This window comes from Tauraco erythrolophus, chromosome 4 (genome assembly GCF_009769465.1).
Source record: "Tauraco erythrolophus isolate bTauEry1 chromosome 4, bTauEry1.pri, whole genome shotgun sequence".
Lineage (NCBI taxonomy): Eukaryota > Metazoa > Chordata > Aves > Musophagiformes > Musophagidae > Tauraco > Tauraco erythrolophus.
In genome coordinates this window covers 58,571,864-58,693,768 of record NC_141468.1, presented here as the reverse complement: position 1 = coordinate 58,693,768, position 121,905 = coordinate 58,571,864, and the positions used below count along the sequence as shown (strand labels likewise).

The following is a 121,905-nucleotide window of genomic DNA, read 5'->3' as shown; positions in this document are numbered from 1 at the left end:
TGTTACCCCTAAACCTGCATTTACTCAGCTCTTGGTTACTCTGATGACTTGGTTACCGGTGAGTTGCTTATAGCCCTGGGCCTGCAGTATCGTCCCGTGACTGTATGTGTCTACACTGCTGCTTTTTTTTTTTTTTTAATAATTCTAGCATCATAGATACCGTATTCTACACAGAGGCACTTGTTATTACAGAAGCACAGAATGGCTGAGGTGGGCAGGCACCTCTGGAAATCATCTAGTCAACCTCCTTGCTCAAAGCAGGGTCATCTAAAGCAGGTTGCATGGGGCTGTTTCCAGATGAGTATCTCCAGGATGGAGGTGTCACAGCCTCTCTGTGTACTCGCCTCACCAGGTACCTATACATGAGGATAAGATCCCCCTGAGCTTTCTCTTCTCCAGGCTGAACAGTCCCAGCTCTCTTAGCCCCTCTTCATCTGACAGATGCTCCAGACCCCTCATTGTCTTCCTGGCCCTTTGCTAGATTCACTCCACTATGTCCGTGTCTCTTGTACTGGGGATTCCAGACTCAAACACAGCATTCCAGATGTGACTCACCAGTACTGAGGGAAAGGATCACTTTCCTCCACCCGCTGGCAATACTCTTCCTAATGCAGCTGAGGAGGCTGTTGGCTGCCTTTGCCACAAGGGCATGTTATTGGCATATTGTTCAACTTGCCACCAGGACCCCCAGGCCCTTTTCTGCCAAGCTGCCTTCCAGCATGTGCTTTGTGCATGGGGTTGCTCCTCCTAGATGCAAGACTTTACATTTCCTTTGTGGAACTTCCTGAAGTTCCTGTCAGCCTCTTCCTTTAGCGTGTTGAGGTCCCTCTGGATGACAGAACAACCCCTTGGTGTATCACACACTCCTCCCAGTTTTGTACCATCTGTGAACTTACTGAGGATGTGCTCTGCCCCATCATTCAGGTCACTAATGAAGATGATGTGCAACAGTGTTGTCGTCCCCAGTAACAATCCCTGAGGTATGTCACTAGTGACTTGTCTCCACTGGACTTTGTGCCAGTGATCCCAACCTTTCAGTCCACCTTGCTATCTGTTTATCTAGCCCATACTTCCTCTGTTGATGAGGAAGTTGTCAGAGATAGTGTCAAAAGCCTTAAAGTAGATTCAAGATAAGCAACATTCACTGCTCTCCTCTCATTGACCAAGCCAGTCATCTCATCGCATAAGGCTGTCAGGTTGCTTAAGGATGATTTCCCCTTCATAAATCCATGGTGTTTACTCCTGTTCACCTTCTTGTCCTTAGTGTGTTTGGAAATCATTTCTGGGAAGATTTGCTCTGTCACTTTCTCAAGGATTAAGGTGAGGATGACTGGCCTGTATTTCCCCAGGTTCTCCTCCTTTGAGACAAGAGCGTCATTCTTCCACTCCTCAGGAATTTCCCCTGATCACTGTGATCTTTCAAGGATAACAAAGAGTGGCCTTGCAACAATATCAATCAGCTCCTTCAGCACTTGGATGTGCAACTGCCAAGTCCCATGGACTTGAACGTGTCTAGTTTGTTTAGATGTTCTCTAACCTGATTCTACTTCACTGAGAGGGTCTTTCTTCCTTCAGACATTCACACTGGTCTCAGGGAGCTGGGATTGCTGAAAGAAGGGAGATTTCCCCAGGATGCTGTCATAGAATCATAGAATGGTTTGGGTTGGAAGGGACCTCCAAGATAATCTAGTTCCAACCCCCCTGCCATGGGCAGAGACACCCTCCACTATACCAGGTTGCTCAAAGCCTCATCCAACCTGGCCTTGAACACTTCCAGGGATGGGGCATCCACAACTTCTCTGGGCAACCTGTTCCAGTACCTCACCACCCTCTGAGTGAAAAATTTCTTCCTTATATCTAATCTAAATCTGCCCTCTTTCAGTTTAAAGCCATTGCCCCTTGTCCTATCACTACACGCACTTGTAAAAAGTCCCTCTCCAGCTTTCTTGTAGGCCCCCTTCAGGTACTGAAAGGCTGCAATAAGATCACCCTGGAGCCTTCTCTTCTCCAGGCTGAACAGCCCCAACTCTCTCAGCCTGTCTTCATAGCAGAGGTGCTCCAGCCCTCGGATCATCTTCGTGGCCCTCCTCTGGACTCGCTCCAGCAGCTCCATGTCCTTCTTGTGTTGGGGACTCCAGAGCTGAACGCAGTATTCTAGATGAGGTCTCACAAGAGCAGAGTAGAGGGGCAGAATCACCTCCCTTGACCTGCTGGGCACGCTTCTTTTGAAGGATACGGTTGGCTTTCTGGGCTGCCAGCGCACATTGCTGGCTCATGTTGAGCTTCTCATCCACCAGCACTCCCAAGTCCTTTTCCTCAGAGCTGCTCTCAATCCATTCTCCACCCAGCCTGTACTTGTGCTTGGGATTGCCCCAATGCACGTGCAGGATCCTGCACTTGGCCTTGTTGAACTTCATGAGGTTCTCACAGGCCGACCTCTCCAGCCTGTCAAGGTCCCTCTGGATGGCATCCCTTCCCTCCAGCATGTCCACACCACCACACAGCTTGGTGTCATCTGCAAACTTGCTGAGGGTGCACTCAATCCCACTGTCCGTGTCACCAACAAAGATGTTAAATAGTACTGGACCCAGTACTGACCCCTGAGGAACACCACTCATCACTGGCCTCCACTTGGACATTGAACCGTTGATCGCAACTCTTTGAGTGCCACCATCCAGCCAATTCCTTATCCACCGAGTGGTCCATCCATCAAAACCATGTCTTTCCAGTTTAGAGACAAGGATGTCGTGTGGGACAGTAGCAAATGCTTTGGATAAGTCCAGGTAGACAATGTCAGTTGCTCTTCCGCTGTCCATCAATGCTGTAACCGCATCATAGAAGGCCACCAAATTAGTCAGGCAGGATTTGCCCTTAGTGAAGCCATGTTGGCTGTCACCAATCGCCTCCTTGTTTTCTATGTGCCTTAGCATAGTCGCCAGGAGGATCTGCTTCATGATCTTGCCGGGCACAGAGGTGAGACTGACTGGTCTGTAGTTCCCTGGGTCTTCTTTTTTCTCCTTTTTAAAAATGGGGGCTATGTTTCCCCTTTTCCAGTCAGTGGGAACTTCACCAGATTGCCACGACTTCTGAAATATGATGGATAGTGGCTTAGCAACTTCATCTGCCAGCTCCCTCAGGACCTGCAGATGCACCTCATCAGGTCCCATGGACTTGTCCACCTTCAGGTTCTTTAGATGGTCTCGAACCTGATCTTCTCCTACAGTGGGTTGTTCTTCATTCTCCCAGTCCCTGCCTTTGCCTTTTGTGACTTGGGCTGTGCAGCAGGAGCTCTTGCCAGTGAAGACTGAGGCAAAGAAGTCATTGAGAACCTCAGCCTTCTCCATATCCCGGGTGGCCAGGTCTCCCGTTTCCTTCCAGAGAGGGCCTACTTTTTCCCTAGATCTCTTTTTATCACTGACATATCTATAGAAGTTTTTCTTGTTGCCCTTGATGTCCCTGGCCAGATTTAACTCTATCAGGGCTTTAGCTTTCCTAACCTGATCTCTGGTTGCTCAGACAATTGCTCTGTATTCTTCCCAGGCTACCTGTCCTTGCTTCCACCCTCTATAGGCCTTCTTTTTGTGCCCGAGTTGGTCCAGGAGAAACTTGTTCATCCATGCAGGCCTCCTGGTGTTCCTACCTGACTTTCTCTTAGCTGGGATGCACCGCTCCTGAGCTTGGAGGAGGTGATCCTTGAATATTAACCAGCTTTCTTGGGCCCCTCTTCCCTTCAGGGCATTATCCCATTGTACTCTACCAAGGAGATCCCTGAAGAGGCCAAAGTCTGCTCTCCTAAAATCCAGGGTAGTGAGCTTGCTGTGCACCCTCCTTGCTTCCCTACAAATCTTGAATTCCACCATTTCATGATCACTGCAGCCAAGGCTGTCCTTGAGCGTCACGTTCCCCACCAGCCCTTCTTTGTTGGTGAGAACAAGGTCCAGCAAAGCACCTCTCCTCGTTGGTTCCTCTACCACTCGGAGAAGGAAGTTATCACCCATGCATTCCAGGGACGTCCTGGATCGCCTATGCCCTGCTGTGTTGCCCTTCCAACAGATATCGAGGTGGTTGAAGACCCCCATGAGGACCAGGGCTCGTGAACATGAGGCAGCTCCTATCTGTCTGTAGAGGGCCTCATCCACCCGGTCCTCCTGGTCAGATGGTCTGTAGCAGACCCCTACTACTATATGCCCTGTCCCTGCTCTCCCTTTAATCCTAACCCATAAACTCTCAGTTGGGTCCTCATCCGTCCCCAGGTGCAGCTCCATGCACTCCAGCTGGTCTTTGACACAGAGGGCAACACCTCCTCCTCTTCGCCCCCGCCTATCCTTCCTAAAGAGCCTGTACCCTTCCATTCTGACACTCCAGTCATAGGATTCATCCCACCATATCTCAGTGATGCCAATAAGATCATATTCTAACAGACGCGCACACACACTTCTAACTCCTCTTGCTTATTCCCCATGCTGCGTGCATTAGCGTAGAGGCATTTAAGTTGGGCCCCAGATGAATCTGACTTCCTGGCTGGAGTGGCTGGAATTCCTTTCTTCTGTTCTTCAGGTACTTCCAGCATATCTTTATCATTCTTGATATTATCCCCCCTCCCCCTTCGAATCTAGTTTAAAGCCCTGTCAATGAGCCCTGCTAGCTGTTGCGCTAAGACCCTCGTTCTCTTCTGAGAAAGGCAAGTCCTATCTGGTGCCAGTAGGACTTGCACCACTTCTGTCCTCCCAGCACATCCTTGTTTTCATGCATACACATAGGCTGGGCCTCTGTCTGCCATGTGTTAAGATCTCTCATGTCCACATCACACTGCAACCTTTGGTTGCCAAGCTAGTCCATCACTTCCTCACTCGATGGTCAGTTCTGCTGTCCCTAGTTTAAAACTCTTCTCCACAGGTTGGGCAGCCTTTGTCCACTTAGCAAAGATGTTTTTGCCCCTTTGGTCAGGTGGATCCCATCTCTTCAGAGTAGTCCTTGATCCCTTAAGAGGGTCCCATGGTCATAAAAGCTGAATCCTTATTCACACCAGCTGCACAACCAGTTGTTGACCTGCCGGATGCATCTGTTCCCCCTCAAGTACTTTCCCCTCACCAGCAGAAGACCACTGAGCCCCCATACTCATGGCCATTGCATCCAGGGCCACGAAGTCACATTTGATACACTTTGGGTCTCTCTCCAGCAGTATTGTCAGTGCCCACATGGAAGAGCAGCAGGAGAGGGTAACAGTGTGAGCACTGAACAAGTCTTGGCAGCCTCTCTGTAACATCCCGGATCCAAGAACCCAGCAAGAAGCACCTCTCCTTAGGCAGGTTGGTAGATGGTGACCTCCACTCCTGCAGCAAGGAGTCGCTCTCTACCAGCACCCACCACTTCTGTGTGGTGCTGCTGCACAGCTCAGGCCCAGACTCAGGCAGTTCAGACGTTTCTCTGGACACAACTCTCAGCCTCGCATCTGCTGTGAGGGCACTGAACTGGTTCTGTTGTTGTCCTGTACCTGTGCAGGTGGAGCAGGAGACATCCTCCTGGTGCCCCAAGTCACAAGCTTCCAGCCTTCATCATCAGGGAAGTCACTGACTCCCAACCCGATGACCACAGATTCTGCCTTCACTACAGATGGGGGGTTCAGGCTCTTGAAACTGCAAGGTCTCCAAGAAGATTCTGTTCTGACTCAGCCAAAGTGAGAAGCCTCAAACGCTCCCTGCAGCGCAAAACTTGCAAAGCCATATCCTCCCACGGGAGAGCTCAGCCTGGGTGGAGGCTCTGACGTTACAGGGAGAGCTGTTCCGGCATCAGTGGGAGACCATGCCATGTGGCACATCACCAGGGTTGGTGAGCACGGGGACCCTGACCCTCTCCATGCACTCCACTGTGCAAACACCTGCGTCTGTTAGCTGCTCTCTAAACCCAGCAGTCAGACAGGCTTCTCCCTAGTACCTGCTACCTGTTAGTTGCAATAATATATACACAGTAAGTGTCACACCAGGTAACTGTACAAAAACTGAAACGATGTTGGTAACAGTCACCTGGTCATTAGACAACTGTTGTGACAGCGAAACGAGCTACAGCACAGCTGCTGCCGGGCCAAGACAAGTCCAGACAAAGCCTGGCAGGGCCCAAGTTACTCACAAAATGAAGAGCTTGTGGCCTCTTACGAGCGACGGCAGCACCCCAAGGCTGAGGCACTCCATGCGACAGTGACAGCCATTCCAGCTTCTGCTTCTGCTTCCTTTTCCAGTGCTTCTTCCAGTGTTTGATATACACTTAGTTCCTCTGCAAGAAACTCCACCTCGTGTTTCCAACATGGTCCTTTTACACACACCATGTCCTTGAGTACGCTGCTCCCAGTTCCAACCAAAGTCAAGGACTCTGGCCCAGCCTCTCTGGAGAGTCTGGAGTGGGTCATGAAAAACAGCAGCAGTCAGAAGCGTCTGCTCCTAATGACTGGTTCTACCTAAGCGTGTGAAGAGGCTTCCTACCCTTAAAATGAGCTTTTCTTTGAAGAACAGACGTAGGTTGCCCTGGCTGGGGAATGTTTGTTTTTACAAACCTTCCTAGCAGCTGCCTTTGTACAACATGACCCTTGAGTAACTGTCAGTTTGCACGAGGAGTCGTTTCCTCTCTCGGCTCATCAAATCAGATCACATGCTATAGATCCTGGCCTGAGACAGAGCCCAGCCCAGCCCCTGAAAGTGTTAGAGCGCAACTGCCTCCATCTGCAGTGGTTCAGCAGCATCTATGCCTGCATCGCGGTTGAAAAGCCACTGAGCTGCTCCGTCAGCCTTGCAAGCATATTGTCCACGTTGGCCTTTGCCTGCCCAACTTCCGTCTGTCACTTTGTTTAGAAAAACGAGGGTTTGATGAATTGCTTGAGTTGCCTCAGTTGCACTCCCTTAGAACAGGGTCTCGGCTGTAACTCCACAGCAGGGATCCTGCATACGGTGGATGTTTGAAAGGGAAACCTGTTCTGTAACTGGTGCTGTGGGTAGCCGATGGGCAATCAGCCATGGCTCCAGCCTATGCTCCCTGTTGTAGGGAGTGTGGTGGATTTAGGGAGGGTGGAGGAATTACTATTGGCACCGTCTCATATAGCCATCTTTGAAGCCCTTCACAGCTCCTGGTGAAGTTGGCACGGCTCAGACTGTTGTTTTCCCCAGGTGTGCTGGGGTGGTGGCAGGCTCTGGCATATCTTGTGAGGGCAGAGCTATGCGGGATGCAACCACAAGCTCTGTCAGTGAGTGCTTTGCTTCTCTCCATGCCCTTGCAGTCCCCAGAGCGATGGCAGGAATTGGAAGGGCAGTGACAGTGGCATTAGAAGAAGTAAGCTCATTGCCAATCCTGCTCCTCTGGCTGAAAGGCCATAGCTTCTGCTGCCCAGAAAAGCAAGCAGTCCTTCACTTGAGTTTGTTTCCTTCTTCACTTTTGCTTTTCGTTGTCTTTGTTACCCCACACCGCTGCTGGAGCCTCTCTAAAATGGGGAAAGAATGCAGGTATGGCTGTGTACCCTGTGGAGGAAGAGTCGCAGCAGCATGGGACTCTGGTGCTGGTGAAGTAAGGGCTCAGGTGTAGGAGATCCCTGGGCTGATATAGAAAGGGTCTCCAAGGGTTTAAGACAGGACTTTGGTGATAAATTTTGCCTGGGAAGTGAGGTCTGGTAAGCCAGGGCCCAGCCCTCTGCACTACTGCCAGGAGTAGTGGCCACAAGCACAGGGGCCATGGGGCAGGAGTGGGGTCTGCAAACGCAGCACTGGAAGCCAAGGCCCCGTTTTCTCTCTGTAGCAACCTCAACTCCCTAAGCTGAAGGTCCTTCAGGGATTTGCTTTTCCTGCGCTTTCTTGAGATCACAGCGAGAGCAACAGCAGCAGTGGCGGAATCCTGTGTTCTTCCTGCGCAAACGTGTTCTGCTGTTCTGGCAGCAGGTCAGTAACTTCAGGTTTCTCTAAAGAAAACCCTTGGGGCGGGTATTTTGGACATATTTTTTTTTAGTCCACCTACTGTAACCCATGTTGTTCCTCTCCTGGGTTGTGGACCATGTGCTGTGTCTTCCCTGAAAAGGTATTTGTCCTGGTTTTGACTGGGAAAGAGAGTTTTTCTTTTAGGTAGCTAGAAAAGCTCTGTGTTTTGGATTTAGTCCGGGATTTGTTATGAGAAGAATGCTGATAGCGCACTGATGTTTACAGTTGGTGCTCAGACATCAAGGATGTTTCAGCTTCCCATGTTTTTGCCAGTGTGCAGTAGCACAACAGGCTGGGGGGGAGCATAGCCGGGACAAAGGGCCCACAACTCCTAGGTTAGGATTTGAACTAAGACTTAGGATTGAGGGCCAAACTGGCCAATGAAGTATTCCATATCATGCAACACCATGCCCAGTATATAGATGCGGGTTGACTGGTAAGTTTGGAACTCTCTTCTGAGGGATTCTCTCAGTCTCTTGGAGTTCTCTCTCTCACTCTCTTTTTGGGCCTCTCACTCGTCTGGGATTGCAATGTCAGGACTTACCTTTTTCAGGATCACTTGCCAGGATGGGACAGGCATTGGTCAGTGCGTGGTGAGCAATTGTACTGTGCATTACTTTTTTGTATATATTATTATCACTATATATACTCAGCCTGTACTTGTGCTTGGGATTGCCCCAACGCACGTGCAGGATCCTGCACTTGGCCTTGTTGAACTTCATAAGGTTCTCACAGGCCCACCTCTCAAGCCTGTCGAGGTCCCTCTGGATGGCATCCCTTCCCTCCAGCGTGTCCACACCACCACACAGCTTGGTGTCGTCAGCAAACTTGCTGAGGGTGCACTTGATCCCACTGTCCATGTCACCCACAGAAATATTAAACAGCACCAGCCCCAATAACAACCCCTGAGGAACACCGCTCGTCACTGGCCTCCACTTGGACATTGAGCTGTTGATTGCAACACTTGGAGTGCGACCATCCATCAATTCCTTATCCACTGAGTGGTCCATCTGTTAAATCCATGTCTTTCCAATTTAGGGACAGGGATGTCGTGTGGGACAGTATGCACAAGTCCGGGTAGGTGATTTCAGTTGCTCTTTCCTTATCCACCAATGCTGTAACCCTGTTGTAGAAGGTCACCAAATTTGTCAGGCAGGATTTTCCCTTAGGGAAGCCGTGTTGGCTGTCACAAATCACCTTTTTTCCCATGCGCCTTAGCATAGTTTCCAGGAGGATATGCTCCATGATCTTGCCAGGCACAGAGGTGAGATTGACTCATCTGTAGTTCCTTGGATCTTCCTTTTTCCCCTTTTTAAAAACTGGGGCTGTGTTTCCTCTTTTCCAGTCAGTGGGAATTTCACCGGACTGACATGACTTCTCAGGTATGATGGATAGTGGATTAGCAACTTAATCTGCCAGCTCCCTCAGGACCTGCAGATGCATCTCATCAGGTCCCATAGACTTGTGCACCTTCAGGTTCTTTAGATGGTCTCAAACCTGATCTTCTCCTACAGTGGGTGGTTCTTCATTCTCCCAGTCCCTGCCTTTGCCTTCTGTGACTTGGGCAGTGGGGCTGGAGCACTTGTCAGTGAAGACTGAGGCAAAGAAGTCATTAAGTACCTCAGCCTTCTCCATATTCTGGGTCACCAGGTCTCCCATTTCCTTCCAGAGAGGGCTCACGTTTTTCCTAGTCCTCCTTTTATCACCGACATACCTATAGAAGTTTTTCTTGTTGCCCTTGATGTGATAACAACATGAAGGTTATAACAAAATAAAAGAGTTAGAATGGGAAATAGAACTAAGTCCAGGGGACTTGCCTTTTGTATGAAAGAGAATCAACACCAGAGACATATGGGGAGACACTTGCTTCTTGGCTATTCTTGACAGCAAGCTGGGATGAGGGATGAGGTCATACCAGTATGACCAAGACCACACTACTTTTCCGTGGGGAAAAAAAGCCAAAAAGGAGAGAAGCGTTTATACTGTGAAGAAGCTATGCTATAAATGCACACAAATTTTAAACCAATTGCACATCACAGTGAGCATTTCAAGGCCTCTTTTGCATAGGCAACGCTTTCTTTGCCAAATAAAACATCTATTTACGCATGAAATCTCTTGAGACTGATCATTCGGGGACATAGGGAGCAGCAGCATTAACTCATGTGGGTTATTTACCGTGTGAATTTACAGTGTGGTTCTTGGACACGTCAGGGCAGGCTGGGAGAGAATGAGTGAGTCCCTGTCCCTGCACCCGGCTCGCACGGCCGCGTTTGCCGGCACCCACCGAGGCTTCCCCAGCCCGAGTGACACGCTGGCTGTGCCACCAGTGCAGGACAGGGAAAAAGGTGTTGCTACAGTGTGACATTAGGTACTTGCCAGGCTAAAGGCGTTTTCCTCCCAACTAAACCCAGATCCTTACACACTCCCTGAGTTTTCTGGGAAGCTGTGTGCGTCCTCGGCTACGTTTAAGACACACAAATCCAGCTGTGCATCTCCGTGGGGCTCATGTTGTTTCGGGGATGCTTTGTTCTCGCTCACACGCTGACAGTTACCGGGCATCAAACCCAGCGTGAGGCTGACGTTTTAGGGGTTTTGTTGGGGTTTTTCAATTTGTTTGGGTTTGTTGTTTACATAAGCTTCCGGGACCGAGAGCGCGAACCCAGAACTACGAGAGCTCCTCGGCGCCGTGCCCGGGGAGCCGGGAGCTCGGCCCGGTCTCTCCTCCGCCCCCGGGTGGGACCGCCGACGGGCGCCATTGCCGCTCCTCCCTGCCGCGCCGGCGGGAAAAGAACTACAGCTCCCGTCGTGCCCCGCGGGGAGCGCGGCGAGAACAAACTCTTCGCTGATTGGCTTCCTTTTCCCAGCTCTCGCCAATCAGATGCGCCCTTGAGGGGGGACGCGCTCCCCGCGCGTGAGGCGGGCTAGCGGCGTCGTGGGAGCCATGGAGCAGGAGCGGGGGGAGGTGAGCGGCGCCGGAGGCTCCTCCGGGGCCGGCGGGAGGCCGCCCGCTCCTGCAGCCGCCGGGGAAAGCCTGGGGGCACCGGGCCGGGCCGCCCGTTGCCCTGAGGGAGGGCGCGCGGCCCGGGCTGTGTTCGCGGGGTAACGGCTGCGGGGGGCGGGGAGCGCCGGGCCGCCCCCTCCTGCCCGTCGTGCTGTCGTGGCTGCCGGCGTGGCCGTCCGTCCCGGCTCCGCGCCGCCAGGGGCCGGGCTGGTGCTGGAGGGGACGGTGGGTCTGACCCGGGCGGGATGGGCCTCGGCGTCCCTCCCTGCCTCTCTGAGCAAGCTGCGGGAGGTGCTCTCCGCGCTCGTCAGCCCTGCGAGCTTGTTAGCGTGCCCACAGGTTTCATTCGCGTTTGATGGACGAGTAACGATCCAAAGATATTCACTTCCTATGAGCCAAAGTAAGGTGCGCACCCAGATGGGGGCCATAAAGCAATTAATGGGTTTTTTTTGAGGAGCTCAGACGTTTCAAACATCAGGAGTGCTGTCTGAGGCTATGGATACGCAGAAGAGCACCTCTGTCCTCAGGGAACAACCCGAGTATCTTGGGACTGTTTTGTGTGAAAGCTAGGGAGGATGTGGGGAGACAGGAGTGAGTGAAGGCTGGTCTTCCCGTTCATGTGTCTATAGTAATACCCAGGAGCCAGGGATCAGAGGGAATTTAGCACTGGAAGGTGATGGACTTGCCGCTGATCTTTTGTTGTTGCCTGCTTGGATGAAAAATTGTATCCTAGTGCCTCGTGTGGCTGTTCCAATCTGCCTTTCTGTTCCATCATTCCCTGTTCTGATGCTGACTTCTTGCTGCTTTTTCATGAGTCGCTAACACGTTTTCCCAGCTTCTTTTGTGTTTATTTGGAGCCTGGTTCAAGATTCTTCTAGCCTGAGAAACAGTTACTGAGTTTCTGTGCTCTTTCTTCCGTCACTGCCTCTCTGCTCTATTGCTGTAACAGGAAGTACAAAGAGCTAGTGAGGACATTTAGTTGAAGAGTCATGTGATTGTAGGCAAAAACTCTTTAACAAACATTCTGTCATCCTGCTGATGCAGCTTCTGAAATGAGGTCGGCTATGGACTATGCAGTTTCCAAAGAACATGAAGTTTCTCCAGAGTAAAGTTTGTCCTGCCTGACATCCAGGCTGTACTGGTCTTGGGAGCCATGGTGGCCAGACTGTGCAGCTTTGTGCGCTGCGCTGGAAGCTTGTGGTGACTTTTATGTTGATGGTGTCTGGTGCTGTGCAACTGTGTTGGGAGAGACAGTGCCTGGAAGGATACAGTCGTCTCTGTCTTCGTCAGCATGGCAATGTAGTTCCCTGTATTCTTTCCATGTTCCTCAGACTTTTCTTCTATGTAGCTGTAGCTCTGTGGCTGTTTTTTCCCTCTTGGGAAGCAGAATGCAGCCTGTGAAACACGTGCAAAGGGGGCCTGTTGCCCAGGTAATAGCTTCCCTGCTAGGGATTCAAACTCCTACCTTTTGGGTTGTTATATGGACTCATTGCTCACCCCATGGCCTCTCCCTGGTCCAAGAGATTCCCCCAGCAATGAGGGCAGGTTTACTGTGGAGTGTGGTGTAAAATGTCTATTTTAAAGCAGACTGGCTCTTTTTTCAGTTGGTGTCTACCTTCTCCCACAAAACTTCATCTTTGGAGCAGGCGGAGGAGGAAGGTGATGAGGAGGAGGAGGGTGAGAATGATGAATTGGACATCTTTGGGGGTTACGACAGCTTCCGGGGCTATAACAGCAGCATGGGCAGCGAGAGCAGCTCCTGTCTGGATGAGTCTAGTGACGATGAGGTGGCAGACCGGGAAGCTGGAGAGCTTCCGGCCTCTCCTATGCACCAGCTTACCACAGGCCGGCTCACAGAGGACAGCGGCTCCGAGCCAGGTACTGCCCTGCCTGCCTGTTCTACCTAAAGCATGTGCGTGATGGAAAGAACCGAGGGATGGGGGAAGCCGAAGGGTGTATGACTGCATCTTGAGTGTGCTTTGGAAGCAGCACTGGATTGAGGCTGCATTTTCTGTGCTACGTGGGGGAGCTGCTATGTGTAATGAGTGTTATCTGGGCTCAGCTCTGCCCTTGTAGTGTGTTGACCCTGCCAACTGCTCACATTTTTGTGCCTTCCTTCTCTCAGCTGTGTGTGAGATGTGTGGGATTGTGGGCACCAGGGAGGCTTTCTTCTCCAAGACCAAACGTTTCTGCAGTGTCTCCTGCTCCAGAAGCTACTCCTCAAACTCCAAGAAGGCCAGCATCCTGGCCAGGCTGAAGGTGAGTCAAAACCCTTCCTTCTTCCCTGGCAATGGAGCAGGATGTGCCTGTATGCAGGGGTGGGTGGTTGCTCTCTAGGTAAAGACCAGACTGCCATTACCAGTGGCCTGAAGTCCCCAGAGAAGGCATGCTGAAAGGTGATGCTTCCTAGAAGCTAGAGAAGGACACAGTTATATTTTACCTACTGTTTCTTCTTATTTCTGTGAGCATTAGTGTAAATGCTGAAACCTGAAAATCATCCCAAGGAAGATATGAATGCCCTGCTGGCCAGTTGCAGGGCCTGGTGTCGTGGTTTAACCTGACCAGCAACTAAATGCCATGCAGCAGCTCACTCACCCTCCCCTACCCCCTGGGGAATGGGGAAGAGAAATAAAGGGGAAAAGGGAAGGACACTTGTGAGTTGAGATAAGAACAATTTAATAATTGAAATAAAATTAAAGTAATAATATAAAAATTATAATAATATATGATAATATATAAAATTATAATAATATATACAAGCAAGTGACGCACAGCATAATTGCTCACCACTCAGTCACCAGCGGCCATCCTGGCAAGCGATCTCGAAACACATAAGTCCTAACGCTGCATTCCTGGAAGAGTGAGAGGCCCGAAAAGAGAGTGAAAGATAGAGGTCCGAGAAGAGATCAAACTTTGTCGTGGGTTATGTTGAACCGCCCCACACACAGCCGGTCACTCCCCCTCCCCCACCCCCAGGAATGAGGGAGAGAATTAAAGGATAAACGTGAAACCCGTGGGTTGAGATAAGAGTGATTTAATACAGATGATTTAATACAATGTAGGTGCTCACCACCCCTCGTATGCGAAGCCCGTCTCGTCCCGAAAACTGCAAATCCCGGACGAACGCGAGGCCCCGAAATAGAGAGGGGCAGAGAGGGAGAGAAAGAGAGAGAGAGAGAAAGAAAAAAAACAGCAGAGCAACAGCGCAGCAAGCGCAAAAGAGCAAAAGTGCAAAAGAGCAAAAGCGCAAAAGCCCTTCTTCCCGGCTGACCCTCGCTTTTATACTGGGCATGACGCTGCATGATATGGAATACTAATTGGCCAGTTTGGCCCTCAGTCTTAAGTTCCACACAAATGACAAGGGGAATCGTGTCCCCCTTGTCCCAGCTATGCTCCCCCCTTATCCTGCCGTGTTTCTGTACTCCGCACACTGAAAAGTCCTTGGAGTTTCACTTCCAACCACAAACATCAGCTTGCTATCAACATTCTTCTCAGAGTGAGCCTCTGAGTGAAACCAAAACATGGAGCTCTTCTGGCTGTTAAAAAAAAAACCTCTGTCCCAGCTAAAACTGGGACAAACTTCCCAGCCAACCCTTATCTATATGCTAGGCATGATGTTGCATGGTATGGAATATACCATTGGCCAGTTTGGCCCTCAATGCTAAATCTAAATTCAAGTACTAAGCTAGGAGTTGTGGGCCCTTTGTCCCAGCTATGCTTCCTCCAGCCTGTTGTGCTCCTGCACACTGGTAAAAACATGGGAAGCTGAAAAGTCCTTGATGTCTCAGCACCAGCTCTAAACATTGGTGCACTATCAACATTCTTCTCATAACAAATCCCAGACTAAATCCAAAACACAGCACTCTTCTAGCTGCTAAAAAGAAAAACTAACTGTCCTAGTCAAAACCAGAACACCTGGCTTACTCCTCTCTCCTGTGTCACTGATGTTCCTAATGTTGCTTCTTTTATAGGGGAAGCCACCAACAAAGAAAGCTAAAGTTCTGCACAAGGCAGCCTGGTCAGCCAAGATTGGGGCCTTCCTCCATTCGCAGGGCACGGGGCAGCTGGCAGATGGGACACTGACAGGCCAGGATGGTGAGTGTAGGTGAGGTGTGAGGAGGTGCAGCTGCTGGAGCCACAGAAATGGGAACACCTGGAGGGCTGTGAGCTCTACAGTCCTCTTCCTCCCTCTGGTACGCTGCCTTGTACTGAGATGATGTGTGTGGATCGCTCTGACACAGACTGGCAGGACAGACGGCATGTCTCTCTCCCTCTCCCTGCCAGTGCTAACGAAGCCCTGGCGGGTTCCTGCCCATCCACTATTGCAGCCTTATCCTCACTCCTCGTGTGACTTGACCGGAAGCATAAGCTCTGTACTCACAGTCCCTTGAGTTCTGAGTTTTGCTGGCAAAGCTGACTTAAAGGTGTCCTGCTGCTCCCAGCCGTTTGCTGCCCCACTGCCTGCGGGGAGTTAACGTTTTACCCAAGTCACTCACTGATCAACTTGAGGAGTAACCAGTTGCTGCAGCTGAAGGAGTAGCAAACTGCTATGTTAGGGCAAAAATGAGTCACAGGGGGTGGCAGCAGGGAGTGATCCCTAAACAGACTGCTGCTGGAGCAGAGCTCTAGCCTTGGATCAGAAGTGTCTGTGGGATTAATATCCCAGTGCTTTGCTCTGATTTCCCTAGCACCCTCTGGGGAAGCAGAGTGCTGCTGGTGTGACTCTGCAGTGTTGCTGCTGAGAGGCAAAGCTGCTAAGTGGTTTAGCGCTGACAGGATACATTCTCCACTCTCCCTGGAGTGCTTGAGCCCTGGGCTGGATTTGATCCCTTTTCTTGCCCCTCCTGCTCCCCCTTCATGGAATCACAGAATGTTAGGGATTGGAAGGGACCTCAAAGGATCACCTAGTCCGATCCCGCTGCCGGAGCAGAACCATCTAGATCAGATCACACAAGAATGCGTCCAGGTGGGTTTTGAACATCTCCAGAGAAGGAGACTCCACAACCTCTCTGGGCAGCCTGTTCCAGTGTTCTGTTACCCTTACTGTGAAGAAGTTCTTCCTCATGTTTGTTCCAGCTTATACCCATTTCCGCTTGTCCTGTCATTGGATGCCACTGAGAAGAGCCTGGCTCCATCCTCATGACAGTCACCCTTTACATATTTATAAACATTAATGAGGTCCCCCCTCAGTCTCCTCCAAGCTAAAGAGACCCAGCTCCCTCAGCCTTCCCTCATAAGGGAGATGCTCCACTCCCTTAATCATCTTTGTGGCCCTGCACTAGACTCTCTCAAGCAGTTCCTTGTCCTTCTTGAACTGAGGGGCCCAGAACTGGACACAATATTCCAGATGCAGCCTCACCAGGACAGTGTAGAGGAGGAGGAGAACCTCCCTCGACCTGCTAACCACACCTCTTCTAATACACCCCAGGATGCCATTGGCCTTTTTGGCCACAAGGGCACATTGCTGGCTCATGGTCATCCTGCTGTCCACCAGGACCCCCAGGTCCCTTTCCCCTGTGCTGTTCCCCAACAGTTCAGTCCCCAACTTGTACTGGTACATGGAGTTGTTCTTACCCAGATACAAGACTCTACACTTGCCCTTGTTGTATTTCATTAAATTTCTCCCCGCCCAACTCTCCAGCCTGTCCAGGTCTCTCTGACTGGCAGCACAGCCTTCAGGTGTGTCAGCCACTCCTCCCAGTTTAGTGTCATCAGCAAACTTGCTGACCATGCACTCTATTCCCTCATCCAAGTCACTGATAAATATGTTGAACAATACTGGTCCCAGTACCAACCCTTGAGGGACTCCACTGGATACAGGCCTCCAACTGGACTCTGTCCCATTGACCACTACTCTTTGGCTTCTGTCCTTCAGCCAGTTCACAATCCACCTCACTACCCGATCATCCAGACCACACTTCCTCAGTTTAGCTGTGAGGATGCCGTGGGAGACTGTGTCAAATGCTTTACTGAAATCAAGATAGACCACATTCACTGCTCTACCATCATCCACCCACTGGGTGATGTCCTCATCAAAGGCTATCAGGTTTGTCAAGCACGACTTCCCCTTAGTGAAGCCATATTGACTGCCGCTAATGACCCTCTTATCCTTGATATGCCTAGAGACAGCACCAAGGATAAGTTGTTCCGTTATCTTTTCAGGGATGGAGGTGAGGCTGACGGGTCTATAGTTACCTGGGTCTTCCTTCTTGCGCTTTTTGAAGACCGGAGTGACATTTGCTTTCCTCCAGTCCTCAGGCACCTCTCCCGTTCCCTACGATTTAGCAAAGATGATGGCGAGTGGTCTGGCAATGACATCCGCCAGCTCCCTCAGCATCCGCGGGTGCATCCCATCAGGACCCGTGGATTTATGGACGGCCAGGTTGCTTACCTGGTCCCTAACCAAGTCCTCATCAACCAGGGTAGGCTTCTCCTCTATCCTGACTTCCTCAGGAGCCTCAGGGTTCTGGGACTTATCAGAATAGCCTCCAGCAGTATAGACTGAGGCAAAGAAGGCATTCAGTAACTCTCCTTCTTCTTATCCTCTGTCACCAGGGCACCCTCCTCATTCACCAGTGGGCCTACATTGCCTCTAGTGTTAGTTTTATCTACAATGTATTTGAAGAAGCCCTTTCTCTTGTCCTTGACCTTTCTTGCAAGGTTTAATTCCAAGGAGGTCTTAGCTTTCCTAGTTACCTCCCTACATCCTGTGACAGCAGACCTATATTCCCCAGAAGCAAGTCACCACAAGGGTCGATTAATAATATATTGTGCCTTTTGCTGGGGGCCGATCCCTGGCTGCTCATGAGATCTAGTTCCACACGAGGGAAAATGCGCTGGAACGCAGAGTCCCTGTGTGCTGAGGCAGAGGGTTCTGTCCCAGAGCAGGCTGCAATGTGGCTGCAAGCTGTAGTCCAGAGGTAACTGAGTGCTCTGTGCCTTCTCTATAATCTCACCTGATTTTCTTCTCCCTTGTCTGCTTATAGCACTTGTCCTGGGCTTTGACTGGGGAAAGTACCTGCAGGAACATGGCTTCAAGGCAGCTCCTGTCAGCTGCTTCAAACATGTGAGTTCTTCTTTACTTTGCCTTGCAGTGCGCATGGGACATGCTGTATACATGGGGCTTCCCTGCACTGCTGTGACAAGTGAGGAGAGACCTGTGGAGCTGGTTATTGAGCCCCAGCTGATGCAAGGAAAAAAGCTGGGGCTTCTCAATAGCTAAGAGTGGGAGTCCCGCAGAGGGATTAGGAGTCTTAGGGGAAGAAGCAGAGGAGAACTTGCTAGAAGCACTGCTGGTGGTGATGGCCCAATGCTAGATGGGGACAGAATTAGTTCTGACTGAGGGGGATAGTGGAAAGCTCCTGGTTGCCTTTGCTGTTTGTGTAGGCGAGCACAGTCCAGGGTGATGTGCAGAGAGGAGCACGGTTTATGTGGGCCTGATAGTAGCTGCCCCTCCAGCATGTCTGATTCCTATCATTCCAATTTGCAGTCCTTATGGGTGAAGTAGCTGAGGCAGATACATGGAAGAATGGCAATTCTTAGGTATTATAGCAGCCCCAGCCTCTCTGTGTATTAAAACTCACTTGTTTTGTTCCTTTTGAGTTGTGATCTGTGATAACACTAACAAAATTTCCTTTTTTCTGAGAATAGGTCAGGAAGACATGACAGTTTTATTGATGATTAGAGATTTTGATACCATAGAGGAATGGCAGCAGCTACTTTGAGGTAATAAGACAGCTGGCAGTGAAATAGTTAAGTGTTGCTATACAATGTTCTGCCTTTTGAGATCCTCAGTGAACACCTCAGTGAGATATTCAGGACAGTTTGGTTGCATTTCAAGCTGTTGGCAGATATAGGAAGGGTAAGGCATGCAAGTGTGTGCCTAAGATGAAAGCGTAGCTGCCTAAAACGTGTCTCTGAAAGCTAGAATGAGGGCCCGAGCCCTGCTCTAGCTGTCAGCATCCCATCACAGCTGCCTCAATCCTTCAGGTGCCGCTCTTCGATCAGTGGGATGATGTGGTGAAAGGTATGAAAGTGGAAGTGCTGAACAGTGATGCTGTGCTCCCCAGCCGCGTGTACTGGATTGCATCCGTCATGCAGACTGTAGGTATGTCTCCAATGTAATTCCTGTAAGCTGGGGATGTCTAATCTGTGAGGGAAGCTTTGGAGCGCTGAGTGTAGCTGGTCAAGCAAATCATTAGCTCTTAGGAGCTCTACAACAGCTGAGAGATTTTGGAACAGGAAATACCACGGTGCGGGAGTGGGAGGAAACCAGCATCTGTTCTGGTTGCTGGGCTTTTTCTGAGGGTGGTTCTGCCTCCAGAATGGCTGGAGAAGCTCTGATAACCTATGCAGAGCTCTGAAGGACGTGCTGTAGGAACTAAGCCTGTGGTGCACAACAGGGAGGGGAGAAATCCTTGGCCTCTAACGCCTTGCTCTGGTCTGCTCTGTCCTGGCAGGGTACAGGGCCCTTCTGCGATACGAGGGCTTTGAGAATGATGCCAGCCATGACTTCTGGTGCAATTTGGGCACAGTGGATATTCACCCCATTGGCTGGTGTGCCATCAACAGCAAAATCCTGGTACCGCCACTAAGTAAGTGTGGGGTGAGAGGGGTCAGCACGTGCCTGGGCGTGGAGGAGCCTTAGTTTGTGCGTAGTGCAGCAGGCCAGGTGCTCCCACTGTATGTGGGACCACAGCTCCGTTTGTGCTCTGAGTTATAGGGAACAGTTAGTTCTTTGACAAACTGGAGACTGTTTGGATTGCTCCCTCTGCAGCTCCCTGTGGTTGACCCTGGGAGTGCTGGATGCAGAGCTGCTCTCAGACCTACGGACGGAGGCTAATGCAGGCATCTCTTCCTCCTTCTGACCCACACGGTGGCTAGGCTTAACCTTTGGGGGAACTTCCTGGATAATGTCTCTGGGGAGTGCTCTGGATCCAGTCCCTGCTCAGCTGGCAGTTAGGAGAGGGATGCCAATTTAACAGAATTCTGGCAAGCTGAATTCTTTTTTTGCTCTAATACTGCTTCCACAGCTAGATTTGTGGAGCTGAATGTCTGCTTGGCCCAGTCTGTGCTGTAACAGTGTTCCTTGCAGCCAGTTGGAGGGGTGAGCTTGCAGAACAGAGTCTACCTGAGACCAGGTGCAGGATCTGAATGTGAAGAAGGCCTTTTAATGCAGATAGACTCTTGGAGAGGAGAAGAGGTGTAGTGTGGTGCTGTTAATTCCTTTGATTCTAAAGACGTGCTTTTCCCTGTGTATATGTAGCTATCCATGCCAAGTACACTGACTGGAGAAGTTACCTCATGAAAAAACTAGTGGGAGCCAGGACCATCCCAGTGGATTTCCACATCAAGGTAAATGTGGGAGACTGTCATTTTACGTGCGGAAATGAAGCCAAAGCCAAGAGATGTGTGTGCAGCACGTCTCTTCTGGTTCTGATCTGTGCAAATCCTATGTGCCTCCTTGGAACTTGGGCAGGACAGAGGTAGTGAGACACCTGTCATGATGCTGTAGGTAATGGCGCAGCCCCTATGCCCTATCAGCACAACTGTTTCTCCTTTGGGTCATAGATGGGCTGTTGTCCTGTCAACCTCTGCTGGAAAACACTGGGGATGAATCTACTTTTCTGCTGAAGGGAGAGGCCAATGCAGCTCCAACCTGGCCTTTCCCTGCCCTGTTACAGTACTGGGAAATGGCTCTCAGAGTCATAAACTTTTACCTTCATTGTTGGTAGCACAGCAGCCTGCAGGAAGTGAGAGCGGCGCAGGCTCCCTTGAAGTGCATGGAAGCAGAAGAGCCATGGCCTTGGCAGCTTTATAGCTCTTGTGGCTGTTTCATGTAGCCTGCACTGAGGTTAGGCCTTGTCGGGGAGAAGAGGCTCTTTTGTGTCTGGCAACTTTGGAAACCACAGATAAGGAAGGCGGTCTCAGAGGCAGCAGGCAGGAAGGCAAATGATGGGTTTTGCTATGTGCAAGGTAATTGGTGACACTTAGCTGGAGACCTTGATGGTAGTTGGTGTTTCCCTTGTTGCTTCTCAGAAAGTTGAGAGGATATTCGTAGCTGCTTGTTCCTGGGCCGCAGCTTGTAGCTGAGAGCTCACACCGTGGAAGGGAAGTGGTAGAGGGAGACATGATGTTGGTATCTTTCTCCCCTTAGCATCTCCACTCCCACCTAATGAACAGGAGATGGAAGGGGAAGATCTTCCCTTAAAAGTTCTTCTGGATTCAGGAGTAGGCTAGTTTGGATGTCTGAGTCTGTTTTGGGCTGTGCCTCTTGGTTGCTGCACAGCGTTCTGGGATCCCCAGTGCTAAAATGTCAGGTGTTCTTTAAATGGCTTTGGGTGTTTGTGGATGTGTAGGGCTAGGCTATATCAGCAAACTGAAGGTTTCAAAAAAATCCGAAGGCAGCCAGTGACTCTTCTTGTGTGCCTGTGCCTTTGGGTCAGTCTGCAGAGTAACTCTGTGTCCTGGTTTCAGCTGGGACAGAGTTGGCTCTTCTTTTTAGCAGCTAGAAGAGCTCCATATTATGGTTTTAGTCTGAGACTTGCTCTGAGAAGAACGCTGACAGCGCACTGATGTTTGTAGTTGGCACTGAGGTCTCAAGGACTTTTCAGCTGCTGTGTTCTTGCCAGTGTGCAGGAGCACAACAGGATAGGGGGGAGCATGGCTGGGACGGGGGGTCCACGACTCTCCTTATGATTTGAACTTAGACTTAGGATAGAGGCCAAATTGGCCAATTAGTATTCCATATCATGCAGTGTCATGCCCAGTATAAAAGTGAGGGACAGCCGGAAAGAAGGGCCTTTGCTCTTCCGGGCTCTCACTTTCAGACTCTCAGAGTGCTCTCTCTGTCTCGCTCTCTATTTTCGGGCCTACCGTTCGTCCGGGATTGTGGTATCAGGATTTTTCTGTTTCGGGATCGTTAGTTCGGGACGAGACGGGCCTCGGTCAAGGGGTGGTGGGCAATTACACTGTACATCACTCGTTTGTATATATTTATCATTGTACATATATGTATATATTCATATATTAGTAGCAGTAGTATTAAATTGTTCTTATCTCAACCCACGGGTCTCTTTTCCTTTTCTCCTTTAATTCCCTTCCTCATCCCCAGGGGGTAGGGGAGGGTGAGCAAGCGGCTGTGTGGAGTTTAGTTGCTGGAGCAGCCTAAACCATGACACTCTGGCATTGGAGGTGGAGTTGGCAGATCATCATGTTACTCTACCTCTGATCAGAGTAAAAGAAAATTAAAATAAGGGCCTGACTTCTACTAAAGTCAACCAAAAAATCCTGTTGCCCTTTGGGAAGCTATGTCTCTAGTTGCTTCCAGCCTTTAAACCCTTATGGTCTCTTTCATGACTGAAAAAGGTATGCAATTCCCCACTCAGTTCCTGCTGAACAGAAAGGACTTCTGTTTCTCAGGCTCTGAACATTCATACAAGGTGCTGGCTGAACACAGATGCTGGGCCAGGATGGGGGTAGCTGCTATGAGGCCACAGGACAGGGCCCACTTGGGATGCCTGTGCCCAACTATGCTGTCATGTGTGGGACTGGCAGCTCCATGTCCCCTGATGAACCTGCTCCCATGCATCCATTCACAGAGCTGTATCCCAGTCAGCTTTGGGCAGTGCAGGGGGTTGGCTAGGATGTCTGTGGGGAAGGCTGTTCTCTGAAGTATCTGGGGAAGGAAAACACCAAGTGCGATTGATCTCACCTCTTCTGTTGGTTGTTGCCAGATGGCAGAGAACATGAAGTACCCGTTCCGGCAGGGCATGCGAGTGGAGGTGGTGGATAAGAACCATGTATCCCGGACACGCGTGGCTGTGGTAGACACAGTGATTGGGGGCAGACTGAGACTCCTCTATGAGGACGGCGACAGTGATGATGACTTCTGGTGCCACATGTGGAGTCCCCTCATACATCCTGTGGGCTGGTCACGGAGAGTGGGCCACAACATGAGGAAGACAGGTAGGAATCAGGCCACCGCAAGCATCTTCTGATTTGCTATGAGGTGCCTGGGCCCTGCTGTTGATATCAGTCTTGACATGCTGGGAGCCAGGCAGCTACCTCAGAACCTGACTGATAAGGCCTATGCAGTTGTGTCTGCTGCTTTTTCTCCGGATAGATAAAAGCTCAGCGATCTACTGCCACCAGTCAGGACAGAGGAACTGTAGGGTTTCTTACCTGAAGCACGTAGTCTGTCTCCACAGTGTGAAAAAGCAGAGTCTGGAACATCACCGATGTTCATAGTCTTTTTCAGGAAATTCATGCTGGCTTCTGTAAGACTGGATGCTGTCAGGTTGTGTTTTTTCTAGACTTTACAGAGAGGAATTCTTGATCAGCTTAGACTGGCAGAAGAAACAAGACTCGAGCCCTGCTAATCCTTTTGGTTGTGTCTTCCTCCCTTGCTGCCTCTCCCTGGTGATTACAGCTGCATGTAGAGGTGTCATCACTAGTGCTAAGGAAGATCATCTATCTGCTTTTGAGCAAGCCCTGCATCACAGCACATGTTATGGGAAGGCGTAGAGGGACTGACCTGGTTTTTTTACTACTCTTTTCATGATCTCTTATCTAGCTCTCATAGCTGCTGAGCTCTCACCAGATAATTAATAGCCAGTGTGTTTTCTTAACTGCAGTTGCCACAGGCTTCTTACCTCTCTTTGTTTCTTCCATTCCTCACAGAAGAAAAACGCAGTGACATGGCAAACCATCCCACCTTCCGGAAGATTTACTGTGACGCTATCCCCTATCTGTTTAAGAAGGTAGAACCAGTCTGCCTTTTTGTGTTGGCCACAGCAAAGGAAGCAATGATACCACTTCCTTCCTTGGGTATATATGCTGCTGTGTGGGTTGTTGAGGATGGCTCATTTGTCTGTCTTACAGCTGTAAGGCAGTAAGGTGTTTAGGTGTCAAGGCTGTGGTTGGGCCGGGGCAGGTCAAGACAGAAAGATGGAAGAACTAAAAGACAATGACAGATTGAGGGACTCATTTGAAGGGCGAGCACTTGCTTGGAACTTTGAGTTGGAGAGGGAAGACGATTGCATGGGAGAGACCAGACAAGGGGCTGGATCATGCTGGTAAGGATTGAGATGAGAAGGAGGCTTGCTTTCCTGTGGAGCAGTGACTGAGTTCTGGGTCTGGCTCTCTGAGTGACGAGAGCCTTGGCAGGAGGTTGCTGACAAGCACAGCATTGGACTGGCTGCCTCTTTGTATTTCTTGTTATTTTTCTTCTTTCCCCTCCCAACTTGGGTTCAGCCAAGTAAAGAAGCTCTAATCCTCTTTGCACTTGGCACGGTTGGTGTCGGGATGGGACTGTCCCATACACCTGACAGCACGTGGTATACCAGAGTCTCCCTTAGGTACGAGTTGTCTATGCTGAAGGTGGATGGTTTGAGGAAGGCATGAAACTGGAGGCCATTGATCCCCTAAATCTGAGCAACATTTGTGTGGCCACTGTTTGCAAGGTAAGTTCAGTGGGTGGAAGGGGATCTACTGCATTTACTTGAGATAACCCAGCCTCTCCTCAGGTCTTTGCAAATGAATGTGACCATGTAGGATTTTGCATGAGGGAGAGGAGAGGGCTGTCAAGAGCGGTAGACAGCTGGTGTGTGGAGAGAATTGGGCTGTTACCTCAGAGGTCTTAGAAGCTGATGATACCAGCAGTTGTTCACCTGTGCCTAAGTGGACAGCATGACGATGAGCATGCTTGATCTGCAAGCTAACTGTCCAGTGTGTTTGAGTGACAGCCACCCTTCCTTCACCCTTGGACAGGGAAGATTTGTTCTCTGGTTCTTGGAGTTCATAAGGAGAGGCCTCTGTAGTGCTGCCTTGAGGACAGAAGGGAGAGGCAAAGAGTTGTGGGATGACCTCTGTGTATCTGTATGGGCATCATTCACTGGCGTAAAAAGCTGAAGATGGACATGCCTCCTGCAATCTCTTTTAATGAGGTGGCAGTGAGCTCTACTCCTGTGCTAGTGTTGGGAAGTAAATTGCTTGGCCAAGTTTCCTCGGTGAGGCGTGTTGTATGTCCTAAAGCATAGCATTGACTTGGGCTTTTCCTGCTTCCTCAAGAAGCTGTTTGTCCTTTTAGGACCTAAGCAGATGACTTTGACACTTGAGGTTTGGCAGGGGCATGCTAGGAAAGCTCTTTGTGTCTGTAAAATGTTCCATTTGGCCATTGCTTGGAAACGTGAAGAGGTTGGGGTAGATGTGCCTATCACATTTGGTAGGCACCAGTTACCATTGAGTAACAGAAGGGGACAAATCTTTTGTGCTATAGGAAGTAGCAAGTCTGAAGGTGGTACCCTTCTCTTCCCTTCTGCCCAGTAACAAATTCATGGCCTGGCTGGTGTAGAGGGTCTCTGGACTGCCAATGAAGTCTGTTTCTGAGGGAGAGTGGAGCTCCTGACTGTTTACGGCTGAGTCCTTTTTACAAGGCTGTTAGTGTTGATCCCAGTCCTGCAGAAATTGCTGCTTTGAGGGTTAGCTTGTACGGACTAACACATCAGGAGAAGCTACTGCATTCCCTGGAGCATATAACATTGCATTTTACTATCTAGTGGTAATTGTGACCCATCTGTGGGGACTCTTGGGAGGACTGTGAGACGAGAGGCTTTAGAGCAAGCGAAGCTCTACAATCATGCCCTTCACTCCCATCTCAGGTCCTCTTGGACGGGTATCTCATGATCAGCATTGATGGAGCCACATCTACTGATGGCTCTGACTGGTTCTGCTACCATGCCTCCTCACACGCCATCTTCCCTGTCAACTTCTGTCAGAAGAATAACATCGATTTGACCCCTCCGAAAGGTGAGATTTGGACTCTGCCCTGTGGTACAAACCTGCATGCAGAATACGCTGGGCTGTACTTTTCTGGGAGGTTCAGATGAATCAAAACCACAAAGTCCCAATCTGCTTGTTTTTCAGGGAGATAGGGCTGGTTCGGAGAGCCAGTCCGTTTGAGCTCTGCCCGTGTACCAAGTCTTGGTGCTTTATGGAAGGAAGTAACATCTCCAGAGGGCATTAATGACATGTTGGTTAGCTTCTGGTGGATTAGTGGCAGAGGTGTACGATCCCCAAACTGAACAGAATCAAAGGTTTAACAGACAAAGAGGGTAGGAAGGGATAAGTAGAGACATTGCTGCATGACTCAGTACTTAAAAGTGGCAGGAGTCACCTCTGTTCTTCTTCTATGAATAAAACTGAGACCAATGTTTCTGCAAAATCCTGAGGGGCAGTCATCCTAGGAGTGTTTTTACTGCCTCATCTGGCCATGCCCAAAAAGGTCTGCACTGAATTTCTGCGTTGTAGCACTTTTATGCAGTGCTGTTGTGTCTTCCTTTTATGTTCCTGCTGGTGGGAGAAAGATTGGTCTTAGTGGTGTGTTTTGAACATACTCCTTCCTGCCTGCTGCTTCTCCTCACCTTTCTCAGGGGTCTGGGTATGTGACTAACACAGGTGTTCAGAGTTGGAGCTTGAACTTTTCCGTATTTACTGCTGGAGGGGGGTGCTGGACTGCCATGGAATCTGTGCAGTAGATTTACGTCAAAGATCAGGCTGTATGTGCTGGTTAATGAAACTGATTTGCAGCCAGTTGCTATGCCTCCTTCCTGCCTATTCTGCCTTTTCTCCCAAGTGATCTGCCCAGTGACTGCTTTTTTCCTGCTGACCATTTCTTCCTGCTGCAGGGCAAGATCCAAAGACCTTCAACTGGGAAAGTTACCTGGAAGAGACTAAATCAAGACCTGTTCCAGCACGGCTCTTCAACACAGTGAGTGCTGCCAGGAAGAAGAGATGTGTAGGGATGCTTTCAGTCAGCAAGGAGGAGCACAAGAGCTCTGGCTGTGACAGAATGGTTAGGTGGAAGGGACCGCTGAAGGTCATCTTGTCCAACACCCCTGCTCAAGCACAGTCACCTAGAGCTGGTTGCCTAGGACCATGTCTAGATGGCTTTTGAATACCTCCATGGATGGAGACTCTGCAACCTCTCTGGGCAACTTGTGCCAGCGCTCAGTCACCCTCACAGTAAAACGTGTTTCCTGGTGTTCAGAGGGAACCTCCTATGTTTCAGTTTTGTGCCTATTGCCTCTGGTCCTGTCCCTGGGCACCACTGAGAACAGCCCAGCTCCATCTTTGTACCCTCTCTTCAGATATTCACATACATTGATAGATCCCCCTGAGCCTTCTCTTCTCCAGGCTGAACAGTCCCAGCTCTCTTGCCCTCTCCTCATATAAAAGATGCTCTAGTCCCCTCATCATCTTCACAGCCCTTTCCTGAACTCTCTGTAGTATGTTCATGTCTCTCTTGTACTGGGGAGCCCAGAGCTACACACAGCACTCCAGGTGTGGCCTCACCAGTGCTGAGTAGAGAGAAAGGATCACTTCCTATCATTTGCTGGGAACATCCCTCCTAATGGAGCTGAGGATACCATTATCCTTCTCTGTCTCAAGGGCAAATCGCTGGTCATGTTCAACTTGGTGCCCACCAGGACCCACAGGTCCTTTCTGCCAAGCTGCTTTCCAGCTACTCGGTCCCCAGCATGTGCTGGTGCCTGGGGTTGTTCCTCCCCAGGTGCAGGACTTTACATTTTCTTTTGTTAATCTGCATGTGGTTCCTGTCAGAGCATTTCTCCAGCTTGTCAAGGACCCTCTGGATGGCAGCACAACCCTCTAATATATCAGTTTCTCCTCCCGGTTTTGTATCACCAGCAACCTTGCTGAGTTTGACATGACACTCTGTCATGTCATCCAGATAAATGAAGATGTTGAACAGGATTGGACCCTGTATTGACCCCCGGGGGTACACCACTAATTACTGGCCTCCAACTAAACTTCCTGCCACTAATCACCACCCTCTGGGCCACCCACTCAGCCAGTTTTCAGTCTGCCTCACTGTCTCCTCATCCAGCCTGTACTTCCATCAGCTTCTCTATGAGGATCTTATGGGAGATAGTGTCAAAAGCCTTCCTGAAGTCAGGGTAGACAACATGCAATGTCTCTGCTGGGCTGCTCTTTGCTGGCAGTCAGCACTTCTAAGGAGAGCCCAAGGCACAGAAGTGTGTGCTCTCCGCATAAAGTCCCTGTTTGGCTGATTGGGACAAGCAGTGTCATGCCTTCGTGTATGTAATATCTTGGTCCCTCTGAGTGTGACCTGCAGTTCTGTAGCGCTTCCAAGAACTCCACGTTCCTGGTGGGTTCTGCACCACTTATTGCTTGTGGACGTGTGGCTTGCACTTGGGTGGACGGGGTCTGCTTTGCATCAGCAAAACTGCTGCAGCACCTGGGCCTGTGCCCATTTTTCTCATTTCCCAAGGCTATCTCAGGTTAATGGGTTTGATCAGGTGTCCCTTAACTGCTGCCTGCTGCTTCCCCCAGATCAGGATCTTGTTTCTAAAGGCTGGGCTGAGGTTCCCTAAGGACACAACTGACCTTGGATCTGCTCATGTGTGCCCTCTTCTGTTATGTGACTAGTTGGTTCTGTTGTGGAACTGTGAGTTTGGTCCCTTCCGACCCTAACCATTCTATGATCCTCTCTGCTTGCTTTAAGCTGGAGACAAGCCTGTAGCTGTTGTAGGGTGCTGGTGGCCAGGTGTGGGTTTGAACTGGATGCAATGGCCTTAGGTTTTCTTTTTTTATTTTTTCTGCACCCAGGACTGCCCAAACCATGGCTTCAAGGCAGGCATGAAGGTGGAAGCAGTAGACCTGATGGAGCCCCGGCTCATTTGCGTGGCCACGGTGAAGCGTGTAGTCCACCGCCTCCTTAGCATTCATTTTGATGGCTGGGATAATGAGTATGACCAGTGGGTGGACTGCGAGTCTCCAGACATTTATCCTGTGGGGTGGTGTGAGCTGACAGGCTACCAGCTTCAGCCACCTGTTGTTCCAGGTGAGTGAAGATTTGATTGTAGTTTCTAACACGAGAGGCAAAGGTTTCCTTCCTGCTCCTCTGTGAGTGGCTCCTCCTTTTTCGGCCTTGTAGGGAGCAGAAAATTACCCCCTCGATTTGGGCTGGCTACCATAACTCCTCCTCTGCTGCCACACATTCTAGCTGCTGGTAGAGGGAGGAGTCTCTGATGGAGAGAAAACAGCCTGACATTTGAGGTTGGCTCTGTTTTCCCTCTGTTCCTCCACCTGCACACCAACAGAGAATTGCTCCTGATGAAGTTGGGTAGAGTTCCAGGTGGTCCTATCCCTGCACAGCTCCCTTTTACTAAGCGTACCTACAACCTCAGCCAGGTAGCAGGGGGAGCTCGGCCCCTGCTCCCTTTTCTCATCAATTCTCTGACTCTGCCTGTAAAAGGTAAGAGCATCCCTCTCAAGACTTTCCTCCTTCCCTTGTCGCAGGGAGGCCATTGCCTTGCCTTTGCAGATGTTTTCCTTCTTGTCCCAAGCTACAAATCTTGTTTCTTTACTGCCCCTGCCAAATCTCTACTGAGCCTCTCTCCCCTATGCCATCCCAGGCTGCCACCCTGGGCCCTCACGTGGAAGCACAGACGGCAACTGCGCTAGAGCCTTGCTTTCCCCTCAGCTGGCTGGCTCGGGAAGAGGGCGTTGGCTCGGGGGAACGGGTATGTCTTGTTTCTTGCTTATGTCACTTCATCCCAGTTAGTTCCTTACTGGTTATGGGACTTGGCTTTTGTTTCCCTCTCGTCTCCATGACAGAGCCCACAACTCCAGTGAAGGCCAAGGAGATGCCCAAGAGGAAGAAGAAACCCTATGGAAAGAAGAGTGAGTGATGTTTGGTTAGTGGCCTCCTGCTCACTCGCAGGCTGGGTGCAGTTAGAGGAACCCTGTCCATGTTCCATCAGAGCAGGAGAGAGAGGCCTTGTCTTGCTGTGGATGCCCTCAGTCAGCTGTGGGTTTGACTGCACAGTTTCATCCTTCCTAACTGCCCTGTTACCTGAAGGAGCAGAAAGCTGCTTGTATGGGAAGGGTCTGTTTTGCAGTCTGTTTTCTGTTGGCTGAGGTATACATGGCACTTGCTTCCAGGCATGAGGTTGTGCTGCTTTGCCCACTGTGTCCATGGTCAGAGGGAGATTGGTTGCTGCAGCTGGAGAATAGCTGGAGAGCAACCCTGCCTGCTTTGTGCTGAGGAAAAGAAGGCCTTAAGATGGCTGAAGAGGCCAGTAGTGGGGCTGAACAACGTTTCATCTTGTCGTTGTTGTCATTGTTGCAGTAGCTGTGGCAGATCATGTATAGAGAGGCAAGAAATTCCTTCCTGGGGGGTGGAGAGGAAAGGACATCTAAAGAATATAAAGATGTTCAACCTAAATAAAAACATCAGCTAAAAATGAAAGCATTAACGCTACGACATCCATGCCTTGCAGCCAACATGCCTATTGCCTAGAACTAGACCCAGACAGGTAAGCAAAGCTGTCTCCAGACTGATTCCAACAGGACCTGCTCCTTGGAAATTAAGCACACGCTGAAGTGTCTTGCCTTTAATGAAGCGGAACACAGGGGCATATTTTGAGATGATGACTACAGAGTTTTTCTCCAGTAGGCCATTGCTGTCATGTAACCAGTTGGCAGCTAATGACCGTGTAGTTTGCTGGTCATTTGTCCTGGTCCTTGGCCTGTGGTTTCTCAGTGGAGCAGGGTTGCTGATTTTGCAGGGGTAAAGAAACACACTTTTCCCTGTGCTGTGTTATCTCTTTGTTAAGGGAAAAAGTTATCTGCCAAAACCCGCAACATCAAGCAGGCTGTCAAGAAGCCTTCCACTCCGAAGATGAAACGAGAAGCAAAATCTGCCAGCAAGGCTTTGCCAGAGCCAGCACCTGATGAGAGTAAGGGATTGAGTTACTCTACCCAGCAGCCACATGCAACTGTCTTGTGTACACCTGGCATGCCACCCGCCCTCCCTCTTGGCCATTAAGTCATGGATTCCCTCAGGCAGGGAAAGACAATACCTGACAAATGTCCTTCCCTACTCCTCTGAAGACAGAGAGAGTGGAAGAAAGCCTTTGCTTGCTTTCCCTGGGAAGATTTGCCTCCTGAGGAGATTTGATGGCACCTGTACAGCTAGATGTCTTGATAGTGCTGATGCCTGCTGAGGGCCTGGCTGCCCTACTGAGCAGTCTGATTGTGTGAGGTCAGTTAGGGAGGAGAGACAAGATGGATGTGTCAAAGCCATGCTGTCACATCCCAGTCCCCATAAGGGCTGTCACTGCATGCGAGCACAGCCCATCATGCTGAGCATCAAGAGATGTAGTGACCAGAACAGATCCTGGCAGCTGGGTCACCTGCCACCCCTAGTGGGTGTTAGGGAAAAGGGTGGGTGAGGTGCTTTGTGCACATGGGGATGAACCCTCATGAAGATCCCTGTTGCTCGCAGAGGTTTAATTTCCCCTGTGTGGACCCAGACAGGTAGAGAATGGACCATACTGGCTTCTCCTCCCTTGGCCCTGGGAGAAGTTGTACTTGGGAGTGGGCAGCTGAATGCTGCCAGGGTTTAGTCCCATCCTGGTTGCTGCTGTGACCATGGATAAGTTTGTGCTGGCAAGACGGGGCTGCATGTGGTAAGCGACTCTCAAAAAGTGAGCTAGAAGCCTGGAGCCTTTGAGTATCTGCATTAAAAGAGCCGGTTCTGGGCTGCCCCAGGTGAAGTGAGGCCGCATGGATTGATTTTACTTATTTGTTTTCCCCTCTCTCTTTCTGTCTCTTGCTAGTCATCGTCGTGCAGGTGAAAGAAGAAACCGTCAGCCCCTCAGAAGCAGAATTTGAAGCCACAGAGCTTCCCGTTCCCATCAGCAGCATAAAGGAGGAGGTCACAGACTGATCCTGGAGTAGCCCCCAGCTGCCCATAGCAGCCTGCACTTCACGCTGTGGCTCTTTGGGGAAGGTCCTGGCAAAGGGAAGCAGAAGGCTTCCGCTTTTGAGGCAGACCACCCTGCAGTGTCACAACTCTGCTTTCTTGGCGTGCAAGAAAATTTCCCTCAGACTTGTAATTTTAAGCCCTGGGAAACAGACTCCAGAAAGACCGCAGGCACACTGAGGAGCGTGACTGGGGTGGCTGCTGGGGTTGTGCGTGCCTGGTTTTGAAGGCACCTTTCTGAGCAGAAGCTCCCAACGGGGAAGGAGTCTGCCAGAGCACGCAGGGGCAGTTTGTGTTCTCGGCTGTGGCTGGAGGTGGTGAGCTGTAGTCCGAGATGATGTTTGCAGGTCACATGCGTCAGGAAATCAGCTGCCCTCATAGGACATCATTCCTGTGCTCCCTAGTCTAGGCCCTGCAAGCCCTGAGAAAGTCAGGACAGGAAGAGTGGGAAGAGGTGGAAAAAAAACCCCGAACCAAAACCAGAAAGGGATGATGATGCCTCTTGAGGGAGTGAGAGACCTTTCTGCGTGTCATCATTTCTTGCTTTTGAACTCAGAACTGCAGAGGACGTGGTGCACAATTTGAATTTTTAATTTTTTAGCAGTCCTATTGTAAATTTGATCTTCGACCTGTACCCTAAAGCCCTCTGAATTAAACTTGACTAGGAGGCCAAAGGCTTGTGTATTGTTTTCTGGGTCACCAAAATACCGGGCTTAGCCAAGATGGGCGAAGAAGAGGGCTCCAAGTGGGTTTTTATAAGTAAACAAGTGTTTTGGGTGTTTTTTTGAGGCAAGTGATAGGGTTTTTCTCTGTACTCACCCCTACTTGCCAGTTCTGTGTAAGGGCCAAATATCACAAGAATACCTTAGGTAATTAAGGCAGGGGATGCCATTTCCAGTTTTAGGGCAAAACTGTAACATTCCTCTCTTTCCCCAGACTGGTCATCAAAGTTCAGGACAGAAATTGGAAAGGTCACTATGGCAACAGTGATGAAAACCAGTTTTAAACCCCCCATAGCAAGTTTCTGTGAACTTTCTGCGGGTGAGGAGGTGCCCTACTCTCAGCACCACTGCAGGGCCTGTGTAGGGCAAGTGCCTTGTCAAACCCTACGGGGAAATGGTGGCTGCCCAGGACACTGTCTTGGCCACGAAATGGCTGCCTTGGCCATGCTCCCCTCAAGCTTCCAGGCGAGAGCTTGTGATGCCAAAATAGTTCCTGCTTTGCATAGTGGTTCATGACACAAAAAAAAAAAAAAAAAAGTTGGCTAGTTTACCACCTAGAAAGCACTGGGTAGAGACTGGGAGTGATTAACGCACTCTTCCTCTTTTCCCTTCTAAAAAGGCAAACGGAGCCTTTAACTGGAGAGGGAAGAAAAGGCCATGAGGGAGTAACGAAACACAAGTGGAAAAAGCGTGGAGGCTCTGTGTCACAGAGGGTGTGAGAGCTGTGCCGTCTCAGCCCAACCTGTCCCTAACTGACCCCAGCGAGGGCCCTGGGCTCCTGGGGAAGCTGTGATGGGGTGAGCATGGTAGGGATGTGGGATTTTTATCGAAGGCACGTAATAGGGCTTCCCTGCCTGTGCCTGCGTGCCTGTCCGGGCAGCTCTGCCTAGCACCAGCTTGCAAGAGATGTCGTAATGCAGAAGGATCTCTTTTTAGGGCAAAGCCACTGAGTTTCTCTCTTCCTCTCCCTCTTGGGCAGCCACCTTTCCCCAGCCTTGTCAAACAGCCAGGCTTGTGGGGCCACCTGTGTTTATAGGATGATAATCTCCAAACGCCTTTGCCTTTCTTCCTCCTGTTTTTTGCTGTAGCAGTTTCATGACCCTCATGGTCATTTGATGGCTAGAAATGTTTATCTTTTAAAGTCTTCCCAATTTGAACAAACTTCTGACTTCAAAATGGGGCTGGAGGAGGTCCCAACCTGGGCTGCCATGGGGAATAGGTTGGGCACATCGCTTAATGATGGACTCACTTATGGAATTGGTGGTCTCATTCCATTGATGGGACCACTGACCAAATTTTGCAGAGAATAGAAAGGTTTCAATCTGTTTATGTTTTTATTCTGCGGAGCTGCTGAAAATTAAGACAATGTTTTCACTGATGATAGAATTTTTAAGTTTTCTGCTTTAAGATTTGAGCCAGTGCAGGATCTTGCGTTGCTGCTGTTGCAGTCCTGCTCAGGGCTCTTTAATCATTTCTGGAGCTGTGAAAGTATAGCGCTCTTAAAAACCAAAACAAACTTGTGGGTTCCAGCTTTTCCACATGGCTGGAGAGAGCCTTGGGAAGAAAAAGCAAGTATTTGGCTGTGCTGTTCAAGTCATCAAAGCGTGTTGCAAACACTATGGAAGCTTTTTGCACCAGTTCTTTCCAGGGTAACGTGCCTCCGTGTCCTGCAAAACCAAACCCTCCATCTTTGGCAAATCAGCATCACTTTGGTGGCACCAGCCTCTCTCCTTTGCACCTTGTGCAATATCTGTGTCGCTGCAGTGGGGACAAGTCTAGCAAAACCACTCTCACCAAACTGTAGGTACAGCCATGTTGTGTCCTGTGTGCGCTTCCTAAGCTCTGCTCTTCTTGAAGCCTCTGGCTGGTGATTTTCCTGATCTCTTTTTCTTGCTGGGCTTGCGTGCAGCCTTGGCCTTGTCAGGACTGGCTGCCCTGGCCTCACCTCGGCCCCAGCCAGGGCAGGTTTGGAAAGTGGTGGAAAGCTTCACCTTCAGCCCTCGGGCTTCTGCAGGAGACCCACAGGTGGCCCCTGTGCGGAGATTGAGTTTGTCGATCCACCTGGAAACATGGGAGGAGATCAGGGAAAGAAAGACGATGGGGCAAAAGGAGAGGCAAAACTCCATTCCCATGAGTGGGTGCGAGTGGCTTTAAAGCCAGGCCGGGTTGTTCACGGTCTCACCTGAGTGACTTTTGAATATCTGAGTATCTTGCCCACCCCAGCTTGTGGCTGCTTTCCCTACGTGAGGAAAGTCCAGGCTATTTCCATCCTTGCACATAGGCGCGTGCTCTGTCTCGCCACCATGGGAGAAGACCCAAAGTGGCCAGCGTGCCATGGGCTGTGCCTCCAATGTGACGGGGTCCAGCTGTCCCCCGGGGCTGTTCACCCCTTGTGGCACTCACCTGTGCAGGGGAAGGAGCTGGCAGTCACAGTGGAAAGGCACCTCCCTCAGGTTGAGGATCTCCAACCCTGTGAAGTTGCTCATGTCGGGGAGGTTGCTCATTTTGTTGCTCTCCAGGTAGAGGCTTCTGATCTTCGGACCAAGGCCAGCAAAGGCACCAGGGGAAATCTGCAACAAAGCAAGGGTGAGTCAGGGCTGGATCTTGATGGAGGCAGGGGAGCAAATCTCTGCCCCTGCACTGCTCATCAGCCTGATGGGCTGAGAGAGCCTGTCCTGAACCTACGCCCCTGTGAAAGAGCTGTTTTCAACAGCAGCGCATGTGCTCGGGGACTATTGATTGACTCGTCCAGTTTTGGTCACGTTTGGGACTCACTAGATCCTGCTCAGTCTTCCTGGAAAGACAGTGACATGCAGGAGACCTTAGAGTGATCCCTGGGCACTGTTAAAGGTGCGTGGTCCTTACGAGTGGTGCTAACACAGCTTTCTTGAGAGGATGGAGGAATTCAGAGTAATAGCTGTGCAGAGTCCCGCAGGACAGCTGGTAGTAAAAGCAGGAGAAATATAGCCAGGGCTGGGGGAAGGAGGTGTTTTGGGAATAGTTTGGATCCCACTGAAACGGGTGTCTTTAAGGACCAGGAAGTGCAAGGCTGTCTCGGGGAACGGATTGGCGCACAACAACACTCCAGCTGAACCCAAGGAAGCCCCTACTCCCAGCCAGGCTACAGAGCATCTCCTGAAGCTTTCGGAGTTTGGGGACATTCGTTCAGATGCCTCTATAGGGGCCACCAGCCCTGGGCAGCAGAACAAGGTGGGACCTGTGACTGTGCCCTGCGGTGCCCCGGCCCCTCAGGAGTCCCCAGCAACACGCACCTGCTCCAGGCCGGTGTTGTCCAGGTAGAGGTGCTGCAGGCTGGAGGCCACCGGCAGGAAGGCACCATCCCCCACACGCTCGATGGGGTTTCGGGACAGCTTCAGCTCGCTCAGGGCAGGCAGGCCCCACAGGGCTGCCGTGGGCACCTCCCCCAGGCGGTTTCCCTCCAGGTGCAGCTTCTCCAGCATCTTGGCTGGAGCCAGGACTCCGGGGGCGATGCGCCCGATGGTGTTCCCGGCGAGGTAGAGCCAGCGGAGCCCTCCTGCCCCGGCCAGGTCACCCTCCGCCAGCTCCCCGATGGTGTGCTGCAGGTGGAGGGAGATGAGGGCGGGCAGGAGCTGGAAGGAGCGTGCGGGCAGGTGGGCGAAGGCGTTGTGGTCCAGGTGGAGGTAAGCCAGCCTCGGGGCCCCCTTGAAGGCGGTGGCCGCCAGGGTGGAGAGGCGGTTGTCGGAGAGATAGAGGTAGACCAGGCTCTCCAGCCCCCGCAGCGCCCCAGGGCGCAGCGCCTTGATGCCGCAGCTCTGCAGGTGGAGGGACACTAGTGCCTTCAGGCCGGGGAAGGCGCCTGGTGGCACCGTCCCGAAGGTGTTTCGGCGCAGGTCGAGGAGGCGGGTGTCCCGGGGGAAGCCCCGGGGGATCTCCCGCAGATCCCTGTTCTCGCAGGACCCGTGACGGAAATCAGGGGAGCAGGTGCACCCCCGGGGGCACTGCCCACCGCCGGCTGCCCTCGGCGGCTCCGAGGGGGGTGGCGGGGCTGGGGGGCAGCCCGTGGTGGCCACACCTCATCTCCAGGGGCCTCAGGGAGTCAAGGGGCCGGCCACGGAGGGCAAGGGGTGCAGCACAGGTCCCATCCACCTGCACCCGTGCCCTTGCCAGCCAGTCGTGGAAGGGGCGCAGGAGGCAGGAGCAGAGCAGAGGGTTCCCGGCCAGGCTGACCCTCACCAGCCCCCCAGCCCCGGCCAGGGGCGGCAGCCCCCGCAGCTGGTTTTCGCGGAGGTCCAGCGTGCGCAGCTGGGGGCTGTGGGCGAAGGCGTCAGGCGCGACGTCCTGGAGGGCAGCGTGGTCCAGGAAGAGGTGTTTCAGGGAGGACATGGCCAAGGCTTCCTCAGCCAAGTAGGTGATGGGGTTGTGGCCCAGGTCCAGCCGGGTGGCCCCGTCCAGCCTGGCCAGGGCTTCACCAGGCAGCGCCTGCAGCTCGTTGTGGTCCAGGCTCAGCCTGCGCAGGGCAGGCAGAGCGGCAAAGGCCTCGCTGCCCAGCACATGGAGGGCGTTGTGGGACAGCCGGAGCCACCTGAGGGCCTGCAGACCCTGGAAGACCATGTCCGGGAGATAGACCAAGGCATTTGCCCTCAGATCGAGAACAGCGAGGGACCCCAGGTGGCTAAAAGCGCCTGGCTGGATCTCCTCGATGCGATTCCCCTCCAGGATGAGCTGCTGGAGGGAGGAGAGCCCATCCAGGGACTCCTGGTAGAGGAAGGCTATGCTGTTGGAGGCCAGGTTGAGGTAAACTAGCCTCCCCAGCCCTCGGAAAGCCCCTTCTTCCAGTTTCTCCACCTTGCAGTGCTGCAGGTCCAACTGTGTGAGGTACGGAGTAGTGAGGAAGGCTCCTACTGGGATGACTGTGAAGCTGTTGCCCTGGAGGTCCAGGTTTTTGGTGAGCTGTTGGTCATGTGAAAATAGACAGTTACCCCAGGACTGCCATCCCCACCTCCTCCCCCATCCCCTGCTCATCCTCTTGCCCACCTGTGGGATAGCACCGGGGATGGCGGTCAGGCTCCTATTGAGGCAGAGGACATGGGCACGGAGGTTGTCGCAGACACAGGGTGTGGGGCAGCGGGCAGCAACTGTCCTTGCCAACTCCAGGGCTGCCGCGAGCAGGAGGACCCCCTGGGACATTCTCATGGTGGAGGGCACCTGTGGCTGGGGAGAGATGGCAGTGAGGCCAGGAGAGGAGCCAGACTCCTGTGCGTCCCCAAAGAGCATCGCCTACTGGCACCAGGTGCCATGGGGGCCATTGCTGTGACCTAGTGGGGCAGGTCTCGCCATCTCTCACTCTAGCACTGTGATTTTACAGGTGACAAATGAGGAACAAAGTGGAAGAAGGAGAAATTAAATATTTAGTGAGAAAAATTGAAGTTCAGGAGCATTGGATCACTCGTGGGGAACTGGCTTGGAGCAGACTTCCCCCCCTTTTTTCTTCGTATATCACTTGTTCACATAAAACTCTCTTGATCTGTACAAGGTATCAATATTCTTTCCACAACTGAGGCTCATTTTTCCTAAGGCAAGCAGGTACAGCTATCGAGGTGTGATCACACCAGCTTTCTGAGCTGCCACCTTTCTCGTAATTGTCCATCTCCGACATCCTGTCCACCCCCCCAGTCCTGCCTCCCAGCTCTGTGCGTCCCCATGCATTCCAGCTATTCATAGCAGTTTTTGGAATAAGGATCTCCACTGTTTAGCTGCAGAAAGGACGGGTTGGTTTTGGCCAGGCAGGAGCGAGCCCCTGTGGTGGAGGTGCTGAAGAAGAGCCAAGGCTGGGGTGAGCACCGAGCGGGCAGTGGGGCTGCAGTTAGAACCAGCACAGCTGCCCCACCCCCTGCCTCCCCCTAAGCTCTGGAGAGCAGCAGCAATGGGGTCTGCAAGGCTCAAACCCGTGGAGCTACCACAGTGCCCATCCCCTCACCCACTGTGGTCCTGTGCCCCCACTCTGCCCTCTTGCCACCTGCACAGGCACTGGCAAGTTCCACCCACCCAATGGCCCCAGCTCAGCCCCCGTCCTGCACCTGGGCATCACCACATACAAGGCACCATCCTGCCACCCCCCACACACACACCTCGAGGGAGTCACACACCTGGGGGCTGGGGGTACCTTCTCCTCAAGAGGTGGAAAAAAACAGGGGGAAGCGTATGTGTCCCTCCGTGCCGTCCAGCAGCTGCTGAGCTCCTGCGCTGGTATTTGCTCTCCTGGCAGAAGCCAGAGCTGAATGGGCCCTGTTGTGTCACTTACTTTCCCAGCAGCGCTCACCGGACGGAGCAAGAAATGCAGGAGGAGGCGGGGGAGGAAGGGTAGAACACCCCTGGAGAGAGGGCAGCAATCCAGACATCGCCTGCCTCTCGCTTCGCAGGGGCTGAAAGCGCTGGCGCTGGGGAACCAAAAAGCCTGGTGTGTCACAGCACCAGCCCAGCCAGAACCCCGTGTGGGATTTGCACTCACTGTTTCCCGGGCTTTGCCTTTTCTTTCCTGGTTGCTTATGTCGAAGACGTTACGGACTTGCAGGGCACAGCAGGAAGCCTGAGCAAAAGGAAAGAGGCAGCCGGCAAACTGGGCTGCAGGACCGTGCCACATTTACAGCCCGACTACTCCTGATTTTTCTTCTTTGCTTGTTTTGAAGAGGCCAGGGGTGGCAGTGCCTGTGTGAAACATCATTTGCTTGCAGGAGGCCACAGAGGCCTTTGTTTTCCTCCTCAACTCTGTCATTTCTCTTTTTTGGCTGTATGTTTCACGCTCCCAGGGAACACAAGCAGATCCACAGTCCAACAAAAATCTGGAAGATTTGATACTAATGTCTCTCTCACCCTCAAGCCCTTCCCCTATTCAGCAACCAATCTGTTGCCAGAACCAGTCTGTCCCACACCAGTACCACCCTGGACACACCAGCTGGGGTCTGGGAGCCTCCCCACTGCTGGATGGCCAAAGCCTCCCTGGCCGCTGCCTCAAGCCAGCATCACCTCCATCCTGTCCCTGCAGACTCCCAGAGGCACTGATTGCTCCTGGGGCACAGGGGGACCACCCGACTGCACCGATGCAATGAGCAGCTTGAAGGCACTGGTTCTGATGCTCACTTCCACTCTGCCATGCAGGGAGGACCATTGGAAATGTAGATGTAGAGGGGATGAAGCTGCCCAGGACTGACAGGAGTCACCCTAGAGAGCTTGCTGCCAGCACTGAATCACTGAGACCTGTTTTGGGTTTTTGGCTGGCTGACCCCTCCACACATCTAGTGCCAAGTTTGGGGTAAGCTGAGGAATGACCCTATAATGAAGCAGCTGAGAGGCAGGTGTTTGCATTTACTATCAACCTGGGGTCTCTGCCACTGCCCTCCACTTGCTCCTGGTCCCCTGCAGCCTTTCTCCCTACATACAACACGAGGAAGCCCCCAGCTCAGGCTCGGCTCCCTGGTGGGCTGCACCGCAGCTGGGAGGAGGAAAGTGCCTGCAGAGCCTCGCTGAGCTGGCCGACGTCGTGTTCAGGGATGGGTGATGATGCTCCACAGGCACCCCCATGGCAGGTAAAGCTCAGGCACCGACTGGCAATTGTACCCATTAGGATGCTTCATGAGGTGACATAGCAGCATCGGGATGCAGGGAGGTGGTCTGATGGGCACTGAGAAATGTCTGCAGCCGAGAGAGTTGTGTCCCACTCACTGGTTCCTGAGGGTCCCTGCTTCTGGCCCAGGGCCAGCAGCGCTAATGCTGAGCGGTGCTGTCTCTTCAGCACAGCCCCATCCCCTCTGCCTGGCCCCAAGCGCTGCCGTGATCTCCAAGGGGAGTGAGCTGGCACTGGGCTGGGGAGAGCCAGCAGAAACCCCATGGCTCCGCTGGCAGCAGGAGGAAAGCAGGGCTTGCTTGGGAACGTGGGCAGGACCTTGGGCGACGGCCAGGTGAACGTGGGCCCTCGTGCCCACCAGGCTGTTCCCACTCTGGCAGTGCTGTGTCCCTGCCCCAAGGCACCTCCAGCCCACTGGCATCCCCTATGCCCTGCCCTTTCCCCAGCCTCCCCTCAGGCTTTTATTTTGTCCATTTACCCAGCAATGATCTCACCAGCTCTGGCATCTACCCAAGCTGCAGGGAGGCAGCCAGTCTTTGCTCCCTCTGGTGAGGCACAGGACATGAGGGCAGCACACTTGAACTTCCACTTGGTGGGGTTTTGCCCACCTCTGCCAGGTCAGATATTGTTGCTTTCCATTAAAGAAAATATACACTAGACTAGACTATTCCAGTTGGAAGGGACCCATCACCATCACCTAGTCCAACTGCCTGACCACTTCACGGTGACAAAACACTGAAGTGTGTTATTAAGGGCATTGTCCAAATGCCTCTTAAGCACTGACATGCTCGGGGCATCAAAGGCCCACCTAGGAAGCTTGTTCCGGTGTTTGACCACCCTGTCGGTGAAGAACTGCTTCCTAATGTCCACACTAAACCTCCCCTGGCACAGCTATGGACCATTCCCATGCATCCTGTCACTGGACACAAGGGAAAAGAGACCAGCACCTCCCTCTCCGCTTTCCCTCCTCAGGAAGCTGTAGGGAGCAATGAAGTCACCCCTCAGCCTCCTTTTCTCCAAACTAGATAAGCCCAAAGTCCTTCACACTTCTCATAGGACATGCCTTCCAGCCTTGTCACCAGCTTTGCTGTCCTCCTCTGGATGCGCTCAAGGACCTTCACAGCCTTCTGAAATTGCAGGGCCCAGAACTGCACATGGTACTCGAGATGAGGCTGCACCAATGCTGAATGCAGAGGGACAATCACCTCTTTGGACCGGCTGGTTATGCTGTGTTTGGTGCACCCCAGGACATGGTTTGCCCTCGGGGCTGCCAGGGCACGCTGCTGGCTCACGTTGAGCCTGCTGTCGGCCAGCACCCCCAGATCCCTTTCTGCAAGGGGGTTCTACAGCCACTCAACGTTTCAAATGTTTCACCTTTACCTGGAAGGAACCCGGTATCATTACCACCACTATAGGGATTCATTGCTCTCAGATGCCCCCCCAAAACTTCTCCACACAGAGCTCTTCATCACTGCTGCTTTACTGGACTAATGAAGTTCAAATTAAAATACTTCTGACAACAGCATGCTTTTAGGGTGAGATGGTTGCACAAGACAGGCGGAAGCAGCACTGGAATGACTTCAAGTTTCTCTATGGCACAGCTGGGAAACAGTCATCCTCTGGGAACAACTTCTAATGGAAACCAGAGTTAGCACTTCTCATTCTTTTCTTCTTTATTTCCCTACTCCTGAGGGACACAGCCAAGTTTAAGGGACTTCTGAGTCCATGTCCTACCTAGAAGCAAATTTATCTTCTGCAGACACTGTTGCTTCTACTCTCATGCACCCCTTTTTCCTATAGGCACCTAATCTTGATACTAAATACCAGGACCAGAAAAATCCTGTTTCTAAATGTTGTTTGCTTTCAAAAGGAACTCAGGGATCAATCTCACACTTAGAATCATAGAATGATTTGGGTTGGAAGGGACCTCAAAGATCATCTAGTTCCAACCCCCATCATGGGCAAGGAAACCCTCCACTACACCAGGTTGCCCAAAGCCTCATCCAACCTGGCCTTGAACACTTCCAGGGATGGGGCATCCACAACTTCTCTGGGCAACTGTTCCAGTGCCTCGCCACCCTCTGAGTGAAAAATTTCTTCCTATATCTAATCTAAATCTGCCCTCTTTCAGTTTAAAGCCATTGCCCCTTGTCCTATCACTACACGCCCTTGTAAAAAGTCCCTCTCCAGCTTTCCTGTAGGCCCCCTTTAAGTACTGGAAGGCTGTGATAAGATCACCCGTTCTGCTACTATGGCATGGCTACTCAAAGCTTTCCGCATAGGTTTTCTCCATGATCTGTCCCACAGGTCTTTGCGCAAGCAGCATCATCCCTCTGAATTTTGTAGGCTCTGTCAGCCCACCTTGCACACATGACATGCTCCATGGGACCCACTGCAGATGGCCTCCTGCAGCGGTTAACCCCTTGGCTTGGTCTCTGCATCATGTTCCTTTTCTCCATGACCCTCCTCCTCCAGGGCAGAGGGACATTAAGAGCAGCAAGAAGCCAGAGAGCTCCAAGGAAGCTACGCTAGGTTCAAGACTTCCAGAAGATACAGATTCTTTTATGTCTCAATTTTGTCCCCAAGCTCATGGCAAAACTTAACAGATTTGCATTGACAACGAACAGCTGAAGGAAGGGGATGGGATGAGGTGAAGGAGGCAGGGCTCAGCATGCAGCAACTGAAGCTCCTTCTGTAGATGCAGGTACCTTCACTTCAGTCAATTTTTTTACCAGTTTGGACACAGAAGAGCTCCAGCTTCAGTCAGAAACTGGGAGAAAATGCATTTTGCATTTAGCCTTAGGGCAGTCTTTTTTTAATGAGGGGACACCGCTCTTAAATGAAGGCCAGCACCTCCCCTGCCAGAGTGACAAGAGACACCGCTTTCCTGCATCTGCTGGATTCATAGCCACACAAACTTCCACAGTCACCCCAGTTGCACCAGTGGTTGCCTTGAACAGGCCCACAACGCAGAAGAACGTAATCCAAGAGCATGCACAAGTAGGTCTTGCACATACCACACACTTTATTTCAGTCCAGTGCCCCAAGCCCTTTCTTCTGTCAGTGGTGCCTGGCACACCCTGTGAGTTAACACCAGCTTTTCCTGCGCAGAGGCCAAACACATGCACCCTGCCCACTGTGGGGCATTGCCTCTCACAAGGGGGACCACTAACTCCATTTCCTTGACTTCTTCCTGCACTGGCCCTACTCGCACTGCCTGTCAATTGTAAGGTCTGGTCAGGGAGGATGCACAGTCTCCTCCAACTGAAATCAGAGAAGGAAGAAACAACTCTTTGCTGCCTAAAGAGGAAACAATGTGTCAGTTCTCAGAGGCTTGAAAGAAGAGGCTGGTATGCTCAGGAGTGGTTACAGGTAGGTGCCACAAACGCGTGCAGGGAGCATCTGCTGCTACTCCTTCAGCACAAGGGAAAAAGCACAGCCCCACCCAAGAACCATCAGCACAGCCCTAATTCTTCACGCTCTTACAGGTGCTCAGCTTTCAAACACATGAACAGTGCACACTCCCAGTGTTTTATCAAAGGGGGGAGAAAGGGAACATGTATTCCACAGGGATTTCATGAATTGTATTAATTTCCAAACCAAGCCTATTTAATTAGGAAAAGAAGGGAAAGGGACAGGGAAAGGGCAGGAAGAGGAAACAACACAGGTGATGGCAAAAAAATTTACAATAAAAATATGCTTGCTCCCTTAAGCAATGGCCACCAGCGTCAGCCACACTACACAAATATTCCAAGCCACAGCTGCAGGGGAGTAGTATATTAACATACAAATCAGCAACACACTGTCTTGACAAATGAACTTGAAAGAAGAAACAGAGGGGAGCACACCTTCCCCTCTGACCCCCAGGCAGCAGAAGGGGTCAAGCACTCCCCTGGCCTGGAGACGCAGGGCAGCAGCAGCAGCATAGCTTCTCTCTTGCACAGTGCTAATGCTATCAGGCAGGAGTCACAGTCCAATAAATAAAATAAATGCACAACTGGGTTGATCCTGACGAGAGTGCTTCTGGGCCCTGTGTTAGTCTTGGCACACCTTTGCCAATGCGACCAAAGCGGAGAACTCTTCTTTTCAATTCTCGCAGAGCTCAGAGCAGCACTGATTTATTCTAGCATAAGCACCTGTCCTGCAGATCAGGGAGTCACTTCACGAGGAGTAGAAAAAAAATTCAGCAGGATTTGTCCAAGTTTATGAAAGCCGAAGGAAGGACAGACCTCCTATGGGTCAGGGTGTAGGGGGTGTAGGGGGGAGAAAAAAGAAGGACAGCATGTCTATATGAGCTCTGGGATCCTCTCCAACCACACAGCTCTGAGTTCTCTGCAGACAACAGTCCTATGAGGAGGGAAGGGCACAGCAGCACATCTCTTGTCTCTTACAGCTGGTGGAGGGTTTGTAAGAGCATGTGGCGAGCAAACGAACAGGAGTCAAGAGCACGGTTTGGTCTGTAGAAAGAGGAGAGAGAAATTTAAAGACAGAATTTAGGAACTGCTTTGTATCTGACTTTGAATGAGCAAATAAACACCATTTCAATGCATTGGGCTCGTATGCCCAAAAGTCTACATCTTTTCCCCTTGGTCATCTTTTCTGAAACCATTCCCTGATCTCTGCACAGATCACTGCTGCCCATCCAGAGCCTGCTGTGAAAATTCGCTCTCCTGTTGCTGAGTCCAAGCCAGGAAGACAACAACCAAGAACAAGAACATTTACTTCCACAAGTACAAAAGCCACCAGCAGATTGTTGATCTCTGCAGCCCAGTGTCTCAGTCTGGGTAGCAAGAAGTGAGTGGGTGTGGAAGCCCCTTTCCCTCCCAGTAGAATTTTCCATATAGATAAACCATTTAGGGCCCCAAACACAGAAGACAAGCTGTCTCTACTTAAATCTTTTCTCACCTAGTCATCTGCTATCTTTGACCTGCTGGTGACTTTGGCCTCAGGGCTTAAATCGTTAAAAAAAGGCCCTCCCCGCCCCTGGGGTCAAGTAACACCTCACTGGCTTTGCTGGGCCACCTTCCAGGGGGCCCTTACAAACAGCCCACAGAACCTGCCAACCATTGTCTGAAAGAGCCTGGCACAGAGATTGCAATATCGAGGTCTACCTCATGTAGAATAACCTGCTCCTTGAAACTACACAGTCACATCAGAGTTAACACTAGGCTAAATCTCGTTAACCTTCCCATCACCTCCCAGTAATGTATATTTCTGTTTCCACAGGCTAGCTGTTCCCCAAGCATCACTGCAACTTCTAACAGTCTGTATCCATTCATTAGGGAACTTCCTTCAAAGAATTTTGATCCAATGTCTTCCATTGTTCTGAGAACAGAAATCATTAATTTTACCTTTCTCCTACTTCAACACAGCAAAATAACCTTACTAGCAATGAGATCTACTCAATTTGGGAAAGAAGGGGGAACTGAAATAAAGATGGGAGCATCTATGTAGGAGCAAAAAGTTAATCTCTGGATTTCTAGTACATGGGCAACAGCTGCAGAGATTGTTTGGGGTACAGGGCTCCGTGTATGCTATGGTTCAACAGAAGCACGTTCTGAAGAAGAATTAACCCCTGTTAAGAGCCATTCAGCGCCCCACACTGAACAGACAGGACACAATTACAACTGGCAGTTTATCTTCCAAGTGGCTGGGTGAGGTATTGAAGCTGTCATCTTTGGAAGACCTAGCCCTGTTCACAATGAGCAGGTTGATTTTGTGAGGCAGCTCCCCATTTTTGGAAATAGCCTGAACTGTTGATGCTGATCACAGCCAACCTCCCTCACAGCCTCCACTCCTAACACCAAGCCTCCTTACTTGCTGTGGAGTTAACTGTCTGCCACTCTGTTACCAGCTGTTGAAAGAGGCCAGTGATGTGATGCAATGCAATGCAACTCAACAGCAAAGAATAGCCAAAAAACCCCAGCAAAACACGCATCAAAAACCCCCTCACAAAAACCCCACCATCACCTCCAGCAATTTACAAGCAGGCAAGCAGATAGTTCAGCGTTCCCACCTAAAGAATTATGGAAAGGCACATGTGGATTCACAGCACCCTCTTGTGTCCAGGAAAAAGAAAATAAAGACTGACAGCAGCAGAGTAAGATGGATGCCGCTTACAGTCCATATCCATAATTTGTTGTTATTTTTGAATGGAGACCACTACCCACATCATCACAAATTGTCATGAAACAAATGACTACTCTAGAAGCAAGCCCCTTGCAGTGAAAGGCAGCAGAGCTCCAGCGTAAACAGCTGCAAGAACGTTACAGCTCTGGAAGCCCAAAGGAGTTTAACTGCAATCCACAAAGAAAATATCACAAATGTGCGTACCAGTTTGCTGCAAATGAAGGACTCACGGGTTGACAGAGTGGAAGTAGATTTGCTGCAGTAACAAAGACCAAATGAGCTCTGCAGAGTACTGGGTTAACCAGTCAGAGGTCTGAGTTAAGGTTAGGATGTGATTTCGTTCTGACTGAATTCTAAGTAAAGACAAGGGCTGTAGGTTAATCGAGAAGCTGTTTTAACTGGACTGTGTGGTTCTTGAACTGATCTTGATCTCTCCGGGCAACTGTAAAGGATCTAATAGCTGTTCTCCTTGTTCCCTTAGGGAAAGCATTTTACAAATACATGTATTTTATAAAACGCAAAGGTCTACTGCTTGCATATAGTGTTGACTTCATTACATCGCATGAGACATAAGTTCCCCTATGATAATAGCACACCTTGCAACAGAGGGATTTGCAAATCAGAGAAAGCTTCAACTCCAAGAATTTCATAGCACCAGGGACACTGCAGGCTTGGCATTAGCACCCTTACGTACCAAAGGCAGGCAGACAGACAGATCTGCCTTCCTACTGCCAGAGACTCTTGGCTCTCACTCAGCTTTTACAGGACCTCTGAACGATCTCTCCCTTTCAGGAAGAGACCTTCCTCTCTTCTACTTGTAGGGAAATGTTGGCTATGTATTCAATGGAATTGTTGATTAATTAAGATCAGAATTTACTCTTATTTTTGTCACATACAGCATCACCTACAGATGAAAAATACTCACTGGTATTTTGCAGGCCTGGAGCCTGGGAGAGGACTACATACACGCATACAGGGAGAGGGGAACCAAGGGCCTGTCGCGAGCAAATTTGTTTAGAAGAGACACGTCAAGTTGAGTCATGAGGCTACTCTAGGTGCTGGAATCTGACATAAACAATTAGAAGGGTCAAGTGCATTGAATCAAAGTCACCTTTTCAATATTCCCCACTTCAAGCGATTAAAATCCTCTGTTTGGAGGGCTGGGGCTGATAGACACTTAGTGGTGCTTGTTTTGATCAAGCTGGGTCTCTGCATAATTAGTGCCTGATGAAGTAAGCCATCATTTTCTTCACTTTTTTATTTTAGGGCTGGTATTGTATCCTTACACTGTACATATCTATTTGATCAACAAGCAAGATCACAGGCACAGGCAGCAGTGTAGGAACAGCAGAAATCCAGTGATCTGTCTGGACAACTTCCCATGGCAACTCCTGATATTTCTTGCTTAAATCTATAATGATTGAGTTGGAGGTGTATTTGTTCAATTGGTAAAACATATGGTCATTGGCTGTGCCCTGGTTTTAGCTGGGACAGAGTTAGCTCTTCTTTTTAGCAGCTAGAAGAGCTCCATGTTCTAGTTTTACTCAGAGGCTCGCTCTGAGAAGAATGTTGATAGCAAGCTGATGTTTGTAGTTGGCACTGAGGTCTCAAGGACTTTCTAGCTGCTGTGTTGTTGTCAGTGTGCAGGAGCACAACAGGGTAAGGGGGGAGCATAGCTGGGACAAGGGGGTCACGATTCCCCTTGTGATTTGTACTTGGATTTAGGATTGAAGCCAAACTGGCCAACTAGTATTCCATATCATGCAGCGTCATGCCCAGTATAAAAGTGAGGGTCAGCCAGAAAGAAGGGCTTTGCCCTTCCGGGACTCTCACTTTCGGACTCTCAGAGTGCTTTCTCTCTTGCTCGCTCTCTATTTTGGGCCTCCCATTCATCCAGGATTGTGGTATCAGGATTTATCTGTTTCAGGATTGCAGCTTTGGGAAGAGACAGCCTTGGTCAAGGGGTGGTGGGCATTACACCGTACATCACTCGTTTGTATATTTATCCTTGTACATATCCGTACATATATATTGGTAGCGGTAGTATTAAATTGTTCTTATCTCAACCCACGGGTCTCTTTTCTTTTTCTTCTTTGATTCTCTCCCTCATCCCTGGGGTGGGGGAGGGTGAGTGAGTGACTGTAGGGTTTGGTTGCTGGAGCGGCCTAACCCACAACAGCTTGTAACTGCCTAATTCTTAGCCTGATCAAGACAAAAAGAGGAGAAATGCTTGGAAAAATTCTTCATCCCTGTCGCAACTGGCCCACTTCCAATCCTAGAAAGAAAAAACTGACTACCAATATTTGACTGCATCCCTATCGCCCATGTTTTGTACTGACCCCAAGTATTGGATGCCTCTGCCTTTCATCAGCACAAGATCCCAAACTTTGGCATATTCTCCACACCAAGAAAATCAGGAAGGCTTAAGCCTTGTTCTGGAATTTGTTAAAAGCTGCTCTTGCCCTATGTGGCACGTGGTCCATGCTGAGCCAAAGAGCCACTGAGTTCCAACAGATTTCAGACCTCTGCTTGTTTTGCTTAAAGTGACCTTTTTTTTTGAATGTTTTTCTCCACTTGACTGCTGCAGTCTTTGCTCTCTTGAGGAAAGGACTATTTGGGGTGTTTTTTCTAATTACATCAACACTAAAGTGTGGATCCAGCTGCTATCAATGAAGTTAATTATCGATTAATGTGAAGGCCCTTCTACAAAAGGAGGGCCGTTTCCTCCTGGCTGTGGGAGAAGTGGCAACCTGCTTTGGAGCTGCAGCCTGAAACCTTCTTCTGGTGAGTGACACTGAAGTTCACATTGATTTAATATGAAGAGTTATGGCTTCCTCTGCTATTGCATTATCCATGCTTTAAGACATTAAAGAAACTAAAGCTGGTGGGGGCAGGAGTTGATTCTATACCTATCCTACAAGTAACAACATTAAATAGAGGCAGGCAGTAGAAGCAACTGCTTCAGCACTTATGCTCCCAATTTAGTTCTCAAAGAAATCACTAGCCTTGTTGCTTTCACAGTAGGAACAGTTTTTCATTTAGGAACAAATTCAGTCTTTTGTGTTTTGCACATGTTTTGATCTGCTGGTTTTCAGAGTTACACTGCATGACAATTCAGGTAGAGCTCTTCTGACTCTCATACTCAGATGATTTGGAGGGTGCAGTTAGATCCAGCATATTCATAGTTCACTCAAGCAGTGGCTAGAAACCCAGCAGGTTTCCTTAAGCTCAAAACACCTCTTCTGTGACTGGCATCAGCCTCTGCTTCAGAGTCGGCCAGTTGCAGCACCAGCTTTCCACCATTTCTTCTTTAGACCTCAAGACTTTTTATTCTAAACCTCGCATTCTGGAGTAAGCAAGATAAAAGTAGAGGCCCATGAAAACTACTTACTAATCCTTAATTTCAGAACAGATACTTAGTGGGCTTTAACAGAACAGCTTGCATGTAGCTATTAACCCTCAGTTTCACTAGCTCCCATGGAGAAGACTGCATGGCAAGTACAATACTCACTTTGTGACAAAAGCTGAGAGAACTGGGGCCAGGGATTTAGGGAAATAATCCTGCTGGACCATATGGTTCAAGGTCATAAGAATACCATAGAGGCTTGGGACAGCTTTGATCTTCTCTTCACTCTGAGAAAAGGACAAGAAGACGAAGTCAGACATCAGACAATCACTATTTTATCTAATCCACTCTAGTTCACAGAGATAGTGAATTCTCTGTTGAATGCAGTGCTGCCAGACACTGGGAGAGAAAGCTGCTCATGATTAAGTACAATGTTCCAACTCCATAGCTTCCCAGCACCAGCATCTGAGATACAGCAGCATCAAGACATTCTAGTACTTAGCAGAGCCCAGTCATTGACAGCAGCAACAATGAGGAAAAGGAAGTAATGAACTTGTGACGTGAAACAGCCAAATCTTCTCAGAGGCCCAGTACCAAAGTGTTCTCCTAAGGAATTTCACTCAACTTCAATTAATGGAGAATTCAGTTTCCTTAATTACACAAATTCTTCATGTATTATTCTGTAGCTCATTTTTGTACCATCTCCAGTTCTTCAGCATGCTTCCCTCAGAACTTGATGCAGTATTGCCAGAACTGGTCTCACAATTATGTACAAGATAAAGCAGATAATCATCCCTATTGCTGTTCCCCTGCTTACATAATGCATAAGTTATTCTTGCTCCTAATGTGATGCTAACCTACATGTCCTAACTCTTAATTGTTTTTCATTTGTTTCTCCACTGCCATCCCAAGTAAAGCCCTTCATTCTGTAGGCAGGATCTGGACCTGCATTCCTACATATAGGACCTTGTATTTCATGGTGCTAAGAATATCTGCTGCTTGTGTGCTTCCAGCTATGTGGGACAGAAAATGATGGAAGCTGTTCCCTGCCACATATGCCTAATTCATCAACAGTCCTCTGTATGACAGAGGAAAAACAATCATCTGGCTAATCCTCAAGGGCATTATATCAATGCCACTTCCTGGTCTGAAAGAGTTCTCTAGAACACAAGTCTGAATTGTGCCTCATGCATATTTGCCATTTTCTGTATGGGATGAGGTAGGTCGTAGCCCCTGAAACAAGCATTTTGCAGAACAGAAAGCCATCTCCAGTTCAGTTGAACTGACTGAGAAGACAAAAGCTCAGCATTAGTCCAATGTACATAAGGAAAGACTAAACTGATTTTTAGGAAATTAAGATGTATCCAAGCACATCAACAGCTGTCATACATAAGCTGGATATTACCAGAAGGAAATCTACAAATCTAATTAAAAAGCAGGCTGATATAACATAGATTATGGCTATTCTGTGGCTTAGAATTGTCTCAGTCCAAGTTTCTATTTCAGATTCTAGGTCTTGAGACAGCAAGAAACCCTTGTTTTGACAGACAGAACTTCTCCCTACCGACCCTTGTTTGCAGTACAGAACTCTCCTACCGACCCTCCAACCTTTCTCACGATAAAGTTATTTCATGGTGACTACATTTTGACTCTAGTATTTGGCAAAGATACTCCAGAGCATGAAGTTGAATGCTACTGATCTAGCATGAGTAGTAGGATATATGTTTTTGAGCCATGCTGCTAAGAGATGCCCTACAGGACCACATTAACTAACAATATTGTAGATTAAACTCCTGGACATGGCTTTTTATAGACACCACAGTCCAGCAGCAGCACTATTTCCTTACCTGACCCTCCCTACCTTTAGGGGATGACTAAGAATGCAGAGCACATTAAGCAGAAGAGGTACAAGGGCTAACACCTCCTTCATCCTAATGCAACCTTGCAATTTGCAATTTCTGCTGGACCTGCAGACTTCCATTGTCCCTGGGCAACAGGCATGCACAGGCACCCGCTGCTTCCATGGCAACATAATTACCCAAAATCCAGCCAGTCTAGTCTTCAACAGCCTAAACAGACTATAACTTAACTCTTTCCTGCTTAGTCACCTTAAGTAATCCCATGTGGATCAAGAGGCTTGTGATGAATGCATCAGAATTAAATGTTGCAGAAGTGAAGGTTTTTCTCATCAAGGCATCTAAAAAGAAATAAATGCATCATACTAAACAATAAAGAAAGTGACGCTGTTAACAGATTTTAAGAACAAGATTGATCATACAGGAACTCAGGGAATATCAACTGTTAAAAGGGTTTTGAGAGATAACATTTGCTAATATTCCACTTGTCTCTGCAGGGACTAGGTATAACCTCTGAAACACTGAGACATACAAAACCTAGTCCTTAAGTATAAGGCCTGATACAAAGGAAAAGAAAAAAGAAAAACACCACCCAAAATGCAAAAAAACCCACCTCCAAATTCACACACTGCCAAGCTTTAGATGCAATTTGACCTCAGTCCTATGCATCACAAAATGGTCTACTCAATGCATTTGAACACGCGTGCTATGTGCACACACGCACATAAATACGATCAGATGAAATACAGCAGCAAGAGTTAGAGCCCTAAATTTGAAGGCCAGCAAGAATTCTCCTTTCATTTGAAACCAAAAGGAATGAGAACACAGTAAGAAAACTTGCTCAACTGTTTCCTGGGGTCCCTCAGGACAAGTATTCTGGAAGCACAAGATATGCTAAGTGCAGAATGAATCTCTACTTTCACTCCACTCAACAGCATGGCAGAGCTTGGGTACTTTGTTATCTGGAGTTTCCTGCTGCCAGGGACAAAACAGTCCAATGGCCTGGCCCACAGGGCCTTCCTCTGCATTGCACTGGTGTCCTTGACAGGGAAGCAGGTCACACCATGAAGTGAAGAAAGACCCAGTCACCTGTTGTTTCATGTACTGCTGTTTTCACTGGGGCTTCATCTTTGAAGACCGAGGATATCCTTAGGAGAGTTGTAACTACTTTCTCTACATCAGATGTATCCGTCTGAAAGACAAGAAAAATATAAAAAAAAATAAAAATCAAGGGTAATTCAGTTCACTGCTCGCCAGCTGCAGAAAATGGGTCTCTGCTAGGGCTGTGAGAAGAACTACAGCCTCCAGTTAACCGAGATCAGTTCTGCCTTGGCCATACCACAAGGCATGTGCAACACTGTGAAACCAAGTTACTCTGTGTAGCAGCTCTGATGCCACCATGACCATTAACTGCATCATCTCCCTCCATAAGGTTACTCAGGATCACTGGGGAGAAGATGCAAACCTAGGTCTCAAGAGAGAAAGTTATCACCTCTGGGAATTAAATGATTCTGGGAGACAATCAAGCATAGAAGACCACTGGCTCACCTACCTGCTGAGCTATCAGCACAGAGCACTTTGGCCCTAGTCGCAGCAGTTTCTCTGGCGATGGGAAAGCAAGGAATGTGGCAACATCCACAGGAGGAGATGGCACTGGTGTCGAATCCTGAAACAGGCAGATCCAGCTCAGGTTTACTCTTGGAAGTAAATAAATTAGTTCATCAGTAAAGGCACATAAGACAGGTCAGGATTTGTTCTATTTGAAAACTATTTGAGGCTGGAATGAGCTCAGAGTAGGAACAGCCAGAATACACTAGCATGACATTGCACATACAAGGTTGTCACCATTTTCTAGACATGGGAAGACTTTGTCTACCTGTGTTTCTTACAATAGCTACTCAGCCTTCCCTCCACACTTTTACGCACACCACAGACTGCAACAAGACATGTTTCCAAGTCATCCATTTGCTTTCCTTCCTGCATGTTATCTCCATGACTGTTACTACAGTGCCAGCCCAACAGGAATGTGAACTCCTGCCAGCACTCCAAGTTCAGACTCACTCCAGATCTCATTTCCTCCTTTACTCTCCTCCAGCTGAGGAAACAACAATGCATCTAGAAGTCAGCTTACCTGTGAATCAATTATCTTTTTAGGAGTCAGTGACTCCTGTTCTCCCTGGCTTCTCTCCTTCAGCTGTTGCTGTTCTTCCTCCTCCTCTTCCTCTTCTTCTTCATCTTCATCCTCCTCCTCCTCTTCATCATCTTCCTCCTCCCCTTCATCATCACTAAGGTTTGAGAGTTAAATGTTACATTAACTACACACTTGCAATTCCTGTACACTGGAAGTCAAACGTTTTTTCAAGAACAAAAAAGCAGCCTCCCCTCAAGTCTTACTGCAAGAAGCACATCTCCATCTACAACAGATTAAGAAGACACTCAGGCTTCAGCCACCCAGATTGACAATGGCAAGCAAAGAGCGAGGAATGCAATCAATAACTAACACTAAGATAAGTCCATCAACAAACACAAGACACAAGGCTTATCCTGCTTATGAAATCCCTTGACTGTGCTCCACACTGCACGCTCAGACCAACATCCATCTGCAATGTTACAGTTCTTACTTTAAAACAGATAAGGGAATGAAAGTGTTGATGAAAATTGTTGGAAAAATTCTGGTTCAACTCTGGTACCCTTCCTACCTCAAAGATCCCAGCACAGCTGCCATATTGAAGATTTCAAGATCTCCTGGAGGTGCTCACATCCCTCTTCTCCCATGACAGTACCTAGGTTGACAGAGAAAGGGATTAGACTTAACAGACACACACAAGTTTGTTCTTGAGAATTAGCTGTATATTCTTGCCATTTCTCGTTTCTGAAGTTGAACAGTTATCAGTCATTTCTATACAGCACCTTAGAGGCACCAATGCGACTTCAGTTAGCAGAATCAAGCAATTGTTAAACAAATTTCAGCAGCATTACACAATAGTTGGAGACAACAAGACCCCTAGTTTTTCAATGTCTTTGAGAGACTTCCTGCTAGTTCTATAAAAAGCTCTTGTTCTCAGGCATTCTAAAACAAGGACACACAACACAGTACCACTGAAATGCCGTGACCCAAGGTATGAACAGCAAAAGCAAATCTGGTCAAAGTTCTCCCACTCTTCTGCAGAGATGCACACAGAGGCTTTTGTTTGCAAGTATGAAATATCTGAGATCACAATGAGCAATTAAAATGTTTTACTGAGAACAGATTCAGTTTAATCTGTCCACTTTAAGAGATGTGCCAAAACCGCTTAACTTGAACAATTAACTGAGTTCATGGCTTAAGAAAACTTTCAGGATCTAACTTTCTTCCTGTCCCAAGGTCATCCAAGTTCAGCTACTCTGAGTACCATTTTTTAAACACTGACAATTGCAAGACTAGAATATGTGATACTGTCAACATTCTTCCTAGTAGTTTCTTGTTGGGATCAGATGACGTACTTTGATCTAGTCAAATTACATACCATTGAGATCCAACTTCTCCAACTCTGCCTTATCTTCAATAGCTTCAGCAACAGTCAGAGCAGCATCTCGTTTGATCTCACAGAAGGACAAATTCAGTTCCTAAGAAGCAGAACAACATTTGTTTGCAGAATTCCTATTAACATCTATCATCTCCAAGAGCTTCACGTGCTCACAAGTGTTCTGGAAAGACTCACTTGAAGAGGCTCTTGGCAAAAAAGTATTTTAATTGGAAATAAAACCCGACACATACTCCTACTTCATATACCTAAAAGAGTCATTTTGAAACATATTATTAAAAGCAGCACTACTGAAGGCAACCACTTTACTAATAGCCATGGAGACCAGACCATTCTGACCACTCACCTAAAAGGCAGCAGACATTTCAGTCCTCAGCAACCAGCTGACTGGAGATCTCCACATATTTAAGGGTCAAAACAGCATCACTAAGCATCACACATCACTAAGTCTTACAGAAGAAAGGTAGCTACTATACTAAATGGATGGCGCAATTGCTTTTGAACGCTTAGGTTGCAAGTTAAGACCTTCAAAAGACAAACTACAGTGGTACTGCTTCTGGTAAACACAGTCAGCAGAGAAACAGTGTGGACAGACTAGTATAAGTAAAGTTATTCAACAGCCAGGCACCATCCCCCACCATTCCATGTTGTGTTCAATCAATCTTTTCCTGAGAAGAGATTTAACATTAACAGCAAAAGGGAAGCAGTCCTTGAACAGAATGAATCAGCTATGATTGCTTCATGCTACCCTCCCTTAACCACTTCTGCTCTAGAAAAAAGGATTTAACTCCTGGCTGTTCATCTCAATACCCTCATTAGAATCCTGACTTAAGTTTTCCTGGGAGATTCAGACATATTTTCTAGTTTCAGTAGAATCAGAAGCCTGAGCAAGGGATCTCACACCACAACACACCTACCCGTTTCTGTACCAGGTTCATATATGTAAACAAATATTAGCACTCAGCCGGATGTTTGTCTTTGATTGTAAGCTTGCAAGATTAGGAACTGTGTGTTCAGCATCAGCTCCACTACAGTTGTGATCCACCATAGGTGTTTCTAGAGATCCTAGCTTACTTACACTACTGACTGGACTTAGGCTTGCCTAGAAAGTTGTCAAATGCAAGTCCTGGGCAAATACTGATGTAGGAGGCTGTGGTATTGCCAAAAAAATAAAAATATTTGGACCTTGCATACATGCCCTAACAAAGAAAAAAACATTAACTGTATGAACTCTGAAAAATGAAGAGATTACAAGCTGTTCATGAAGGACAACGTCCCAGTCCTCGCGCACAACTCTCAAAGGTTCTGAAAGCAGATACTTCCATTATCAGATTTCTTGAATAGCACTTGCTGAGTTGAACCAACAGCTGCAAAACATTGACTGGAGACTAAACAGGTCACTGGTACACCTCCATGTAGAATAGCCTTAGCTGGATGTGGCGATGCCACTGATCTACAATACAGCTTACTGCTGTCAGGTTGTGAGCACGGATCCTGCGATGAAGCGAATCCCACTTTAAAATAATTAGTAGTGATAGGAGAATGGACAGAAAAATAGGAAATGGGAAACTAGGCATTTTCAAAAGAGATTCAAAGCCAAACAGCAAGAAGACAATACCTTTAATTTATGAAGCCCTTCTTTAACAGCATCAGCAATAGCAACAGCGCCCTTTGAACGCACCAGGCAGTCTCCAAAGTTGATCACTTCAATCTGCCGAAGCGCCTTCAGAGTCTGTAAGACAGCACAATTTGAAAGTACAGACAGGCAAGTAAATGAATGTCCTATCACTCCTGAAAGGTCATCTTTCCCACCACAGCGCTGCACGTGGCTCTACCAACCCAGAGGTGCTAATGCTAACTTATTTGAGGAGACTGGGAGGCAGAAGACAAACTCAAAGCAACTTAGAACAACTCACCTCTGCCATGGCTACAGCTCCTTTCTCTGTGAAGGTGTTGTCATTCAAGTTTATAACCTTAAGCAGCGGGTTGATAGCAAAGGCCTGGGCCAGTGCTGTAATGCCAGGATGATTAATTCCATTCTGCGGCATATGGACCTCTTCTAGAGTCCCAATGATCTGGGAAAGGATGCAGATGAAAAAAGCTGTTAGGAGACATACTTCAACTCTAAAGTATAGTGCTCGACTCTTTAGGATTTGCTTAAAATTGTTTTCCTCCAACTCAAAGCTCCATTAGTTTTTCAACATAGAATTATTTACCAGCAATTATGTTACAAATCTAAGTGAAATTGCAGGCTCATGGCAAGTGTCAGATGAGCACAAAGCCCTGAACTTAAGAGTCACAAGTAGCGTTCTCCTAGCATGCCTGCTCTAGAGACCTTAAAACAAGAGTTCTTCACCTGTGGTTCAACAACCTGAAACAGACCAAGCAACAACACTGGATACTGTATTTTTCTGATTAAGATCAACTTTTTACCCTGACTGCAGAAGCAAACCCGTAAGGAAATTAGTATGAGCACTGTTTACAGTCTAAACATCATTTCATAAAACAGCAATGAATCCCATTTTGGCAGTGCCATTCAGTCTGAATTCCTCATGAATCACTTTATTACGTGCCTCTCAAGTGTTTATTTTTGCCATGATTACTGATTAGTCAAAATCACATCCAGACAGCTCTTTACAAAAAGAACTTATAACCTGCAATATCATTGCTAATATATCTGACAATACACATTATAATTCAGAAGTCACTTTTAGCAGCAATGGAGGAAAGAAAAGGGAATTAGGTTGCCCCAACCACAATAAATTCTCTTTCTCCAACAAAAGTGCAAGTTGGCCAGTGACAGCTAGAGAAACCTAAGCAGCATTTAGAGCCCTCACAGGACAATCCTAGCAAAACCTCTAGTTGCTTTTGCCACATGATTGAACAACTAGGCAAAGCAGCACTCAAGAAGTCAATCTGACACTGAGGTGGTGTACCAGCTATCTCATTAGTACAGAGGAAGGAGAAGGAACAGGACTACTATTAATTTACTCAGGAGATGCCTAGTTCTCCCTCAAGTGATTACTTTACATGGCCACTAGTATGTGTTTGGAAACTTAGGTCACAGAAACGTTCAGTCATCAATTCTAATTGCACTCATTAAAGACTCCAGTTCCAGCAGCAAACAACGTTGCAACCAGTGAACCAACAAGCAGGCACAGCCTCCAAGCTGAGGCAAGCTCTGCATGCATTAACATTAGCATTTGAGCACATCTTGCTCCAATTTGCTGTCAAGAAGCTCTGGTTTGGTACTCACCCCAAAGGCTTCAGCCAGGGCCGTGGCACCATCGTTCTCCAGACGGTTTCTGCCAGCCACAAATACTTTCAAAGCAAGAGGCTTGCCCTGGGCACTTGATTTCTTGTGACACTCTTTCAGAGCAGCTGCCAATATCTAAAGACAAAAAGCAGTTTGTAATACCTCAGTGTCTTATTCTGAAAGAATCCAAATGTGTTTTGCATATCCAGCTCTCAAGAAAAACTTCAGTCACCACTGAAATGTACTTGCTTCTACAGTAAGGTCTACAATAAAACTGTCTGTAACTACAACATTTGCACACTACAAGCTTAGGCAAGAAGTGATAATTTTGCAATGCTAGGACATGTTGATCCTATTAAGAATTTTGATTCTTAAACAGGCAAACACAGAGTCTTCGTGATAATAACACTTAGTCCCGGTTTTCTGCTTCAGCCAACAGGTGTTCCTTGAGTTCCAGGCTTGGTAACACTGTTCTCTCAAATCCAAGGCTACTAGCTCTCCTGACATGGAATCTCATGTTTAGGATAGAACTGTTTTCATATCCTGGAGAAACAGATGAGCTTTTCCTACTTCAGAAATTTATCCCTGAAAACATGTAGAAGGAAGGGATCTTGAGACTGGAGAAATGGATCAACAAGAATCTCACTAAGTTTAAAGGGAAACGCAAAGTTCTGTAAATGGGGAGGAACGATCCTATGTACCAGTATAAGCTGGGGGTCAACTGGGGGCAAAATAGCTTGGCAGAGAAGAACCTGGGGATCCTAGTGGGTGAGAAGTTGACCACGAGCTAGCAATATGCACTTGCAGCAGAGAAAGTCTACGGGACTGCCTTGGGAAAAGCACTGTCAGCAGGTCAAAGGAAGTGATCCTTCTCCTCTACTCAGCCCTGTGAATTGCATCCGAATACTGTGTCCAGTTCCAGGCCCCTACATGGATAAACTCATGTGGGTCCTGCAAAGGGTCTCAAGGATGATTAAGGAGTTAGAGAATTTCACATACTGGGAGAGTGCTAGAGCTGGGATTATTAAGCCTGGCAAAGAAAAGGCTCTAGTGGAGATCTTATCTATGTGTAAGAATGGCCAAAATAACAGGATGAGGAGAAGGTTGTGTAAAGAAGGGAGCGCCAGACACAAATATCACAAATCAATGCAGAGAAAATCCCATTTGAACACAAAACTCTTTTTTACTGTAAGGGTTATTAAACACTGGGACAGACTATCCAGAGAGGCTGTGAAGCCTCCATCCTTTGAAATATTCAAAACCTGACTAGACATAGCCATAAGCAAACTGGTCTAGTTGCCTTGAGCAGGGCAGCTGAACTAGATGATCACCAAAGATCCCTTCTTTCCAACCTCAACCATTCTGTGATTCTGCGTAGGGCAGTTTGAAGTCCAGTCTTGGTTCTGACCTCATTACCAAAAGGAGACAATCCTTACCTTGCCACCACCAATGCCCATGCCACAGTTATTGAGCTTGAGTTCCTGTAGGGTGTAGCATGCAGGGCTCTTCAGCAGTGCCTCAAAGCCACGCACACCGTCTGGCCCAAACGCATTGTCACTCAGGTCCAGCTCCACCAGCTGGGCTCCAGCAGTGATGAGTGCATCCCCCAAAGAGATCTGTAAGGAAACAGACGGCAGTGGGTGGGAGGGAGTGGATTGACTTTTAGTGACAGCATCACTGCAGTGGCTAGGTATGACAGCAATGCTGCAAAAATTTCCACTTTGAAGACATTCGGCAAAGCCGCACGGGGAAATAAAACTTTACAGCTAAAGCCAGAGAAGTAGTTGTGCAAATTAAGCTAAAGATAACCGTAAGGCAGTTACCAAGAAGTTACCCCATCACTTTAGGTCAAATACACATTTTCAAAGTGAGTTTCCCCCTTTACACTGCTAAAAGAAATATTGTTTTCATTCTGTTGAGCTTATCATTTCTTGCTTCACAGGACACAAGGAGCGAGGAGCTCTGTAACTTTCTTGGAAGAGATGGTCATACGCTTTTATTTAGAAAGCTTAGTTCTCATTCTGTCTATGGATCATGAGGATGTTTCCCCAGTGACAAGCTTCTTCACTAGCCCAGACTTGCATTTGGCCTTTTATCAACTCTTCTCCACTTCATACAGAAGGAGCAAAAAAATCACTTACCTATTTTGAGAGACTTAGTGTTAACAGCACAGAGAAAGATCAGCTCTGTGCTAAAAAACGTACTCCCACAAAAAGCATGACAGGTGAGAACAGAAGTTATATTAGTCAGAAGTCTCAGATCTAGTTTTTACTTACCAAAGCAGGAGGGATCTCAGACCTTAGTCTCCCTGTGAACATGTCACTCCAATGACACCTCTAAAAGAAACATACAGCTAGAAACCATTAAGAATATTTAGGACAAAGCAGTTGTACAGAGGTTTACACATACAAGCTGCATTACATCACTAGGGACAGCTTAATACTGCCTGCCTTGCCTTGGACTTGTCATTTGATTGTATTAAAGAGCTACGAGAACTAACGTTGCAATTACTTCACTTGCAAGGACGTAAAGCCACCGAAACACACGTTGCAAATAACACTATACAGGAATTCTTGCTTGCATTCAAGCTGGAATTCTTGTCTGCTGAGAAAATTACCACAGGAAAAAACAGCAGGAAACTGAAGAACATATTAGGAATGCAGATTTTATTAAGGTATGGAGCTCTACAACTTGCTTGAAGAGCCACACTTGGGTGATTAACATGAATCAATGTTTCATACTCCTCTCCTGTGAAGGACAGTGCCTCTAGCAGCACAGCATTCTCCTAACATTAGGCTAAAACAGTAGTAGGGAAACAGAAAAACCTCCTGGTGCATTTTCTCCATTATTTCTTCCCTATTCAGGCATTCTCTGAAGACTCATTCTTCAGAAGATCTGATCATTCTCCAGAAGATGACCCAGCTTCCCCATTAGAACTTAAGTTTTGTTGCCACAGTTCTCTGTTCACAGCCACTGCAGAGAGACTCTTCCTTGCACAGCTTCCCAGCTTAAAGACTGGAAGCCTTCTGAGCAGGAATAGCTAAGAAGGCAGAAAGTGTTCCTATTATCCCAAAGTTCCCAAGTTCTACCATACTTTCATACGGTTGTTCTTCCTACTGGAAGAACCACCAAGAAAACTTTAGGGCTAACTCGAGGCAGGCCTCTGTAGGAAGAGCATAGATAGAGCTTCAGTATTTCTACATTACTTCTTCTCCATCGCTACCACCTACTTAAGGCTCTCACCTTGAGCTCTGATTTCTTCTCCAAGGCTTTGGCAATGACCTTTGCTGCCTCCACGCCCACGGTGTTGCCTTCCAGGCGCAATGCTTCCAAGTCATCACATTCCTCAATTTGCTTGATTACTTCTTCAGCTGCAAAAAGCAGATAGTCTAGTTGACCTTTTAACTATTATCTTAGGTACCACAGTAACATTCTGATGCAGCAGCACTTGTTTAACACTATCCTTCGCAAAAGCAGCTGAACATTAGCTCTGTTCCCATTGCTGTTTCAGGATTCTTTCAGACAAAGTGTCAGGTCACTAGAAAGAACATTCTCCATTCCTCACCCTGCCTTTTCATAATTTATTTCTAGTTCTATTCTCTGATAGCCATCCTCCTATTTGCGAAAGTAAGTTTCCTTACTTCCTAGGTAAGATTCCTCTACCATCCAGCACATGGTTTACGAGCTAGAGTGCATGTGCCTACAAAGATGCAAAGACTAAGCTAAAAGTTGATGGGAATTGGCGCTACATCAACAGGAAGAAATTCCCACTGACTGGCAAAAGTAGATCCCTGTTTAGCAAGCATGTCAGGGTGGAACAAGTTAACTCCAGAGCAATCCTATGCAAGACACAGGAACAGGCTGCCGACTCTCTCCTGTCAACAGGCACTCATTACCGTTCCCAGGCTTCAAAGCCTTTCCCCATAGTTCAGTGGCTTTGCCCTACTACAACCTTTAAAATCAGTAAAAAGGTATGCACTACAGCAAATAACCTCTCTGAAGAACATGGTGTTTGGTGTGGTAGAAATGTTGTTCTAAGAATATATACATATTCTTCAAATAGTTCGTACATTAGCAGCCACTGCAAGAAATTTTGAATTGGGAAACACACATATACCATCAAGGAGATTCTCCAGAGGAAAAAAAAAAAAAAAAGAGTCTAACAAATTGGTCAGAATTTGGGAAGAAACTGGACTATTGCAGTGGACAAACATATCAGCCCATTCCTCTGCGCAGGTCTTTGAAGCATCCAAGTGCTGTCATGCACTTGCCTACTGTTTTTAAAAGGAACGTTGACTTCTAACACACAGTGACTGTCAAAAGCACTTGGAGAGAACAGCAAGAAAACAAGAATCAAACACCAGAGTAACTCCAACGCCGCCAGCTGTAGCACTGCCAGTGTAGCACGTCAAAGCGAGGTACAAAAGGGAAGAAATCCTCTCTATCAGATGCAGCTGTAGCTGAACGACCTCTTTGCATCACAGCTAATATTGTGACAACTTGGCCATGCAGGATTAGCAGGTTTACCCCAAGACTTCAGAATCGCACAGAGACACTCCCCAAACACAAGGGTATTTTCTCTTACCATCTTCAGCTGTGTTGAGTTTAAGGCTCTGGCCCTTGAAGCTCAACTGTCCACCACCCACTTTGGTTTTGGCAAGTGACTCCGCAAGCTTAGTGATGTCTTCTGATGCCATTTTTCTGCTTTTCCAAATGTTAAGAGCTGTCAATTAAAAGAAACTGTCAACATAAAAAAAGCAAACTACAATACATAATCTGCATGAATAATCATATTTATTTGAACAGTAATGTGTTTTTGTTCCCGAGATATCGAATTGAGTTTTCGGTGTCATTAGTATTTTCCCTAAAGCTCACTTATGGCAGGTAGGCTAGATAAATATTCGAAAGCCAGCCAGTCAGATGGTGTTGATTCTTCCAATACTGACGAGACTTGGGTTTTGATGGAGTTCTTACAACCATAAATAACCAGTAGCTAAAACTATGGATTAAGGCCACATGAAGACACTACTCTTTGCACAACACTTTCACAATGAAAATGTAATATTCCTCTCTCTCCCCAAACCCCATCCTTTAATTATAAACACTGCACATTTCCCCTGTTCTCCAAAGCAAGCTGAAACGAACGCAACTGTTTTTTCTTTTCAATGTTATCTCCAGTAGTGCCCTCGTCAGCACAGTTCTAGAACCACCGAGTTGCTGAAAACATCATGTGTGTTGCATACAAAACTCTCTCTCAGGTTTGTGGGTTCTCTTTCCTTTCAGATGTCCCACACAGATTCATCACACATATTAAACAGGATGATCTTACACTGATGATGGATTAGCGAACATTTTGCCTTGAGGCACAAGTTTGAAGCTAGCCACACCTAGCAGCATCTGCATACCATTATTTAACAAATATCAATCACTGCATGAAGTAACTGGCCTCCATTCATTCAGCGGGATAAACGGAGCATGTTTCTTATCCCAGCACCTCCACATTGATAAAAGACTACACACAACTAGCACTTAGAAGCAACATATTATAGAACAGACTTCAGGTGCCAGAAGGGATGAAGGTCCATTCCTAAAACAGAAAACTGGTTCCCTTCCATTCTTGTCTGACTTCGAAGCTGACCCACACTCTTGCCGCTCTTTGAGCTCAAGAGTGCTGGTTTTAAAAGACCCCCTAAACAAAAATTGTATATGCACACTTCCCTCCTGGTACCTAGTTGTGAAGCCTTCAGCTTCCCCAGGGCATGGCTTCTCTTCAGCTGTCATTAACTTTAGTATTGCTTTTGGACATAAGAGCAGAAAAAAAACCCAACAACCTCCAAGGTTGCTCAGCATTACTTTTCTAGGATGACTGCCCTCTCAAGTCAGTGCTGCCAGCAGAAAGATGCTCACATAACTTACTCCACTCCTGCCAGGCCACACAACCATCAGACTGATGGACGTTCCCAACCTCTGCCAATCCGACATCGAGAAGGAAGAGAGGAAGGACATCCTCCAACCCACGAAGGCTTTTCCAGACAGGAACAAAAGTTAGGATCAAAGGAAATCAGTCTGTTCACTTAGTTCATTACTAACTTCAACTTCACTTTTAAATACCTCATCACTTTACTGTTTAAAAACTGAGTTATCTTCTACTACGATGCTCTTCTGTAATCTACAGGTGTACTCACCCCTTTGCTTCTCCTTCCCTTAAATCTCCTTTTACTTTCTTCACCTTACACACAGGCTACTTCCTAATTTCAACATACAAACTTCATCATCACATCCTGAAGCATGTTTTATTGCACACGTCAGCCACACCCCATTATCAACCTAGCAGAGGTCTCTTCACTGCTGGTTCTTCTGCAGGGAAAGCTTTCAAAAATAAAACTGAAGAGTTAAAACATTTGGCAAATAAACCCGAAATCTGGAAATGCCTGAAGAAGGTTTCCCTGTTACTTAAAGACTGTATGAAGCTGCACGCTTCTCGATGGTCCAAAGTCAGTCCGGCCGCGTGCTTTGATTACAACGCTCTCTCCACACTGACAGACAGCGTACAGGCTACCTGCGGTGCTATCCTAGGAGGAGCCCGCTCTGCTCTCCCGGCAACCGAGAGCCCGGCTCCCGGAGCGCTGGGTGACCGCCCAAGGTTACCCTCCAGCCAGCCCCGACAGCCTCCCAGCGCGGCTCGCCCCGATGACGGCTGAGGGCTCCTCTCCTCCCCCGAGGAAGCCGCCGAGCGCCGGCTACGCCGCTACCCGCTCCCCGCGGCGGCCGCCGTGACCGCCCCCCGCCGCCCCGGGGGACGGCGCCGACGCTCCCTTCCCGCCCCACGCGCGGACGGCTCCTGCCGTGGCGCGCGGGGACGCGGAGGGGCTCCCGTGGCCGGGCACGCGCCACCCGCATCCACGAGGGGTATCCTCGCCTCGGCGTGGGAGCGCCGCGAGGCGGCCCCTTCCCGCAGCTCCCCCCGGGCGAGGAGCCGGGCAGCGGGCGGGGCGCGGCGGGGGGGCGAAGCCTACGGGATCGCCTCACCTCACACGCGCCTCTCCCCTGGCCGCGGTGACTGCGCCTCGCCTCGCCTCGCCTTCCCCTTCCCTTCCCTTCCCTCACCTCTCCTCTCCGCCGCGAGGGATCCGGTGCCGCTGGCTGCCGGGGGAGGCGATCGAGCGGTGCCGGCCCGAGCCCTCACGCTGCCGCCGGGGACGATGGGGGAGGGGCTGGCGGGGGAGGCGGAGGATTTGAAAGCCGGCAGTTTTTCTCTCCCATCTGGGATTGGCTGTGCGGCGTGATGTCACACGGGCGGCCTTCCTCAGGCCTGCGCCGGGCCGGCGCTCCGCTGCCGGTGACGTATGAGGGATACGGGCTCCGCGCGGCGCTGCGGGGCACGCCGGGACGCGTAGTCCTGTGGCGGGGAGTACCCGGTACGCCTCGCGCGGAGTCACCCCAGCCGGGTGGCGGCGCGGCCCGGCCCGGCCCGGGCCTTCTCCCACCCGCGTCACGTGGTGCGAGTGAGGCCAGGTGACGTCGGCCGTTGTCGGTGCCCGCGGCCGTCCCCGTTTCTGCTTCCCCCGGGCGCGGGCCGCGGCAGCCGTGCCACCCGTCTCGGCGGGCCGAGCCTCTCTCACAACGGGCGAGGAGCTCCGAGGCGCTGTGCAGGCCGCCCACGCGCCCACAGACGGGACGCGAGTGCCTTTTGCTGGGAACTCTCGTCGAGACAATGTCTCTGCAGATCCCATCTTTGTACTGCAGTGTTACTGTCGGTCTTTCCTGCTAGGGACAGCTTTTCATCCAGGAGTGTGCAGTCGTTCCTGCTTAAGGATGCAAAAAGCCTCGGTTTGCTTGACACTTCGCGTGTGATATTTTGCTCTTGACTGCAGAAAGAAAAGTGCATCTGATGGGACAGGGTGAGCTGTGCGTAAACCTGCTTGCTACTGCAGTGTGTCCTCTTAACCCAGTCCCTTCTCTCCGAGTTGCAACCTACGGGCACGGATGTAGGCACCATTTCAGGTGGCAGCTGTGGACACCTGGTGAGATGAGCATTGAGAAGGGTCATGGGCTGGATTTATTCTGCCATTTGGTCCCAAAACATCATTATAACCGTTCTAAGAAAACAAGAGGCATTTTTCATTCTCTCACAATTCTCCAAGTGTGGTTTTAAGAAATACTATCAAATGCTTACATGGACCCAAGAAAATAATGTCAGTAGTTGGCAATGCTGGGTGACCTGGGAGACTGCATTGAGGTTGAAGGGGTGTAGTAGACCTTCTTCGCTGAGGGAATACAAAAAGTAATTAAATTTCTTTATGGAGCGTGACAGCTAAAAGAATAAAAACCATAAATCAGTGCAGCAGCCAGATAGAAAACTTGAGAGCAGAATTTAACTATTGTCAATAAGAGGCATTCTCCTGCAACTGAAGAAAACTAAGAAGCTGAGGCACTGACTAGATGATGGTTGTATGTGAGAAGCATAAAGCTGCCAGAAAACGTAGAGCAGATGAGGGAATAAATTAGTGTGATCTCGAGAAGGAGCTTGAACTTGCAAAATATAAGCAAGGAATTTGACACTCGTTGTTAGTTCGTCACGATCTTTAGCAATAAACAGGATCATATCAAATACATCTGAATCCCTTCTCTGTTTTTTCCCAAATATTGGCTAATTACCAGGGCCAAAGGGGCAAGAATAGCCTTTAACTGTGAATGCAGCTATATGGGAATGAAGGGTTTTGTGTCATTGTAGCATGGATGGATAGATTATTCTCCGCAAGAATAGCCTTTAACTGTGAATGCAGCTATATGGGAATGAAGGTGTTTTGTGTCATTGTAGCATGGATGGATAGTTTATTCTCCCTAAAAGAAGAGCTTTACAAATCAAAGTAATTTTTTTGACACTGTAATTAGGGTGTAGCAGGGATTGGCAGCATTTTGGCTCTGCTGACTGCCTGCACGAGAGACCTAGATAACCATGCTTGCAAACTGTGGAAATCTTCATGTTAACCACTAAGGAAAGATGTTATTTCGTGCGAGGAGCGGTACATTCTGGATCATGACACCTCTCAGTCTTACAGGCAAAGGAAATTGGGCCAGAGGGAAGCATAACGTGACATTCAATGGGCAAATTCAATCTTGAAAATAAATGTTCTTGAATTTAAAAATAAGGCTTATTCCAGTATAACTCCTGATTGCCTGTAGATTTTGATTTTGTTCCTCTCTCCTGAGCTCCTCCTAAGCCTTCTTCTCATCCAGCTGTGATGTCTTGCCTTTCAGAAGTGCAGCAGGTTTGTAGGCGTCCTGGGCTCTGTGACTTATTTGATGCTTAATGGTTCCGTGATGCTGCCCTCCCAATGGGATCTGGCATGTCAGGTCTCCCCATGTTTACTTTCCCCCACCAGTCCAGCTCCACCTTTCTTCTGCCCAAAGCTACCCCTCGACGGGGATTGTCATTTCATGTATATTTTGCCCGTCAGCTTCTACAGCAGAGGCCCAGCTTGGTTAGACTCTACTCCTTGCCACGATGCCCTCGCCTAAAAATAAGAAGTAACAAATCTGCTGAAGAGAGAATAAAAATAAACATTGTCCTATCCACGAGTAACAGCAATCTTTGGATCATAACGAATATCTAAAAAAAAGTGCATTGTGATCAACTATTGTCAAGAGCGTTAAGACAGTGTTCTGCAGTGTCATATGGCACATTATGCAATTCACAGCCTATATTTCCTAAATGTGAAACATATTCATTTGATTTGTGTCAATATGGGACAATGGATGTGCAAATAGGTGGCGAGGAGTAGGGTGTACCTATTCAAGATAAGTGATTACCTTAGTTTAAGATCTCTGTGAAATGCAAAAAACATAAACCTGCGAAATGCCTCATGATGCTGCTAACCACCAGAGTGATACACAGAATGCTCTGTCACTACAGAGCAGAGAACTCTGTGACAGTTCATCATGATGCAAAATGAGATAAAAGGAGATTGTAAAAAGAGTAGAAAAGGATGGAGAGCATAAATACTGGGAAGCACTCTTTAGATGGTCACCTTCTGCTTCAGGATTTTTCAGTCATTTAAAACATCCTGTTATAATACTGTTAATAGCTACAGCTGCTTTAATATTGTTACTAACACTGTGTATATGGGTTTCACGCATGTTTAAGAGGGTATCTTCAATGCACAAAATGTTATATCCATCAGGAAACACACAAGTGAAATAATTTACTTGATTTAATAAAAAGGGGAGACTGATGGAGGGAATATAGGAACAGACACAAAATCACACAAGACTACATATTAGTCACTGTTCAGATATTAAACACCAACTGTTGTATGAATTATTGCTGTGAAATGTTAGAAGTTTTGAAATACCAACTACCCAAGGAGGAGGCTGGTGAGAGAGATAAAACAAATGCCAGCAAGGTTGTAACTCACGACCCACACATCTGTAGGGAGGAAGGGAGACAAAAAACTAGCCTATGTTGGAAAGATAAGGACTAAAAAGAACTAACATTTGTCTTCAGACAGTGACAGGTAGGAGACAACCAGATGTCCACTCAAGGACAGGTCAGGCTGGAACCGGTTTGGCTCTGCAAGCTCAGCCAAATCGGGAATTTTAGGGAAGAGGTGAAAAGTACACAGTGAGGAAGACCTCTGGCCTTCATCCTGAAGACCCCTGCCCGCGACCACCAGAAGGCGTGTCAAGGAGGAGCCTGAGGCGGATCCTGAGGCGGGGACTATGGAAATGATTTCCTGGGAGAGGCTGACCTTTTCGAGGGGGTTATGAGTATGTTTGTATAAATACAAGAAAAACTGCTACGGCGGGTGTGCGTTTGGTGGAGCGGAGGAGACTCCCCGGCGCACCCAGCGCTGTTTGCTTGCTTCTCATTCACCTAATAATTGTAAACTTGATTGGAATCCTGTTTGGGACCAACTCATTTATCACACTAAATTACCAGTTTATTGTGTTGACAGAGCTGCCAGAAGCCAATCCTACTCCATATAGTAACGTCTTTCCTTTTCTAATCAACATGTTTTAAATATTAAGCAAGTTTAGTACACGCCAGAGGATACCTTCTACCTGCATTTGAATCTTGTGCGAGTTGCTTAGCTGCAAAGCACAGTGTGACACTGTTTTGGGTCACTGTAAATAAAGAAGCGAGACACTGAGGAGTAAACATGTCACTGATTACATTGGAAAAGAGGTGATAATTTAAGCCAGCGTCAGTCTGGAAATGGTGATCTGAATGTTTTAGGGAGAGGAAAACCTCTCCTACCGGGGAGGCTGGATTGGGAGCCAAGCATAAAACTGATTTCAGAGGGTTATTTGAAGTTTGAACTATACAATATAATAATAGTATGTTATATATATACACACAGTGCATATTCCTTTCCACCCAAAGGTTTATGTTTTCAGAAGATTTTATTTACGGGGAACCCCCTCAGCAGTGTGGGGTGGAGTAAGTAAGTGTGGCTGAAATAGATGGTCACTCTGGCATAAGCAGTGGCTCTGGCCCCCTCCAGCAGACATACATGGGTGTGCAAAAGGGTCACTGCTTCATGCTTCACATATGTGATAATCCCGTACGGGGGGTGTCTCGTCGTTCAGTTCATTGCTGCACTTCACACGCATGCAATCGCTCTGCAGAGACAGCTTTTCTTTCTTCTGGGGTGTATTTTATATATCGGCAAAGACAACCAGGAAGAAGAATCTTGCATTAAAATAAGAAGGAAGCTGTGACCGCTTCAGCGCTTTTTTTTTTATATTTTTTTTAAAAGCCTAATTCACCTTAAAGAATCTCAAAACCAACCACAAGGGAAGGATCTGTGAATTTCTGTAATGGAAAGCGGTAGCCTCTAGGGCCCGGAGGATATGCAGGGAGGCATTTTCTCTTGCTGGTGCAGCTGAGAGCGAGCGAGGGAGCGAGCGAGCAAGACCTGGAAATGAAAGTAAAGAGATCAGTAGGCACATGGAGGGAGCTGCAGGGGCAGCCGATCCAGAAGCAGAATGCTGCCTTCTATAATTAAATAGCACTTACTATTATTATTACTTCTAGTAATAATACATTAATAATATCTCTAGTAATACAATACCATTTATCAAGGAAAGTTTATACGTAGTGTGTGGGGGAAAACCCAAGGAGAGGTGAGTCCTTTATTATTATTTTGGGGGGATTGTTTTTGTCTGAAACCGTCTGTGTGTGTGTGTGTGTGTTTGTGTATGTAGAAAGGGGTGGACTTGAGAAACAAGAAAATCTGGATGTTGCTTCATTAGAAAGTAAAGGTTTCAGATAGTAACTGCATGGATGAAACGTTGTGTAATTGCAAATTGAAAAAAGAAAAGTAAAAAATAATATCGGCGAGATTTTTAAGCTAACCCCCTCTTCCGCCAAAAATGTGAGGTTTGCAAAAAAATAATTGTCAGAGATCCTAATCCCACCCCCTGGAAAAATGTGGTAGTAGTCTGAAAGTGAATAGCTAGGGGAAAAGCCCCTGGGTTTATATGAAAAACTTAGTATTAATTGCGTTTATGCCCATTTGTGATTTGTAGGTTTGAGAGCTGTGTTTGGGTCTGTATTTAGGCTGCAGTTTCCCCCTCTTGTTTGGTATAAACCCCATGAAGCAGCAGAGAAGCCCGTGTGGATTGCTTTTCAGATGCACCTTCCATAGGGGCTTGTAAAGTTTATCAAAAAAGAAGGTTGGGGGATTTTTAATTTTCTTTTTTTTTTTCCCCAAAAAATTCTTTAATGCTTTAGACAGTTTTCGGGTGGCAGGGGAGGTTTTATTTTTTTTTAATCTTAAAGCCGCCTCTCAGACTCCTGGAGATGTGTGATTTTTATTCAAGCGAATGGGGGGTGGGGAAAGAGAAAGACTATGTTGTGGTTTGGTTTTTCTTTTCCCGAGGAAGCCTGGCTATCTCCTGCCGAGGGAGAGCTCTCCCAGCAGGGCCGGGGTTGGGGGGAGGATGCTGGAGTGGCGGCGCTCGGCTGAGCTGCGGGGGTTGCGGGAGGCGCCGCCGGCCCTCTCCGTCCCAGCCGGCTGAGGTGGCGCTTTTGTGCGCCGCGGCCGCTAGGCAAGGCCGGGGATCGGCGGCCTAGTGCTGCGGGTATGGAGGAGGAGGCGAGCGGGGGATCTCGCTCCACCCGTGTGGGAACCGGCCTCTGGATTTAATTTTAAAGCGAGGCCGGGGAGGGCGAGCTGACGGGGGACGAAAGCAAGAGCAAGCAGCCGAGGGGCAGGCAGCGTCACGCCGCTGCCCCTCCTCATGGCCCGGCCGCAATGCAGCTCCCCTCGGGCAGGGCCCGGAGCGCTGGGGCAGGAGAACGGTGGCCCACAGGACACGGGGCTGGTACGCGCAGGGTGGCTGCAGCAAACAGTGTTACACGTGGGATGCGAGGCTGGAGGGAGCGGAAAATGGGGTGATGGTCTCGAGGCTTTGGCCACTGTCTCCATCCCCTTCCTAGGGAAACATCTGGTTGATGCTTTTGTTTTCAGCTCAGAGCAAGGGGGTTGTTGCCACCTCACCCTTCATTCCTAGCGGTATTGCTGGGTGAAGCTGGTAGCAACCCGCCCCGATGGTGCCGTGGGACAGGAGCGAGACTAGTGGGGTGCCTGGGTGTGGGAGAGCGGCCACGGAGGTACGTCGGAGTGGCTGGCACATGGAGAGGCAGGATTGTCGGAGCCAGGGGGCACAGCATGGCAGTGGGGACCCTGAGAGTTGTTGGTTGTGGGAAGCGTTCAAGCCCCAGGAATGGGGCATGGCAGAGATCACCTGTGGGAGTGAGCGGCAGCCCATGTGCAGCTTGTCTTCTTGTGCAGCTTGATGTGAGTCCTATTACCCATTCTGCTGCACCACCAAGGTGGCCGAACTGCAGCCAGTGAAAGACTCCATGTTGGCAGATTAGCACATCCTGGGGCCTTTTACCTGGAGGATTGTGCACAGACCCTGGGGCTGAGCTGCTGTCTCAGCTCTACAACCTGCCACTTGCGTCTTGGTGCACTTATTTCTGGCTGAAGTGTTACAGTCAAAGCCTGGAAGTCGATCAAGTGTGAACTTACTGCCATCCCAGAAATATAGTATGAAAAACTTTTCCTAAATTCAACTGTGGCAGGGTTGAGAATAACACCCAGTCCTTGATAAGGTAAATTCAAGTCTTTCTGCTCATCTCATAGTGTCTCGTAGAGTAAATCTACCCAGTTTGTGATTGAGTCACCCTGTTTACTGGCTCGTACTTCCTTTTCAAGGCAAGAAAACCATTTTGCCTATTTGCAGCATTTTATTTCTGTCTGGCAAATAGTTTGTAGCTCATTGACAAACTATGAATAAAGTCTTCTCTAGATGCTGGACCAGAGAGGATAAACATTTCCAGACTGAAAGGATGAGAGCTTTGTAGTGGAGTTTTAAATACTCTGGATTCGAATTCTGCTGGTGATTTGAGCAGACAAGTCTGGACAAACAGATTTGGGGATGAGGGGGGAGAAAGATACTTAGGCACACTGCTTCCTGAAATGTTTTCCGCCCTGTTTCTAAGAATATTTAAAAGACAGAAATCAAAAGCTAAACAGGCTCTGCACTTAAAATTAATTATGCATCAGCCACGGTATGGTGTACAGCAGAACTGAAGTGTTGCACATATGGGTGCCTTGCTGTGTGTTGGGTTTGCTGGTGTAACGAGTGTGCACATTGGTCCGAGGGTAGAATGAGACACGGTGAAGAGGCTGGGACAAAGAGGAGAAACAGAAGTGACCTGAGTTTGCCAGGGAGGTGGCAGGGGAGCAGGCATGGGGAGCAAAAGGAGGAGCCCAAATGGTAGGCTCCAGCCACAGTAGGGCAGGCAGGACAGGGGAAGGTCTGCCATGCATGGAGGAGGGTGCTGGTGTGGAGTCACATCAAAAGGGAAAGGTGCTTGTTCCTGACATGTGAAAGAAGTTGTTAGGGCAGCAGCATGTGGTGTGCGTTTTGAGGGTGTTGTCATGAAGAGGTGAGTCTTATGTGCAAAGTTGTGACATAAGTGTGAAGGCAAGACAGAGCTTTAGCAGAGGAAGCTGGTCACCCACTTGCAAGGGCAGGAATGTGGGACAGTATCAGGGAGCAACAGTCTGGAGGGGAGATCAGGCCTGCAGTTTATGTCTGACGAAGGCAATGAAGGGTCTTGGGTTGGAGAATGTTCACTGTGGAAGATGAGGGTAGTACTGTAGAGGTTAAACAGCGTGCGGGACACAGAGGAGTTTTTTTAATGAGAGTTTTGGAGCAAGGATCAAAACTGTAGCTGGGTATCGTGGGACTTAAAGAGATGCAGTAGATTGGTCAGCTGTCCACATGCAGGCATGGAGATATGCATGTTGGATGTGATGGCAGTAGTGGTGAGAGAGAAGAACAGAAGGGGAGCCCCAGGATGCAAGAGGAGTTGGATAACTCTAGGAAGGAGACATTCTGGAGCCTTTGCCTGTAGTTCTTTGGCTCCACTCCAGCTTTTGGGCAGTAATGTTTGAATGCCCTTCTTTGTGGGCAAGCAATAGTAACCAGTCCTCGTTGTAACACATACCCACATCCTGCTGTGTAGGATGTTTTAGCAGTGGGGTCAGGGTAGCTGTGAGAACAGGTACTAATCTCTTCTTCACTCCTTGCAGTAGTGTTTTAAGAGCTTAGCTCAGAAGCAGAGGTTGAAGTGGGCTGTACATAGCAGAAGCTTTTCAAGGCAATAATCTGTTTTGTGGATATACACAATTGTGAAGGTGTGCCACAGCGTTTTTGGAGTGCAGCCACTGACTTTGTAATGACCAGCCAGTGTTCAGCTGCTCTCCCCACAGTCACAAACAATCTCCTTTTTCATCAGATCTGTGGGCTGCCGCTTCACTTCCCTGACTTTTGTTCTCTCCAGCGTGGCTCATGTCAGGGAGCAGCAAGAGCAGGGCTGCTCCTCCAGGGAGGACAAGCTAGGAGCCAAAGGTGATAACAGCCACTGGCACTGCCTTCATTAACTAGGGTACAGTCCCACCATATCTGAACAGGGCATGCAGAACAAGATGCTGATAGCAAGGGTACACCAACAGTCCCAGAAAAGACGAGGTAGTTAATTGGGTCCAGGGTCTACCCAGCAAGTCCAGCAGTAGGAGATGATGCCAGAGACAGGACTGGAGACAAGCTGCCTACAATGTAGGTCCAAGGTTTGTCCAGGAGATGCCACTGAGGACAGGTGCACCTACAGTATGGCTCAGACGAGGCAATATGCCTGGACCTGAGCTTAGATGGAGCTCCTGGACCATGGGCAGAGGGTGCATGGGTGAGGGTCTTGGGATCTGTTTGGGGCATTTAAAGCCTGTTAGTGCACTCAGGGCCCAGACAGATAGAAACTCCTCCTTCCTCCCTGTCTTTCCCCCATCAGCCTTTATGAGGGTCCCCTTGACCTTTCAACTCCTCTTCCTCCCTCAGTTATCTCTCGTCATTTCCTGGGGTGACTCTTTCCCTACACTTGTCTCTGATGGCCCTCACAGTTCTCCCTTACAGTGCTCTGGGTTGCTTTGCTCTTTTTCGTGGCTTTCACTGCTGTCTATGTGGAAACGTCTCCTACCGCTCCTCTTCGCCTTGACTGTTCTCTCTTATTTCTGTCTTTGCAGAATTTCGTGCAAGGAGAAATGTAATATAAATGAACTCTGTCTCTTTTTCTACCCCTCAAGCCTGTCTGCCTGTAGCATTAGTGAATATTAACCTCAGAGTCTCCTTCTTAAATTTCCTTCTTTCTTCCTGATTGCTCATTATCCAGGATATTTATAAGTCATTCCAGGCCTTCTGTTGGTGTTGTACTGAAGTCTACCTGCTCTTCTCCATCCCTTCTGTTAAAAGCCTTTATAGAGATGCTGGTCATCACTCACCTTGTCTATTGGCTTTCCCTCTCTTGCTGCGCTTCCCATCCCGTTCCAAATGCAACTGCTTGAAGTCTTCTACCTGCTGCTTGGACCAGATTGTTCTCAAATTTAAAGTGTGATGACTTAGAAACTGTACAGTGTCACTTTGAAGCTCTTGCTTCCTTCTGCTGCCACTTCCTTCTAGTCTTTCTCTCACTCCTGCCTTTCACTCTTCCTCCAACTCTCCTTCCTGGTAAAGGGCACGTATTAGATCTTTGACATTTTTCATGGTGCAGAGCACAATCAATAAGGGCTTGCTGAGTTGTCAGGATTGATTTTCACGTACCTTAAAGGTCCCTTCACCCTGTGCCAGACTGAATGTCCATAGATACTGTAAGATACCTTAGAATGGTAGGGATGATCTTAATCTGGGCAGTAATGCTCTCCAAGCTGTTGTAGTGTGCAGTTAGAGAAATACTTTTGTTTTTCTTGTAATCTCTTCAGAGGTGATCTCAGGCTGGGAGGGCACAGAGTCTTCAGCTCCATCTCATCTCGCTGTTTCTCTGCTTGCTGCCTTTGTCCCCAAGTCCCCATTTCTCAAATGCTGAGTATTGCTTGTGATCACAGCTGGTTGATGGCAAGGCCGGGAAATTCGTTGTTGCCAGCAACTGTTTTGCCACAAAGTCCCCTTCTTTATTCTTTCCTTGTGTGGCAGACCTGTGTACCCTGGGGAGAGGTCAGGGAGGACCCATTCCAAGATTTGCTCCCAAAACACACAGGATGAAGCTCATGTATTTATGGTGTGATTCAAACCCATTTTAGTTGAGAAAAGGGACGTGACTCCAAAATGGCTCCATCATGTTCCTTGCTTGTCTGTGCTTGCAGAGACGCAGACTGGATTTGGTCAAACCTAAACAAATCACTGTGCCCATTTGTGCCCCAACTAGGTGGGGATAACTCTCTCTGAGTCTTTCTCAGGCGCTGCCCACCCCAATTTAAAACACTGCAGGATGGGGCCCTGTCTCCTCTCAAAAGGAGCGTTCCCAAGTCTCCGCTGCTCTTGCCTGTTGATTTTCACCATGAAATTCCCATTGCTTAGATTCATCACTGTTCTTTTATGTGGACAACGGCAAGCGATTCCGTCTCCTTCCTTTGCATCTGTCTCTGTGATATGCCTCCAGACACCTTACGTAAATTACTTGTTTCGTGTGCCGTGTGGCAAACCAGTTTAAATCTGTCCCAGATAAACAGTGGTCAGAATTGCTTATCATGGGAGGGTCCCAGCACAAATTCCTGAAATGACTGCCAGTGCAGGAAAAATGTTGATTTTTTTTTTTTTCCCACCTTTCTTAGAAGGCAGTCGTGATTACAGTTGGTTCCCATCACTTTATTTACTGGCAGTCTTAAGTAGAGAGCTCAAATTGAAGTCATGTATCCTGGCAGTGGCATGTGAGAAAAAGCAGATGCTTAGTAGTAAGCTGCTTGATGTCCTGTGTCTGCTGTGTGGATAAATCATGGACTTCGGTGTTCAGGGCATCTGGTCTGGAACATTTCGTTAGTAGTAAATTCAGGCACACACAAAATATTGTGCTGCTTAATTGCCAGCAAGACCTATAATGACTCATTTTGTATAATTTTTTTTTCTTCTTCCTCTGCAGCGACTATAATGGAGAGACAAAAGAGAAAGCAAGAAATAGAGAAAGGACTTCAGTTCATTCAGTAAGTGGACAACCTCATTGTTTCCTGTGGCTTTGGAGGTGGTGGTGGTCTTTGTATCAAGGATTGCGGGAACTGAGTTCTTCCTGTTCACCACTTTGGGGCTGCTGCGTGGGAAAGTGATATTGGCCTTGAGGATTTTCACTGTGGTTCTTCAGGGTGCTTCTTGTCCTGCCATCTCTCTAAACTTGAAATTGTATAGTTTTAATTTCCTTGCGTTTTGCCCTCCACTGCAGTTCCAGGATGATCTTTGTAGTCAGCACAATGCAAATAGTACTCAGACCTTCTACTTTATCTTTAGTGTGAAGATCTCAAAGTGCTCTCTCGACAAGGTTATCCCACCTTTCTCAGGAAGGGAGATAGTGTTTCTATTTGTTGGTGGGGAAAGCAGGGTAAACAACTTGCCTTGTGCCTCATACAGTGCCTATAGCAGAAATAGATGACCTGGGCTCTTTTACATTTGCCAACTTGGTAGATATCTCAGGTCACTCTTCTGTTAATATCATGTGGCCTTCTAGAGCTTGAGGTGGTTGCTTATGTGGTAGCTACAAGTCCAAGTGCTTCCTTATAAAGTGTTTTTTCCCTCCAGTGTTTGAATTAGCGAAGGCTTCAGACTCAGGTCCAGGTTCCATGGTAAGTAAGGAAGCAGCAAGATGGTAATCAGATTGTTTGGGTTTGTTTTAAGGTCTACTTTGAGTCCTGCAGTTGTTATGGCTGAAATTTGTGCATCGACAATAGGAAAAAAAACCAAATTTTCCATGTTACATATTTATATCCCATGGCATGCCAATGATATTTTCACCCCAGACTGAGACTAAATGGGGCTGATAACCCAGTTTCAGAGAGGCAATTGTGAGCTTTATTTTAGGAAGAAAATAATTTAGAAATACTGGGTGTTGTTCATGCTTCTGGAGTGTATCTTAAACTCCTAACCAGGGGCAGTGTCATTTGTTGGCTTGTTTTGATGTGAAAGAGGGGTAGTCCAATTTTATAAGCAGCATGAATGTTTCTTACAAAGCCAAGGCATTCCTGTAGTTAATTTTAAGAAGCAGATGATGATTAGATTAGATGAAAACTAAAAAAGTTTATTCTCTGACCAATAAGATCATGTATACAATGTTGTATTTCAAAGCTGAGGAGAATCATGAAAGTTGCTAAGGATTTCTCTAGAGCCTATTGTTTTCTCCTTAAAGATTAAAAATAAATACATGTGGACCAAACCTGGATGGCCTGGGTGGTCTCATTTGAAGAACAGAATCTTTCATCTAAGTCTTAGTGCTCTTGTAGGGTAGATGTTATCCACAGAAGCACTGCCAGTTTTGTGGCACAGCCTGTCAGCCTTGGCCAAGACATCTGGAGTTAAATGGCCTCCTGAACCTGCATTTTCTCCTTTCCTTTTGTGGTGTAGGCCTAAAGGCGTGTGACTAACTTAACTCAGAGGAAAGTGAATGCCTTCATCACTGTATGTCTTCGGTCTCACAGAGTGTTTGAGGAGGTCTTGGAGTGCCAGTTTGTTGCCTCTCATTAGAACCAGATGCACTTAAAATACATTTGTATTCTCCATGACAATCTCTCATGGGACTTTCTCAAAGATGGAGGTTTTTTTAGGTGGCTGGCTGAAGGCACGTTACAGAGGATCGTGCATGTGCAGAAAATAGCTGAGAATAAGATTCCTCTAGTCTCAAATCCCTTTGGGACCTGGCCATCTCTTGACACTGCTGTGGCCATCACTGAGCGCAGTGCTCCCTAATTGTGTTCTCTTTGCCTCAGCTGCCTTTAAAGTGATAAATTGTTGGGCGACTCACTGAGATCATCAACACAGGACCAGAAGGATGGTTTCTTCATCAGACAAAAGCCTGTATTGTCTGGATTCCTGTTACATGAGAATTTTCTTTTCTGTTTTTCAGGTCCACGTTACCCCTAAGCCAAGAAGATTATGAGGTAATGAAGAATGGTTTTCTGAAGTTGGGAACTCTTTGGTTAGCAAGATTTTTTCTGATACACAGCCATTAGTTTACATACCAGAAGTTGAGTGCGTGGGATGGTCTCTCACAATTTGTCTGTAACTTAAAACCTTTAAGTTCTGACAATGACAACTTTCAGGAAAAGGAGAAGACACTTTGACGTTCAAAAAGGAAGGAGATTTGTCTGTATTATTCTTCTCTACCAAAAGACAGTGTTTTACAGGAGGGTGAGGAGGCAGGATAATCCTAGTGGGCAGGAAGCTTGCTAAAACATAGGGAAAGGAATGGGAAATTGGGAAACCTCTCCTGTCTCTGAATGCCTACTTCAGTCTATTTGCTCTCTCCCTGCTGCCCAGGCCTTTTTGCAGAAGCTGGTGAGAAACCTCTTTGCAGAGGGTAATGATTTGTTTCGAGAGAAGGATTTCAAGCTTTCCTTGGTGCAGTATGTGGAAGGGCTGAACGTGGCAGATTACGCAGCCTCCGATGAGGTGACCATCCCAAAGGAACTCCTGTGCAAGCTGCATGTCAACCGAGCTGCCTGCTACTTTGCCATGGTGAGCACCTTTCCAGATCATCCTCAAGGGCCAGGGAGGATATCATGGTTGCCGTGCCATGCAATTGGAAAAGATGTCAAGAGGGGTTTCAATTGATTTTTGTCTCCCTTCTCTGACGTTGGAGGAGATGGTGACACACAGAAAACTCCGATATCTTGCCCACTGTCACACTGTGTCTTGTGAGATCAGAGGAAGGATGTGAAGGAGAGGAGGCCAGGCCTAAAGTACTGAGAATGCAGTTCTGTTCCATGTTGGTAAGGGGTTAGTACAATCTGGAGATTGGAAAGAGCCCGTGCCTTCCAGTACTGACTGAGTATTTCTCTGGAATACTGCTTGAGTGTTGCTCTGGAGGTTCCTGTCTCCTCAAGTGAGGCACTGGAAGGCAGTGAGAAGGCTTTGGGTCTTGACAGAACTTTCAGCACACAAATGGAAAAGGATTCTGCAATACTCAGGCTCTAAAAGGCTATGTGCTTCAGTTTTCCTAAGGAATCTAATAGCTTTCCTTTGTGGCACAACCCCAGAGCAGGTCTATCCTGTTCATAATGAGGCTGAGTCCCATGAAAAAAATTAGCAAGCAGTCACATAATTAAAGGCTGTCGAATGTCACATGCCCAAGGTAGAGGGGGAGACAAGATGAGGTTGCTCAAGCAGCCCTAATTCCGGAATTCGCTGACTTTGAAGTGTTTTGAGTTTTGCAAGACTTAGCAAAATGTTCTAATACTGAAGGTTTTGTGTGTTTGTACGCTGGTCTGTGTATGAGGTAATATATGTATTTCTAACTGCCTTTTATGTTACTGTTTTCTACTGAGAGATTAAACATTTGCATTCACACAGAAAGGAGGGTTAGTCTGCTGCACCTCAGCTGACTCGAGGTTGTTTCCATGCAGGGGTTGTATGAGAAGGCATTGGAAGACAGTGAGAAGGCTTTAAGTCTTGACAAGGAGAACATCAGAGCGCTCTTCCGGAAAGCCCGCTCCTTAAATGAACTTGGAAGACACAAAGAAGCATACGAATGCAATAGCCGATGCTTGCTGTCCCTCCCACATGTAAGTTTTTCACATAGATCTCATCTTGATTTCTGTGGCTCACCACCTTCCTCCTCCATAACATGCTTAGTGTGAGGCCAGAGGATAGTGGAAGAGGAAGCTTAGCTGTTCCTGGGCGCACACTTATGCCCAGAAATTCTGTCTTTCTGACTCGAAGATGTTTGACCTCATATGTTTCTTCAGTCCAAGTCATCCTCTACAGACAGTGCCAGCCAGAGACACCGGTTAATGGCAGCAGGTTTGGTGGCCTATTTGTGAAGAGCAAAACCCTACCCTACCAAAATGTGAACTAAGGCCATGAGATTGTTTTAATCAGCTGGTTTTATGTATCTAATGAGAGTAACTAGGAGCATGAGACAAATGGGAACTGGAGCTCTGGAAGGAAAACATGTATACTTTTCCTGGTTTAGATAAAAATGTCTCACGTTTTACTTACAGATTGCTAAGGCAAGCTGATAAAGCTTTTTGTTTCTTGTCAGACACGCAAAGGTGTCCTTGACAGAGCTATTTTTATGTTCACAGGTGTGTAAATTTTTGCATTCAGAGGGGACTATCTGCATATACTAGGCCCTAGATATTTTCCTGACAGTGCTTTTGTTGAGTGTCCTTTTTGGCCACATATTGAACAGGAAACCAGGCTGTGATTAGATAGATTGTAGTGAGCACTGGTTGTCTTTGCTAAATTTGGTTCTGATTCATCACAGTAATACTATTACAAGAAAAATGCGTGTCCTTCAACAGGAGAAGTTAACTTTCCTTTATTATTGGTCTTACAGAAGCAATCTTTGAAAGCCTTGTTAGCAGTTAGTTATTCCTTTTGTATAGCTTGTAAATTCTAGTTTATTTGACTTGGCAGAGCAGGGTGGCCAAAACACGTTAAAGGTATTGTTAGGGGAGTTCCAAAGAACTGTTTTTTAAACAAACCCTTTTATAAAAAAACACATAGTATCTGACTTCATATAAAGCTATAACGGGCTATATTTCACATTGCAGTTGAGCCACTTCATTGAATTTAACCATATGCTTATGTTTACATATCTCCCATTATTATCATTACAATCATTGTGGTCTACAGACACTTTGTAGAGCTTCTCTGTGGCAGGAAAGTTCAGCCTTACACACTCCATATCAGATAATCTGCTTTTCTCTTCTGAACAATTCAGTCTTGTAAATTAACATACCCCATTGCCTTATTACTTGATTAAAAGAAATCATAAGCCTTCTCTGCAACAAGGGCAAGTCATGCTATCCATCGTCTCACTCTTGTTTCCATTGAACCAGCTGCTAAGCCTCTGGAGCACACGGGTGCTTTCCAGCTTGCATTGCTGTAACAGCTGAGAACTTTGTTGTGGTCAAAGCGGAGCATGTTTAAAACTTCCGGTGATGAAAGATCTTCCACTCAGTTGATTCACTGTCTGGCAGAGTTAACTTGTTTATGGGTGCAGATACTCAGTGCTGCCCGTTTGCAGAGGTTCCCAGCATGGTGAGGTTGATAGTCCTCTGTGATACACTTTTTTTTTGTATGGCATGGGTTTTTTTAGCATGTTGGAGGAGAGCATATTGCATGCCCTTGTTGAGCATTAGGTGGGAGATAGTATGCGCCTGAGGGCAGCGTTTGGCTGAGGGAAGGGATAGCTAAAGGAAGATCTTAGGCGTGACAAAGAGCTAATAACCCCCACCCCTAAACGTGAGGCCTGATGGAAAAAAGGTCAGTTAACTATGTGTTGTTAGGAAGGGAAGTGAAGACTGTCTAGAGAGAAATACATTCTTGATCTTCTCCAGGAATCTGAGAAAACATCTCAGAGTTACGTTGGCATGTGGAGTTGGATAGGGTAAACCTGGTAGGTATGAGTATGAGATCAATGAAAAGAAATGACGTCAGAGGTCTTTCCTGGTGAGTTTTCCACAGGGAGCAAGAAATGGCTGACTCAGAAGACATCTGAGAGCGTTTGGACAGACAGAATCACCAGAGGCGAACAGAGCAATGAACATGATTGGTGTCAGAAAGGTCTGAGAGGTGGAAGAGAGTGAGGAAGGAGCAGTGACCATGAGATTTGGCCAAGAAGAGATCTCTGGAGAGTGTGAGGACAGTTTCAGGAGAAGGTGGTACATCCTGAAGGGGTGTGAGATGGAGAGAGAAGAGAAAATGCACAAGATAGATTTTGTCTTCACTGAGTTTGGAGAAGACGGTGACGAGACCAATATTGAGGGTGTGTGGGAGCGAGTATAGTCAAAAAGTGGCTTGAAATTGAAGGGAAAAGTTACTGATACTGTGAACTGGAAGAACCAAAGCCTAGTGAGGGGTTGAAAGGAAAAGGATGAACCTGCAGGAAGAAGGAGCTTGGAAAGACCAGGCGTGGCAAGTAGACGAGAGCAAGCTTCAAGGCTGGAGATGAGGGAGAAGATGTTGGGGCGTTAAAGAGGGATATCACAATAGGTTGGGCAAATATTTTTTTCTTCTTTGAAGAAACTCTTGAAGTACTTCAATATTTTTGCAAACTGGAAGAGAGAGGAAAGCAGAAGAGGATGGAGCAGGGGAATGGTGCATGGCCCAGAACTTTGTCTAAAGCCCACGGTGGTGTGTGAGTGGGCCTGGGCAGTGAGCAGGGAGAATGGTTAATGACATGCAGCAGGGAAAGCAGAAGGATCTGCTTGACTAAGCTGAGGCTGTATAACCAGTACTGGAGACGGTGAAGATGCCTTGTAGCTAGTAAGTTGGAAACTGAGACTTGGTTTCAGCTTTAAAAACAAACAAGCAAGGAAAACAGGCTAGTGAATACTGTCTGCATATCAAAACCGGTTATTAGCTCTTTGGCTGGTGTAGAGGGAAAGTATACAGGCTGTGCATGCAGGAAAGCATGCAGGCTCCTTCTTCCCAGGCATGGGGACCGTGTGGATGCTGTATCAGCCTCCAGCATGGGGGCTGCTAGCAACCAGCCTTGGCAGCCCCTTCAGCCATCTTGCCAGCAGGCCTCGTGAACCCTGCCTTCAGAAAGTGGGTGCTTTCTTGAAAGCAGACGCTTCATTCTTATTTTCTGCAGCATTGAAAGACTGTGGGAGGAAGTCCTGGTGCAACCTCGGTATCTCAGCAGGACTGAATGACAAGAGCACTTAGGTCTGCGTGGACTCTCCTAGGGCTGCTCTGGCAATTGTCCACCTGCTGTCTAAAAGTGAGGCTTCTTGGCACAGCCCAGTGAGGATAACTGCAGTCCTGTTTATTTTATTGTGTGTGCCGCAAAGGCAAAACTGAAAGCGTCCTGCCAATGTTTTTTTCCCCAGGATGAAAGTGTCACACAGCTGGGACAGGAGCTTGCCCAGAAGCTGGGACTAAGGGTTCGAAAAGCATACAAAAGACCTCAGGTACGACTTTTTTTCTTTTTTTTTTCTTAGAGACTATTCTTTAGCTCTTTCAGATTTACTTTTGTAGATGTGGTGCGTGCTACTCTGCAGCCAAAGACACACATACACTTCCCTGTGATCCCTCTAGCAGGCTGCTGCCTATCCTCCTTGTCCTGGCCCTCTGACTCACTTTACCTCTATCTATTTTTAACCCCGTTGCTGCTATGTCTACTGCCAGGATGTTTCCTGTGTCCCCAGCTAAGCTGGGCAGAGCTGGGCTGGTGCTGCAGGAGAGGCCTCGGATGCACCAGAAGCCTGTGTTTTGCCAGGAGAGGGACATGTGGCCTGATCCCAATGGATGTTTTGCATCACAGTCTTTTCCCTGTTATGGGATGAGAAGAGTGGGATCCTCTGCTGCATTGGAAGCATGTCTGGTTGAGTAGTGCAATGAGTCATGAGAGGTTCTTGCCCCATATCTAGGCGTACACCTCCTTCATGGTGGGAAAAAGACTTTTGCTTTGGGAAAATGACAGGCACACATCTGGCCAGATGCTAGGAAAGGTGGCAGCAAAACCGAGTCATGGGTCCAATAAATTGAACCCAATGTCTGAATCCATAACTGGCTCTACAAGAAAGTGCTGCTGTAACTGGAGGACTGTTGGTACTTAAATGAATACCCTGGGATGGAGCTAGAGGGCGTTAGGCCACTGCTTGCATTCTTGGACAAGGCTGCTTTGGTGACCTAAAGTCCCAGGGCGCATTTTCAGGAGTAGGGAATGTAAGCTGGTAGCTGAGGCTTACATTCATGTCCTCAGCTGTGTTTACAGTGGTGTGTTGAACAGCCAGTATGTTCCACCTCCAGAGAGGCACGTTTGCAGCATGCAGTGAAGTGACTGGTGGGTATCCAGTTTGCAGAAAGCTTTGTGGGTAAATTTGACTGTAGCATCTTATTCCTCTCCTTGATGAAACTCGTGTGTTTGATTGACCTACCCCCAAAACACCCCTCGTGTTGTAGCAGCTCTCAATGCTTTGAAAGGATTCTGTCTCAAAAAAAGGGAAGTTTTACACAGAAATATTTTTGTAGCTCTTCACTGTGTAGGACTTGACCCCTTTTTGCTGCTGTCATGTAACTCAGCTGTGATGGGCTTAAACCACCTGTATGTTAGAAAAATACAGATTAAAACTCCCAAATGCTTTTTATTATTTGAAATTTAATGATAGGTATTTTGATAACACCTTGCTATCTCTTGTGTTGACTTCCAGCTTTCATTCTGATAATGCTTTCCCAAAGTAGTAATTTTTTAACAAAAGACAGAACCATCTGTTGCTCAGGGAAGATTTTGCTTCGTGATCGCACATTGGGTGTTTTGCACTGAGGTGTCCAAAACAAATGTATAGTCCTTTCTGTGTTAAGAAAACTGTACCCTTGTGTCACAGTGGTATGCCTTTTGGGATGGCTTTTATTTATGTGCAGTGCCTGGAAGGAATCCGTATAGTAACACAGCTTTACCTAGTTTGCAACCATTCATGGGTTGTCTCTGTTCTAAGACCTCTCTCTTCCTTGCAGCAGGAATTGGAAACATTCTCGCTACTCAGTAATGGCACGTCAATCAGTTTGTCACACCAGGTAGAGTTTGCATCCTGTGGTTCTTACTGGTCATGGATTGTGCTAGTAGAATACTTTGCTGTTTCATTTACTTGCAAATTTATAGCTGTCTTTTAGGATTTAAATGTATTAATTAGTGTTTTCCGATTTTAAGGAACATTGCCAAGGAAATTAATTTATTTGAGAATATTTCTAGTGACAACATTTTTGATATCAGTAATTGGATCACTGAAGGTGATTATTTTTCTTAGTTATTGTGAATGTTTGCTTTCTCTTGCATTTTACATAAGTTTCAGTTTTAGAGTTTTTGTATAGTTAGGGCAACGCTAAGTTAAAGTCAGAAAGGGCAACTGCTCAAGAAACATGCAAAATTAAATCATGTGATGTACTGAGCAAGGTACATACACAGTTTATGTATTCTTTGTGTTGTCCTGTCCCCTGGGAGATCCAGCTTGGGCAGGGCACTGTGCAAATACTAAGCTAAAATGTAAGAAATTGCTGGTTTCTTTGTTACACCACTGGCCAAAAGAAGCCCCAAACACTTGCTGTTTTTACAGGCCATTTGGTACTTCACACTACTCCTTAAAGCAAACAAACTACAAAACCATAAAAATTGTCTTTTTTTCCAACAAGGTGGGATACTAAAGAATTAGTTTCCCTCCAACCGTTCAGTGACTTGCCTTCACATCATTCTAGGAGAGCCAATCAGCTTTCTTTATTAGTTGTGCCTAGTTTTTAATTTGAAAATCTTTCCTTTAGCAAGAAATGAAAATAGTGCGAAAACTACAGGTGTCAAAAACTATTGCGGTAGATGCAGTATCTCAAGAGTAATGCTTTACTTGTGCCTTTTTTAAGTTTAAGCTGAAGGCACACATCCTTACCTCTGTTCATGTTGCTGTAAAATATGGGCTTATTTTATTCCTTGCCTGGAGCTCTGACTTGGAAGTCAGCAGTTGTCTTGGCGGAAACCTTTTCCTGTTTTGAGTTTGCTATAAAAGTTTGTGGTTGTTAGATTGCAAACTATGCGAACTAAGAAAAGGAACGTTGTGTAAGATCAGGCTAATCAGATCTTGCACTGCATGGAGCTGACCGATTGATGTGTCCTGGGACTTGGGACACAGCGTTCTCATCCACGCATGAAAAACCCTATTCTATGTACAATTTGCTCACATGGTTGGATATTGTGCAGGGTTGATATTCCTTTGCAGCAACAGGGTTTATCCACTGCTGGAGGTAAAAGGAATAGACTCTTTGGATTAATGGCCTCTTAAAGTTCCTTGGTTTTACTTCTCTTGCACTGAAAGTGGCCATAAAAGAAAAGACAGGGCTAGGTGCATTTAGGAGTAGTAGAGAGTCTCATCTGTGAAGTGTGAATATCTTTTTAAAGATTAATTTCTGGTGATATTTTTCTCTCCCCTTTCCTACACCTTCTTTGCAGACCACTTCCAATGGACTGGGTTCAATAGATGACATCGAAACAGGTAAAGACATCTCTTCTTTGATTTTTTTGTGGCTTCGATAAGGTATCTGACAAGGCTGGCACGCCTAAGAGGTTCATCATCTTTTTGTGTCTCTTCTGTGCACTCCTGGCTTTGGTAACTAGGAGGAGGAAAAGGTGGGGGAAGCAGGAGTGTTTTTCCTGCAGAAAGGCTTTTTGTCCAGGCCCATGGAGAAACACATAGAATCATAGAATCATAGAATGGTTAGGGCTGGAAGGGACCTTCAAAGGTCATCTAGTCCAACCCCCCTGCAAGGAACAGGGATATCTCCAACTAGATCAGGTTGCTCAGGGCCTCGTCCAACCTGGCCTTGAACGTCTCCAGGGATGGAGCATCCACCACCTCTCTGGGCAACTTGTTCCAGTGTTCTACAACTCTCATGGTAAAAAATTTTTTCCTAGTATCCAACCTGAATCTACCTCCCTCTATTTTAAAACCATTACCCCTTGTCCTATCACAACAGGCCCTCCTGAACAGCCTCTCCCCATCTTTCCTGTAGGCCCCTTGAGGTACTGGAAGACCGCTATAAGGTCACCCCGGAGCCTCCTCTTCTCCAGGCTGAACAGCCCCAACTCTTTCAGCCTGTCCTCATAGGAAAGGTGCTCCAGCCCTCTTATCATCTTCGTGGCCCTCCTCTGGACCCTCTCCAACTGGTCCATGTCCTTCTTATGTTGGGGGCTCCAGAACTGGACGCAGTACTCCAGGTGAGGTCTCACGAGGGCAGAGTAGAGGGGAAGAATCACCTCTCTCGACCTGCTGGCCACGCTCCTCTTGATGCAGCCCAGGACGCGGTTGGCCTTCTGGGCCGCAAGAGCACATTGCCGGCTCATATTGAGCTTCTCTGGGAATTAAAAGGGTCTGCTGACGTACACAGCTGTCTCCACTTGTGCTTTCTTAAAGCTGGGCTTGGCAAAGCTTCTGAAACTCTGCTCCCAGTCAAAACAGTCCAGATAAAGCGAAGTTCAGGTTGTAGGCAACTATTTGTGTTCTGAGCGCTTATGGTCCTCCAAGACATTGAGGTGGAGGAAATGAAAATCGAGGGAGCTGGGAGGGACCCAGGGAGACCCGTGTTCAGGGTGAGGCACCCAGGAGGAGCAGAAGGAGGGCTTCTAGGGTTGCTTTTCTCATACTGGGAAACAAGTGACCTTAACTCTGCCCCTGTAGAAAGGCTTGCTGTGTGCTTTGCCCTTTGTTGTATGCTGGAGCGTTGAACTCGTGCCTCTGAGCACCTCAGTCTTTGTTCCTTTGAAAGGTAGCTGCGTGTGTGAAGGTAAGTGTGAAGACTTTACCACCGCAAGTAGCAATTGCTTTTTATAGAAAGAAACTAAATTCATTGTTAGGGTGCTTTGGAAAACATGTTAATTCTCTGTTGAATGCCAGTTCAGAAACTGAAAGCTACATGCAATTGCGAGACCCAGTTCTGTGAATTAAGGACAGTTTTTCACATTATCTTGCAGTAGGAGTCCAGTTCATTTTAGCACAGCAAAGTAAAGAGTGACTACATCCAGTCACATCCAGTCAGGATCTGGTGCAAGAGCAGCATGCCACCTTTGCTGCAGTTCAGGCAGAGAGTGCCTTTACTGCTAGGAAATCTTTTCAAAAGCACTGAAATTACATGTTATCCCATTGCCCTGAGAGCGATGTGCCACCAGGAGGGCTCTGGGTGCTGGGTACCTCGAGAGTTTCAGATTCAAAGCCTTTTTAGCAAGGAGTTTTGTTGTTGTTGTGTTGTTTTGGTTTGCTTTTAAGATGCAAACTCCTGAAGCCCCTTTTGCCATGCTTTGCTTGAAGTCATCTGATTAACTTAGCCCTGCCCTGCATAGATCATGGCTCAGATCTGGCTCAGTATGGCCTTTGGCCAGATGATACACTAGGGAACCACTGCTGTTTTGGGAAGCGGAGCTAGAAACAGGGCTTTTAAAAGCACTGTACTTGCCCCTCTGGGACAGGCAGGTGTATGGCCAGAGAAGTTTCCAGGTGAAGGCCATAGTATTAGAGACCTGGCTCGGGGGAGTGGATGGACAAGACCCTCGTTGAGGTTATAATAATAATACGTGGGGCTTAGTGTCATGGCAGTGGCAGAAGTCAGAGGGAGGCAGGTGCATGCCTGTGACCTGCTCAGCAAGGAAGGCTATTTTATTTTTTTAAGATGGAGCAAATGTTAGATGAATGCCAGAGGTGCATGAGCTTTCTGGAAGGAGAGTACGTGAGATGTGGGTATGGTGGCTGGTGAGTGAGGTCAGCACATGGGGTGTCCTGGGAAAGGGAGAATGGGAAAGGAGGGATAGGGGAAAAGATTGGGCAGAGTGGAATGGGAGGAAGTGGCTGAAGGAGTGACAGGGTTTGGGTGGTCAGGAAGAGGGGAGCAGACATCTCCCCTCTGCTGCTTACAAGTAGTGGAACCTGTTGGTCCCTGCTTTTCTCCTCCTCCTTCACATGCACTGACCTGTGAGGGGTGCCGTATCATTCTCTGCCTTTTGGTTGTGCATTCAGCTTTTCAGAGTTTTGGGCCTCTTAGGGAGCATGACAGCCTCTTTCCTCTGCTTCCCAGTCTGAGTGGGAACCGAAGGGCTTTGTTCGTTCCTCAGAGAAGGTCTGAACTTCTGGATCCTTTGAGGCCCTGTCACTGCGAACCCTTTTGCACCCCCCTGCACGTGTCCCATCCTTTCCAGCGTGTCCTGAACTTCTTGTTGGCCCCTGGAGGGATCTTGACAGTACTCCAGATTTGAACATCTGAAAAATGGGAAGGCACAAGCTGTCCCTTTGTATTGAGGAAAATCTGGCTGAGCTGCCAGCAGTGAGGCCAGCACCGAGGGAAGCTGAATGGCTCCTGAGTGAGGCTGGGGGGCTGCGCCAGATGGAAGATGAGCTGAGAAAAGTCATCGCAAGGGGGCATGAGGTTGGAGCCAAGCCTGATCTGAGGGGCAACTGCAAAACTAAGGATGTTTGCAGCCTTCCTTTGAGCCGCTGCCTGTGGGGAATGTGTCCAGCTGCAGCACTGAAAACCTGTGTTGGATCCTATAAAGTACAACATGTGCTTTCCTTCCATCGCATCAATGAGGTTGTGGAGAGGGACCTGTGCCTGTCCCTTGCCACTTCCCCTTGCTTTCCCTGCCTTTTGTCATGGCTCATCCTCTGGTGCCTTGCACAGCAACCTCGGCTGTGGTCCATCCACATGGACCACTCACAGCAAATGCTGGAGCAAAGGTTGCAAGAGGTGGAGTGATCTGCTCCTGGTGGGGTTAGAGATAAGGGAGTCTATGTGTGTATGTGGTCTCTGCTGTTGTTTTGTTCAGGACTTAGGGGTTTGCAGGAATTGCTGATCTGCTGAGCTCTCTCTAAGAAGGGCATCAGCACAGTCCTCGGTTAGTGAACGTGTGGCGTGGAGGATGGCAACATGGCTCGCTTGCTGAGTCCCGGTTAGAAAGGCATGGCTGAGTTCTTGCGGGGGCTGAGGGAGCAGAGCTTGTACAGACAGGATGCAGCATTTATCGCTGGATCAAGATTTGTGTCTCAGAAGCTTGTCTAGTTTCTTTCCCATTCTTATCAGTCTTTCTAATAAAAGCTATCTCTCCTTCCAAACTTCGCCTTGCTTATAGCCTTATACTGTTGTAGCTACAGCACAGCCGCTGTTATGTGGATGAAGAAGGTAGCATCTTTGTCTCATTTCTTTTCTTTTGTTCCAGGACATCTGCACAGGGGCAGAATTAAGGTAGTTTGGGTGCGTGGTTTGAGAACTGCAAATGTAACGCTGCATTTCCCGAATTTCTAACATTTGAACTTTTTTTTAACCTGTCATTTTTTTTGAGAATAAAATTCTCTTCTGTGAAGAGTAAGTGCTTGTAACCTTAACTTCACTTAACAGAGGTTTATTTTGCATGATGGGAACGCCTTAGCTTTACAGTGATGTTCCAGAGGGTCAGGGAAGCCTTAGGAAAAATCACTGCCTCTCTTCTGCCCCAACCCTGGCTCACAGAAGTTCCCAAGGGGATGCTTGCTGCTGAGGTGTTGTGGAGGTGTTGTGGAGGAGCATGGGCAGCAGCCTCCCACCTGCAGACATCAGGAATCGTAGAACCATAGAATGGTTTGGGTTGGAAGGGACTTCAAAGATCATCTAGTTCCAACCCCCCTGCCATGGGCAGAGACACCCTCCACTACACCAGGTTGCTTAAAGCCTCATCCAACCTGGCCTTGAACATTGCCAGGGACGGGGCATCTACAACTTCTCTGGGCAACCTGTTCCAGTGCCTCACCACCCTCAGAGTGAAGAATTTCTTCCTTATATCTAATCTAAATCTCCCCTCTTTCAGTTTAAAGCCATTGCCCCTTGCCTTATCACTACATGCCCTTGTAAAAAGGAAGCACTGAAGAGCAGGGAATTTACTTGGATAAACACAACTGAGTGAGTCTATTGGGTTTTTTTGAGGACACATTGTTAGCACAGCCTCATCTGAGCACCCCATCTCTGACTGTCTTCCCAGCAGGACCTCGTGGTTTTTATCTTCATCTTCTAGGATGTCTGAGGTTTTAGAGAGGGCGTGCGAGTAAGCAAGCTTTCAGCTGAGATATCAAAGCTCCAAGGAGTAGAAGGCAGTGATCTCTGCCAAATGCATTAGTGAGGAACATTAAAGAAAACACCAGGTGGTAGGTTATAGAGAAATTGGATTGTGTGCCCCTGGGCTTTAGGCCTGGCCACAGTGAATTCAGTAACTGTTCAGCCACAAGTTTTTTGTTATTCCTGGTTACTGTACATGCTTGCCAAATCCTGATAGTCATTCCGGGCACTTTGCCCTTAAAGCGGATTTCAGCCACTGGTGAACCATTGGAGACTGGAAAGAAAAATCAAAGGACAAGAACTCTTCAGACTGGAGACCCTCCTCTTGGAGGGCATACTTGGTGTTTGTGATTTGATGGAGTTGTACAATATTGTTTTTACTAGGCTGTGCTCTGCTTGCCCCCTGCAAGAGGCTCTCCTGGGTGACTGGCTCTGTTTCTTCCCTGTCACAGACTGCTCTATGGACCTGCAGTGCCTCCCAGCTCCTGTGGACACCTCCATCCCTGTGAGTGAGGGGCTGGCCCCTTTGCCCTCCGACTCAGATGCAAAGGGCTTGCCTACCTCACTCCCAGCTGCCAGCTTGCTCCCATCTCCAGACTGCATGTCCCTGCCAGTGCCTGAGAGCGTGGAGGACTTCACAGATGGAGACATCATTGGGGAAGAACTGGACTCTCTCCTGGACTCCCTCGCTGAAGGGTCACCATACCCTCTAGTAAGAGTGGGCACTGCATGGGTCCCCTGCTTCTTTTTCCAGACAGATCCTTGAAGCATGTGGATATGCATGCTGCCTCTTTCTGTCAGTCTTTCCTCCTAGCTCTTCCTCTGGCAAAACTCATTCCTGCCTTCTTTTATTTCTGCAACTGGCTTGTGAATACCTAAAGAGCCCACCTCCATGCCTGCTTTGCTGTGTGCAGCTTCATGGAGCTGCCCTCTTAAAAGGTACCCAAGATAGCCTTCCCCTGCCATCACCTTCACCTTGGCCTCTGGTGTCCATGGAGTTGAAGCAATCCTGAGGTTAAAAATGAGTGTGCTGAAGCAGGAATTAGGGATTAATTTTATACAGTGGGCGTGCTCTAATGTCCTTGTATTTTGTGCAGGCCGCATTCAGCCTAAGCTCTTTGAACAGGTCTGGGAGCTGTAGAGACAATCTGTGTTCATACTTATGTTGGATTTTAGTTGCCAGTGTTGCTGATGTTATGCGAGCCAACTTGATCTGGAAGCAATATAATTGTATTCAGGCAGGACGCTTCTTGAGCCAAAAACCCCTGATGAGAGGTGCCACGACTAATTGTCGTTACCCTGACCTCGGCACTGTGTACTCAGCTGCACTGCGTCTTGACCTGCACTTGTTTAAGTGCCCAACACAGGGCTCTGCCTTGGAGGCTGATGAGCTCAGGTAGTCCAACACCGCCTCAGGGACCTCGATCCAGACTGTGTGCGATGTAGATAGATTGGAAGGCCTGTGGGAAGTCTGCAGGCGGATTGAGCTGCTGTAGTGGAAGCCTGTTGCTCTCTGTGTTCACTCATTCTCTGCTCCTCATTCCTAATATGCTGTTTATCCTCTCCCTTCCTGATTCCCCAAAGTCTCTGGTCCAGGGCACCATTCCTACCAACCTGCCAACAGAGATGCCCCAGTTGATCCCTGTGTTTCCGGGGGGAACTCCGCTGCTGCCCCCAGTTGTGACAGCCAGCATCCCTGTCTCCACCCCGCTGCCACCTGCCTCCTTTGGCCTGGTGATGGATCCCACCAAGCAGCTCTCCTCCTCCTCTGTCCTGGATGCCTTCGAGGCCCCTCCAGGAGGAAGTGGCGGCTCCACCTTAGATTCGCTGGATTCCTTGGATCTGCTTCCCTACACAGACTCACGGCTCGACACCCTGGACTCCTTTGGGACAAGCAGAGGGTCGCTGGATGCCTTGGATTCCTTTACCATTGGTAGGTGTGGGGCTGATGGGGTTTTGTGCTGCTTTACCTGTGGATGCATGCCAAAATTATTTCCTTCAGTGCTGAGAACATCTGTCACATAGCTCTGTCTGCTGGTGCTGCAGAACAGGAGTATAAATGTAGAAGAGGGCAGGGAGTTATCTTGGGATAGAGCAATTGAATATGTCTAGCTGAAGAGTAATGAGAAAGCTTATAGGTGTGTAATCCCAGTTAACCGGTATGTGCATGGTGTGAAATTTAAAGAGGAATGAACGCAAAGGTGTATAATGATGAGTGATGAGATTTAAACCTGGCTTGGTGTCCAGGACACCTCCTTAGGCACAATTTGCTAGACTATAACACGATTCCTCCACTCTCCCCAATGACTCTTGACGTTTCGGACCAAACAAGCAAAATCCTGGTGACTCTTTTGGAATATAGGACCTTGTTGTGCTGGGCAGAATGGTAGAGGACAAGGGGGTCTCTCCCATCTCTGAATTCAGGACAGTGAGTGTCCTGTTGCATGGGGCAACAACATGTTACAAGGAACAAAGCTATGGAAGATGGGGATAAAGCACAGGTCGTTTCCTGTTGCAGGAGGGATGGCAGGCTGCTTCTTGGCTAACTTGTCCCCAGTATTGCAATATGTTGGCAGCAAAAGTATTTTGAGAAGAGCAGAGATTGGCCAGTCAGAAGAAGCAGGGATTGGCCAGAGATTGGCCACTTCAGCACTCAGGTTCACCTCATGACTGGACTACCTTGGAGTTGCCACCTTGGGAGCCAGTGCTCAGCAGCATAGAGTTGTGTTCAGTAGGGTTCAGGGGACAAGAAGGCCTTTCTGGAGTTTTTCCAAGACTTAGACAGGTGGTTTGGGGAAAAAGTACTAAAATGTTATGAAATAAATAAAGCAAATGGATTTAATAAGCTTTTCTTTGTCTTTTTGTGAGCAGAACGGTCTCTGAAAGTGAAATGATTGGTTGGTTTTGTTTCATGGGGCTCTTTTCTCCTTTTGCTCAGAAGAAACTAGCTCTCAGGAACTGCGACACCCACCTGGCAGCCAAAAAACATCCCCTGTGGTGAGTGAGCCGCTCTCCTGTGCTGATGTCCCAAGGTGCTCTGGAGCCAAGGTAGTAGTGACTTGGGTGATGTAGGTAACTTGGGCCACTCTTCTTAAACTGCCCCAGTGAGTGTTGCCTCCCATGTTGTGGCAAGGCAGGTAAAGATTTCCCCAGAGCCAGTAGGAAGACGTTGATTCCATCTTCATTTTTATCTGCAACCTTGCATATTACCAAGGTAAACATGATGTGACCTAGGTTGTAAGGTCAGCAGGGTACCCTGGAGGCCAGTGTTCCACTATATCTGGCAGCCGTGTAACACTGAAGGATGGGGCAGAGTACGACAACTTTGTCTTCAGGCTACTGAGGTTCTTTGCTCCTCTCTGCCTCTGTCAGGAAGCTTTTCCAGATACAGTATTCTGCCTCTGTCTCATGTCTCCAGTCTTGGAGAAAAGGTGGAGTGTTATCTATGGTTAGCAAGCTTGGAACAAGATTCTTAAGTTCCTGTCATCTGCTAGCCCTGTTAACATCAAAGTGAAGCGAAGTCTCTGTCCTCAAATTAATCTGCTCTCTGAAGACTCACTGATAAGTGGTTTGTTTTTTTCCCAGGTTGGAATAGGGTTGATTTGAGAGTCTTCAAATGCAGAGTTGGTTGTGATGGAAGGAATGGGAAGGAGTGAGGGGCGCATTTTATTCTTTGGTTTATGATAGAAAACCGAGGTCCCTTACCAAGAGAGAAAGAGGCCTGTCTTTAAAGTGAACGTACCACACTGTTTGTTCTCTTAGAAAAAGATTTTTGCAGCTCTTTTGGAAATGTCATTTCAGATGTGAACATTTTGATGAGAGAGAAAATGAGAAAGGTTTTTGAGAGACTGAAATGGGGCAGAGGCTTAGAGAGGTTTCTTACACATGTGATTGCAGAGCTGAAAAGAGAGGTATGTGTGGTTTTGCTCAGGTCAACCTTGGTGGAGTGAGTCACCCAGCTGTGCCCAAAGTCACTGAGCACCTGCTGTCCCAGCCAGAACCAGTAATGCCCAACACAGCCCTGCTGGTGAAGAACCCCTTGGCATCTACTCACGTCTTCAAACAAGCCTGTCATATCTGCTACCCCAAAACAGGTGATGCACTTGCTCTGCCACCCAGAGTGTTGCGCAGGGCTAGGGTTTGCCTTTCCCGGGCTGATGGGTTTCTTCTTTCCTGAAGGGCCCAAGGCTGGCGATTACACCTATCGGGAAGGCTTGGAGCACAAGTGCAAGCGGGATATTCTGCTGGGCAGGCTGAAAAACTCGGAAGATAAGACCTGGAAGAGGATCCGTCCTCGCCCAACCAAAACCAACTTTGTAGGATCCTATTACCTGTGCAAAGGTGATCTGGAGGGGATAGGGCAGTCAGTGGCTGGGAAGGGGCTGTAAGGGGCTGTATGGTGCCTGCCGGCGGGTGTTGGGAGGGGACTTCCCGTTGGTATTGCCTGCTGTCTTCGGGGTCTTCCTGCCCATCAGTAGCCCATGGACTGGAAGGCTCAGTACAGTGAAAGGCAGTGAGCTCCCATGCTGTGGAGAGCAGGCAGTTTTTAAAGTGGTGCAGCAGAAGAGTGTCAAAGGCATAGTGAGGTGCTATGCACAGCCAAGCACTCAGAGCTGCCCTGTCGACATGGGCTTTGCTGAGAACCTACCTCCTTTACATGTGCCTGCATTAGTCCCACTCTACCCAGCAGCCCCACGGCAGGGCTGTGGTTCTGCCTAGGGAAAAGCTCTGCTTCTTTGCTCCAGCCCGTCCCTCAGCCCTCTGTACCTGCAGGCAGTGTGACCAGACTGTTCCCTGAGGCAGTGTCGTTACAAAGTACCTAATGAGTGGGGAGATTGCAAGAGCCAATATAGTGGGGCTCCTTAGTCCTGGACCACTAGGAGAACTTAATCTGGATTGGCTTTAAAAGAGGTTGGTTAAATCGTGGTCTGTCCCTGGCCGGACATTGAATTAAAGCAGGCCTCCGTTTTGAGACGGATTCCACAACAGATGGCATTGCTTGAGATTGCCACTGTTCAGTAGTTTGCATTAACTCTCCTGAGTGTCTTGGTGTAGACAAACTTGGGGGGAGATGTCTTTCCTTTTTTCTATAATTCTGTGTTTTCCTGCGTTCAGCATCTTGAGAGTGTGAGCAGTGGGAGGAGATGAGAGAGAGTTTAGTTTCTAACTGGGCCGCCCTCCCTGTGTGGTGGTGTGTGCTGTTTGTTGCTTTGTAGATATGCTTAACAAGCAGGACTGTAAGTACGGGGATAACTGCACCTTCGCGTACCACCAGGAAGAGATCGACGTATGGACGGAGGAGAGGAAGGGGACCCTCAACCGCGACCTCCTCTTTGACCCGCTAGGTGGGATCAAGCAGAGCAGTCTCACCATTGCCAAGCTCCTCAAGGAACATCAGGGCATCTTCACCTTCCTCTGTGAGGTACAGAGCTAGTGGGAGGGAGCAGGCATTCTTCATTGTCTCCTCAGTATGTATCTGGACCACTGATATGTCCCAGACAGTGCCCTGCTCCCAGAAGGGCAGTGAGCAGTGGATGCAGCTGTGTAGGAGAAAGGAGAGGTAGTTTTCCTCCTTAGCTCTGCAGCTGAACCAGGTGCACACAGCCTCATGGGACCACTTGTCTCTCTCTCTCGATACATTGCTTTGAATTGTAATTTAGCCTCAGCTACTTCAGAAATCAGAACCCGTAATGCAATAAGTTCCCACTTGATGCCTGTGCTGAGCCACTGAGTTGGTCAGTTAAGGACTGGCTCGTACTATCTTGATGCTCTGCAGCAGAGAGTTCCCCACGCTGGCAGTGGTACATGTAAAGGGACATGTTCTTTGCTGTGAACTGGCTGTTCTTTTATTTCTCCCCATTGTTTCCCCTTGTTCTTGCTCTCTTGGCTAACTGGGAAAGAATATATGGCTCTGACCAAAATTTTTCCAACCACAATGGAAAATACTGTTGAGAATAAGGCAAGATCCATGTCCAGAAGCTTTTCCAAAAATTCGCTTGCTTTATTTCAAAGCTCTACCACAACATTTTCACCAGGCTGCTTCTAACTTTGAACATTAAGAATAGACTGGCTCTGGTTCTTCTTCCCCTTCCAAGTGAAGTGGCTCTGGTTCACTTCTCTCTAAGATTTTCCCAGCATGCTAATTCTTCTCTTCTCAGATTTGCTTTGACAGCAAACCCCGGATTATCAGCAAAGGGACCAAGGACACACCATCTGTCTGCTCCAACCTTTCTGCCAAACACAGTTTCCATGACAACAAGTGAGTGAACGTTTTTTTTGTGCTGATGGGAACAATCTCTCACAAGTCTAGCCAATTTAACTCCAGGGCCCTGGTCTCTTTCTTTCATTCCTTCCTCCCTGTGGATTCCAATCACAGGGCAGCTCAAAGCATGATAAATAGCACTGTGTGCTTCACCCCGCGTGTTTGCTCCTGGCACTGAGGGATTTCAGGCATGAGCAAAGCCCGTTGGAGTCAGCCTAATTTTTCCATTGACTTAATTTGCCTTTCAGTTTGGCCTTTACATAAAGGTCAAACCAAATATCCTCTAGCTCAGGATCCTGCCGCTGAGTGGCTGGTAACGCATGTTTAGGAAAACAAGTATAAGAAACATGTCAAGTACAGAGTAATACAACCCCTTCTGGTTCCTGGCAACCTAAGACTTAGGGTCTTGCTGAGCCAGAGGAGTTGGTGTCTTTGCTGCATATTTGGAAATGTGTCTGATTTCTGAACTTGAGCAGAGCATCACCATGGGCTGAGGAGATTGAAAATACCTGCCTAGGGTTGATACGGAGTGGGAGGGCAGGGGTTTCCCAGTGGGATTTTGCCTCTCCCAGAGTTGATTTTCTGGGTTCTTTGCCTGCCCAGTCAAATGCGTGAAAGTCACATGTAAGGAGAAGGGGGTGAAGATTTGGTCCTCTGGTGCTTCATATTTCTCTGGCCCGGTTGCAGGTGTCTGGTCCACATCGTGCGTTCCACCTCCCTGAAATACTCCAAGATCCGCCAGTTCCAGGAGCACTTTCAGTTTGACGTGTGCCGACATGAGGTGCGTTATGGCTGCCTGCGCGAGGACAGCTGCCACTTCGCTCATAGTTTCATTGAGCTCAAGGTCTGGCTGCTGCAGCAATATTCAGGTGAGTGTGACTTGGTGCATGGCTGGTGACATGTACACCGGATTTCCTCCATTGTGTGCCCGGGGCCAGTTGAGAGGAGAAGAGGGTGATTTGGGAGTACTGAGAAGCTGTCACTCACTTGTCCATATACTTACTCTGTCTCCTCAGGAAACAGAAAAGAGGGCCAAGGTGTTTTGTGAGATGATTTGGCCCTCATCTTTTACAGGTGCTACTGTAATTTGCAGACCAGAAAGCCTTTCCTTTGGGACTAGCTGCAGAAGTTGAGGTGATTATTAGGTAGGGGTGATTCCCCAGAGATGTTTTGGTGCTTAAATCCTGTGCAAGATCAAACAGCAGTTGGGCCCCTGAGTGAGCATCTGGTGCAGTGAGAATGGCAGCATGTGCAGGTGACAAAGCATTCTATAAGGGAAGGCTGTGCATCTCCAGTTTCTCTAAACAGATTGCCAACAGTGGGAAATGACAAGATACTTGGTGTTTCCTGAAAGGGCTTTGATGATGTGCCTCTGAAGAGGCTATTGCAGAAATTATATTCAGGTCACTCGTATAACGACACTGCCACATCTAGCACTTTCAGTCCTCTCTCTCTCTGACATGTTGGAGGGTTTCTCTTGCTGCTCTCCTGTTAAGCGAGTAGATGCTGGTCCACCCACGATGCTACCTACATCTTTTTTCACCATGAGGTTTTGTTTAGTGCAGGACTCAGCCTAGTAATGAGAGTACTTCACAGGGGAATCACATTATGGTGCTTCTCACCATTCTTTGATGTAATTGGGGACAACTTCCTTAATTTATTGTTCAAGCACCTGTCACTGTTGTTCAGTACAGCCCTTGGCCTTCGCTTGGCTCACTGTGGCTTTTCACAGACATAATCTTGCTATTTTCTTCCATCAGTGGCAATCACAGAGTCTTTGTCCTCACTAATGATGTTGCAAAAGATGCTGAAATGTTAGAAGTAATCAACACATGGGCCTTTTGATTTCCAGATCCATCTCTTTAGGACAGTTCATACTTTGGAGAGCTGATGTATTGGAAAACACCCTTTCATAATTTGGGAGGTTTTTTTTTTTTTCCCATCCCCACGTTTGTAGACCATATTGTTGAGTTAGTTCAGATTTCTGGGACTGGAAGAAGGCAGTCACTTGCTAAGAGCTTAATTTGAAATTCAGTCTTCTGACAAGAGCTGTTTATGCTGCTTCCGTTGGTTCTGCACCTCCAGGATCACAGTGCAGGTGTGCAGAATGGAGAAGATGAAAGTTGCTTTGGCCCCTTGTCTACCAGGTCCAGTGCAGCACATTAACTCTTTGTTGTGGTTTTCCCAGCTTTGTAGTTTTTGTCCCCGAAGTATGGATTAGTGTTGCGTCCAGCCCTGGGATCCTTGGACATGAAAGAGGGAATTGCAGTTTTCTAATTCTACACAATTTCTTCTGGGGTTAATGGTTAAGAAGGAGAAAATCCACAAACAGCTCTGATTTGGGAGTAGTACCAGCTATGCAGCAGCTGCTATTTTGGAGGCCTGAGCAAATGTTCTTGAAGAATGGTAAAGTTTCCTGAATGCTTTTCATCCTGTCCAAGCCCTGTACAAACAGAAGTATTGTTACCTGGCAGAGACCTGGAGAGCTGAAATCACAGATGGGGAAACTGAGGTCAGGAATGCTGTGACTTACCCAATTTACACACAGCCTAAGCTGAGATGAAAACTTGTGTTTGCTGGCCCTTAAGTTCTGGAACATGCGGCTCCACAGATCAAAGATCGCGTCCATGTGGCATGCCTGGGGAACACCTCACTTCAATAATAAAAGCTGTAGGCAAAAGCAAAGCAAGCAGTTTTGCAACCTCTCTGTGCTGGGGGTGCTGCATCAAGGCCATCCTCAGCACCCCACTTATTGCAGTCAGCTGGCTGTTGTAAGATACTTGCATCTGTTTGTTTTGGCAGTTATCTTGGGTCTTTATAGCACTTAAATAACGTGGCTTTTTTGTAACAAGAGTCCTCACATTGACCAGACAGTTCCTACTCTTACATACTTTTGTTGTTTAGTACTTTGAGAATCATAGCGCCTATCTAGCTGGGTGGTGCTGGCAGGGGCTGTTGTTCCCTTACCACTTGAGTGGGTCAGGAGCTGATTCTTTAGATAAAGTCTTACCAACTCTTTTTCTTGTTGTCTGATGTTGCATTTCTGATTCCTGAAACCTTGCAGATCTTTCCTTGCCAGTTACATACTAGCAGCTGTTCCTTGGTTGGTTTTATACTGTTGGTCTTTCCTTACTACCTTAGTTGCACTTGATGTTTGTCTGTGTTGAATTTAAACTTTTCCTCTTTGCCTGTTGATTGCTGGACAGCCCCTACAACGTGAAGTCTATAACAGGCTAATTAATCCCAGCAGGAATTAGGTGAGACTTTGGGGGTTTTGGAGATGCTAGATATCTCTGTGTCTCCAAGCTAGTGGCAAAACTCCCAATATACATTAGTGGATCAACAGTAACAAAGCATTGTCTTCAGGATGTTGGGTAGGATTTGTGGGTGTGGTGTGGTGTGGGGGGAGAGCCTTGGTCAAGGTCTTGATCCCTAGTCTTGATCCAGCATCTTGGAGGCAGCATCTGAGTCCGTTACACATAGCCGAGAAGAATGCCAGTCTGAATGAGCCTATGGTACCAAACTCATCCCTTTTCATGTGACTTGAGTGGGAGTGCTGGAGAGAGAACTTCCCTAGCCTGTGCTTGAACACATTCTGTGGTGATGTCAGGTCCCCTCACAACCCATGGCCTGATATTACCGATGAGACTGTTGGGAGCTCTCAGCCACACAGAGGTTCCTAAGCCCAACGTAGGAAGTCCTGCAACCCCTCTCTCCCTTTGTTGGCCAAAGCAAGGTATCTCAGTCCTGTCTTCTTTTTTCCCAGGAATGACCCACGAAGACATCGTGCAGGAATCTAAGAAGTACTGGCAGCAGATGGAGGCACATGCCAGCAAACCAGCCAACAGCATGGTGAGTAAGGTACATCTAGGGCTTGCAGCCTGGTTTTGCTCACAACTGTTCCAGCGCTTTTCCTCTCTGTTCCTCCCACTGCTGTGTCTGACCAGTTCCAGCCTGACCAGGCTGGCCATTGAGGAGGAGGACACTTGTTTGCAGTGCTAGTGATGAGCTTTGTGCCTTATTTTGCAGCGTTGTATCTGCTCTGTTCAGTGGTGGAGTGAAGCCTCCAGAGCAGGGAGGGGAACGCACAAAGGATGGTGCTTCCTATCGTGGGCACACAGGGTGGGGACCAAAGGTGTCCTGCTGCCCTTTAGTGGCCGAGGGACGATACGGCAGTTTGAAAGACTGTAAGAAATGACTCATGACCCACAGGACTGCTCTAAACGCAGGAGTAGGTGGAACTTGCAGCTCAGGTGCTGTTGAGGCTGGGCAGAGATCTTGGTGACTGTGCCAGGAGGAGGCAGCTGTGAGCTTTGCCTCTCTTTGTACCACCAGTCTCTCAGTGTGGGAGAAGGTGCCTCTGGCTGAACCCTGCAGCATTGCCAAGATCTTTCTCTGGAGAGATGTGTTATAAGCAAAGGGCACCTCTTTCTTTGCTTTCTTCTACTCTGTTGGCTACAAGTGGCCCTGCCTTATCCTTTTTATTTCCCCAAAGCAGTGTAGGAGCAGAGCCCACCCAGTGAAGACGATTCCCAGCCCAGCCCAGGTTGAACTAGAGCAGTTTTGCCTTTAGCACAGGGAGGTTTTGGTTCTTCAGTTACTTTCAGAAGATACATCTGATGAGATGAGAAACTTCATACCTCCTAGCAAGCTCTCAGGTGTAGGAGCAATTCTATCCCCTGCAAAATGGTGGGGAAAGTGGTGTGAATTCTTTTCGTTCCCATTTGACAGCTTTCTTTCCCCTTGTGGAGGCCTGAGCTTGCCACCCCTGGGCCTGTGCCTTACGGTCAAAGGAAGGGTGCTTCACCTTTGTTTGGGACCTCTCACCCCAGAGTCCCGCTGCAGAGACCAGCACTGAGTGCAGTCCATGAGCACCCTGCGGAGGAGGTGTTTTACAGGAAAGGGGCCTGAGTCACTCACATGATGTGTAGCAGCTTTTTTGGCTAGGTTACGAGCCAGCAGAAGTGTTCTAAGGGCTGTAGGGCACTGATGCTGGGGAAAAGCAAGTCTGGTGGGCATGGGTTAGCCCAACGGGAAAGATGCAGGTGACTGCACTGATGCTTGCAGTGGGCTCTGTGTCCACCTATGTACTGGTTATACTGCATGAGATGGAGTCATCTTTGAGGAGATGCTCAACAACATATCTGTGCAGCCTGTTCTGCTGTCATGGTCTGAAATGGTTGAGGGAGAGCAATGAGAAGCAGCAGTCAGAGTAACCATGGTCTTTAGTTCCCAAGCTATCTGGCTTGCTTAAGGAATATGTTCTACCTCTCAGGAAGCTGAGAAGACAAGTTTCTACAGCCTGTATTATATGAGAAGTGAGCCTGGATGATCTGAATGGTCCTCCACAGACAGAGCTGGCTATGATCTCTTTCTGCCTGGTGTGGGGACAGAGGCAGCTGCCTGCATCTCTGCAGTGAGTGAAATAGCAACAATCCCCGGGCCCATGGAGAGTGAAGTCTAGTGACTGGTTCTGTCCTACCTGCTGTGGATCTGCCTGTATTTCCCAGAAAGCTCTGTCTTGCCATTCTCTGTGCATAATCTGGGGATAAAAAAAGAGAGGTAGAAGCCTTGCAGCTTCAAATTCACCTTTGTCTGGAGGTGCTGCTGATAGAAGAGCAAGGCAGTCAGCAACCATGGTCAGAGCATGGCCTCTGCAGCACATGGGATCTGGATGCTGAGCTAGGGTTTTGTTTCTGGCTGTTGGGGCTTGCAGGGGGCAGAGGATCAGGAAGAGAAACACCAGCACCTGCTACATCAGCTGTTGAGGGATGGGTAGGGACCTACAGTTTCTGGGCCCTGTGGGCAGTGTTAGGACTGATGGCCAGTGACAAAGACTGGTTGTGCCCCACAATGCTGTCACAGAGCTGGACCACACACTCCCCCCTTCATTTTGGCATCATTTTGTGCAGAGGCAAAGCAGCAGCCTTGTTTGGTACAGTCAGAAAGTGCCTACCAGCGGCACCATCAGTTGTCATTAGGGACTGGCAAGCTGGCACTGGCACTGTGCACAGAGACAGAGTCAGGTTGGTCAGACGCTTGTGTTTGCAGTAGCAAGCTGTGGCTTTGGCATCAGCACGTACTCAGCCAGAGGGCTGTGCTCTGGGATGAGACGCTGGCTTGCTGCCAAACACCCCAGGGGCAGGACTAACATATCTGTGAGAGATGTTTACTTTTGCCATTATTTCTCCCGTCCAAGCAGGCTAACGTGACTCAGAGTTTTCTCAGTGTCCTTCCAGCTTTTGAAGTCAGCTGCCTGGCAAAGACACTCCCAGGGTGCTGTAAAAGCAGACCCCTCCTTCCCACCATCCTATGTGATCCACGCTCACCCCAGTGTCCTCTGGTCAGCGGAAGCAAAGTCGCTCCCAGGGATTTTGCTGCAGTTTTGTCACAGCTGCCAGTTGGACCCAGTTAGTGGCTGGGGCTATCCAGTCATGGAGAAAAGAAGCAGGCAGCATACAGAGACCCAGCAGCTGTGATGATGCAGGTCAGGAGACATAGCAACAAGTGGAAGATGAAGATACACTGCTTGCTGAACACTTGCCAGGGATCTTGCACTTGGCCCCACAAATTTGGCCCCATGGAGGCTGCTGTAGGACTAAACCCAGTGGCTGCAGATGGAAGAGGCAGTCAGCAGGAGAGACTTGTAGGTAGCTGGGTGTCCTCAAATCCTGTGTATCCCTGGGAATTAGCCAAGGGTTTTAGCCTTCCATTTTTCTGGGTTTTTTTGAGTTTTTCTGTTTTACCTCACTAGCCAGCTGCAGGACCCTCATAAAAACTGGCCTCAAAATTAGGAATTTAAGCATGGAAAGGAAAGGAAAGCCTCTAATAACGGGTACTTGTGCCTCGGTTAGGTGTCTGAGTAACCTGAGCTCCTCATATAGTCCCACGAGGCACGTGGCTCCTCCAGAGAGCATTTCAGTATCGCTGAAATGGGTTCCTGAAGTGCGAGACAACAAGTGGCCATGCTGGGGCTGTTGCTTTCTGCAAAACCTGAAGGGAGAGCTGTCATGCCAAAGAATTTTATTTATTTGGTTGCCATGGTGCATAGCTAACGCTGTATTGTCTGGCTTCATAGCAAGGGGCGGTGCCACAGCCTGAGGCACTTGTGCCTGGCCTTCGTCTGCTAGAGCCTCATGTGATACTAATTTCCACTGTTAGTTATCAGCAGCCTGCCAGGTATGTGTCTCGCCTTTGCAATTACAGTCATGTAGCAGCAATAGCTGCAGCTTTGATTTTTAGCTTGGCTCCTAATCCTTGGGAGCAGACATGCCACTGGATTGACCAGCAGTTTGTGTGCCTGATGAAGAAATGCACGGGGCTTCTTTGGTTAAGAATTGTGGAAAAAGCAGCCCAGATCACCAGAAGTACCTGAGAAACATTTTCTTTATCTCTGATCTATTGTGCCTTCTGGAGCCACTTCATTTTTATTTTTGCAGGGTCAGTAGATTTAAGCCAAGCTTCCTGGCTGTGCTGAGAGATCTGATGCCTGGAGGATTATATGGCAGATAGCATGGGGCTGATAAAAGGGAATATGCCAGCAGTGCCATTTTGTTACCTTAGCCCTATAGGTTTGGTGGGTCAGTGGTGAGCTGTAGTGTAGTTTCCTTTGGAGACCAATGGAGAATAAAACTACTGTTCAAAGGCCACGCATCTGAGAGGGAGGCCCCTTACTGCCTTCTGTGATATCCCAGGTCTCAACCCTGCTCATCCTGCATCTGGCCACTTCGATGTGTTCTTTGTGGTCACCACCACTGGTGAAAGCTGACAGATGAACAAGTCATGTGCCAGATGCGACTAGAAAGGCTGTCTTGCAGGCAAGTAGGCTGAAATAACCGCTGCTTTTCAAGAGAGATGATCGTCCTCTGGAAGAATCCTTTTGCTGGAATGTCCAGAGCTGGTGATGGCCTCTTGTAGTCAGCACAGGCAAGGGTCAACTCTCCGTCAGCTTTTCACAGCAATGGAGGACCTTTTATATGTCAGCTCTGCTTCTCTGAAAGACTAGGTCTGGAGGATGCAGAGCAGTAGTCAATATAGGTTATGTGGCGTTTCCTAGGAGATTCTTTGATTCTGCACTGCCTGTGCTTGCTGTTTTCCCTTTGCCAATGGAGGCACATAGGGTCCATGCTACTGCTAATCAATTGCTGGCAGAAGCCTGCTCCTCGGGGACATGGTCTGCCTGTCTGCTCATTGTTAGATGTTCAGGGTTAGAAGGCAAGGCATGGCAGCTGGAATGGGCTGCTCATGTGGTTAGCAGTCAGAACTGTTCTACTGGTACATGACCTTTGTGCTTCATGGTTGGATCAATGACCAGGGTGTTCTCTTGTACCCTCACATACTCCTGTGCCCAGGGCCACTGGCATCCAGTCAGGTTTACTCTTTGGTTGGAAACGAACGGGAGATACCAGCTTCGTGTCTTCCGGAGGTAATACAGAATGCAAATGGCTTTCCAGAGATTTGCTTAGAATACATAAGGCTGCGATGATATGGGACTGGCTCCTTTTTTTTTCTCCACAATCTGTTAGTTATAATCCCAAAACAGTCTTCTCATGGAGAGAGATAGAAGGCCAATCAAGTGAAGTGGCTGAGAGGATATGAAATGCATGCATTGACGGTCATATCTCTGTCCAGAGATCATGACTAACTGCCTGTGAAATCCAGTGCAAAGGAACAGTAAGAGATGCAATCCTGCCCAGAAATGGCTTGGAAGGGTATCAACGGGAGGACCCAGCTCTGACTTCAGTCTGTCAAATGCTAGATGTGACAGAGCCTCTTGGTCCAAAAGCAGGAGTGGTGGGTCCTGCACTTTGGCACAGCCTGGCTTCCTCCTGAGGGGGCTCTTGGCTGTGTGACTGAGCTCTCCCCATGGATAATGGAGGGGGATTTAGATCGCCCTCCTGCGAGGAAGTGGGGATTAAGCACCAGGGCAGGTCTCACAGAGCTTGTCTGTACGTGGAGATACACTGCAGGGATTTCACAGCCAGGCCTGGTCAGTGCTTGAATCTGCCAGGCTGGCTGTGCTTCTGGCCAGACGTCAAAGCCAGGAAATCATGCTGAAGCAAGTGGTGGTTTTGCTCCTGTATGGTATCTTAGCGGGCCAATAGGTACCACTGGAAAGGGGGCTGTCTCTGATTAATCCAGCTTGTCGCTGGCACGCAGGCATGCAGGGAGCTGCCAGAGTCTCTGTGGGCAGTTTAGGGGTTGCAATTTTGGCTCTGTTTGCTGAGGTGTGGTTCTCTTCCCCAGACTTCTCCCCGGGCTCCCACGTCAAGCACCTTGACCTCCAGATGAAGTTGTGGTGTGGCCAGTGCTGGAGGAACGGGCAGCTGGTGGAGCCAGATAAAGGACCTCAAGGACTGTAGTGCCAAAGCCCGCCACTGGTGAGCAATGCAACCTTCTCTTCCTCCCCTCCCTCAAGGGCAGAATTTTCCTCTTACCTTCTCCAGGACTTCATTTGGCCTCTTGGAAGAGGCTGTATGGTTTCTAGCAGCCTCTCGCTGCTCAGGGTGTTTGTCACTGTAGCAAGCGTTGCAGATAGCTATTTTCCAGCTTCCAGTTTTCTTCTTTACTGTTTGTATTTGCTGCCAGCATTGTGCAGACTGTTACTCCTTGGTGCATGCAGTCCAGCTCCCATAATTCCCTTTTTTCCCGATTGCTATAATTTCTTCTTAGCAAGATCGCTAATATAGTTCTCCTCTGCACTTGTTTATACTCTAGCTGTTTGCAGATATCTATCAGGTCACTATTAGCAGTGATTCAAGGTATTCTGCTTCCTTTAAAATAGTTTCCTTGGCTCCTTCATTGCTTTGGTTGCTCTTCTCTGATGCATGTCTTATCTGTTTGCACTCGTGGCTCCTTGAGGCCCATGAGGATGTTCCATGTGATAGAATCATAGAATAGTTTGAGTTGAAAGGGACCTTTAAAGATCATCTAGTCCAACCCCTCCTGCAATAAGCATGGACATCTCCAACTAGATCAGGTTGCTCAGAGCCCCATGCAGCCTGACCTTGAATGTTTCCAAGGATGAGGCATCTACCACCTCTCTGGGTTGTTCCATTGTTTCAGCACCCTCATTGTAGAAAATTTCTTCCTTATATCCAGTCTGAGTCTACCCTGGTTTAGTTTAAAACCATTACACTTTGTCTTATTGCTACAGGCCCTACTAAAATTTTGTCCTCATCTTTCTTTACAAGCCCTCTAGAAGAGGATACCAGCTGGGAAGTCACCACTGGGGCATGGAAACTGTGGCCTGTCTCACCCAGGCAGCCTGGCAGGATAGGGTGGAAGGGTTTATAGCACTTCACTTCCCATAACACAAGCCGCAAAGACACAGTCCAGCATCCTATTGCAAATTTAAGACCTTTGTTGAAAAAGAGACAGAAGCAGAAGTTGCTGGAGGAAGTGAGCAGGAAGGAGGATAACACTTCTTTTTGCAGCTGTTGAATAGAGCTGGGGGTTTTGCCCAAGGTATCTCCTGATGATCGCTTGCTGGAGCTGCAGCAGAATTAATACTTCCTGGCACCTGTTCATAAGACAGTGCTTGTAATGACTTGCATCTCTACTGCGCCTTTCAAGCAGAAACTATTCCCAAACTTTTTTTTGGATCTGATTGCACAAGAATTAGCTGTATTGAAGGGTGGACTGCAGCTGTGTAGAAATCCATGGTGATACCATGTGAGACTGGGGGATACTTTTATGACTTTCTGAGAAGAGATGACCTGGGAAATATGTGATAAGAACAGGGAGAAATCCTCCTGAAAACACCCTTCTTGTGGCTTCTCTGTCACAGATGTGCATGTTGAGGAACAGCAGGATAGTGCAGGGACAAGCTGGAAAAGAGAATCTTGAAGAGTCTCTGAGGAAAATAAACCTTGTTCTGTTCTTCCTTTTGCCTTTCTTGATTTATTCTCTCTTCTTCAGTTGGACAAAGGAACGTCGTGTCCTCCTGGTGATGTCCAAAGCAAAGAAGAAGGGGTGTCTGTCCGACCACTGCCTTCCATCCGCAACTTCCACAGCAATATGATGTAAGCACCACGCCTGGCATGGCCAGGCGCCCTTTCTCCTTCCCTCTCACCATGGTGCAGTGCTTTAAGGGCTGGTCCCATGTAGACCTGGCAGGAGAGGCCAGCATGTGTTGGCTGAGGTGGGAGGCAAGAACAGACCGATGGCAGCAAGATCTCAAACACATCCAGCAAAAGAGTGGAGCAGAAAAAGGCTCAGCACTTCTTTAAACCACTCCACATGCGTATGCGAGTTCTGACATTGCCGTTAATGCAGTCACCATCTCAGGAAGTGGCTGACACAGGGTTTGGAAGTGAGATTAAGTCTCCCCCTAGGTCAAGGTTTCTCAATGTGGGTGAGAGGCAAGACAGCACTTGGGAGAAGCCTGTCCCTGCTTTTGCTGTGGCTGTGCTGCTGTAGATTGTGAAACTTGCTCTCACAATATGTTTTGAAAGCAAAACTAAGAACTCAGCTAAAAAGCCACATGTGTGAGGCGAACTGCAGGTATCCAACCTCCAACCCCAGCCCTGAATATGGCAATTGATAGTTTCCTTCTGCCCCTGCCCTTTGAGATCTGCTGCCCCTTAGTCCAATGGGCAGGCACAAGGCCATGTGTGAAGTCTTGAGTGCGCTCCAGTTGCAGGACAGTTGCTGCAAGCTGGAGTCAGGGAGCAAGAGTATTTACAGCTGCTGCAGTAGGAGATGAGGCCAGCAGGTGAGTGGCAGACCATGCAGCAAAGCAGTTTGCCGTACAAGTGTGTGCGTTGCCTGAGCTCCAACCCAGCCCAGCCAGAGAGGAAGAGCATTGTCTTTGCCCCCTAGTTTGTATGGGACGGTATCTCCACATTGCTGTCCTCTGGTGACAGGACTAGGGAGAAGGGACCATCACTAAATATGATGCTTGGAAAGCTGCTCATTTTCTCTGGCGATGATGATGGTGGTGGCTGTGAGGTAAAGTTGTGGGCACGCTAGTGTGGTCTAAGCAACCTGTAAGGCACTCTTCACCCACTTGGAGATGGCTGGAGAATGAGTCACCTCTGGGGACTGGCAGCTTGACCAGCAGGAGATACTGTTGATTCAATCCAGGTTGCTCCCCTCCCTCTTGCCCAGGGCCAGCACTAAGTGTACCGGCACCCAGTCACCTATGGAATGGCAACAAGAGAGAGGCCAGGTGCTGAACAGAGCTGCTGGCATGTTTTATAGGGAAAACTTACTTTACACGTCATTAGGAGCTTGAGGAAAAGAAGCATGAGTTAATGACACATGAAGTGTCCTGTTTGCGACACCCTCCTGTGTGCAGTTTAATGCCCCAGCTGATTTTTTGAACCCACTTTCCCCTCTAGCAAGGATTGTCTGTGCAGATGCTAAATTTTGCTCTCTGTCTTTTAACAGTTGTGTATCCATGCACAAAATGGCAGGAAATGCCAGTATGTGGGCAACTGCTCCTTCGCCCACAGCCCTGAGGAGAGAGACATGTGGACCTTCATGAAGGAAAATAAAAGTGAGTGGGGGAAACACAGGCCAGAGAGTTTGAGGAGAGGGGAGAGGACATTTGGGCAGTGGATGCAGGGTCTGTGAAGACATACTGTGATAACAGATGGAGCTTTCCAGAGCTGGTACCATGAGCTTAGGTGGGATTACGGGGCAGGTCTGTCTACAGTAATTTAGAGCTGCTCTTTTCCTAAATGTGCACATGTATCTCGAGTCCCTCACTCTGGGACTAGTGCACGTTGGTCCCATGTCTTGCATTGCTCTATTGCTGCCCTCCCTTTCTGCAGCTCTTTGAATCTACCCTGTGGTGTCCCTCCAGTTGCCTGTACTGTCCCAGGCCTGGCTCCCTATGGAGCTCTGCCAAAGCACCAGTCCTGACCTGTAGCTGCTCCTTTATCTTTCTTGTCTCTCTTGTATCTGTCTTGGCTTTCTTGCTCATTTCTGCTCATATGCCTTGCTCCTGGGCTGCAGCACTCCCTGCTCATGGCATTGTATTCAAAGAGGTGGATTTGAGATCCTGAACAAGAACGTGCTTGGGTAGTGCCTTTGTGGAGGAGCTTGTCTGGAATTAATTGTGCAGGCTCCCAACTTACCTTTTGGGGGATAGCTGGGGGGTTGCACATGTCCTGGACGGCCAGCTCTCTAGCAGCAATCCTTGTTTATTCAGACCAACAGCAAGCTGGGAAAAAAGACTGTCTTTGCAAGGCCCAGTTGTCCAGGTGCTCACCTAGCTCTGCTGGGAGATGCTGGAAAGCTTGAAGGGTTTCAGGCCTGTCCGGAGTTTGTTTGGTCTTATGCTTGGATGAAGGGTCTTTCTCTCTGCTGGGCCAAACACTGTTATTTGTTACAGTTCAAGTAGTTTCATTGCTGAGACCCTTAAAGCACATCAGACCAGTCTGGGTGTGTTTGCTCAAGCATGAGGTGAATCTTCAAACAACAGCATTGTTTCAGTTTGGGGGAATTTGCATTCATTATCCTCAATTGCCTTGATTCCTCAGTTACCCATTTAGAGAGGAGTAAGTCCCTAACGCATCTCACTTACAGCATCGCATCGGCGTCTGGAAAGATTGATGTTTCTGTAGGGTCTCTCAGGAGCTGATCTTGGAAAGGCAGATGTGCAGTCAAAGCTTCCACGCAAAATTTCCCTTTCCACTAGTGTGCTGAGTGGGTTTAAACCAAAAGCACTAAGAGACATTGACTGCAGTCCTCTGGGCAGGTTTTGAACTTGGGGCAAGCTATCATTAGGTCTTCCTCCCCAGTGTTTCCTGTTACCAGCTTGCTTAAGGGCTCTCCTCCCTCTCGAGTGCTGAGAATGAAGCTTAGGCTTAGAGGGAAGGGACAGATCTGAATCCAGCCCCTGCCTTAGCTCCCTGGCTGGAGTGAGATATTTGCTGAGGTTAAGCACAATCAGGCCTGATGGAGAATCACCTTGTGGAGTGAAGTCCATGGAGATCTTGGGGCACTTTCAGTCTGATGGCAGGTGCTGCTGCACTGGAGCAGGGAGGGAAGGGCTGCCCCAGTGATAGTCCTTTTCTCGTAGTTTGCGCATGGTGCGGGAGGTTGTCTAAGTGACTTCACAGGTTGCTTTTGTGCAGTACTAGATATGCAGCAGACCTATGACATGTGGCTAAAGAAACACAATCCTGGGAAGCCTGGAGAGGGGACACCACTCACCTCACGAGAAGGGGAGAAACAGATCCAGATGCCCACCGACTACGCTGACATCATGGTAACCAGCTGATCTCTTGTCCTTCATCCCTCCTCCTCCTCATTGCCAACAACCTGCCCCTCTCCTGTGTTTCAGGTGTGAGCTAGCAGGGACTGCATTGCTCTGTGGGAAAGAGCTCATGCTAACAAAGGTTAAATGGACATCTTGGAGAAGCACAGCAAGGGCAGCACAGATGAGGCAGGAAGAGATTGACCTGGGGTCAGAAAGACTCTGCAAAGGCTTTTCTATTAATTCTCAAGTCAGTAGGAGTCTACCTTAGGTTCCCTTCTGCGTGGGCTCAGCCTCTCCCTAGGGTTCCTGCCTGCTCCTGGGAAAGCTGGTAAAGCCATTGCTGGCCTGTAAGAAAAGAGGGAGAAGCTGAGAGAAGAGCTGGGTCATGAGCACAGAGGCCTGGGAAAACTAGAGGCAGATGTGTCTCCTTAACCCAGGGGTGGTGGCTGACGTAAGAGTTTGTGCTCTTGAAGAGTCTCACATTGCCTGTGCACCCGCAGGCCTTGCAGTCAGACCCCACCTGGGCTGTCAGCAGGGGAAGGGGGACCATGTCAGTGAACTGAACCACCCTGTTCTCTGAGCCTGTTTGGACTGTAGGTAGACATGACAGAGCATCTCCTCTGCTCCCCCTTAGTGGCAGCAAAATGTCCTAAAGATGACATGGCAGGGAAGTGCGGGAGGTCATAGACTGATTGGAGCTTCCAGGATGCTCTGGAAGGAGGCGAGAAGAGGCAGTGCCAGCATGAGGAAGGATGATGGGTGTGACTGTTGGCGCACTGACTAGCCCTTTGCCTTGTCTGCACCGGTTAGATGGGCTACCACTGCTGGCTCTGCGGGAAGAACAGCAACAGCAAGAAGCAATGGCAGCAGCACATCCAGTCGGAGAAGCACAAGGAGAAGGTCTTCACCTCAGACAGTGACTCCAGCTGCTGGAGCTACCGCTTCCCCATGGGCGAATTCCAGCTCTGTGAAAGGTACTGTTGTCTCGTCTCCCTCTTGTGCTGCTGCTGCAGGGATGGGGCATCAAGCCTAGGGCCTCCATCATCCCTCCTCCTCCTTCACCACCTCCTCCTCCTCCTCCTCCTCTGACAGAGTCCCCAGGGACTTCTGCCTGGAGGAAAGGGAAAAGCTGACAGGTTTGAGGGATAGTGAGGTTGCTGTTGGACCCCAGAGGTTCTCAGCCACACTACTGAGTGGTAAAAATACATTCCTGAGCATGTCTTTAGAAAAGGAGAGTGAGCTTCACGTCTGCTTCTGTGCCCACCATAGCCAGGATGCTCTCAGGCTACTGAACAGTCTGTTTGGCCCGATGCTTAGGGGCATTTATTAAATGGTTTGAATGTGTCTCACCCTCTGAATCAGCGCCTTCAGGTGCCTTCAGAAGGCTTGTGTTGGTTAGAAATGCCGTTTTGGTTAGAGAGAAGGCTCTGTCTCTCGTGGCTGTTACCTGGCATTTCCTCTCTTGCGTGGTGGTTTCTCCCCAGCCCTGCTGGTCCAGTTCCAGCTCACACTGTTTTGTTCTGTTGACTAAATCCTCTCATAGATGTTGCTCTGTTCGCTGCTCTCTTTCTGTGCCCAGCCTCCGTGTTGCCTTCCCCAGCTGCACATGGGTTTGTAGGATAATCGCTTCGCCTTAGAAAGGAGAGTTCATGGCATGTTTTGATGGGCCCCAATCGAGTATCCAGATGGGGACCTCAAAACCCTGTCCTGGGGGTGCCCTCCTGATCGTGCTCCTTGTGCCGGCAGGTTCCAGAAGAGCAAGGCCTGCCCCGAAGGAGAGGAGTGTCGCTATGCCCATGGCCAGGACGAGCTGACGGAGTGGCTAGACCGGAGGGAGGTGCTGAAACAGAAACTGGCCAAAGCCCGCAAGGACATGCTGCTCTGCCCCAGGGATGACGACTTCGGAAAATACAACTTCCTATTGCGGGATGGCGTATAGTAAGGGTTGCGGGGGGAGCCTGTCGGCTGGAGAAACATGGGGTGGGTTTCCTGAGAGTGGCAGTAGCAGGGAGCGAGATCTGTGTCTCGCAAAGAGAACTTTTTCTTTTCTTTCATTTTAAGACTATGAGACGATGATTTATTAGTGGTGAATGAAATCGTGAATTTGATTCTCCTTGGCCAGCGAAGGCTGTGCTCACTGAATTTGTGATCCATCCTCTCTCTGTTCTTTCCCCTGACATCTTTTACTGTCCTTCATTTAAAGGAACAAATCCAGTCTGTACTAGGCTGCAAATCAGAGAATTTCTCCTTGTGCTATTCTTCTGCCCTTCAATTTGGAGTGTGGCTGCAGAGGTCTGGAGGACAAAGCTGAGAGAAAGGGCCAGACATCTGGTGAAAAGGTGACCATGAAGTTTGTGTGCTCCTTTTCTCAGTGCTGCAGAGCAAGACCCACTTACACTGCTGCAGCCAGCTGGCTTTCCTGGGAGTTCAGGACCAGAAGAATTAGGAATTGAGGTGCAGAAGAAGGAAAACCACTAGATCTGGCTTAAAACATCTAGACTTAAGCTCCTGCTGTCTATATTGCCCTGAGGCATCAACTGGCACTGAGGAAGGTAACAGCTGTCTGGTATAAAGAGTGTAGCTAAAAGCAGCAAAGTAATAAAACCACTTGCAGCAGCAGGAACTGGTTTGTAGGTGACTTCAGACTGTTTCAGCTGACTGTACCCGGAAAGCAAATTGGTGCCTCCTCGTTAGATGTCTTTCTCAGTGTGCAACAGGTATTCAGAGTGAGTTTGGTTTTTGGCTGGTGTAAGTGGTGCAAGTAAGACTGAAACCATCTAGAAGGTGTAGTGGAGACTGTGACACACCCTGTGTCACCATACTGCATGCAGCAGTATCAGTCAGGAGGAAGGCTGTAACCAAAAGGACCCTGTGTTCCTGTGTTGCCTTGTGTCCTGAAGAGAGGGAGGGAGATAATGGGGTTCTCTTCTTGCTCTTTAAATGGCATGTGTTACTGGTTATTTAGAGCTGCATTTTTCCCTGCTCTGCGGGAAGAACTGGGTGGGCACCCATTTAAAAGGACACCATCAGGCAGCATGGGTGATGCTTTGCTGATGAGAATCCAGCTCCTTGGAGTCAGGGCAGCGAGCTTGCAGACACACAGTGCAGCCAGGATGTGACCCAGAGCAGGGACCATGGTGGAGGGTGAGTGGCACAGTGGGACCCAGCCATGTGCCTCCTCTTGTCCTGCCTGATGTGCACCACGGTGGGGGAACCACTGATGCTGAGCTCTAGGCCAGGATTTTTGGCTTTTATAGTGGCAGTGGTGAGAGGCAGTACTGCTCTGTATGCCAGCCTTGTCCTTTCTGGCGTTCTCATCCTGTAAGCAGTAAACGTGTGTCCTGTCCTGAGCTTCCCTCTCCTTCTCTCTTCTGCAGTCCAGCTGCACTCTGCAGGTTTGCATGCATGGATGGCACCATCCACTCAAATACAAACACGTCTCCCTCCCAGCCTCCATGGAGGATGTCTTTTTATAGAGAGTCTCCCAGGACAGCAAGCTCAGAGCCCTTGGGGCTGGCAGCATTATATCCATGGAAGATACAATCTGGCCATGAACTGCTTTGTGCTTTAGCATTGCTGGGTCCCCGTTTTCCCTCCCTGTTCCCATATCCTTGGTGTTCTCAGCTGGAAGAGAGAAGGGATGTAAAAATGCAGAAGATATGGAAATGCAGGAGATGCTGGGGGAGCAGCTGGCACCTTTCTAAACTAGGTAGGTGCATTGGCTCCACTGGGGTAGTTATGGTCCAGGAGCAGAGTGCACTACATGCTGGTCTTGAGTCTTTGCAAGGATGTGTTCCAAGTAAGCTGAATGTGCCTCTGAGCTTGTTTTCCCTCTTTTAAAATGTGGACAGTGGTCACTGGTTTGGTATGAGCTTCCCTTCTTGGCTGTACAGCACTTTGAGATCTGGCCTGGAAAGGGCCAGGACGGTAATGTGATGATACACAGAAGGCTTATGAGAGATCTGGGAGAACTGGAGAGGGAAGTGGTTGTTTCTACCTCTGCACACATGTGGGGAGGAGGATGAGATGAGAAAGGATCCATAGCGCTACGGGAAAAGAGAGTCACCAGCGCAGTATCAGATGTGGCACTTTTTGAGTGGTCAGGTGCTGTGTTTTCTCCTCTGCCCTTCGCTGTAGCTGCCCGGACTGTACCTTCTCCTGGTGCTCCTTGTGCTCAAGTGGTCAACTTTATAACAGAGAGAGACAAGGGAGGAGGTAGGCATCAACTCCTGGGTTATCTTATTCTGCTCTTCTTGGGCAGAGACGCCAAGGAAGTGAATCTGGATTGGGAAACATTGGAATGTGGTTTTTATTTTTTAAAACAAATCTGCATCTCTGTTGCGACTCTAGCGTTCGCTGCGCTGTGATTCCTCGTACAATAACTTGTTTAGGTTACAGAGTGGGTCGCTGTCCCCTCTCCCCATCTCTGCGATGAGAGCTGAGCTGCTCGGAGGGGCTTCGGAGGGACGGAGCGGGGCCGAGGTGGGGACAGGGTGAGCCTGCGTGGGGTGAGGGAGGCCCGCAGTCACGGGGGTCGCATCCAGTATCTCTTCTTGTTTTCCCTGATACGATAACCTGGTCTGTGGTGTTGCAGTACTTTGTCACCCGACTTGTTTTAGTGTGTATATATGTGACCCCTGCCATGAAGCATATATACACAGGTATTAAATATATCGCTCTATATAATATTATATGTGTGTGGTATCGAACAAATCTTTTAAATGAGGGTAAAGGAAAAGGACTCAGGCCAGGAAACGCAGCATCTCCAGATTAAATATGAAGACTTTTATCTGAGTTAGGGAAAGAGAAATAACGAAGAGGGGAGGGTTTTATATAGATAGGTATAAATTTTGAGATGGGACAGGTTTCCCTGTTCACATTTTTGAAATCCTCTAGGATATCCTCGCAGTCCCATCTCAGTGAAAAGAGTATTATACTGCTAACTAGTGAGTAAAGTTTTAATAAGGCTTTGCTTATATTATTTAAAGAGACATTGTGAAAGGCAGGAAGCTTCACACTCGACTTCCTAGGCTCGCTTTATCAAGCCAAGAGGGTTTTCTTCAGCACGTTATGTGCTCTCAGCAGAACTGCTCAGCGCTCTCAGCTCTGCAACAGATAGACCACAAGTTGTAGGGCTGCTTTAGCAGTGCATTCACAGACCCTATGATAACTCTCTCTTTTCTTCATTCATGTGAGGGAAAAAGAAAATTTTGCAGCGCAGAACCAAATCCGAGGGTTATTAACAAAAGAAGTGATGTTTTAATTTTGTAATATTAGAAGAAAATCTCATATCCTGTAAAATAATTACAGACTCACACAGAGTAGAGATTTTGATTCAGATCAACTTTTTAAATGCTGAAGGACTAGTGAAAATCTTTTCCCAAATCCTTTGGTAGGGGCAGGGATCTAAGTGACACTGGTGTTGGAGTTAAGCTGGCCTTTACAGGGGGAAGTAAAAAAACAAAAAAATACCCTACTTAGCTTGTATGAAACTGTATGTCTAAAATGGATGGGTTTTAGCAAGTGAAAGGAAAAGATAGCAAGGGGATGCTGCAGTTCTGAGCTGGGTAGTAATGATTTGAGTCCTTTAATATGTCTTTGTATTAATATAATTTAAGAATACCACGCTTTACTATTAAAAAAGAACTTAGTATCTTTCATAAGGTCTAGTATCAAGATAATAATGTAGATGTTTTAACAACATTTTTGGTTTTGTTCTTAAATAAAAAAACAAATTTGCTTCTTTTAGCCTTTGTAATAGAAAATAAAAGTGTGCACTTTAAACCCTCTCCTGATCCAGTGTGTGTTTGCAGTTTTCAAATAGCCCGCAAAGGCTTTTTATCTTGGCTTCAGGTTTCCCTGTTGTAAGGAGGGAAGCAGAAGGAGCACTTCAGGCATTGGATTGCTTTGGCTTTGTCCCATCCTAAAGTATAACCTACTGCTTTTCTTCCTGAGTGCAAGATTGCCTGTGTATTAACAGATTCTGCAACTCTTCATCAGACACACAGTTCTGGTGAACTCGAGGTGTGTTTAAGACTCCCCCCCCCCCGCCCCAAGCACCAAGAATTTACATGCTCTGTGTTAACACATAGTTTCAGGTGTTTGGGTAACCTGTGTTTTGAAATCTCCAGTAATCAGGTCTTGTAATCGCCTTCATCTAGAAGTTGTTCTGCTGTGTAGGCTGCTCTGTTCGACTGGGTCAGCCAGTTCTTTTGCCTGCCAGTGTGCACCCTGCCAAGGAAAATGCCTGGAGAGGATGCTGTGTGGTAAAGATCGCACCTGGGGGAAGAAGTCAGTGTGAAAAAATTAATAAAACTGTTTTCTTTATTTTTCAAATCTATCATGACACACATTAGCCTAGGATTCCTGATAAAGTCCAACTGGAGATGCAGCAAAGACAAGGGATTCCCATGGAGACACCCTGCTACTGTTGTATAAACTGTTAGAGTGACCAGAAGGTCGTATCTGGTGAGACCTGAGGAGAGAGACTTGTTACACATCTCCCCATGTGCCTGGATACAAACGCAAGGACTTAGGTTCCTTCAGTCATAGGAGGAGAGGCCTGAATACAAGCTTGTAGTGCGGAAGGAGTGAAGAGACCGGTGCACTTCTAAGGCGCATCTGTTGAGTACGTACAACATGGCAAGAGTGAGGGTTGCCTTTCCAGTACAGTGGGGACCAAAACTGTCAAATTGCGAGGCAGACAAAGCATGAGGAGAAAAACCTGTGCAGGTTGGAGTCTCAGCTGTAAACCCCTCCTCACCGGTGTTTCTTCATTGAAGAAAAGATTCAAAGATACAAAGACATAGGGGAAGAGCCCCAGGTCAGCCAGGAAGGATCCAGGTCTGGCAGAGATTTGAGAGAACCAGGAGCAGAGACGCCTGAGACATGGGAGGAAGGCTTCGTGCTGAAGACTTTTCATGCCATCACACAGCAGCCTGGCAGAGGGAGTTTGCTTTGCAAAGCGTGCAAGCTGCAGATGGGATTCCTAAGCAATTCTGTGACACACTCTGACTGCACACACTACAGGGAAATGTTTCTGGGCAGTGGCAGCAGGTGATGCAAATGCTATCATCACTTTATTGTGTTTGCTACAGTCATTGCAACAAAAACAGGGCTCTGTTGCATCGTGTCCTGTGCACAGAGAGTAGCAGACAGTTGCTGCCCTACAGGAGCTGTAACCTGGAGAGATGTGCCAGTCAATGGCTGGGGTGGAGGGCACTTGCAGGGGGCAACATTGGGCAGAAAGTGATGAGCTGAATAAATGGTAAAAGAGGGCTGGATAGGAGTGACTGGTGGGAGGGAAGTGGAGAAGGAAAGGCTACAGGAGCACTGGCTGGAGCAGACACCCATTTGGTGTGGGACTGAGGAAGGTGCTGAAAACACTTGGTTGAGTGTTTGTAGGGTGGCCCTGGCAGAGGTCATATGGACAGCTAGCTCTTGGGGCTTCCTGGAAAGCCGTGGGCACAGCTCAGGAGCTCTGTGACATGTCTCATCTCTTTCTCCTCGGGATGGGAGGGGACAGGACAGGGCCCATCCATTCCAAATATCCTCTTTCACTCTGCAGCTGGATTATCACCTCCTGCTTCTCTGCAGTTCCCCCTCCAGGCGGGAGAAGCAGGTCCCAGTGTGCCCAGGGCAAGGTTGATGTTCTCCTGAAAGCAGATCCAGGTGCAGCAAGGAAAAGAGCAGGGATCAGACGAGATGACAGCTCCAGCTGACTCCTTCACCACTGCAACAGTCCTGGCCCTAGCAGGTCCCAAGACTGCCCTTTCCATGGGTGATCCTCTCTGCAGTTTAGCTTATGGATGGCAGCACCTCAGAAAACTCCTACTTATTCCTGAGAGCCTCGGGAAGCATAGACACAGCAGAGAGTCACAGGAAATAGGGTTCTTTGTTATCATCTGGATTAATCCTCCCAAAATGACATTTACCCAGGGCTGGGATGGAAATCTCTAATCCCAGATGCCAGAGTAGATTGGCTTGCTTGGAACCGGAAAAAATACTCAGCGCTGGAGGTGCCCGTTGGTGTATTTCCCTTGTTCTCTGTGGATTTCCTCTGTCTGCCTTAGCTGTGGGCTTTCAGTAGTGCCAGGGCCCTCCAGGCAGACATTCAAGAAGGATGAAGAGCTGCATAGTTTCTCTAATTGAATACCAAGGCATGCTCCCCTCTATGTACCCCAGCAAAGCTCAGAGGCAGAGAGGGAAAGTCCTGTTTCTGCGGGAGTGAGATGGCCTCAGTTTTTCTCAGCCAAACAGCTTGAGGATAACTGCAACGCGGCTGGACATTGCCCCTGGGAGCTGTGGTGAGGATGCAATACAGAAGCAGTGTTTCAAAAGAAGCTCTCTGCAGGCTGCATCTTCTCCTGGTCAAGACCCAGGCTTTCTTATCTTTGCTTTTGGGGATCATCAGCAGCCAGACTGCCTAGGCTTCTGGGGGATCAGTTGGTGTCTTTCAGTCCGCATGCGTTCCGCAGGCTCAGCTGACTCTGACCTCTTGGACTACAGTGCTGCAGGATCCCTGCTCTTGCCTGGGGCCATGTGGTTCCCAAGGGAGGTGAGTGAGCCTGGGAAGAGTGGCTGAGGTTGTTTACAGCCAGCCTCTGTTTTGAGAAGGAAGCAGCTGGAGGAGCATGTTTCTTCCTTGCTGTCCCACCCAACGGTCTCACACAGACCCTAGCAGAGGCCCAACAATCGCTGCCCTTGGATTTCACTGTGCTGCTTTAAACCCCTTGGTTTATTGCTGCTCTTGGCACCTCCTGGGCTCTGCCTCCTGCCAAGGCTTGTTCGGAGAGCTCCCAAAGCCAGCTCTGCCCAAGCTCCCAGAGCATTTCCGGAGCATGGAAACACCCAAAGGCAGCTCTAAGTGTCCTTCCTGCCCAGGGCAACACAACTTCTGGTGATCTGAAGAGCCTTTCTCATGTTTTCTCCCTGCCTAGCACTTTGTTTTCTGGCAAACGGCACCTCACAGGGGTAAGCCACGTGCAGAGGAGCAGAGCTGTGGTGAGCCCAGCTGCCACGTGAGCACCCTGAGAAGGGGGAGAAGTTTTGGTGGGGGGGGTGGGGAAGCAAAGCTCGTTACCTTTTTGGCACTCATTTTGGGGAATTAGTTTTTAGAAATCCTTTCGCCTCAGGTGGGAGGTTGAAGGCGGTTCCTTCCACTGAACTGCACCACTCGCTCGGGGAATCCTGTCGCTCCCGATGGGGAGACAGGCACACACGTACACGTACATAGGCACATGTACACATGTGATACCCTGCCTGGGGTCAGGGCAGCCCCTTCAGAGGTGGGAAGGGGGTTCAAGGCCTCATTAAGCCTGCATGTCTGTGCCCCACATTGCCACCATCAAAAGTACCCAAAGGGTTGCACACCCATGTTTCAGGCACCAGGTAGGGTCTTTAGCCAACGCAGAGCCTCAGTCCCACTTTTAACCATCCTCAGCTGTCCACCCTCCTGTGCTAGCTTTGTCACTTCTTCTCTCACCTCCTTTTCTTTCAAAGTAATCTGCTGTGGATGCAGACACCCGTGGCCTGGCCACAGCCTTCCCTGCTGCTGCCGTTCCAAGTGTCCTTGCAGCTCCGTAGGGGACATCAAGGGCAACAAGAAAAACTTCTATAGATATGTCAGTGATAAAAAGAAATCTAGGGAAAATGTAGGCCCTCTCCGGAAGGAAACGGGAGACCTGACTACCCGGGATATGGAGAAGGCTGAGGTTCTCAATGACTTCTTTGCCTCAGTCTTCACTGGCAAGAGCTCCAGCTGTACAGCCTAAGTCACAAAAGGCAAAGGCAGGGACTGGGAGGATGAAGAACCGCCCACTGTAGGAGAAAATCAGGTTCGAGACCATCTAAAGAACCTGAAGGTGGACAAGTCCATGGGACCTGATGAGGTGCATCCGTGGGTCCTGAGGGAACTGGCAGATGAAGTTGCTAAGCCACTATCCATCATATTTCAGAAGTCGTGGCAATCTGGTGAAGTTCCCACTGACTGGAAAAGGGGAAACATAGCCCCCGTCTTTAAAAAGGGGAAAAAAGAAGACCCAGGGAACTACAGACCAGTCAGTCTCACCTCTGTGCCCAGCAAGATCATGGAGCAGATCCTCCTGGTGACTACGCTAAGGC

At 48.4% G+C, this 121,905-nt stretch overlaps 4 protein-coding genes across 7 annotated transcripts; 2 read left to right on the top strand and 2 right to left on the bottom strand.

The window, feature by feature from the left end:
• The first annotated feature begins 10,869 nt into the window (after positions 1-10,869).
• On the top strand, positions 10,870-32,559 carry L3MBTL2 (L3MBTL histone methyl-lysine binding protein 2). Of its 4 annotated transcripts, none has more exons than XM_086611028.1 (18): positions 10,877-10,914; positions 12,600-12,831; positions 13,079-13,212; positions 14,925-15,048; positions 17,940-18,019; positions 18,943-19,060; positions 19,413-19,547; positions 20,219-20,307; positions 22,689-22,920; positions 23,635-23,714; positions 24,312-24,416; positions 25,614-25,761; positions 26,640-26,722; positions 28,603-28,837; positions 29,412-29,519; positions 29,614-29,679; positions 30,615-30,737; positions 31,620-32,559. In XM_086611028.1, the coding sequence occupies exons 1-18, from the start codon at positions 10,894-10,896 to the stop codon at positions 31,727-31,729; spliced, it is 2,223 nt and encodes a 740-aa protein (XP_086467154.1). In that variant the 5' UTR covers positions 10,877-10,893; the 3' UTR covers positions 31,730-32,559. The 4 variants fall into 4 exon arrangements, with proteins under 4 accessions (XP_086467156.1, XP_086467154.1, XP_086467153.1 ...); XM_086611027.1 differs by having other exon boundaries at positions 12,558-12,831; XM_086611030.1 differs by lacking the exon at positions 29,412-29,519 and having other exon boundaries at positions 10,870-10,914; positions 12,558-12,831.
• Positions 32,560-34,322: 1,763 nt separating this feature from the next.
• CHADL (chondroadherin like) lies at positions 34,323-37,743 on the bottom strand. The gene is given in 5 exon segments (XM_086610739.1): positions 34,323-34,548; positions 34,891-35,057; positions 35,760-36,504; positions 36,506-37,419; positions 37,504-37,743. Coding segments are annotated over 5 exon segments (2,292 nt in total).
• Positions 37,744-43,947: 6,204 nt separating this feature from the next.
• Positions 43,948-65,364, bottom strand: RANGAP1 (Ran GTPase activating protein 1). Its single transcript, XM_086610163.1, is given in 17 exon segments — positions 43,948-44,547; positions 49,731-49,852; positions 51,674-51,762; positions 52,511-52,613; positions 52,974-53,087; positions 53,553-53,706; positions 54,121-54,154; positions 54,157-54,204; positions 54,928-55,027; positions 56,564-56,677; positions 56,862-57,020; positions 58,202-58,336; positions 59,638-59,817; positions 60,478-60,537; positions 61,445-61,572; positions 62,787-62,924; positions 65,309-65,364. Coding segments are annotated over 16 exon segments (1,722 nt in total). The 5' UTR covers positions 62,899-62,924; positions 65,309-65,364; the 3' UTR covers positions 43,948-44,477.
• A 4,751-nt stretch (positions 65,365-70,115) lies between these two features.
• Positions 70,116-117,466, top strand: ZC3H7B (zinc finger CCCH-type containing 7B). Its single transcript, XM_086611026.1, is given in 27 exon segments — positions 70,116-70,330; positions 76,689-76,749; positions 78,654-78,687; positions 79,067-79,264; positions 80,152-80,310; positions 83,590-83,670; positions 85,217-85,276; positions 86,694-86,736; positions 91,762-92,021; positions 92,894-93,242; positions 94,248-94,360; positions 95,241-95,403; positions 95,489-95,650; positions 96,526-96,731; positions 97,468-97,568; positions 98,259-98,440; positions 101,338-101,423; positions 106,818-106,845; positions 106,848-106,912; positions 106,914-106,951; positions 108,492-108,541; positions 108,544-108,576; positions 108,579-108,595; positions 109,965-110,073; positions 111,659-111,792; positions 112,594-112,757; positions 113,530-117,466. Coding segments are annotated over 26 exon segments (3,081 nt in total). The 5' UTR covers positions 70,116-70,330; positions 76,689-76,696; the 3' UTR covers positions 113,723-117,466.
• Positions 117,467-121,905: the final 4,439 nt, after the last annotated feature.

Excerpts from the sequence above, each read along its gene's own strand:
- L3MBTL2 (XM_086611027.1), top strand. The coding sequence starts at position 10,894 with ATGGAGCAGGAGCGGGGGGAG. Across the intron at positions 13,213-14,924 it reads GCATCCTGGCCAGGCTGAAG|GGGAAGCCACCAACAAAGAA; the intron begins GTGAGTCAAAAC and ends CTTCTTTTATAG. Across the intron at positions 18,020-18,942 it reads CTGTCAGCTGCTTCAAACAT|GTGCCGCTCTTCGATCAGTG; the intron begins GTGAGTTCTTCT and ends TCAATCCTTCAG.